Raw genomic sequence first — 144,179 nt, forward strand, 5'->3', positions numbered from 1 at the left:
GTTCTACCCACTAAAAGCTTCATAAAGCCACAAACAGCACCACCATCTGGGGAACCAAATGTTCACTGCTTGAGACTATGGGGCACATTTCTCATTCAAACACCTCACCTACTTTTTTTTAGGGATTTCACCAGATAGAGTGGGTGCATCTGTAATTATGTTTCATAACTCACTTCTTGGAATACTGTCATGATCTACTTCATCTAAATTCTATGAATGTGGGATCAAGAATTTACTGGAAAACAGGAGGAATAAAAGCCAGTAGGTGAAGAGCTGAGTTCTGCACAGCTCAAAATAACTCAAAGAAAACCTAGGACTTATCCATCCCAGATGCTCTTTACTTTCTAGAGTACCCTTTGACTGATGCAAAGGAAGCTGGAAGAGATGTCACTCTAGTTCACATCAGCTCCAGGAGACACAGAAACATGCAGTGTAGCCCCAGAAAGCTACAGAAGACGGTGTTCAGTGCATCATAGGGGGACAAAGGACTAGAACTTTAAATTCCTGCTATCTCCAAAACTAGGGTCTCAAGGCATAAATACAGAATTTCTCCATGTGAAAAATAGAAGATAATTGATTGCTTAATTTAGCTGCTTATTCTGCATTTGCCTTCATTCTGATAAAGGAAATCTTGATTTTTTTTTCCATTGAGGAATAACATTTCTCGAATGCGTTAAATAACTACACTGGAATCAGACAAGGTTGACTCTACTTCATGGCTCCTGACTACTGGGGAAGCCTCTGTATCCCAGAGATCACCAATCAGTGTTACACTCTGTAACCACAGAGCATGATTCAAACAGGCAATGGGATCTGAGCAATATAAATGGGAATTATTTCTCAAATTCCTTTGGAACTAATGTAAAAGAGACTATTTACTTCCATTAATGATGCCAATAGATGAAAAGGCTTCTATGGAGGGAAATCATGCCTAAAATAAACCTAATAGGGTGGAAAGGAGAAATAAAAGGAAGAAAAGAAAACACCATCAAAATATTAATCGTCAGTACAGTAATATCTCCCATAGAAATTTCTACCTTTTTAATCATTTTTCTCTTGCTTTGGTCAATTTGAGCTTGTCTTTGGAATCTCTACTCAACAGCTTCCTGACAAGAGCAGATTAATGTGATCAAGTTTTACTAATTGCTAAATTACTGAAAACATTTGACAGTATGTTGAAGAAACTCAAGAGTGCAATGTGTGCAAAGAGAAATCTTTTTGGAGAACTTTCCAGATGGAGCTACCCACTAGGTCATGGGAATTAACTTGACACACTGCCAAACAGCCAAAGCAATGTGACTTCTGGAAGTGGAGATGGGTAGTTTCCCTCCGCTAATTCTTTATTGGCATTCTGATCTCAAGATCTCATCTGTGTAAAAAGACTTGAGAGACATAGTCAGGTGCTTAGTGATGCCTGTGTCCTTCTGGCTGACTCCTGTTGTAGCTTGAAACCATTTACTGGCAGAGATCAAAAGTGACTTTTAATTGCTAATCTCTAATTCCATGGAGTTTGCATATAAATTTTTGCTCTGAGAAATGAGGGGAAAATCCTGATATATTTCATCCCTGTTATCTCTTAAGAACACATTGTGACTAAGGCACTCTGTTTTGTGCTGAGAATATAACAATGAGAAGAAAATAGCAATACTTATAAGGTAGTAAAGAAACAGCAAAAAAAAAAAAAAAAAAGCAAAGGAATAGAGTCAACTGATGAGTTATCTATACTGCAATTTTCTTCTGCATATTTTTTTCATTTATAGATGAGATTTAGGAAACTAATAGATACATTTCTAAGTGTTTCTTAACGATGAGGATTTGAATGTCAATGGAGATATAAGTCAAATATAGCCATACAAAGTTAATTAGACCCAAGCATTCATAGGTGAAACGTTCTTACGCATGCTGTATATAGTTTCCTGGTGTAGGTTGTAATAGACAAACAGAGCTCCAGGGAGGGTCGTAGTCATTTCTAATGTTAGAGTCATCAGGGAGACTGTGTGTCTGCTATTGATATTTGGGGTTAGGCATCTAACTGTGTGTTGTGAACTATTTTTGCTTGAGTTAAGTAAATAGAGCTCTTTGATTTATGATGGATTACTAAAGATTTGGCACAGACTCCTATTACATATACATAATCATTTCATCATTAGAGATACAGATTGCTACAATATGAATAAACTGTTTTTACACCTAGTTCTAATAACAAATATTAAAAGATGAACAGAGAGGGAGTGAGTGAGTGTCACAAGTAGAAAGTAACACATGGTGATAACAGTCCAGAAAAGGTCATAAGACACCTCTGGGAATGGCTGATAACCTAGAGTAGCAAGCATAGAGCATGTGTTATAAAAACAATGGGGTTAGTACTGGGACAAGAAACCGGGATTTGATATTGTGAATATCATTTGCACACAAATGGGGAAGCAAAATGTTGGGAGGCAAAGTTGCTGTTGAGATAAATTAGAGGTTTTGAGGAAACTGAATTTACTAGATTGATTATTTATTACGTTATTTTAGCTAAGTAGTCTTTCAAATCATAATATGCAGTGACCAACCAGACAGCTCAGAGCTTATATTCTAGTGAGAGCAACAGGTTATGTATTAGAAAATGACATCTGGTGTACATCAATAGTAGAAGAAAAATACAAGGATTAGACAAGAGGAAAGGTGAAGAGAGCAGAGACTATTGCGGGGCTTGGAAAAGTGACACCATCAACTGGGTTTTAAATGACCAAATTTTGCATTTCAGTTCCTGCTGATGTAAACCATATCAGTACATGTGGTGAAATGATTCAAATACACATTCAACCCCAGTTTCCTGGTCTTGATAGCCTGAGACATTTGTGTATCATAAAAAAATGATTGGGTAATAATAGGTGATGTTCTATGGGATCTTTCTAAATATTCTTAGCAAATTCCTATGTATCTGTAATTATTTCAAATATAACCATTTTGAGTAAAGGTTTCAAAAAATAAGTGTAAAATCAACAGGTTGATATAATAAAGTACACAAGATAATGGTGACTTGGACCAGTGCACAATTTTAGATGTTAAGGATAATTGGAAACTGATGTGGTTTGGGGAATCAAGGGAGACAAAAGAGTAACTATGGAGTTATGTACAGCTGATCGTTGGATTTACAACCAGGAGGCAAGAAGCACAGTAACATCTGTGGCCAGTGCTGAGGAAGGGAGCCCACCTTCAGTGGTTAATGGAAAGAGCTCCAGAATAATGAAATGTCATTTGAGATGTTGAGCTACCATATGGGGGAGAGCCACAAATGGGTGGATGGGATTAAGGAGCAAAAATAAAGACGGAAAGGAAAACACAACATGTTGTGGAAAAATGGGTCAGGTGAGTGGACTAAAGGAAGAGGATGTTTTATAATTGAAAATGAGAAATGATATTTTGGAAAAAAAATCTCTTTTATGAAGGGTGACTCTGGAATCCAGACCTAAAACTACAAAGGAGCCTTAAGATGTTGAGGAATAGGTGAAGTTAATGTAAGGAATAAATCGAGCCACAAAAATTAATTCTGGACTAAAATTTGGGGAGTTGGCATCACAACAATTGGTTGGTAAATATACTGAACATAAATCAATCATGGAAAATATATTCACTTTAGAAATTTGTGTAGATGATAATAACATCCTTTCTTAGAAAGAGATATGTTGAAGTAGTGTTGACTTAGAAAAAAGTCCTTACAAATTAAGTAGAAATTTTGAACTAAAGGAATATTTTTAGAATATTTTTAGAATATTCAACTCATTAAAAATCAATGGAAGGAAAACTTGTTGAGTAGAACCCCACTAAACTCAGTCATTCGCAGTACTTCAGGGAGAAAAAATAAAACATACCAAAGGGGAAATGACTTCAGAAATCTCTCAAAGTGAAGACACTCTGACTTTAGAGTGAATTCTTTTGGAGTTAAATGTCACAGCAATTTAATTTATGAGGAGATACTATTTTCAATTTTAATTTTACCTGAGGATTTAGTAATAGGGAATTATATTTAACCATGGGATATCTTTATTTTGGTATCTTATTTCAGAAAGATAATGTTAAATTTTAACTCACTGCACTATCCCTGATAGGCTCTTTGTGCTGATATGATTGAGCATAATTTTTATTAGAAATAAAAAATGGAGCACATTTTCAGCCCTGGGTCCAGAATGATTTAATTAATATCTCTTTAGACATATTTCAGAATCAAACTGGTGAAGCAAAGGTTCAGACATTGTTTTGTTAAACTTGTTCACATTTTTATTCTGGTTGACTTTGGGGTTGCTGTGATTGTCAGAACAAATAGTTATATTGCTGCAGGGTGGGGGCACATCTCTTCCATTCCACACACTCCCTGTGAGATTTCACTGAGGAAAGCAGCTAAGCCTAAGGAAGAATTCTGAAGAAAGAAAATGGAGATTTGCAGTTCAGCAAAATCCCCCCCTCTTTTGTCCACAGCATGCTTATATAATAGAGGAAATTGCAACCAATTCTAAGGTCCAATGCTATAAGACTAATTATCCAGAAATACCATCTGGTCTCTCAAAGTTATTAACATATCTTCATGGCCTGACATTTTCTTGTTTATTTTATAAATTGTCTTATCCACATAGGGATGAAGACTGCTATCACTTAGAGTGTCATTCAACACACTCCCACAATATCAAGATAATAAGGAAACAAAATATTCAGCTTTGTTTTGTTTCTTTGTCTTATTTCTTTTTGTTTTGTGTTTTCCTCACTTGTACTAGATGAAACACTTGATATTTAATAAATCCAAAATTTGGAGGCAAGTGGATCACATATGTATTACTCATCAGTATTTTATAACATGTAGTGATTTGTATTAATTTAAATCCTTAATACTTCATAATTTTTCAATAGAGTGTGTATCTACTTCAATTGGGGTTCATGTAAGAGCACAGGAAAATCTAAATATCAAGAATAAAGAAACAGAGATGGAAGAAGGCAGAAATAACCAGGTATATCTCTCAAGACTATTTTATTCAGAAATTCACATAATTTTTCAAGTTAAAAAATGTCATTTAATATGCAATGCTCCCACTTTTAATAAAAAATACAGTTGTAAGTTAATAATACTCAACTCATATATATGCTACTCATTTTATAAAATATTTCCACGTATCTATATTGATAACTTTGAGATTCAGGGAAGAAGCATTCTCTCCACTTGAGTAAATTTTGAGAAATTCCATTTCAGATCATTGCCATGAAAAGTGGGCAGGACTGTCATTCCATTAGCATATCATAAATATAACCACCTGCAAGTATTCCTTAAAAATACTGTTGATGGAAGTACAGTATACTCTTCTTAAATTTAGCTGGGAATTTGTCTCCATCTGTCAAAATGAATTCTGTGGTCATAGATTCAGAATCTGGATCTAAGGGCACAGATGAGAAGGTACAGGCATTAGGTAAGAAATAGTCTAGCACTCAACTACAAATGCAAACATCTTGTTCTCTGATTCTAATTTTTCTAATCTGAACTAGATATTGTATTTCACAGGTCAAGACAATTTAAAGCTGGTGTAGGGCAAAAAGGCACTGCAGACATTTCTTTATTAATCATTAAGTTTTTACCAAAAAAATGATAATTTAACAGGACAAAAAGCATGACAAAATTTTAATCAATACTTTATGAAGTATGGGAAAAGATCCCTCAGAAATAAAACCCAAAGATAGGGAAGTGTCCATTTTTATGCTTGGGTTTGAGGGTAAATGATCAGCGGGTTGGATAAAGAGGGTAATCTAATGCCAATAGAGGAAAATAGTCCATCCTCGCAGTTCAAATTGACCTCACCAGAGAGCTCCGCTTGTTCTGTGGAATAAGGCAAGCCTTCTGGAAAGAGGTTTTTAGAATCTGCTATCAAACGATGGAGGGCAAAGTTTTCTTCTTCACTGCTAGCTTTAACACAGGAATGTGGAGCAAAGTCACATGGATACTTCTGCAGTTTGTGACTTGCTTTGGGGACAGGAGTCAAAGTTCTATGGGAGAATCTGGGAGAAAATAAACTCCCCTTTCACAGCCTACCTTGCAGAAGGAAGTGTTGATAGCAGAAAACAGTTTCCAAGGTCCTTCTGATTACTTAGGTTCGAGGTCATCAGCATTGTGAAGCTCTGCTCTGGGCTGTCCTTTTCTGAGCACAGACACTATCCAGGTCCTTCCTCCTGTTTCTGAAACACTTAGAATTTTTTAATAGGTGGTAAATGCTAGAAATGGAGATTGGACTCCCTAAAAAGGTGAATTTTTGTCTCTCAACAAGTGCAACTTATGGATTCATCAAAATCATACACTAAGAATATTATGTACTTTGTTGTTGCTGTGATAAAATGCCATCATTGGGCAATTTATACAAGAAAATGTTTATTTGGATTTATGGTTACAGAAGCATAAGTCTGTAGATGAATTTCTAAATGATCTTATTAAATAAAAAACCTGGAACCAAATAAAGGGGTGAAAGCCTTAGAGAGATCATGGAAATAGGGAAAGCCACCAGCCAACCTTACCTCACCAACTCTGCAGCTTCCAAATGCATTGCACTTCCTGTCTTACGCACACCTTTATTGCCTTGCTGTTCTGCCCTCTCATTGGCTAACTCAGCCCAGCTACCTCACTTCCTTGTCACTGCCTGTCTGTACAGACCTCCAGGTCTCTATGGTTTGTACTGGGATTAAAGATGTGTGTCTCATTGATGTTTTTTTTTTTTTTTTTAATTCAGCTGTCCATACTTCTTGGCTTGTGGGTGGCTTCATCTTGGCATCCCATTCTTCTCTGCATCTCATTCTTCTCGGCTTGTGGGTAACTTCATCTCTTTTATTAAATGCCAGTCTACCATTGAGAGGTTAGACTTTTTGTCAGCCTAGTTACTCCTTCAAGAATAACTGTTTCAGCTACTGTTCCACTGCACATCAGAAGCCATTGGTACACTGCCTGTTTAGCTGCCTTTGAAGAAAGGGATGCTGTACCTTTTCTGGATTGCAAAGCCACTTGAATGATGGTGCCATATTGTCCTGGCCTCAGAGGACACCTTTTGCCAAAGCTGCAATCACACCTGTCTTGGCAAGGATTGGTAGTCCTTTGTTTTGTGTCCTGTTTGTCCATTTTGGATAGCATACTGTCAGCAGTCAAAGTGAGGACACTTTGTTGCCCAGTGACTAACTTTTGCTATAGTGGAAGTTAACTCTACATACAGTTTCTTCAAGGCCAAAATATCTTTTCTGAAGTAGATTGGTGCTGCCAGGAGCAGACATGTCTCATAGTCATAAAAAAAATCTATGTTATTAAAACTTTTTAAATGCTATATTCTGTAGATCTCTGAAGGGTTTAAAAATGGCCTATCTAAAATATATCTCTGCTTGACCTTGAATATACCTAATATGACTACAAGTTCGATTGTAATGTCTAACTACTAACTTTCATTACTTTATATCCTAATAGTTGGTAATAATAACACTCAAGGATTAGCAATTTGCATTGCATTGTTAAATGAACTGTATAGGTACAATATCCTGAACAAGATTAAAAATATATGTACAGCATTTTCTAACAATATCAATCTCAATATATATATATATATATATATATATATATATATATATATATATATATAATTTGTATACAATATATAAAAATCCAATCTAATGTAAAGTATTTAAAACTAGTAGTTGTCTTTTAAAAGTAGATTTAATAATCTATCTTTTTATCTATATCATATCTATATTCTCTTTTTTTCAGAGTAGATTCAATGATCTACCCTTTATTCCATCATTTCTATACCTCCTTTTTTTCAGAGTAGATTCAATAATCTACCTCTTATTGATATCCTCTTTTTTCTTTCTTTTTTCCTTTTTTTCAAATAAGAACTTTACATCTAATCTCCTTTATTTAGCCTTTTTCCTGACCATTAACAATAACAACTTGTAAATAACCCTCTTAAACAATGACAACTATTCCAAACCTGAAACACACTGAAAGACCAAAAATCACCCACCTACCTCTTGGGAATATGGGTGTCATGTTTTTAAAATTACTTCCTGCTGTTTGCGGGTGAAGGCATCTTCAGGGGATCCTAAAAAGAAAAAATTTGGGTTAATTGTCAAGTTCCAGAGTGGCAGCTGTATCATTTGTTGTCCAGTCTCTGCATAATGCAAAAGTTCAGGGCTTATCTCAAGTCATTGCTGGAATAGTCTGCAAGGCTGGATCATCTCAGCTAGCCATCTCAAAATTATCCTGAGCAGTTTGTAGTCCAAAGCTGATCTTTTGGTGATTTTTTTTTCAGCTTAGTGGTATTATTGATATTGTCCATGTGGGGCCCCATCATCTTTTTGGAAACTTCAAATTCAATGTTAGGCCTGGTAATGATTCCCTGAAGAAAACTGATATAGACTCCGACACAAAAACATGTATAGCCAACTAAATGAAGCCTTTTTTTCTAGAATTAGTTAGTACTCTATATGACCAATAATATCATAACAAAAGTTTAAAATATATATATTAATTTTATAAATTTTGATATAAAATTCATACCTTAAGAAAAGTTTTAAAGAACCAAAGTAGAACCAAAGAATTGAGATTAGTGGCAATAGAATAGTCCCTTAATCTTTTGTTTTTCTTCTGTCCCATATCAGATGGGTCTTTCTTCTGACATGATACAGAGATTTTGCATTTTCCTTTTAACAACATGCTTGGATTTAGAGAAGGAGAGAGCCTTTCTTCAACTCCAAAACCAACTTTAATTTCTAATTGAACTAGGACTACATAAAGACCATTTGTGTTAGGTATCTGTAGAGAAGAGCAGAAACAAACATTTAGGAAGAATTATGGCATTTTATATGTGATATACCAATAGGCCAATTTACTCTTTTTCTTGGGTTATTTTTTCTAGATGATTTGTCCTTTTTCTTCAGATGTCTCACTTGTTCAGTGTTCTTCAGATTCCTTAGCCCTCATTCTCCTGAAAGACAAAAACAAACCCCCCAAGACTAACTTTGGGGAGATTCCCTTTTGGCAAGTTATATCTGATTAAATGAAAAGCATTTGTTAGTGGCAAAAATTAGTTTAAATTGGATGATAATACTGGTTGATGAACTATCACCTCTTCTAATTAAGAGGTTTCTCTTGTTCAAATTGAACCTTTATCAATTTTGATGGTATCCATAGCTTATGTTCTCCTGTAGAAACAAAAGCAAAACCTCGTCCCCAACATAACACATATCCTGGTTTCCATTCCAAGGTCAGCACCTTTTTAAAGTATATAGGCTGATTTAATTCTATAGTTTTTTCTATTATCCAATGGCTCTCTGCAGCTGTTATTCCTTTCTCAATTTGAGAAAATTTGAGAAAATTCAAAGTTAATAGAGTGTAGCAGGGTCCTTTGCTGTTGTTCCCTTTGGGGGTGGGGGCCAAGTAGGTGCAGAGTCAAACCACACAGACTCTGGGAGAATGTCAAAACAACAAGCTCAGTTTATTCAGGAAGAGGCAAGACTTATATACCCTCCACCCCACCCTGGGGGGAGGTCTGATGAATATACATCAGCTGGTGTGACATGGCTATCTCTCATTGGTCCAGGTCATCTCCAGGTCATGTTTCAGCTGCTGTTGCTAAGACCATCAGGCAGACCCAGGCTGGCTCTCAGAAAGTATCTTTTTTACTTGTTTGGGCCGTCTGGCCCTCAAGCCCGTTAGTAATCTACTTCTGGGGGGTTTTGTTACCCCTTTCTGTTTTTTTTTTAGCATATCTTTTAGAGTTCAATTTGATCTTTCTGTAACTGCTTGGCCTGTAGGATTATGTGGTATACCTATAACATGCTTCACATTGTAATAAGCAAAAAACTGTTTCGTTTTACCAGAGATATATACTGGAGCATTGTCAGTTTTAATATGTGCAGGTATACCCATGATGGCCATGACTTCTAGCAAATGATGATTACAGAATCAGCTCTTTTAGTACCCAAAGCAGTTGCCCATTGAAATCCTGAATAAGTATCAATGGTATGATGTACATATTTCAATTTTCCAAATTCTGCAATGTGAAACATATCCATCTGCCAGATTTCATTCCTCAGATTACCCTTTGGGTTACATCCTGCTGGTAATGGAGTCTGATTATAATAGCAGCAAGTAGGACAATTCCTTATAATTTCTATGGCTTGTTGCCAGGTTTGGAAAAATCTTTTTTCAAACCTTTACTATTGACATGATGTATTTTATGAAATTCTGAAGCCTATAGTACATTTACTATCAATAGTTTATTAATCTCATCATTACCTTGTGCTTGAGGGCATGGCAGACCTGTATGGGATCGGATATGAGTTATAGACAAGGGATGCTTCCTATTCTTGATTATATCTTGTAACAAATTAAAAAACAAAGTTAATTCTGACTCATCAGGGATAAATTCTGCAGTCTCAATACATAAGACCACCCTTTCAGCATACTAAAAGCCAGTAACTATGTTGAGAGGTTCAGAAAATTTCATTAATACCAACAGAATAGCATACAATTCTGATTTTTGAACTGAATTATAAGGACTTTGAACCACTTTACTTAAATTTTCTGATTTGTAACCTGCCTTTCCTTGTTTGTTGGCATCTGTATGAAATGTACTGGCTTTAGATATGGGTTTTTCCTGAATAATTTGAGGCAGAATCCAATCAGCTCTCTTTATAAGTTGAATTCTATCACTTTTGGGTTATTTACTGTTAATCTCTCCCAAAAAGTTACTGCAGGCTCTTTGCCAAGGTTCATTTTCTGCCCATAATTTGTCAATTTCATCCTTAGTTAAAGGTACTACAATTTCTATTGGGTCTATTCCTGCTAATTGATGAAATCTCAATTTTCCTTTTAAAATCAAGTCAGAGATCTTTTCCACATAAATTTTTATTTTTTTACTCTGTTTATTTGGTAGAAATATCCAATCCAATATAATATCTTCCTTCTGCATTAAAGTTCCTGTAGGAGAATGCTTAGAGGGTAAAATAATCAAAATGCATCAAGCTTTGGAGCCACACCATCCATATGTCCTTCCTGTACTTTATTTTCCACCAAGGTCAATTCTCTCTCAGCTTCAGCTAATAATTCTCTTGGACTATTTAAATCCTTGTCACCTTCTAAGGCCACTAACTGGGGAAAAAGTTCAAATAGCTGAGCCTACAGGAGACATTCTCATTCAAACGACAACACTAAGTTGGCACCTAAAATATTACTTTCCTTTTGACATAATGTTCAACATCTGTATTTGTAAAGAAAATTTGCAGATTTTCAGGATCAGGTAAAAGGATCTTAGAAAATTTATTCTAAGAAAGTACCGATCATATCCATCAGTAGATGCTGTGTGGCTTTTCATGGGGAGAAATAGAAATAGTTAACATAAGTAAACTTCAGATACGGAACAGGCAATGGGCCAAGAAAATCATTCCATTAAGATATAGCTTACTGAACTTAAGTGTTTACTGGTATTACTTACAGGAGGGTTGGTAATTCCCAGACATTTAGATCACCCTGCAATGGGGAGGATTGCACTGAAGGTGTATCCTAGAGCTCCTGGAGGAATTGAAGACAGCCTGTGGACCCCACCATCTCTTTGCTAAAGAAGCTGCAACTACTTGTGTAACCTTACAGGGGAGGCAACTTGGTGAATCTCATGAGTTCCAATATTTAACGTTTACTTCCTGGGTCTGAAGGGCCTTCATCTAGGGAAGAATGTTTCAATTCTGAGGAAATAGCTCCATAACCATAACATTGTATTTCTTTCAAAAAGACATAAAGACAGAAAAGTGAAGACACAGAAACAAGGAAAGGATTACACATTTACTGTACTTACTGTTTGGCGAATTGTTGTTTTCGTCACCATCGTTCACCTGATATTCTGTGATTACTGAAGCAGTTTAAGATTCTCCATGAAAACACAATCATTTTTGTCAAAGACTTTGTGTGCAAATGTTAGTTTGAAGACAGTTACTACCAAGAGGCCAGAGAAGAGAAACAGAGTCTGGCCTGCTGATCTCTGGTTGAAAGCACCATCTATTGGGTAGTTGAAAGAGATGCTTTGGACATTCACATCAGGACCACATCAGCCAACAGAAGAAATCCCAGGGGAAAGCTTGATATTTTTAGTTCTGTTTGCAACAAGTACCTGGTATATTATTGTTTTGTTTATCTGTGAACAAATACAGAAAGAAAACCAACACATTAAGTAATTAATGCTCAGTTATCCTGACATAAATAAAGACAAGATTCACTATTCCCAAATGATCTATGCTTACAGTACAAAGCACCAAGGAAAGTTCAGCAAACCCACACAGCATCTTTTCACTCAGTGGAAAAGTGAGTGATAATTTCCAAATTATAATTTCCAAGTGATAATTTCCAAATTCTAACAATTTCCAAGGTGATAGAAACATCACTGATGCATTTCCTAGCTAGCTGGAAAGCAGTTGATCCTCCAGCCACATTATCCATGTCTTGTATAAATTTAAAGAGTGATAGCTAATAGAAAGTAAGTGGATAGGACTTAGAACAATGTGGGACAGGTTTTATGTCACTGGTATCTCTTATAAAGCTTTGCTTTCCACTTATTTGTGTGGGCTAGAATACTCCATGCTCCTGCCCTCAATTTCTCTGGTAGGTAGCTGTGAATCATTCATACATGTTAATCCACTTTCAATCAGGATTTGACAAGAGTGATCTAAGGATTTTATATAACCTAAAATGCTATGAATGTCTTGATAGCCAAGTAAAATATTTCTTTCAACCAAGAAACCACTACTGCAATTCCTAATTTATAAAGGGGAACCCACTCCTGTGTCTACTGGCAAAGTCTTTAAAAGTGGTGAGAAAATCAGAGTCAACAGGCTAGCCTCTTGTAAGTCATGGGGTCAACAAGTCCTTGTTTTCCATTCAGAAAGGAATTTGTGTTTCTAATGTCTAGAGGCTAAGCTCCACCAAGCTTTGTCTTGAATTTATCATAGTTAAAATAATTTACTATATAGAATTTACTATCCTCTGTCTCCTATCTTTCTCTCTGTCTCTGTTTCCTCCCCCTCCTCCCTCTCTCCCATAGCACAGATTGGCCTGAGGTATATATGAGGGTCACTGTGAACTTCTGATCCTTCCTCTTCTACCTACCAAGAGAAGGATGTCAAATACTTGTATCAAGATAGTTCTAGAATTTGTAATCTTTTATTATGGATTTCCTTTTTTCAAATTCTGGTTTCTGGCTCCTCCCTGTCCTGCTTATATAAAATTACAAAGTGAATTAAAAAACATGAAAATATTATACATACATAATGTAAGCCTGAGAAATCCTGACGAGCCAGGAAATGCTGTATCTACTCTTGACAGTCTCTCTTCTTGTATATCATTATTTTTGTTTTGTGGTTTTTGTTATTGTTGTTGCTTTTGAGACAGATTCTCATGTAACCCAGGCTGGCTTCTAACTCACTATATAGGCAAGGATGATTTTGCCATGCTGATCCTCTGCCTCTACCTCCAGAGTGCTGAGATTACAGGCATGTGCCTCCATATTGGCTTTCCCACACGTCCAATGCCAAATCTTCAAGACTTTAGGTAATTACTCTTGTCTTCCAAGAATAAAAGCCCTCTTGTAGTTTTTTGTTTCTACATATGCATTTTCATGTCTTGCTCCATAATCCTACTTCTAAATATTAGATTTCTTCAGAATGTGGCCTGTGCATTCTAGAGGTACACTATAAATACCTGCCCTGGATAATTTGATTCATTCTTACACCTTTCAGTAACATGTCAACAATCCTCTGACGAATGTCTCTAGACTGCTTTCTCTTGAGGACTACACACAAATGAACAATAGCCTCAACCTTTGAAGCTAGAACAGTCACTCTGTCTCCTCCTGCTCAACACAATCTACGGATTCTCCAGTCATTCTAGCCTTCCTGTGGCTCCATTTGTTGGAAGGTACAGAGAAAAATCTTGCGGTTCATCATGGCCACCATTTTCATTAAGCCACTCCAGAATCTCTATTAATTCTGCATGCAAAGTGTTTGTCAAATGTGTTTCCTTTTCTGCTCGTCCACTATCTGCCTCCAAGTCACCAAGTCATGAATGTAGAAGTCATGGCAATTGAATACATTATATAAAACTGAATGAAATGAATTGGGAAATATTTCTTTCTAGCCATATTGGGGCTTTCCTCGCACAAATAATTATTTGCATTTTTATTAAAAATATTGTCTGGAAAAACCATCTCCCTTCTCTGCTTTTCTTCACTTCTCTACGTTTGTCCACTTTCATATTCTTTAAATACTTATCTCTTCATAACCAGCTGCCAGCTCTTATTTTGACTACACAGTCACTGAAAATATTGATTAAACTAAAATGAACAAGTCATTTAAATGAAAACACCAAGAAAAAATAGGATGACTTTTTTCTCAGCCCCAGATTTTTCCCTTTATTTTTTTTAAATTTATATTTATATGTGTAATATTTATTTCTTTTTAAAACAGAGAGACACACTGTAGGTTTGGCTAGCCTGGAATTCACTGTGTAGCTGAGACTGGCCTTGAACTCAAAGCAACCCTTCTACCTCTACTATTTTCCTGATTACAGCTGTGTGGCTACACATACAGCTTTTCCATTCTATTTCTAGTATTTAGCATCAGCTACATCCCTGACTTGGACTTTTTCTTTCCTATATATTTAGCTCCAACAATTATTAATAGACTATCAAACAATGTAACTTAATTTGCTGATAATTAGAATAGTACCCACTGGGTGCATTCCTTTTTAGTTTATTTAATTCACTAAGATTTTTCATTGGATATTTATCTATTTTGACTTTGTAGCATTCTTTAATCTATTGTTAATTTTATTTGAAATCCTCTGAGGAGAACATACTCCAGTGCATTCAACAATGCTGTATTTAATCAACCTTTTCAGTCTCTTCTTGACTCTTGTAGAGAACTTTTCCATTAACATTTTTTGCATATGTTTCTTGAGATCTTCTTTGAGCTTTTCTCATTTTTAGTGGATGTACATGTCCAAGTTTCATACTTATTGCTGAACCCTCTCTAATTTGTACTATATTCAAACATATGAATAAAGTCTCCATTGTCATGTTTAGTTTTACAGTTTTTCATTTCTATATATCTGATATGTATGAAGTATCATTTGACATCTCTTTGTGATTTTTATTGGGATCCATGGATTTTAATGATTATTAATTTGATATGTTCTAGATTTCTAACAAAGTATATCTCTAGCATGTTTTATAACGTTTTGGTAGGTAGAAATTACTAATATATTCTGAATTTTTCTTCATTGTTCAACATGTTTTTTAAACAACTTTCTCTTTTCTATATATTGTCTCTTCCCTGTCTTTCAAATATTTGGAGATTTAAGGATTTTTTATTTGGATGTAATTTGTCTGCCTAGTTTAAGAAATTTTCCCTTATTGAAGGAAAGAAACTTGTAGTTAGAGTATATTTTTAAATTTCCTGTTTGAGCAGTTTCCATGAATGCTTCTAGCACAAAGGACATCCCATTCTGGGTAAAGAATGAGGTGCGAATATACCTTCCTGTTTCACTTTATGGGTTTCAGAGTTCCCCCACATCACCATTTACAAGGCTTTAGGGTTGTTTCTGCAGCATCAATGTCAAAAATTGCTTACAAAATACTTATATTTGAATTCCACGCAGCCTCTAAAGTGAGACTATAAATTAACAAGTATTTTTTTCCATTTGTATTTGGTATATTTGGAGAAAATATTATCTATCTTATCTTGGTGAATTTAAAGTTTTATATCCGCCGGGCGGTGGTGGCGCACGCCTTTAATCCCAGCACTCGGGAGGCAGAGCCAGGCGGATCTCTGTGAGTTCGAGGCCAGCCTGGGCTACCAAGTGAGTTCCAGGAAAGGCACAAAGCTACACAAAGAAACCCTGTCTCGAAAAAACCAAAAAAAAAAAAAAAAAAAAAAAAAAAAAAAAAAAAAGTTTTATATCTAAACCATTTTTTATCATAACTTATATTACACTCTTAAAACTATCTCTTTAGACCTTAAAACATCTTCTTAGATAAACAACTTAAGCTTTTATGTTTTTTAACCTTATAAACTTTATATCTCTTATGTAAGTTTCTTTTATGAATTTGATAACAAGAAAAACTATGAAATTATAGCTATTGGTGAAGCAATTTCCTAAACTGTTCCAGTATAATCAAAACTCAGGAGTCAGAAATTGAGATAAAGATCTGATAAATCCAACAAATATTTGTTTATAGTGACTTGTCAGTAGTGAATGATATATAGTATGCTATTAACTTTCCAACTGAAACTCTTATGGTGGCATCATAGGACACCTCTGCAGTTTGAAAGTTACTGTGAAATACTTAGCTGAGTAGATAGAAGAATGGAGATGTGTAGTTAGAACCTAAGTGGATTGTAATTGAGACAATCTTGTTATTAAGGACATTCAATCTATTGAGTTATAATCTCGGTGAGCCTTGATTTCTTTGTCTGATGAATGTTCATGTTAATATCAATCATGTGCATTATAAGGAAGGTTTTAGGATCAAATAAAAAATGTGACAGAAATTTTCTTAAGTACAGCCAGGCATACTGGGACTCACCTGTAATCCACTCCCCACACTCATACAAAAAATTCCTAAAGTACCCAGTTGGACTAGTATCAACATCCCGTACTATCATTTATGAGGAAGCTGATGTACACTGTGAACCTTGCTGAGTACTTCTCACATAGTACTTCAAAAAATACTTCATATTATTGCTTCAAGAATGAGCTGCATGAGACTGCGAGAGTGATAGGCCTCATTAAAATTACTCAGAGGAATAACAATTTGAATCTGAATGTATCTGAACCCATTCTGTGTCCGTAGCCCTTACACTAGAGTCAATCCAGGCTTCTACGCTTCACAGACACAGTAAGATAATGACAAACAGGATGAGAGCTCATGTGGCGATCTGATTCTGTATGACTTCAAGGCATGGCTCACCTACACTTTTCCTACTATTTTTAAGGTGATATGTTTATATTCATTTTGAATGTGCAAGAATGGCCAAAAGTAAAACTCTGATACACTTGAAGAAATCCCGGACATCTCAAGTAACTATGAGAAAAATAATCCAAAAGACAAAATGTGAGCTGAATGATGCATGGTAATACTGTGAGGAACTCTTTTTTTCCTGCTTCCTTCTTCACTGAAGGTAGAAGTCATTAAGCTGAGTGCAATCTGTTACCATTTCAATGATATGACTCCAGTTTATGTCAAGTGAATAGGAAATACGTACGTTTAACAAAGATAGTAAGAGAAGATACAACCTGAGAAAAGAGAAAATGTGTGTCTCAATCTGAGATAAATCATTCACTACTGACTTCTGCAGAAGCCAGCAGCCTGCTGCAGCAGGATGAAACAGGCTACAACTGGTTTAAATAATAAACTTATTTCTAGCAATACTACAATTTTCACAGCATTCACATTGCAACTTGTTTATTTTAAAGTCACACATCTTATTAAATCCTGTATTAATTATCACTAAGATAGTCTGAATCACAGACTAATTTGTTTTTCAACTCAGCCCACTAATATCAACATTAGCTTTATATCCTGGTTGATGGTTAATGTCAGTGAGAATTGCAATGGACGTAATCAGTCTTGATTTCTCTCTGAATAATAATAATAATAATATATTTACCAAACTTTGATGTTAATGCTTTATATTATGCAGTAAAAATTTCAGTACCTAAAATACTGATAAATGTAGAATATGAAAACATTCACTCTGTTCTGCACATATTCTATGCTATTAAATTATATTGCATTCTATAAAATAGAAATAGGGCATCCCTTAGTTATTATAGGTGGCCCTTCTATTTGCTATAAAGTTGTTATAAACTGATCACATGTACACGCGCATGTGCACACACACACACACACATATTTATAGTATAATTGTGTGTTCAAGGCAGGTGCCACTTATCATCACATTTGTCCTATTTATGTGTCTACTTAGTACACATCTGTTGCTGTAATTAAAAGCATGATTTGCTTACTCATAGTTTAGTATTTGCTTTTATATATTTGGATGTGGCTGTGTTGTCATCTTTTATACATTGTCAGAATCTCATGTTTTAGTTTTGACTGTTATATCCTTATAAATAAAAAGTCTGAAGATACTGGCTTGTAGTAATTGAGTGAATTACTCAATATTTCCCTTGCAGCTTTATTAATTAGTTTAATATATGTACCAAACCTTCATTTGGTGTAAGAATGAAAACTTATTTAATTGATATACATATATTTCCATATGAGCTTAAATTTTTTCTAGTAATAATTGATGCTGTTTGCTGTGGATGTCTTTCTGTATGCTGTGAATATGTGTTGCTCTGATTGATTGATAATTAAAGCCGTTTGGCCTATGGCAAGGCAGCTTAAAGGCAGATGGGAAAATCCAAACAGATAGACAGGAACAAAAAGGAGAGACAAGGAGATGCTGCCAGCCACCTCCAAGAGAAGCACGATATAAAAATGAGAGTAAGCCACAAGCCATGTGGCAAAGTATAGATTTATAGAAATGGGTTAATTTAAGATATAAGAGATAACTAGCAAGAAGCCTGCCATGGCCATAGTTTTAAAATAATATAAGCCTGTGTGTGTTTATTTGGGACCAAGCAGCTGTGGGACGTGGGTGGGAAAGATTCCACAGGACCAGAGAAAACTTCTGGCTACAGATGTTCATTTTAGAATTTCCACCCCTATGGTTAATCATGTCACAATGACATAAGAGCTTTTGGAAGATTTTGTGCACTGATTATTGTAAAATCTCATCAGAAAAAGCAGGTGGGGTGAGTAAAGCAGCATGTGTAAACAATTAAGCAAAAGGTGTTGTGTGATGACTTGACTGCATTATAACAATAGAGCTTTCTTTGAATCAGAGGGCAGAGCTAGCCATTAGTTGGCCAAAATTAACCATAGAAGTTCGGGAAGACTGAGGACAGATAGAGAAAGAAGATGTAGTAAGGCAGGGCTTAGAGAGGATCTCACTGCTTTTGGATCGAGGAACAGAAGAGATAGGAGGTCACTGGTAGCTTCTCCATCGCTTTTCTGATCCTTCTGGTTCTTACCCTGATATTTGACTCCTGACTTTTTATTGATAAAGAATAATTAGAAAAATGAATCATCTAGTATCCAGCTCAGGACACAAAATCATGAAATAGTCACCCACCCATGACTTTGCAGTTGCTGGAGATGCAGCTTCAGAGCCTCTGGAACTGGCTGGCTTTTTTTCCTTTCTTGCCCCAAGCCCTCTGAGCTAGACTGGGATTTTCCTGTCGCAACCTCTCTACAACAGCCTCCAGCTACTGTTCAAGCTCCACAGGTCCCAAACTCCATAGGTGCCTGGGTTCCAAACGGATTTAGCTACCCACAACTGGCTGACTCCGACTTCAGGCAGCTCCTTGCTCTCACTTCCTACCACCTGCTTTTTCCACACATTCCACTGTGTCCACTTTTCAGATGGCTGGCTCCTTCTCCCCATGGTTTCAGGCTTCCCTTCCTCTGGGCTGCTGCCACACCAGGTCAGCTGCCTTGACACACATTCAGGTTTCTATTGTTGCTGGAACCACCACATACTCTCTGCTCACAGCTATGTGGGAGCAGCCAGGCTGTACACTACCTTTATTCTCTGCCCAGCTATGCTACGCAGTGACAGCCAGCCTTATACTTCATTGTCATCATCAGCAGATCTGGTGAGACAACTGGGAAGTCTTAAGGGGGGAATTAGTTTTAAAAAGGAGTTTTTTTCCATGCTAAAAATTGGAAATATTATGATACAGGAAATTAGGCCTCTGTGTAGTTCCACAATGAATGGTTTGAAAATGGAACAATTAAATGACAGGATAATTGTGGGGGACCTTCTCCCACTTTTTATACCCACAGCACTCTTGAGGAGTGAGGGATAAGAGTTTTAGATAGAAATGTAGAGGGGAAAGAGAGACAGATAGAAACACAAGATAGCCTTGGGAAGGCCTGGATCCTTATCCACTGGCCCCTTCTGTCTCTTCTAAAGGGCTTTTTAAAGGAATGCCAAAGAGTAGAGGAAAAGACCTCCCCTAGCACAGCCAAGTGCAGACCCTTCCAAACACCTGGTAATGATGCATATGGTCAATCCATCTCCTTATGCACTCCTGCTTGGTAAAGCAAGCTCAGATCTCACTAGGAAACCTCTGTGGTCTCTCACATAAAATCAACATAGTTGGGACTGATATAATGCCAATTATAATCATTATCATCTTGGTAGTTCATGCTTTATCTCAAAAAGTTGTTTGATATCAGTGCCAAGTAGGAAAAATTGACTGATAAGTGAAAAACATTCACACAAAGACAGAAGAGTTTAGAGCAGAAGCTACTTCAACATTGCATTTTGAAATTGAAGAGGAGTGGCCCAAGGCTATTAGAAAACTAACCTTAATTTTTCCAATTACTATTCAAGAATGACCACTGGATGATAGGCATCCCCAAGGCTATTCAGAAGTTAACTAGTATCCTATAGAAATATTAGATATGAAGAGATTTAAGGAAGCAATATTTTCATGTGGTATCCATTCATCTTCTGTGAAGCAGATATAACTTATAGGCAACTTGGAACAGAATTATTCTACAAGACTAGAAAGATTTAGTATTGGAAGCTGGTCCTCAGTTATAGTGGAGAACATGGTGGAGAGATGAAGCTAGGGTCATTGAACAATGAGGTAAAGCTAGAGGTTATGAGATTTCCCAATATCAAATCTTCAATGAGGGCCATCATGCTGATGTGGAAAGACAGATTGCACTTGATAATTACATCTTGGCCCTTTGCCATACAGCAGCTTTGAATGCTTGGGACAAAATTGAAGAATCAAAAAAGAGGACTGAGCCATTTACTAAATTTATACAAGGTCCAAAAGAATCCTTCCCTGAATTTTTATGAAGATTGACTTCAGATGTAAATAGAATGACATCAGATCCAAAGGTTAGACAAATATTAATTGAATCTTTGGCTTTTGAAAATGCTAATTCAGAATGTAAAAGAATGATCTCCAAAGTGGTTGTACAAGCTTGCATTCCCACCAGCAGTGGAGAAGAGTTCCCCTAGCTCCACATCCTCTCCAGCATAAGGTGTCTTCAGTGTTTTTTATCTTAGCCATTCTGACAGGCATAAGGTGGTATCTCAGAGTTGTTTTGATTTGCATTTCCCTCATGATTAGGGATGTTGAGCAATTCCTTAGATGTCTTTCAGCCATTTGAGTTTCCTCTGTTGAGAATTCTCTGTTTAGTTCTATAGCCCATTTCTTAATTGGACTGTTGGGCATTTTGATGTCTAATTTCTTGAGTTCCTTATATATTCTGGATATCAGTCCTCTGTCAGATGTGGGGTTGGTGAAGATCTTTTCCCATTCTGTAGGCTGTCGCTTTGCCTTGTTGACCATATCCTTTGCTCTACAAAAGCTTCTCAGTTTCAAGAGGTCCCATTGATTGATTGTTTCTCTCAGTGTCTGTGCTACTGGTGTTCTATTTAGGAAGTGGTCTCCTATGCCAATGCGTTCAAGACTCCTTCCTACTTTCTCTTCTAGCAGGTTCAGAGTAGCTGGATTTATGTTGAGGTCCTTGATCCACGCTAGAAACCTCATCCAACTACTGAAGGATCTGGATGCAGAGATCCATGACTAGGCCCCGGGTGGATCTCTGGGAGTCCAATTAGCGAGAATGAGGAGGGTTTATATGAGCGAGAATTGTTGAGACCAAGGTTGGATAAAGCACAGGGACAAATAGCCAAACAAACGGAAACACATGAAATATGAACCAATGGCTGAGGGGTCACCAACTGGATCAGGCCCTCTGAGTGGGTGAGACAGTTGATTGGCCTGACCTGTTTGGGAGGCATCCAGGCAGTGGGACTGGGTCCTGTGCTCATTGCATGAGTCGGCTGTTTGAAACCTGGGGCCTGTGCAGGGTCGTTTGGCTCGGCCTGGGAGGAGGGGACTGGACCTACCTGGACTGAGTCTACCAGGTTGATCTCAGTCCTAGGGGAAGGCTTTGCCCTGGAGGAGATGGGAATGGGGGGTGGGCTGGGGGGAAGGTGAGGGGGCAGGAGGGGGGAGAACAAGGGAATCTGTGGCTGATATGTAGAACTGAATTGTATTGCAAAATAAAAATTTAAAAAAAAAGAAGTTTGACACATATAATAAATTAAAAAAAAAAAGAATGATCAGTCCTTTAAAGCCAAGATCAGCACTCATAGATGAATGGATTAGAAATACAGCTGATATTAGTTCTCACACTTATGATGATACTTGGATAGGAGAAGTGATTTCTAAAAATGTTAAGAAAAATCACAAGGTTAGATGTTTTAATTGTGGTATACCAGATCATCTTAAAAAGAGATTGTAGGCCCGGTATTCCTAGGAACAATGGTTTTTCTAGAGAGAATTCAAACAGAAGGCCTCAGCCTTCTGGAATATGCAGAAGGTGTGGCAAAGGCTGACATTGGACTAATGAATTCAGATCAACATTGGACAGGCAAGGTAACCCTTTGCTATTGGGAAATGCCTTAGGGGGTCTCTCACAGGCACCCATGTCAAATTTGGTTCAATTATCCTTCATAGGTATTGGGAATTACTTAATGCCTGTTATGGAAAACCATACTGCTCTGAATAGCAGAACAACTTTAGAAGATACAACAAAATTTTCAGGAGAAACCATAAAGCAAATATTTTGGCAAACTTCTATAAATGATCAAAGACTAAAGCTAAAAATATAAATAAATGGCATTGAAATAAAAGTTTAGTAGACATAAGGGAAGATATAACAATATTTGCCCCCAATATTGGCATACAAATTGGTGTCTTCAGGAGGCAAATTTCAGGGATTCAAACATATTTTAGGGATTCTAAAACAAAGCACAAGATGGGTCTAATGTGTAGGGCTAGAAGCATGGAAAGGAAAATTAATGACATATATGGCTAGCCTAGCAATAATTTATGGGGACATGATTTGGTACAGCAATAGAGTACTCAGATTAACATTCTTCCAATCTCAGAACAACCCAAAAACTAATGTATATTTCTGAGAAAAATATTAAAATGTATTATAAAGAACAGTCACCAACAATTCAGGTTGTACATAAGGAAGGCACAATAGCTGCTGATCTTTCAAAGGTACCCATAGCCCTACCTTTAAAACAATTAACTGACAAACTTGTCTGGATGGAACAATGGCCTTTAACAGCAGAAAAATTACAGGCATTAGAACAGTTGGTACAAGAGTAGCTAAATGCTCAGCATAATGAAGAATCTGCCGCTCCTTGGAATTGTCCTATAATTGTCATTAAAAATAAATCTGGAAAACAGAGAATGGAACAGATCTAACAGTTATTAATAAGGTTATTCAGCCAATGGACTCTTTACACTCTAGAATTCCCTTGCCTTCTCTATTACCTAACTATGGTCTATAATTGTAATGATTGATTTAAAGACTGCTTTTTCACTATACCTTTGCAAGAACAGGATAGAGAAAAATTTGCCTTCATAACTTAATTATATTTATAATTCCCATCCTGTTAAAAGGCATCAGTGGAAAATTCTTCCACAGGTAATGTTAAACAGTCCTATTTTGTGTCATTATATTGTACAACAGCTGTTGGAAATAATTTGTAATTAGTTTCCTCATTCTATAGTTTACCATTATATTGATGATGTCTTACTAGATGATTCAGATGCAGATACCTTATAGAAAATTTTTGAAGAAGTAAAGAAAATTGCTGTGGGATGGTATGTATGGCAAATGTGTTGCTAATTTGTCAATAAATAAAACACTGATTGGCCATTGGCTAGGCAGGAAGTGTAGGCGGGACAAGGAGGAGAATAAAGCTGGGAAGTGGAAGGCTGAGTCAGAGAGACACTGACAGCCGCCATGATGAGAAACAGCATGTGAAGATGCTGGTAAGCCATGAGCCATGTGGCAAGGTATAGATTAATGGAAATGGATTAATTTAAGCTGTAAGAACAGTTAGCAAGAAGCCTGCCACGGCCATACAGTTTGTAACCAATATAAGTCTCTGTGTTTACTTGGTCGGGTCTGAGCGGCTGTGGGACTGGCAGGTGATAGAGATTTGTCCTGACTGTGGGCCAGGCAGGAAAACTCTAGCTACAAAAAATTTTGTCTTGTTGGGGATTAAAAATTGCTCCTGAAAAAATACAAAGAGAAGATTCTATTAATTACCTAAGATATACAATAGGTTCACAAAAAATTCAACCACAGAAAGTATAAATCAGGAGAGACCAATTATGAACTCTTAATGATTTTCAAAATTTTCTGGGTAATATTAACTTGTAAGGCCCACAATTGGTTTGACAACTCAAGAACTCAGTTATTTATTTCAAACCTTACAAGGTGATAAGGACTTGAATAGTACAAAAAATTATAATCTGAGGCTGAGATAGAATGGTCTTTGGTAAAAATTACAGGATTCACATGTGGATTATTTGGATCCAGAGCTTGATTGTATTCTTGTTATTTGACCTTCTACACATTCTCATACAGGAATTCTAATGCAGAAAGAAGATGATAACTTAGAATGGATATTTTTACCACACAAAATTAAAGACCTATTTAGAAATAGTTTCCAATTTATTTCTGTACGAAAAATTAGAACTTCATCAATTAGCAGGAATAGACCCAAAAGAAACTGTGGTACCTTTTACTCATGCTGAAATTTCCTCATTATGGACAGAAAATTAACATTGACAATGAGCTTGCAATAATTTTTTAGGGAGAGATTAGCAATAAATATCCCCAAAGCAAGAGACTTTAGTTTATAAAGATAATTAATTGGCTCCTTCCTCACATTGTATAGGGAGTACCAATTAATGGAGCCATACATCTGTGCTGATGTAAACAAATCAGGAAAGGCAGATTATGCCAGGAAATTTAAGTAAAGTTGCTCAAAGCCCTTATGGTTCTGTTCAAAAGTTAGAATTATATGCTATTCTCATGATATATTAGATTTTCCAGAACCTCTTAATATAGTTACTGACTCTCAATATGCAGAAACAGTTTAGATACTGAAACTACTGAACTTATTCCAGATGATTCAGAATTAACTTAATTATTTATTCAATTACAGGAAATAATCAGAAATATAAATCATCCCTTGTATATAACACATATCAGATCTCATTTGGGTCAACCAGGCCTTCTAGCACAAGGTTAGCCACTGGGCAAGAAGCTGCCTTGCCTCAACTGCTGACACTATGCTGTCTAAATTGAACAAGCAAGACACAAAATAAAGTGACTGCAAAACTTTGCCAAAATAAGGTGGGACAGTCCTTCAAAACTGCTGCTTCATACTGTCAGATATTCTAGGTCTATAGGCCAAAGATGGATGTCCCAACATTACAGAGGAACCTTTGGTGACTGTCCAGGCAGCCAGCTGTTTCTCTTGTTTCTTAGTTTTGGAATTTGTTTGCTCTGCACTTCCTGTTTACCAGGTAATATTATGTTCTTCTCAGGTCTTTGATTGAGTTGAAGTCTAGATAGTTATAGTTTTTCTTGTTAACAAATTCAGAAAAGAAATTCAGGAAAAGATGTAAAGTGTATAACGTTGAGAGAGATAAAATGGTTGTTTTGGTTTAATAATACAAGTTAGGATAAAAAGTAAAGTAGGTACGAAATTTGTACCTATCACCAAGATAGAATAGATAATGGAGTATTTTTTTTCTGAATTTGCCAAATTCAAATGGACTGGACATTGTAAATGTAATTGTTACCTGATAATTATTCTTTTTATATATAGTTTTACTAGGTTAGAGTTAAAATCTTTCCTTTTTATTTAGACAAAAAGGGGGAAATGTTGTGTGATATTTTGATCAAATTCTGACAGTAAAGTTTGCTTTGAATCAGAGGGCAGAGAAACCCACTAGCTGACCATAATTTGCCATAGAGGTTTTGGAGGACTGAGGACAGATAGAGAGACACAGGGCTTAGAGAGGATCTCAGTGCTTTTGGATAGAATAATGGAAGAGATATGAGGTCACTGGTGGTTTCTCTATCACTTCTTTGATCATTTAGGTTCTTAACCGTAGAGATCCACAGAGGTTTCCTAGTGAGAACTTACTCAGGGTCTGAGAATCTGAGCTTGCTTTAGAACAGCAGGGCTACATAAGGGGATGATTTGACCATGAGCATGGTTAACAGGTGTTTGGAAGGGTCTACACTTGGCTGTGCTGTGTGGTGTTATTTGATCTACCAATGGGGAGTTTTTTTGCCCTGACCTTTGGCATTGTTATATAAAAAAAACCTTTGAAGAGGCAGAAGGGACCAGTAGGTTTTGATTCATGTCCTCCCAAAGCAATCCTGTGTTTCTGTCCTTCTCCTCTTCACTATCTTTCTATCTAAAAGTTTCTTATCCCTCTCTCCTCTTCATAGGAACACGTGGTGGGAGCTGACCTCCCACACTTACCCCAATATCTGATTTCCAATTTTTTATTGATAAAGAATAATTAGATAAATGCATCAAAAAGGGATCTTCATTAAACAACCAGAATGGATTTACAGTTATCCTATGTGTCATAAATAAAACATAGGGATGTAGAAAGTGGACCTACAAAGTTATTCTGCATGGGGATACAACATTCTGGCTTGCTTGTCATCTTGCAGCTATCCCTGAATACTGGAGATCCTTGCAGTCACTGTGCTGTCTTCACTACTTTTCTCAACTACAATCAAGGAAAAATGTGTTGAGCCTGACATACATTGCCCCATGTAGCTACTCTGCCACCTTTGTGTTCTTTAGAATGAAAAAATATGAGAGTGCTTCTCTTTAATCCCATACAAAAGTGTTTATCTGCCAGCCTGAAGTCAAAGACAGGCATAATCTGAGGAGTTTGTTACATGGGTTAATGGAAAGGAAAAGTATATTTTTCATTAAACATAATGGAACTTATCAGTAGGTGAGAAGATATAAACAGAAGCTGTTGAAATAAAAAATAATAATCAGGAAAGTAAACTGATATGGGAACACTGGCATTTTCCTTTCTGTGAAGTACATTTTCAATGCCTATCTATGGACCATAAGGAATAGCCCTGCTCTGTCATTCTTAAGTAAACAAGAACATATTGCCTCTATTTTAGTCTTTTATCCTAGGATTGAAAGAACATACAAGTTATGATATTTAGCTAAAAATATCTGACATTGTCTGCACATATACACAAAGTAGATAATATAAACAATTGCCTTTTGGTAGTGCAGAATTTTCTAATGTATTTCTTGAACTACCCAAGCAACTGTGATAATAATAACTATTCAATTTATTACATATTAATCACTATAGCTTCTTAGGCCTCATTTGTAGATGAAAATTGTACTACCTGTTGGATTATTGTGTCAAATAGGTTGGAATTTTCACCATTTACTTTAGAGATCATTATGATTCATGAGATTTATCATGTTCTCCTTTAATGGGCAATTGACTTGGCCTTACTAAAGCAGGAGATCACTGTGAAATTGTGTTTACTCTTCTTATTAAATCAAGTATTCACAAATTCTTTAGGTTCATAAACAGTTGCTGATGTATCCTAGGCACTATTCTGAGATCTAGATATCTGTCAGTAAATAAATAGAAGTATTCTGAATGTCTCATGCAGTAAAATGTCAGCTTTTTTTTTTTTGGTGACTTGAGTCAAGAGCCCATGGGTTGAGATAGCATCAGAGCAGCAGAAGCATCAGGGAGACAGTTTTGAAGATGCTTTAGGTGGCACTAAATGGCTTATATTCCCTTTTAGTGAAATGAAGTATTGGAGAAATTTATTTTGTTTTTTAATGGAATAACATTGGCTCACACATTCTTTGGGTACAAAAGGGAAAGAAAAACACTAACCGGAGAGCTCTCCTTCCATGTGGGAGATGACAGTGGTTTGGGATAGTGCTGTTGGCCTGTACCAGATGCAAGGAGCAAGTGAGTCAGTGGAAATGGTGAGTTTCCATTGAATGTTTTATTCAGGAGTTTTCTTTTTTTTTTTTTACCTATACAACTGGAACAATATAACATTTTCTAATAAAATGTTAGATTTCTATTAAAATGTTATATTTTATAATAAAATGTTAGATTTTTTTGAAGAAAAGCTTTGGAGTTTAAGAAAGAAAAACTAAAGTTCTCTAGATCCCCAAGACAATATACAGAGTAGAAAGTTATTTATATGAATTTTATGTAAAAGGGACCCTTTTAGACTTAATATACTTCTAGAAGGCATAATCATGTCAATGTCCATGAGACAAAAGGAAATGACTTTACTAGTTATCTATAATTATTAGCTTGACAACCAAGAATACCCTGTAAGTATAGTCTTAATGAGGATTTATTAGATAAATTGGGCCCATGAGCATTTCTGTAGGAGATTACATTGTTTCTTAACAATTGATGAAAGAATAGCCAGCCCACCATGAGTGACATTCTCTATGAAAGAGCTATTGAAAGGAATGAAAGATGAGAACTCTGGGCACAAGCAGGGAAGGTTGCATTTATTTTCTCTTTGCTATTGACTGTAGATGTTGAAACTAGGTGTTTGAGTTCTACCCTGTCTTCCTTTCAGTTGATGGTCTGTAAACTGGAGTTGTAAGCTGAAATAAACCCCTTTATCCTTTGACTTGTTCTTGTCAGGCTATTATGCCACAGCAAAATAAATGAAAATAGAACCAAAAAAAAAATCTAAGAAGAGTAGACTGTAAACCATGCTTTCATATTGGAAGATGAAGAGTAATGAACAAGAAGAAAAAGAGAAAAATGAGCCAGGAAGGAGGAAACTAAGGATATTAAGATACTCTAGAAGTTGGGGAAGAATATAGATCAACTAGACTATGCATGGTCAACAGAGAGTATGATAATGAATAAGAAATATCTTGCAAGTTTTGTAAACTGAGATCTTTGGGGACCAGGTCAAGATAAGTTCAACTAGAATGACATGAAAGATGGTCTGAGAGCAAGGCTTCGAGAGTCTACTTGCAGAGGACAGTGATGGCATACCAAGGCTTTTTGCTGTGAAGAAAAGCAAACAATGGACAGTTTTGGAAGAGTGCTGTGGTATAAAGAGTATATGAAGCTTGTTAAGATGATTGAAGTTATATTATTTGCCACCTGACGAAAATAAGTTTGCAGAGAGGATAGCTTTTTTTTTTTCATTCTGAGAGGAACACTGATGATATTATGAACACGTGGGTTCCTTTCCCTCAGAGCATCCTGGGAGTCTATGAGACAGCTTTAATCTGGGGGATAGGGGAAGTGTGAGAGAAGGGGAAACTGATTGTTCAGGAAATATGTGTAGTATAGAGGTCAACATTCCACATTCTGCCACTAGCTATGATGCTTGTGTCCCTGCATATATGCAGCATCTGCGCAAATGTTCTACGTTTCTTGCTGTTGTTGTTCATTTTTTACACTTTTGGTTCTGTTGCTCTTTGGAGAACCCACCATTGAGCACTCCAATAATCACACAGAGGCTTGTTCTTTATTATGAATGCTTAGCCTTAGCTTGGCTTGTTTCTTGCCAGTTTTTCTTAAATTATCCATCTACCACTTACCTCTGGGCTTTTATATTTCTCTATTCTATATACCTTTCTTTTCTTCTTACTCTGTGGCTGTCTTTGTAGCTGGGTGGCTAGCCCCTGATGTCCTCCTCTCCTTTTCCTTTTCTTGCTCCCCAATCTCTTCTTCCCATATTTCTCCTCCTATTTATTCTCTCTGCCTGGTAGCCCTGCCTATCCTTTTTCCTGCCTAACTGTTGGCCATTCAGCCTTTTATTAGACCAATCAGGTGTTTTAGATAGGCAGAGTAGCACTGCTTCACAGAGGTAAACAAATGCAACATAAAAGAAAGCAACACACTTTTGCAACACATTCCACAGCATAATCAAATGTAACACATCTTCAACTAATATTCCACAACATCTTGCTCTTGGGGGCTTCCTTTCTTCTTCTAAAATTGTGTCCTGAATATGTGATAGCAAGGATGCTGCTTGAAATCACTAAAGACAAAGGATGAGCCTTCAGAAATAGAACAGATTTAGCCCAGGTTATTTCACTGCAAATCTAGAAACAGGAAGTCCTAGGTGCCATGGCCTCATCTGAGTTTTAAGGACTGCCTTCCATAGCTGTCTTTAAAAATATTTCACCTCCTTCAACCATCATAATACATTATTTTAAATCTGTTAATATGACTGATCTTGTTATACCATATAGTCCATTGCTAGATGTAATAAGCACATAGGCTCTGAGAGAACAGATGGAAAAAAGAACAGATACTTTAATGCAGAGAACATGGTAGAGATCCAGGTATCTCTTCATGAAAAACATGGATATGGATGAGAAAGCTCAACAGTTTTACCTTGTAAAGTGACTTATTATGAAAATGGAAGTTTTGTAACAGAAAATATACTCTATCACTTTGAATTTATTTTCTAAGAAAACTGGTATTTCATGCCAAGTGCTTATCACAGTTACATAAGTGTTAAAGAATCGCTTCTCTTTACATTCCAAAGACAAAGAATATTGTTTTGTCTTTGTTAAGATTTAATTCCTCAGATATTCTTCATATATATTTGAAGAGCTATTTCCAACCAGCTGATTTTTCCCAGGAACAAAATCCCTGGTAGGTTATGAAGTTCCAAGTCATCAGCCTTAACACATGTCCATATGAACAACACTAAAAGCACCCCATAGTGTATGTGCTACTTTGAATGTAATTTCTCCATAAGCTCATATGTAGTGGCACTATTAGGAGGTGTAGCTTTGCTGCAACAGGTATGGCCTTGTTGGGCAAAGTATGTCACTGTGTGGTGGGCTTTGAGGACTCATATATGCTCAAGACACACCCAGTGTCTCAGACCACTTCCTGTTTCCTGCAGGTCAAGTTGTAAGAACTCTCAGCTCCTCCAGCACCATGTCTGCCTGCATACTGTCTTGCTGCCTGCCATGATTATAATGGGCTAAACCTCTGAATCGAAAGCAATCCACCCTTTTGCTTTATAAGGGTTGCCATGGTCATGTTGTCTCTTCACAGCAATGAAAACCTTAAAACAGTGTGTGTGTGTGTGTGTGTGTGTGTGTGTGTGTGTGTGTGTGTAAGAAAAGGAGTAGATTTGAGAGGATATCATGGTCAGAGTTGCAAATGGAAGAGAGAGGGTGGCAATGATGTAAATACGGCACTTATGTATGAAATTCTAAATATATCCCATCGCATCTTAGAAAGTTTCCAAAACACTTAAGCAGTGTGTTTAAGTATAGAACGTTTGTTTATAATCACTGGCATACATGCACTGAGGGAGAGTCGTGGAGGAGAGGAGGGACGGTGGGAAGAAAAGAGAGACAGAGATAGAATGCAAACAAGCAGGTTTGAGCTATGCTCTAAGTAGGAAAGGAAGAAATAAAACAGCATCAGAGTTCACCAAACCATCTTGAATAGTACATTTTTATGTTACAGACTACTGGATAAATATCTTGATTTACTCAATGTTAAGATAAAATAAAAATCAACTAAATTGTAAGATATGATAGAAGTTAATATATCTTAAAAGAGCCCAAGTAGGTATTCTTTTTTTTTTTTTTTTTTTTTTTTTTTGGTTTTTGGTTTTTTTGAGGCAGGGATTCTCTGTGTAGTTTTGGTGCCTATCTAGCTCTATAGACCAGCCTGGCCTTGAGCTCACAGAGATCTGTCTGGTTCTGCCTCCCGAGTGCTGGGATTAAAGGCATGAGCCTTTACTTCACGGCCCAAGTAGATATTCTATAATATAAATTAATATCAAAAGGTCATTATTTATCATAACAAATATTGCTAAATGCATCCTTTAATAAACTTTCAGATTAAAAAAAATAAAATAAACTTTCAGATTAATGACATGTGTATACTGAAACAAGCTGAATAATTTGACCTGTTCATATATATGTTGACAAAAATCATAAAAAATATAAAATCAATAATCCTCATTTATGAAAACGTTATATATTTATACATGCAATATGTATTAATGTGCACATGTATATAGATGCTAGGAGAATGTTTTTAGATTAACTGTAATGTAAAATGAAAGCAATAATCCTACTATTCTAAAGGGACCTATGAAATAAAACTGTCTGTACTCTGATACAATACACAGTACAAAGTAACTCATGAGCTAATGTCTGGCTGGCAAAAAAACAATCAGAGAATATTATAGATAAATCAAAAGAACTTATTTGTCAATAGTGTTTGGTCTAATGTCCTTGATTCTTTATCCAAATTTATGTGTCTAAATTAAGTTAACACATACTTAAGCCCGTATATACATTTCATTTCTGCACTACACAAGCCTATGGCTCACAGCCTTGAGTTTACTGGATTTTATTTTAATTTTTCCCAAGTATCTTTGATAGGTTGATGCTACCTATAAATGCCTTTCATGTAAAATGACTGTCATTAAATATTGGTCTTCAGTGAAAATCTCTTAAGATGACCATGGTAAACACCAACTTTTATATGAATATTGTGCAAACTATTTTCCTTGTATCTGATGAGGTTCTCTATATGAGAGTAGCTAAATGCATTAATACTCTAAATGCTTATCAATACAACAATAGAAGTGAGGGATTTGAGAGCGTGGTGAGCAGTGATCCTTTACTCCCTCAGAAATAAGTTAATGAGTTTGGCAGTCAGCCGTATTTCACTAGTAATAAATTCCTTCAGCTTCTCATCATGTTCAAATTCACTTTGACTTCTAGCATTGGAGCTTTTTACAAATCTTGAGTACACGCTCAACCTGTGGCTCCTCATCTCAGTTGAAAACTCCTATTTTGTCTTTTATTAAGCAAGTCAGCCATGATGTAGCTACCTAGATCTTCCAGGATGCCATTCTTGATTTTTTGTTGGTTGGTGGGTGGGTGATTTTTGGTTGTTGATGTCTTACCTTTTTTATTTTTATTTTTTAGAATTTCAAACAGGAAACTAGAAGTTTACATTATTTCCACTGTGTCCTTTCCTCCTCCAACTCTTGTATTTCCCTGACTCACTCTTCAATTCATGACCTCTTTTTCTTTAATTATTTTTTACATATATTTTACATATAACTTATAAATATTACCTGCTGAGCACATGAAATGCTGCTTGAACGCATATGTGTTTTGGGCTGATCACTTGAGATCGGATAATCTATCCAGGGGCTCATCCCTAGAGAAACTGATTCATTAATTGCCTGTAGCCTTTCCACAAGGGATGGGACCTTGTGAAATTTCCCCACCCATATTGGCATGTCTGCTATTATTATCATTATGCAGGTCATGTTGGTGACCCTATTGCTGAGACTTCATGGGAGCAGCTTCCTGTTGTGTCTAACAGGTATTATCTTGCAGCAAGTGTATGGTCTTCTGGATCTTACAATCAATGATCTCTAAAATTTTGCTTCTTCCCTCCTTCTCTCTTTACCCCTTCCCTTGCTTCATCCCTCCTTCCCTCTTTCCCTCCCTCCCTCCCTTGCCCTATCCCTCCCTCCTTCCCTCCCTTTCTCACTCCCTTCTTTCCTTCCAGTAATTAATTACTGAAGAATAATCATGGTGCATTATATAGATGGTTCTTTATTCAGTCATGTGCTTGAATTTTCGCATGAAGCAAATGTCAGAAAGCTCAGTTTCTGCACTCAGGTTGGCAGTCACAACACTGTAGAATTTAGAAAATGTATGTCCTTGATTTTACAAATTTAGTTATTTCTGCTTGTGGATACAGTAGTCAGAATATGGGCCTATATATGGAGGTAAAATGGGTTTAGAAGTGCAGGCATATAGTTTTTATTTTCAAATCACACTCAACATTTGGCTTTTACTTCAAAAACAAAGGTTAATAGGTCAAAGAAAGTTTCTCATTAGAAAATGTGTCCCTGACTGGACATTGAAAACAGATTCGTTAGAACCTCAAAAGAGGAATTCTTCTCTAATTTAGCAGTAGTCATTGCTGTGTTAGTCAGTTCACAACCAGACTTGACTTTTGTCCTGGGAAGAGGGAAGGCCACAGGTGTGTCCTCAGCTTTGCCTGTACTATTTCTGGGGCTTGAAACTTCAGGAAACCAATGTTTGCTAGTCATCCTTCCAGCAGAAGCATTCATCGACATCCCAAGTAGACTAAGTGTGCTCTGCTTGTCATTAAAAATGAGAATGGAATACAAATAAACACAAAGGTAGAACTGAGAGTTTGTAAGTATTATCAAGGGTCATAAATCAGCAAGGCAGACTCATAGGATGGTTCCTGTGTCCCTTCTAACTGGCTCTGGGATTCAAAACTGATTTCAGTCTTTGCTAGACTGGAAGTGGTGGTGTTCACTGTGGGAATGAATGGTTTGTCACAGAAAGTGTAAAATCAGTTATGTTTTAAAAATTTGTTTTGTTTCTTGATATGATAATCACATAATTTTTCCTTCCCTTTCCTCCCTCCAATGCTTCTCATGAATCTTCTGATTCTCTCTCAAATTCATGGCCCCAATTTCCTTAATTGTTAACACACACACACACACACACACACACACACACACACACACACACACATTAGTATTTCCTGCTTAGTCCACATGTTACTTGCATCACTTGTATGCTTAGATTTCAGGGCTGGCCACATGGGACTAAATAACCAATTGAGGAAGGAAGACAGTTTCTTCCACTCTCAACCCTCCTCAGTTCCACTGATGTCATTACTGCTCAAGTCTTATCTGTGCAGCCATGTTGATGAAACTTTATGCGTGGAGCCTCTCTGACTCTTTTTTTTCTCACCCCTGATCAAAGAAACTTCCCCTTATAAGAGACCGAGACCATTTATAGAAAACCACAACTAATCAACACACAGAGGAAAAGCGGTCAGGTGCTTCTTAGCCCCAGCTGATCCATGAATAACTCCATCCCTGCACCCGAGGTTCAGTGTACATTGCAGAAGATGGGATGACATGATGGTAAGAACCAGAGGACCCGGAATATCATTTACTTTTCTTCCTCAGTTAAGACATTGTTTTTCTGTGTTTTCTAGCATGTAAAAGAAGAAGCTAACTTGACTCATTAGCATGAGGTGTTGAGATACACATGGAAAATTTTCAAGCGAACTTTTTTTCATTGTATGATGCCACTAATGGCATCATAATGATGACCAGTTTGCCAAATTAGAAGCTATTAGCTTGTTTGCTTGAGATCTAAGCAAGATAATGTAATTGCTAGCATCCCTTCCTTGCCTTAGATAGTAGCCAGCCAGGTTCTTTTTCAACAAAGCCATTCACTGTAGACAGTCAGTCTGACCAAAGAACATTAAAAAGATTTCTCCTCAATAATAAATGCTTTTAAAAAATTTGCTTGCATTATATTAACTACTCTTTAAGCTCTCACATTCAATTTGCCTGAAAAGGTCCTGTAGTACTAAATCAGAAGGGGACAATTCCCAGGACACTTGAGGCTCACTGAGCGATGCGAGACTGCAGATGAAGAGGCATAGGCCAACCTGCAGGGTTATGGCTGCTGCAGGCATTTACTTAACAAAACAAAGTGCTGAGGCAGGTGCACTGCTATTCTTCAAGAATGTTTATTACAAACTCTTTATGGTATCAGGATTTTTTTCCTCCTTCCTCTTATCACTACTCAGTAAAATTCCATTACTCAACTATCAATTTTGATTTAGCAACAACTTGTCTGTTTCCACTATCAGCTGAGCGTGGGAACAGATGAGCCACCGAAGGCAATGCAGCACTTCCTCAAAGCACAAGGACACTGGAGGATGGGCTCAAATTTTATGTATAGACTCTAAATAGATGAAATGCCAGAAGCTAGAAACAGACTAGAGCTACAAGCTTATTTGAGTTTTGCTTATAGACATTAAGAAAGGATCATTGTCAACTATACATATTCAGACAGAGCTCATATATGAGGGCTTCTAGAAATGAAACCATTATTAGAATTTGGAAGTCTTACATATTGTGCTATTCATAATTCAGGTAGGTAGGCATTGCTCCAATTATGAGAGTCATTGATAAAGACATGGAGGAACTTCGGATAATCACAACCAGCATCCTTGTGTTTTTTATGAATAAGCAGGCATTCCAAGAAGATAGAAATGCTCTGTGAAGCAGAGTTAGATGGCCAAATCCACCTCACCTGTGACTATGTAGACATTTGCTGTCTTCGAACATGCATGTATTCATTGTTATACCTGTGGTATATATCATACATGCCTTATATTGTACGTATAATATATAAAGTAAAAAGTTTAAAAGAAGCAAATTAAGAGTATAAATACCTAGAAAAATTTGAAAGGGCCAATGCTACTTAGAGAGTCCTCATTTCTAAGAGCCAAAATTTGCAAGGTTTACACTAAAACATGTGACATATAAACTTAGCATTTAAAAAGCCCAGTTTGATTGGTGTTAACTATTTTTAAACAGTTCCAACAATTTTAAATTCTTTTAGAATAACTAGAGTTTAATATCCCAAATTGAACGGGTAATTATAGAGTAAGGGCTTAAGTTCTGTCTCAGAAATCAGTTACATTTGATTCCTTCCAGAAATCAATAGTGTCAATCTCAGTGTACGGTGGTAACTACTATCTTTGTACAAAAGCTCAATGTCTTTATACCATCAAGTGATAAAACAGGCCACAGGGAAGAAAGATAACTAGGTAATTATGTTAGAGAAGAATACATGGCATTGAAATGGAAAGCATAGCAAGAGAGAGGGGAACTTTTATAACTACACTTCTTTATGTGCATGGGTGTTTTGTCTGCCTGTATGTATACGTGTTACATATATGCTGAGTGCCAGAAGAGAGACTCCCGCAGAGACCAGAAGACATTGGATTCCTTGAAACCAGAGCCGTAGACTGTAAGCTGCCCTGTGAGTACTGGAAATCAAACCTGGATCCTTCCCAGGAGCAGCCAGTGCTCTTAACTGCTGAGGCATCTCTCTAACCCCAGGATGAGAATTCTTTAAAGTTTCAGTATTGAAATTCTAAATGAAGTTGGAAAGAAATCCCTGAAAGGTAAGAAATGTAGACATTAATAAACCTGAAGGAAATTTTCAAAGGAAAAAGTTCACACAGTCTGAGAAAAGCATACTTCTAAATCTGTGAAATGGGAATAAAAATACTATTGCTCTTAACCCAGAGACTGAGACACATAGAAATCAGCACTGGTAAGAAGTTGATAAGCATTAATTTTATATGTGCATAAGTTGAATCTTATTGTGAGTAACTAATTGCACTGACAGGGAAGAACATAGCATGCAAACATTTCTTTGACACAGTATCAAGGGGAAAGCTGTGAGGGTTGTAGGCTCCTGGCAAGTTGCCTCAATTGATAGTTTTCTCACAGCTCTTCTGTATACAGTATTTGATTCATTATGTATAAGCTCTTTGAAGTTTAAATTTTACCAATTAACAGCAATAAGTTAATACAGGACCTCATATCTACCTATCCTGGTGGATGTCACAGAGTGCATCCTAGAGCCTGCAGGCAGTAGACTGGGCTGTTTACTGGACCTGTAAGTGTTGATGCTCTTGCTAATTTACTGATGCTCCTTTAACACCTTGAAATAATAAAGACCGTTTAAAATAGCTGAACTCACTTTGAATAAATATTTGTGTCTTCACTTGCACACTGCTTTTCATTAACAGACATCTGGTACAGCACTTTGCAAGTTTTTTTTTTTTTTTTTAATATCCTGTAGTTTTCTGTATCAGATAATCTTAGGGAAGAAGAGAGGCTACCTGAAAGTAAACAGATGTCTCTTCTGCTTTCTCTCTGTATATAAGAGCAGAGTCCCTCAACTCAATTTCTTACCACTAGAGATGCTTACTCCAGATGACCTAAGGAGCCCTTACAACACCATGATACAGTGATAAACTTCTCTTTGCCTTGATATAAATGATCATTACAAACAGTAAGATGGCTTAGTGGGTGGAGTTGATTGTTAACAAGCCTAATGACTTGAGTTTGGTCCACAGAACCCAGACAGCAGAGAACCAACTTTAAAACTCCAGTCTCTACATGTGTGTCTTTGCTCACACACACAAGTGCATAAATAAATCCACACACACTTGTGCACACACACTCACAGACACACACACACACACACACACACATAAATTAATGTAAAAATAAATTTTAGATTGTATTGGGCCTATTCTTTTGTTTTCTCTAATAAATACTACTAGCATAAAATAAGGTTAATGCTGTTATTACGGATGCTGTCAGTTGTCTTTTGGGGCAATGTGATATGGAATCCAACTATCAGATGTGACATGGGGTAGCCCCTTCAAATACAACCTTGGTAGGTAGCCATGTCCTCTCCCCTCCGTCCCTGTTGCTCTTTCTTCTCCTTCCTTTTTTGCTCCTGCACCAGCAGCACAGACTTAAAAGTTAAGTTGACCTCACTTTGTCTTCCACACTGCAACACTCACGTACCAGTGGTGGACACATTTGCACTCCTCATTAATCATCCATGCAGTCCAGAGTTCTTGTCACTTAAGTAGGCATGCCACACATTATGAAGAGGCACAGATCCACTTCAATATATTTTTACTAATTTTAGTTATTTGTCCTGATTGTTGAGTTATGTCTGTTAGATATCCTGATTATATTCTATCCTTTTTGTTTTCCCCCGGTGTCTACATTCTGAAAAATACTGATTTCTTAGTATTATTATTTACTTAAAAGAAATGGAGGGAAGTGAAGGCCCATAGTGATAGTGAGAATTCCATGCTTTATGTGATATACAACTGTGTAAAGTGAGTATAGAGATGTATCAACATTTTTTCAAAATGAAATAAATGATATAATTAAAATCAATGCCCTATGGGGGCTGAAGAGATGGCTCAGCAGTTAAGAGCACTGTGTGCTCTTCCAGAGGTCTTGAGTTCAAGTCCCACCAACCCCATGGTGGCTCACAGCATCAGTAATGGGATCTGCTGTCCTTTTCTGGCATGCAGGTGTATATACAGATGCAGCACTTATATACATAAAATAAATCTAAAAAAAAATTGATGATCTATGAAATTCAACCTTCAGAGCTGACTTAAAAATATAGAGTTAACTTTAAAAAGAAAATCCCTTTTCTATGTATTAGTAGTCAGTTCCATTCTAATAAAAATTAAAAACACTTCAGCATAAATTGCATAAAAACTTAGCACTAAGCAAGATTGACCATGATCTTGAATAAAAACCCAGGATCAAAGAATCAGGTAACTCTTTCCATCTGTTCATAAGAACATTTTTTTCTTTCTTTCCTTTTTTTTTTCAAACAGGAATCTGCTAGGCAAACACTTTCCTGCTCTAAGTGATGTTATCCTAGAATAAAGATACGAATACTTACAACATAGATGTATGCAATAAAGCAAGCACGGTTTATAATTATGAGCAATAGTAATCCTAAATTAGCACGTAAGGGTGACATCATTCATGAAAACATTTTAGAAAAATTTTGTCATTGCTTACCATAGTTCAATTTTCTTAAAATATGACTTTTAGCCATGTGGCCTTTAATCCCAGCACTCGGGAGACAGAGCCAGGCGGATCTCTGTGAGTTCAAGGCCAGCCTGTTCTACAGAGAGAGATCCAAGACAGGCACCAAAACTACACAGAGAAACTCTGTCTTGAAAAACCAAAAAAAAAAAAATTAAAAAATAAAAATAAAACATGAATTTTAGTTTGTTTAGATGAGAAAAGAAAATCTAATCATTTTTTTCTGGGACCCAACCTTCTCAGCTAATATCATGTAGAGAGGAGTCTCTTAGTTTTCATGTCTCTTTTGTAGAATTATAAATTTTAAATGTATGATTACTCGTTGGGAACTTTGAAAAAGACCAGTTATGTTCTAAATACTTAATAACTTATAATTTTTGTTTCTTAAAATATGTGTAACAGTTACATATAGCCATACTCTAAAGTGTATGTACACTAAGTTAGTACCAAGGGTCTTTTTTCTGTACTAATAGTTCCTTACAAGACATACTTTGATACTTTTAGGACTATTTAATAATACCCAGGTAGGAATATTTTATAATACTTCAATAACATAATGAATCTTAGATTGTTTTTTAGTTTATGTAGTGTGTGTGTGTGTGTGTGTGTGTGTGTGTGTGTGTGTGTGTGCTCAATATATAGGTATCCGCAGAATCCAGAAGAGGATGTTAGGTCACCTGCAGCTAGAATTGATTAAAGACTATTGAGTGCCACCTGATATAGGTGATGGGAACTGAACTTAGATCCTCTGCAAGAGCAACATGTGCCTGTAATTGATGAACTATCTCTTCAGGCACCATAAATATTATTTTATTAGCAACTTTATACAAGAGTCAACCCCTATCCTTTTAGCAGATGGGAAACTGAGGCTTGAGAATCACCTATGATGACTGGATTTATAAGTCAGTGAGCTTGGATCAAACCACAGTGAGTTGTGTTCTAGGACCTGAAGACCAAAAACCAACACTGTTTTCTTCAGTATCTTTATCTGGTTCCTCTTGCATAGGAAAAGAAAGATTACACAGTAGTTGGCTTTGGGGGTACCTAGACTAGAAGCTAAGCAGATACTAGTATAGTTTTTGGCTTGTCACAGCGTAAGACTGAGATATCACTTGAGAATTCTTCAGAAAGCAGTGGGTTCTCCTGTGCTCAGAATAAGGAGCAGGTGGCTTTCTGTCTTTCCTTCTGGATTCTCTTTTTCAGCATTTGCCTTACAGGCCATTTATTTCCCTGAAACTAGTTTATTTTCCTTTCATCCTTGTGTGCTGAAAGGAACGTACATAGCCATTATAAATTCTGTGGCTAGTGAACAAAGACATTCTCCTTGACCTCAGTTCTTGAGCTGTGGCCACTGTGGTATTAGAAGTAGCATTAGGGTCCTCAATGGAGTAATGAAATAATTAAGAATTGGCACCATCATAGACAGAAAAGAAGGAATGTGGCCACTTAAGGTTGCATAAGGCCAGTCCAATTCCTAGACTAGTCTACTTTGATGCCATGGTTCTTGTCATCCTTCGGAAACAGCCTTCATCTTATAGAAACTCTTTTCATTTCTTTATTCCTTTATGTACAGAGAGTAAACTGCTTTACCAGTATGTCAAAATGGAGCATGTACACAAGTCCTCATAGCCATCGATAGCTTCTAACTGTTAGAGGATTACAAGATGCCTCAGTGGGTAAGAGTACTTGTGTCCCAGGCATGCATGAAGACTCATATTCAGATCGCCAGAATCACATAAAAAGCCGAGCATGGTCACAAACACCTGCAACTCCAGTATTATGACAAGTGGAAGTAAACAAAACACTGGGGCTAGCTAACAATGTTTGAAGAATATTAATACTAGGCAAATGTAGCCAGAAGTTTCTCTGGTCCCACCCAGCCCCGCAGTTACACAGCTGGTTATAAAATAATCACTCAGAGGCTTGTATTAATTACAAACTCTATGGCTTCAGTTTCCTGCTAACTAGCTCTTTCATCTTAAATTAACTATTTCTATAAATCTATATGTTGCCACATGGCCCTGGCATTACTAATCTGCTGACATATTGTTGCTCCTTGGGTGGTGGGTTCTCATCTCTCTCTTGATTCTGCCCTTCTTCTCTCTGTATCTCTGCTTGGATTTCCTGACTGGCTGTAAGCTTTCTTGCCATAGGCCAGAAACAGCTTTATTTATTATCCAATGTGAGCCACACATAATCACAGCATACAGAAAAACATCCCACAGCAGGCAAAGATGTGTTACATTTGTTTATGCTGCACAATATTACTTTGCCTGTGTAAAGGTGTGTTACTTTTGTTTATACTGCATTTGCTTACTGATGTAAGGATGTGTGTTTAATAATGTAAAGATGTGTTGCATCTGTTTCACCTTGCCTGCCTAAGGCACCTGATTGGTCTAATAAAAAGCTGAGTGGCCAATAGCTAGGCAAAAGAGGGATAGGTGGGGCTACCAAGAAAAGAGAATAAAAAGGAGAGAGATGAGAAGAAGGGAAAAAAGTAATGAGAGAAGATGAGAAGGAGAGAACAAGGGAGATGCCCGGGGCCAGATGTCAGACAGCTGTCAGCCAGACAGACATAGAGATGGCAAAAGTAAGAAAAGGCGAAAAGCCCTGAGGTAAAAGGTAAATCAAAAGAAACAGGTTAATTTGAGTTAGAAGAGCCAGCCAAAAATGTGTCTAAGCTAGGCCAAGCATTTAAAACTAATAAAAAGTCTCTGTGTCATGATTTGGGATCTGGTTGGTGGCCCAAAAGAAAAAGCCTGGTTTAGACAGCCAAATCCGCTACAAGTTCAGTGAGGCACCCTGTCTCAAGGGAATAAGGCTGACAGTAACATGGGAGAATACCTGGTATCCTCCTCTGGTTCCCATTCACATATGGCACCTATACACACTTGTTGGTACAATACTACACACACACACACACACACACACACACACACACACACACACACACACAAACTAGTATATGTGTACTCATTAGGTTTTTGTCAACTCCACACAAACTAGAGGCCACCTCAACTGAGGAAAATGCCTCCATCAGATTTCCTGTACACACATCTGTGATGCACATTCTTGGTTAATGATTGATGTAGGACCTAGGTCTTGGGTCATATAAAAGTTCTAAGCTGAGGATTAGTTCATGGAGAGCAAACCAGGAAACTGTATTCCTCCACAGCCTCTTCTTCAGTTCCTGCTTTCATGATCCTGCCCTGAGTTCTTGCCCTTCTTCCCTTCATGGACCATAACCATAAGCATTAATGTTAAATTAACTCTTTCCTCCCAAAGTTGTTTGATGAGCATAGTGATAGAAAGAAAACCGGAACCATATGTAAGCGTAGTGACAATTCATGGTCAACTTGCCACTTCACTCAAAGCTTCAAGTTTTAGCAGTCTGTACACTGAATGTACTTGCTATGACCTCTTCAAAGAGTAAGTCTAAACAAGTACAAAGTGCTACAAATCAGATGCTAAACCCATTTAAAAGATGAGTACTACATCCATTTAAATTGAATGTAGGCATACAAATGGCTGAGGAACACCACGATTAGTAAGCTCAGAGGAAGCAAGTCACTGATTGGATTATGTTCCAAATTAAGAATAGCGTTGGGCTATATGGTTAAGAAATCTGATGTGCATCTCATATTTGTTAACACACACACACACACACACACACACACACACACACACACACACACACAAACTAATTACATACTACAGACCAACAAAGTGGCTCTGTGAGGAAACCTTTGCATTGCTTCATTATATAATTCTTTTATATGCCTGTCTTAATCAATGTTCTCTTGCTGTGAAGAGAGCCCATGGACCTCATGACCATGATAACTCTTATAAGAGAAAGCATTTAATTCAGGACTTGCTTATAGTTTCAGAGGTTTAGTCCCTTATCACCATGGTGGGGAACACGATAGTGTGCAGGCAGACATGGTGCTGGAAAAGTAGCTCAGAATTCTATATCCAGTTCCACAGGCATCAGGAATGGAGACAGAAGTCCAGTCTGGCTTGGACTTCTGAAACCTCAAAGCCGAACCCCAGTGACACACTTCCTCCAACAAAGCCACACATATGCCAACAAGACCAAACCTCCCAATCTCTCTGGAGTAGTGCTACTCCCTGATGATTAAGCATTCAAATATATGAGCCCACGAGTTTATTGGGGTTGCTTACTGAAGCATGGATGAATCAAAAACAATTGCGACACTACTAAGCCCAGCCTAGGCTGATGGCACCTTGCAAAACCTGTGTCCTAGGAGTTTCTTGTCTAATCTGAAGGCAGCTGCTTAGAAAACTCTTTTTGCAGCAATGCTTTATGGTTTGTATAACCTTGGAGAGGAGCATTGTGAGTCTTGTAACTCTGAGCTAATGAAGCCTTGGCCTTCCTTCAGTTGAAGGAAATGGCTACACAATTATCATTTCTTCATATGAACTTAAAAGAAGAAGAAATAGACATGTTTGAGAACCAAGAACTAGAATGGAAGAGTATTTCTGTAGCTGAATTCAAGCAGATGCTTATTTGTATGTGTGTATTTTTTTTTATTGTTTTCCTATGGTCTACTTCACATGTTATCACCCCCATACGTACACACAATAGGTACCAAAGGAAAATGAGAATATTTAATTAGGTTGAACTAATATCATTAAATATATACACACAGATTGCAACAATCTTGCATTTCCTCCTGGAATACTCATGAGGGAAGATATAAAGAATTTATTCACAGACCACATATTTTCTTAGATGACCCAAATAAAAGTATTTACAAAGAAATGTGTTTAATTGATTGATAGTATACTTAGAAGAAAAACAAACTCTGTGGTCTCCCACAGACCCAAAGTTCAACATTCAGATATACACAATTTCTTTTAACTTGAACAAAAATCAAGTGTAAATGCAGAGCACATGTAAATGGGGAGAATCCTAAACAAGGGGCATGGAAGAGAAATTTTCCAGTTAAATGTGTCTATAGTGTGTTTTTCTTTGCACATTATGCATCTGAATAGTTAATGAGATGTAACACAAACAGTTTTAACAACAAAAATACCCTTGGCAACAAGGTTAAGAGGAATCAGTTTCACCAATGCACTTTGTCTGGAGTTCACAGCATGGACATGGATGTTGAGCATCTATGACACTGGGCATTCCATCACAGCCTAGCCTAGATAACATGACATACTATTTTAAAGCATCTCAAGCTCTTGTCTTATCCAAAATTCTGCTGTTTTCCAACTTATTCTCACACCAATGCTTTTCCGTACTCAAAGTTAGTGCACCATTTTCTGTGTCATGAATTGTCTAGGAGGTACAAAGGGACTGCATAAAAACAACCCTTCCTACCATTCCCCAAACAGTATTTCATACTTATGAAGCTGTTTTCCAAAGGTAAAATCTTGCTTTCTGTGCAGAAGGAGCTGTGGTCCCCAGTGGAGCTGTATGTGGGCACAAATATGCAAACAAAGATTTCTTCTTTTCTGCTAATATTGTCCCATTAATCCAGTGTTTCCCCCACAGTTTATGTCTGCTCATTGACTCATGTTCCTGTTTAAAATGTAGTTTTTTGTTTGTTTCATTTTGATTCCATATGAGAAGACAGGAATACACTGTTCCTCATCTGAGACATGTTCAGGACATGTTTTTTAACTAGTATCATTTATACAAATTTATTTCAATTGAAATTGTACACAAGCTTTGTTTTATTCTGAACATAGTATTTCTAGGATCTGAAGACTCTTTTATTTTCTTCAAAACTGTTGGGGAAAACAAGAAAATAAATAAAATTGCAGTAAGATAAAGAAAAGTGTGAGCATGTCTCCCTTGTCACCCTATTCCATTTTTTATACTTCTGACAGAGTAATTGTTCTGGGGAACAAATGGTTCTTGTCACTCCATTGATTAAAACCATTCCAGTGGCCACCTGTCACCCAGGATAAAGGTATCCAAGAATCCCAACAGAGCTTGGGAGGCCCAAGATATGCAATTCACCTTCCATCTATGCTAACCACCAGTGCATTTTTAAATGACAGGCAAGAATAACTGAACATGTAGAGTACCACTCTGTGTTCCATTGCCTAGAAAGATGCTGGACATCTATCTGCCAGGGACACTTACCTTTCAAGGCTGTTCAAACACCCTTCCTCAAAGGAAGGATCTTTGAAATCACAATCTTTCCTAAAACTTGTAGCTGGAAGTTTCTCTGGTCCCACCCAGCCCCACAATCCCATGTTTCTCTGGTCCTGTGCATCCCATGGTCCTGCAGCCACTTATAAAATAATCACTCAGAGGCTTAATATAATTACAAATTGTATGGTCTATGGGTCGGGCTTCTTGTTAGCTGGCTCTTATAACTTAACTCAATCCATTTCTATTAATCTGTATGTTGCCACATGGCTGTGGCAGTACTGGTCTCCTGGCATCCTGTTGCTCCTTTGGCAGCGAGCTGGTGTCTCCCTTACTCTCCTTTCTCCTCTCACTACCTCTCTTGGATTTTTCCACCTGGCTCCATCCTGCACTGCCATAGGCTAGTGCAGCTTTATTTATTAGCCAATGGGAGTAACACAAATTCACAACATACAGAAAGACATCCCACAGCAAAAATTATTCTCCAGAAAGAGCCTGTAGATGGTTCTCACCTTATGCTTTAAATTGTTTGCCAGTGTCTGTCTCCTCCTTGAGCTCCATTTGAATGTATTTCTTCTTTTGCACGTTGCACATCTTAGTTAATCTAAACTTAAAGAATGAGTTATAGGGCTGGGGAAATAGCTCAATGGATAAGAGCACTTGCTGATTTTGCAAGAGGATCTGAGTTTGGGGTCTGATGCCCTCCTCTGGTCTCTGCAGGCACCAGGCAGACACATGGTGCACATATAGACGAGCAGGCAGACACATGCACATAAATAAAAATAAATCAATTTAAGAAACATTTAATAAATATTTAGTAAAATCATAGTAACATTTTGTGTTGAAATATACATGAAATTAAACTATTTAGTATATTACTTTCCAAATACCTAAATAAATTAATGTTAATTCCTTTATTTTAAAGTTTTTGGCAAGTTAATATGAAAAAATACATTATCGTGGGTTCCACAGTGAGACAGAAACAAAAGGATTTTTAATATGCATACATACATATATGTTTATATGTGCATATACATGTAATATATATATTTACACATGTATAATGTATGGTTCATGGCAAGATGTGTATGCAAGATTTATCATAGGGAATTGCTTTATTGGCTCACACCATTGCGTCCTATCTCAGTTTTGAGGAAATCACAACCAAGGAAATGTACTTATCAGTGTGGATCCCAAACTCCTTGGCTGTGCCTGGAGTACATACCCTGTAGGCAGAGGAACCCCACAAAATAATTCTGCTGGTAGTAGGATGAAGAGAATCTTTTCTTCCTTCAAAGTAATATTTGCTGGGGCTGGAGAAGTGACTTAGCAGTTAAGAGTACAGGCTGCCCTTCCAGAGAACCTAGTTTGGCTCCCAGCACCCCCATGAGGGCCCACAGCACTCAGTTACTCCAAGTACAGGAGATCCAAAGACTTCTTCTGACTTTGTCTACCAGGTACACACATGTATACATACAAATATGCAAGCAAAGCATTCATACACATAAAACAATAAGAAATAAATATTTTTAAAAGGTGTATTTATAATAAACTAATGTAGAAAATAAGTTTTTTATCCATTTGAAAGTAGAAACTGACAGTTTCCCCTTATTGGAATATGGAACTTTGTTCTGTTTAAGCAGTTAAGAGTAAAGCTAGTTTATATTCTGGTAGAGAAAGTCCTATCATTAGGTCTTCTTGATGAACAAAAGTTTGGTAAAATACAATTAACAATAGTCACATAGTTCTGGATAACAATAAATGGATAATAACTAACATGTATATAGATGTTAGTATAGGTCAAAGCATCTCATCTCTGTAACTTCATTCAAATTATTTATCACCTAAGATTTAAATATTATTAATAACAAAGTGTGCTGGCTAATTTTATGCTAACTTGACACATGCTAGAGTCATTGGAGAGGAGGAAGCCTCAGTTGAGAAAATGTCACCATAAAATCAGACTGTAGATAAGCCAGTATGCATTTTCTTAATTAGTGATTCATGAAGGAGGACCCAGCCCATTGGGGGTGGGGATACTACTCAGCTTGTATTCCTGGGTTCAATGAAACAGCAGGCTGAACAAGCCAAGTGGAGCAAGTCAGTAAGCAATACCCCTCCACGCTTCTGCATCAGCTCCTGTATCCAGGTCCCTGCCCTGCTTGTGTTCCTGTTCTAACTTCCTTCAGTAATGGAATATCATGTGGAAGTGTAAACCAAATTAAACCTTTTCTCCCCAAGTTGTTTTTGCTCATGCTGTTTTATCACTGCAATAGTAAACCTAATTAAGACACAATGTTTAGACAACAAGTGGATGTTTAGTCAAGACAGAGAGCCTTGCATTGCTTAAAATGAAGAGATTTAAAACAAGATTCCAATCAGCATGTGGCTCCCCTTTCTGGTAGTGAAAAACTGTTGATGAGTTTATCAATGCTGGAAAAAAGGATATTGGTATAAGAAAGAGAAATCTGTCTATAAAATCAATACATGCCAGTGACAACGAGTTTCCTTAAATTGGTAATAAAGAGTAACACAAAAGAGAATTATAGAGCTGCATTTCTCTGATGAAACCACACGTAGTTTCAAGTGTCTATGTAAAATCAGGTCTTGGGATTTTCTAGGGCTCTGTTATCACAATAGATGTTTCTGGCAGACATTAACCCTTCACAGGTGTGACTGAGTTTATCATTTACTCCTTTCTACAGCTAACACTCTCTCTACTTGCTAATGATCTTTACTCAACATGGTCATATTTTGTATGAGCTATCTACATCTTTTTTCTCAAGGCTTCCTTGGTTTATAGAACAGCTGATTTTTGCTCATGGGATCTATCCATATTATGGATCCATATAAGAATCTATCTTTAAATACTGTCAGATTTTTCTGGCATATTTCTTCTCTTTTCTCTTCCTGGGTCTGGCTGCAGACCAAACTCTTTGTTTAGAGTAGTGGTTCTCAATCTGTCGGCTGCGACCCCTTTGGGGGTCGAATAATCCTTTCACAGGTGTCACTTAAGACCATTAGAAAACACAGATATTTACATTACAATTCATAACAGTGGCAAAATCACGGTTATTTTTGGTTAGGAGTCACCACAACATGAAGAACTATACTAAAGGGTTACAGCATTTGAAAGCTGAGAACCACTGGTTTAAAGACATGCTTGTCTGTGGTCTCAGTGTTGTGTGTCTGTCTCTCATCTTATTTTTATTGGTTACATTGTTGCCACAGAAATAGAATTCTCTGCAGAATGATTGTTGGAAAAGACACACAAAAAAGAACCATATGGGGTGAAATTTTAAGTACAAACACTCTTCTTTATTAGGGGTAGGAACTGAAATCAGATCATCCTGTTACAGCTCTTGGTGGTTTGCTTTAGGCATAGCAATGAAAATTACTATCCACCTTTAGAGTTGATTGAATAGGGGTTGAGTAACAGTATTTGACTAAAAGAAGTGTTTGGTAAATTATTTTTCTGCAAGATATAATGTTGTCAGTGTCAGTAGTTAAGACATTTGGGACTTCAGATTTTCATCAGGTGAATAGAAAATTCCTTTCCATATGTATGTATGTGTTTCTACTGATATTTAACAGAAGAACAGATATTTTATTAATGGTGCTAGACATCCACTTTGTAAAGAATATAGACATAGATTGTATACTTCTTATAGAAAGCACTAACAACTCAGTTCACTAAAGAGCATTATTTTTAGCCTGGTGATGCCATAACTAACAAGGAGCTGAGTCAATGCTGCTGCCCAGTATCACAGGAGAAGATCACACTGTATGTCACAAGCACAGGACAATATCAACAAAGTATGATCTCCACTGAACACTGAGTGTGTTGAACCATTGTAGAGTTTATTCTGGACCCGATGATATTGACCCATTTGACTGGCTCTCCAGGTTTGAATCTGGCACTATCATCTGTAAGGCAGGTGTTTAGAAGCATCTATAGTAATCATAAAATCCTTCAAATGGGTTTTGAGCCTACATCTGCAAAGACTGGCTAGGTGAGTGGATGGACCAGGAGCCTGATTTAGGGGCTGCCCTGAGTCCTGAGTCTACTTTAGCTAGCAAGGTCTGGTACCTTGAATATAAGAGCATTTACTGGCACTGGAGTCTACTAAATTGAACTTTGTCACTGTGTACATTAGAGCATAGGAAAATTGAGATCATAGAGCTTCTGCAAAGAATATTGAAGTGGGAACATAGGGTCTTTTTAGAACCTGGTATTATATGTACTAGCCAGGTTCCTGGTCACAGTCAATCTGGATTTTTTAGAACCATGTAGAATCTCTGTCCATAGGGACTTACCTTTCAGGTTAGATGATTTGGAGCTTGGAACTTAAAAGACATTTTTTCAAAGAATAATTTGATTCCCGGGAAAATCCTGGAACCTCAATATAAAAGAATATTCCTGGAAGTTACATTTGTGGAAGTCAGGTTAACAATGGTATCAGACAGAAAACTGGACTCTGGGTCCACTAAAACAAGGGGCTGCAGAAGCCAGAGGAGTGCTGAGCCAGATGTAGTAGCCCATCATGGAGGCTCTGTGAAAATTCACTAATCTTGAGTTTGGGGAACTGGGACTTAACTGACACTAGACTTTTATTGGGAAAGGACCGGTGTTAGAATCTGAGATGCCATCAGCTGTCCTCCATACTGTAAGTGATAACACTTCTCTGTAAAGACCAGTGATGGAATCTGAGATGCCATCAGCTCTCCTCCATACTGTCTGTGGCATCACTTCCCTGTGAGGACCAGTGTTAGAATTTGAGATACCATCAGCTCTTCTCAATACTGTAGGTGACTCCACTGCCCTGTGTTCAGCTGTGTCTGTTACATTCCGGGTTGCTGTGGTAAAGTACCAAACTGAAACAACTGAAGGATTGATGTTTAGGTTTTGGTTTTTCTTTTGGCTCACAGTTCCAGGATACAGTCCATCATGATGGGTAAGTAACGGCAGCAGGCATCTGACGATGCTGGTTACATCTCTATAGTTATCTCCTAAGCCAGGCAAGAAAAGAATGTTGGGATTCAGAACATCTTCTCATAATTATTCAGCCTGGGACCTCAATCCACAGGGATAGTTCCAACCACATTCAAGGTGGACCTTTCCAACTCAATTAACCCAATCTAGAAATGCCCACAAATATGCCCTGAGGTTTGTTTCAATGCTGATTCTAAATCCATGCACTTGTCAATTAAAACAACAATCACAAATGCTATCAGCCTTCCCAAACTCCAGCCTTATTTTCTATAAAGATGCAAGTGTACTCAAGTCAGCACTTCCCATCTTACACATAACAAACCCAATATAAGGAAAACCTATGTAATGAATTAAAGAGTAGAAAATGATTAGCCACTAGGTTTATTTATTCTCATTCTCATTCTGCAACTCTGTGCTTTTGTCAGTGCTACAGGATATCACACCTAGAACATCCATTCAGATGAATCTAGTACTGAAGCAAAAGGGTTGGAGTACCATACCTAATTCAAATCTAATGACAGCCTTTTTCTGTTGTTGTAAAAGTGCAGTGGTCCCACACACGATGTGCATGTTCTGCCTGTGCAGTTACAGGGAAAACAAGAACAGAACCCCATAGTGCCTTGTTGGAGAGGTAAGAACGTCACTGATATTTGCACATTTTTTTGTTCTAGATTCTTCATATCATGTATACTAAGAACATAAAAAACACGTATATGCTGACTTTCAGGTGTGAAACCAAATATTGAATGCTGTGGAATCTGATAGGGGGTGTAGAGTATGTCACATCTCCTTTCGCCTCCTTTCCTACAGTGTGACTAGATGATAGGCATAGGTATAGATTAGCTTCATTTATGTAAATGAAGGAAATCCCATTCGTACCTCATCTGCTGGGAGTCTTGACATTGAGCAATCCTCAGCTTGCAGAAACTTCAAATTAGTGATATGCCCTTTCCCCACATAGGATATGTTCAGTTGCATGTTGGGTGTGGGAATAATGGCTCAGCTAGTTAAGCTCAGTGCGAACTACTGTCATTGGCTCTCCAGAAAAACAGCATAGATATGGACATGGTTAATTTTACATCTATCAACACAATTTAATTTCTCCTTCCATCCTTTCCATCTTCCTCTCTCCATGGATGTCGATCCCATGGTAGCTAACAGTAGACACAGTGAACATTAAACTTTGCCTCAAATTTTGCTACATAGAAAACCCACCTACAGCAGCATGTGAAAAGAATGGTCCCCAAACATACTAGCTTTACTTTTGTATTAATTTTGGATGTGTAGAAACTTGATAAGACTGCAGATTTTCTCATAAATTATTCACCTAGTTTCCTTCAATGTAAACAGAGCTACAGTGCAATTAGAACACTAAGGAATTAGCATCATTTAATAATAATTAAACAATGAACTGTTTTTGCTTTGTGCAGTTTCACTCAGATCCTTTTATAATTACATGAACTAACAGAAGACACTATTATTTTTTAATCTCCAGTTGCTTGGTCTTTCTTTGTCTTTTATATTTTAATTCTTTTGAGAAGGATTGCCCTAGGCTATTTTCTGTTCCAGTAGTAAACATCATATCCAAAAACACTTAACAGGAGAAAGAGACTTACTTGGCTTCCTAGGACACAGTCCATCACTGAGAGAAGTCAAGGCAGGAATTCAAGGAGGAATTGAAGCAGAAACTAGAGGAGTTTACTCACCTCCTCTCTGTTTCAGGCTCATTTAGCTTTCTTGTGCAGCTCCAGCTCACCTGTCTAGGGATGGCGATGACAACAGTGGGCTGAGCCCTTCCATACCAGTCATCAATAAAGATAATAAATATGTGGCCACAGAACAATATGATCAATAAAACACACCAGTTGTGATCCACACAGATAATGCTTGGCTGTGTCATGCTGACAGCTGAATCTGACCAGGATGAGAGTCAACAATCTAATCTTGCAGGAATACATTGTGATGTAGGAACTTTTATTTAATGCTTGTCTAACCTCAATCAACAAGGCTATTTAATGACTTACAGGCATAATACCATACCCTACATTTTGTGAGCATTATAAATAGGATTTAAACCAAAGGAAGGTATAGGGATTCAGTCTTCATCTCAGGATTCATTGGTCATACAACATAGCCCACTGGACAGAATCTCAAAGCAGTTTGGAAGCTAAAGATGATGCTATAGTGGTACCTCTGGGAATTAGAATGCACCTAAAATCAAGATTTATGTAGTAAATTGACACCTGCCTATATGACACCCTAACACTTAGAATAAATACATGCTACTCTTTCTGGAAAACATACCAGCTACACCACAGGATGGGCTGCAGCAGGACTGGTTGGAATTACTTCTTAGTTAAGGTTCTCCTGGAAGAAATTATGCTTGCCTGAGTTCAACAAATGCCGTTGCCCAATAGCAAGTAGAGAAATCCATTAAAGCAGAGAAAGTGTCTGAATTTCACACACACACACACACACACACACACACACACTCACACACACACACACACACACACACACACACAGCAAGAAGCCATGCAGATACTGCTTTAAGGAAAGAACAGGCAGTGGATGCTAGGAGTACCCTGGCAGATGCCCTCAGCTGTCAGCCACAGTAAGAACTGGCTTGAAATACAAACGCAGTTTTACCCCCAAAGCGAGTGTTTCCTAGGTGGGCGCACACTCAGTGACTTAGCAGGTTTGTGGTGTGGAAACCCAGGCATTGTATCTAATATGACTAAGTGATGATCCATCTTAGCTCACAACCCCAAAAGGCCATAAGCTAATGTCTGAAACAGACTCACACAGTTTAGACTTTTTGTTTCTGGTAAGTGCTTCTTTCTTCAAGTTCCCTTCACAGGTATAGACAACCCATTAAAAACCTCCTGGATACTAAATTCTGTGTCCACATCTACTTCAAAGGTAACTGGGCCTGACAGAGTTGACTAGCACCATCTGCTGGGGTTTTAGCCAAGATGTGAAGCCCTTTAACTTCCATCACAGATTTATTTCAGCTTATAGAATGTGTGTAAAGGTATTGCATGACTTCTCATAAATGTTTGCTATCTAGTTCCTGCTTATTCTGTCCCTCAGAATACATCCAAAAAGGCTAGGGCCAGTGTTGACTGCCAATGCTCAGTGGGTATTAGGTGAGTTACATCTATATGTGTCACCACTTGAGTAAAATAACCTAAAGTGAGTCCCAGCCATGAGAACAGAACCTTGAGATGGTTCATGAAAACTGCAAAACCAAGTTGCAGTAGAGTGTGTACTGATGCAACATTTGATAACTATTTTCTCACTTTGTCTCTGGCTCACTAATCTTGCAGTTATGCCCTTGAGGTGCTGCTCACAGGGAAGGTTGTTAGTGGGAGGAAGCGGCTCACACTGAGGTCTCACAATTTCAGCATTAGATGCGGTTCACAAGACTAAAAGCTTTTTTTGGCTGTCCAGGCCCAGGTCTAACCAGTACATCACTGCAAACTCATTTCCCCAATCTAGTCATTTCTCAGTCATTATAGCATAATAACCCATGTGAACTGAAGGTAGATTTTTTTTTTGCATATGTTACACTGCCTTTCGATATCTGTATGAAAATAGGAAACATGGAGGAGTTTGCATTTTTCTATGCCAAACAGGTGGAACAATACATGGTATTGTGTACAGAGAGCAGCATGGAACAATAAATCAAAGTGTAATGCCTATGAAGTAGATTTGTGTTTTGAAAGATAAATGCATTGTATTAAGCATTCAAACAACTTTTGAGGTTTAGAAATATTACATATATCCAGTGGTCTAGTGACTCATACAATCACATCTTCTTGTTTGGAGACACAATAGGTACTTTTTGTGTACATGTGTGGGCACATGTACACATGCATGTGTAAAGGCCAGAGATTGGTATCAGGCATCTTTTTCAAATGCTCTGTACCTTATTATTATTTTTATCAAGGTCCCTCTCCAAGAGCTCACCAATTAAGCTAGATCCCCTGGTAAGAAAGCCCTAGGAATCCTCTCAAACTCTGAGATTACAGGTACATGCCACCATGCCTGACTTCTGTCTGGGTGCTAGGAATCAAACTGCAATCCTCATGCTTGCATAGCAACCACATTACTAAATGTCATTTTAGGGAAAACATTAAACAGCCTTGCAGTTATAGTGAAAACAAATGTGTGTTCATAGTGTTTCTACCTATCCTAAGTATGCGGTTATCAATCGGATTTTGTAAGCAAAGTGACAAGAATATTTCAAATGACTTCCTACATTGCTATACATGTATTTGTCAAAGCCTAAGTCTATATGAATCCTTCTTCTCACCAATTACAATGAAAATTGATCATTCTAGCTGGAGAGCAAAAGCATGCTGGCGAGTTTGTGATGTAGAGCCTAAAATTCCTTCCAGAATTTGGGAGTACAAGCCTGTCCCTACATCCAGTGTGTGAAAGTGGGCTTCCCTCTGGTGGCTTGGGAGTCAGATAGCAAGCATATCATTGTAAAGATGACAGTTACCTATAGCTGACCAAGAAAGATATCACATTGAGGTTTTGCCTGGAGCTAGACCTGTCACGCTTTAGCAGTCAGTATAAATATAGTACATATGTTCAAACATTCAACAACAGGACACAATTAGTTTTTAATTCACATTGATCAAACATCATTTTCGCAAATGAGATCCCATGATTCAGACACTTTCTATTTAAGGTAAAGTTAGTGGGAGTAATGTGGCTCTGGAGGTTATAGTGGAAGAATAGGATGGAATCTAAAGTGTTACCCTGAGGAGTTTACAACTAGGCTTAAAACCGGCATGCCCCACCACTCCTCATAGCATCTCATTGTTAGAACCCAGGTGTGAACTGCAAAACCCCTTCAAGGAGAAGCGGGAAGTACAGGTCCTTCCATGTTCACAATCAGAACTGTAATATAGTTTCTTAGGTGTTCACAATCAACTGTGTGGCACAGTTCACTCTGTGTTCACAGCCAGAACTGTAGTATAGTGCCCTAGATGTTCACAATCAGAACTGTGTATAACAGTTCACTACATGGTCACACTCAGAACTGTGTGGTACAGTCACCTCTATGTTCATAATCAGAACAACACACACACACACACACACACACACACACACACACACACACACACACACACACATGCACACACAGTTTAAAAAGTCCTCAAAGAATGAATAAGGTTTCTAAATTTACTAGAAGACTGTTGGTTTTTTTCTTACACATTTAAAGGCTGTTATAACAATTTCATCATGATGTTAAGAGTTATGAGAGACATTGCTCATAGGATGATTGACATCTAGTCTGGAAGATAACAGACTCTCAATGCATCATAGTGGTCATTATTAATGTCACCTGAAAAATTCCAGATGTCTTCAGCAAATATTATCGACAAATAACAAGAGACCTGCAAAGATTTGCCAACTGTTACAATGTCCAGTGAGTGTTGGGGAATGAGTAGGAGAAGGATGCAAACTCATAAAAGTAACACTTCTGTTGACATAGTTGTGTTTTTAATTTTCTAGTCAATGCATATATATGTTATTAAATGATATGGACTCAAATAACAATGCAATAGAGAATACAACAGAATATGAAAATATAATATCTAAATTACAATAGATACAAATTTTCTTTAAATTTTACCCTTGAAAAGTAAAACTAATCATATTCTATATACTGATTAGATTTTATCAACTTGACACATGCTAGAATCATCTAGGAAGAAAGAACTTTAATTGAGAAAATTCCTCAACACGAGCACAAAGATTAAAAACCCATACTGACTAAAATAGACATGACCTAGGAGGCAGATTGGTTGAAAGAAAGGGATTTAGCAATAAATAGTTGGGGGGCAAGAAAGGGAAACGGGGTACAATGTAATCAAAATACAGTGTATTAAATGTAAGGAAAAAAACACTCCACAGTGTGCTCTGTTACCAGTGTGACCTGCTTACAGATATTCAATGAGATGCATGAGATACTCAATACTTTATGAAAATAGCACATAACCTGTTAGATGCTCAACTGTAGGCCACTCTGACATCATTTAAAGTAGGCTTTGCTAAACCATGACAATGGTCAATATGGGACATGGGATAAATACATATGTGACTTATATTTTCAATTTATGATAGATGACCTGTATAGAATCTCATTGTGGACCAAGCAACATCTGCACATAAACAGTAGCTTTGTGTCTAGACCACATAACATCACTTTCTTTATATGATGTACAGATGTGACTGAGGGATGTGAGTTATAAATAATGTATTATGCAGATTATGAAGTTTGTTACTACCCCTCTTGAGTGCTGTTTTTGTTTTTATAGGTGCATGGTGATGGATGACTGCAGTACATCCAAGTACAGGTTTGTTGTCGTCAACACATTTGGAAAGTTCATGAAAAGTCCTGCTGACCAGAAGTTCTTCCTTGGTTCTCTGGAATTAAGGATGATTTAGGTTGGTCGTGTGGGAGTCAACAGTGTGGAGATGACAATCTGCCAGCTGTAGAGGGAAGTTTCTCTGTATCCGACCCAGCCCCGCTGTCAGGATGAATATCTCCCACACATGGACCTGCAGCCACTTATAAAATAATCACTCAGAGGCTTATATTAATTACACATTTTACAGCCTGTAGCTTCAGCTTCTTGCTAGCTAGCTCTTATAACAATTCAACCCATTCCTATTAATCTATATGTTGCCACATGGCCGTGGCATCTTGTTGCTCCTTCAGTGGTACCTGGCGTCTCTCTCCACTCTGCCCTTCTTCTCTGTGTCTCTCTGATTGCATTTCCTACCTGGCTATAAGCTTTATTGGCATAGGCAAAAACAGCTTTATTTATTATCCAGTGGGAGCCACACATATTCACAGCATACAGAAAGACATCCCACAGCAGCCAGTTTATGCTCAGGTGAGTGGCTCTGATTAGCAGTCTTCTATACATTTCATTATACATCATTTCAGGGTGTGCATGGTGCCCTGGTAGGAGAGGAGAATATTTCTGTCTTAGTGATTCATGGGTCCTCATCTGTGAGACATTTACCACTAATGATTCAAACCCAGATCCTTTGACAAACATCTATAACATTATTGCTTACATGAGATCTGTGAAAACTTCTATTGCAGTGATTCTCAACCTTCCTAATGCTGTGACCCTTTAATATAGTTCCTCATGTTGTAGTGGCCCCCAACCATAAAATTGTTTTGTTGTTAATTCACAACTGTAATTATGCCACTGTTATGAATCATAATTTAAATATCTGATATGCAGGATTTCTTATATGCAACCCCTGTGAAAGAGTCATTCAGCTCCCTAAGTCGTGACTCACAGATTGAGAACCACTGCTCTTTTGAATCGTAGAACATAGTAATGATTTGTGGATCCCTGAGCTTGCATTCAGAATTACAAATACAGGTTGCTTGCAAGATTCTTGACCTTACAACCAGGCTAATTATTTCTGACTGATACATGTAGACTTTTAAAATACATTTGTGCCACAGTCTGTGAAAGCTCATGGTATTTCCTACTACCTTCTAACTTAGAAAATATTAAGTCTCTTTTTCCTTTAATTACTTTATTGAGGGTTTGTTTGTAGTCTTTGTTAGCAAAGATGTACACTTTGTCTGCGTATGTGATGTTGTTTCTTGTTAAAGAAGTATTAATATCCTACACAAATTAATTAAGATCCCAAATTTACATATATCTACTACGCTTTATTGGTATATATTTGTTGCACATAATCTTGGGAATCATACGGATCATTTCTTTCAAGTGTATCAGGAATTTTGAGTACATTTGCTCCCCTGTGAGCCTTTCTTCTTCCCCCTCCCACTAGTCTCATACCTTCTCTTAATCTCCCAGTGTTTTATATATTTATTTATTTATCTGTGAATACATAGTTTTGGGTAACCAAATAACAAATTCTGGAGCCTGTAAATGAGAGAAAACATGAAAGATGTCTTTCTGCATCTGGCTCTCTTAATGTGTAGTCTCCAGTTACATTCATTTTTCCAGGAAGTGACAAGTGCCATTCTTCTCTATGATTGCATAAATCTACATTGTTTATATATACCCCATTTTCCTTTCATTTGAGTGTGTTGATGGACGTTAGGCTAATTTCATAGCTTTGATATTGTGACTATCACTGCAGCACAGGTGAGTGTTCTGTTATCTCTGTTGTAGGTTGCCTTAGAGTCCATGTGATTACCATCACATATGATGTTACCCGTGGGAATTTTAAAATACATATCTTTAATCAGTATGTAGATGGTGCCTAGAATTCACAGTATGTTGAGTATTTTCATCAGGAAAAGTTGTTAGAAATTCTAGAAGAATTTTATTCATCTCTTGAGAGGTTGCTGTGGCATTTTCTTTTCATTACAGTATAACACATTGGTCAGTTTTTATGTTCAAACCATATTTGGTTTCTGCAATGAGGAATAATTGGACATAACTTTTATGTGCTACTCTCTTCAGTTTAGCTCACTAGTTCGAGTTTTGCATATCTATATTTAAAGTGTATATTAATATGAAGTTCTGTTTCTCTATGAATGTGTCTGTCTGCTTTGATATTAGTATGGAGCTCTGTTTCCCAATGAATGTGTCTATCCACTTTGATATTAGTGTGAAGTTCTGTCTTTTTATGATTGTGTCTAGCTGTTTTGATATGAGGTAAGGAACAACTTTGTAAGCAAATAAGGAAGATTCTTATGTCTGTTATTTTTCATGTTTTGTGAAGAATTATTAACTGTCTGTGAATGCTTAATAAAATTTATTGAATTATATGAGATTAATGTAGGGTTTCAGGTTTCTGTGGGTCCCTTTGTTGTTCATTAATTCAGTCTCTACCTGTTATGGGTTCATTATGTGTTATTTTAATTCTGATTTCTCTGTAAGGTCAGTATTAAGCTAAAACAATCAGTAATGAAGAGGTGCCTAGTTCTCCTTGTTTGTGTGTGCATCCCCATTACACACGTCAGGGGGTCAGAGGAGGACACTGGATGTCTTCTGATATTGCTCTACCTTTTTGAGTCAGGGGTCTGTCTGTGTACCTGCAGTTTGTCATCAGCCATACCAGCCAGCTCATAGAATCTATCCAGACTCACCGATGCTGGGTTTGCAGGCAAGGGCTGCCATGCCCAGCTTTCCTGAAGTTGCTGCTGACTTAAACCCAGGTTTTACTAATTTCATTTGTATCTACTGAGGCATTTCCTTGGCCCCACCTTCCACTTATGGCTGAATACTATTCCATTGACTATGTATCGCCTTTCCTGTTTTCTCCCTTCATGAAATGGTGGACACCTAAGCTGACTACGTATCTTGGTTGTTATCATTAGTGCTGCAGTAAACACAGGAGTGAAGAGATCTCCTCGACCAGGCAATTTGTTTCGTGTGGGTAAACACCAGAGCCATGGCCTGAGCTTGTCATAGTTCTCCTCTCAGTCTGTAAATTCCACACCTCATTGCAGAAGTGCTGTACGAATTTCCAGGCACAGCTCCACTATGCCAGGCTCCAGTTCCTTCAGTCACTTCACTATCATTATCATGCTTGCTAGAGTTACACTCTGTGTGTGTGTGTGTGTGTGTGTGTGTGTGTGTGTGTGTTCTCATTTTCCCTGATTAGTGACTACAGGATGTTTTCATACATCTTTTGGTTATTTGTCCATTCTTTCTGGGAAAAGTCTTGTTAGGGCTTTTGTGGGTTGTTTTGTTGTTTGGTTGGTGGTTTGGTTTTTTGAAACTCCATTTAGTTTAAATTTTTATTTTGGCTATTGATTTCTTGATATATTATAGATACTAAACTTTCATAATATATGCATACACACACACACAGTCTGCAAATATTTTGTCTCAGTCCATTTTCTTGTTTGTGCTTTTTACTATGTAGAGGTTTCTCAGTTTGATATAGCCCCTTTGTCTATTGCATTTCTGACTGTGTTTTGAGAATTTGACAGAAAAATTCCCCTCCCACCACAAAAGAAAGAAAACTAGATCAAAAGAACTGTAAATGCTACAGTAGAAAACCAATGAAAGCTATTCCTGTTTCTTGTAAATTTCAAATCAGGAAACCATCCTACTTAGAACTCAGAAAGATACACCTAGACATTCACAGAAGAGAATTGAAGAAATTGACAAGGGAGCATTTAGAAGAAGGGACTAGCCTAGGTTTGTTGGCTAAAAGAATTAGTGTTTTTCTCTTTTTAGTTATTCTTTGATGATTTCACACATAGATACAGTATATCTTGTTATATCTACCCCACATACATGTCCCTAACAACTTCACGTCCTTTATTTTTTAAAATATGTAAGTCAGCGAGTCCAATTAGCACTGTCCATATGTGCATGGTTGTGGGTCACCACTGGGTCATGGACAGCCTACCAGTGCCTGTGTTCTCAAGAAAAAGTGACTCTCCTCCCAACTTGGTTTGTGTATCTCGCACTACATCAGTTTCATGGTATTTTAGACACTATTGCTTTGTAGTATATTTTGAAGTTGGTTGTTGTATATGACGCTTCTAGCTTTGTTCTTTTTTCATAATTCCTTTGGGTGTTCAGTACCTTTTATGATTCTATGTGAATTTTAGGAAATTGTTTCCTTTTAGTATTAAAAATTTCCATTCAATTTTGATAAGTGTTGTACTGGACCTATAGGCCACTGGGGTGATATGGAAATCAGATGAATCAGTTATTCCCCTCAGTTAACACAAGTTGTTTTCCTCCTTATTTTTGTCCTTTAGATCTCTTCAGCAATCTTTTATAGTTTTTGTTGTATGCTTTCTACATACAAATTTTTTTTGTTAATTTATTAATTATTTGGAGTTTAAATTGTTATCAAGATAATTTCTTTTTTGGTTTGTTTTTCAGATTATTTATCATTAGTACACTGAAATAGATTTAATTTTGTGTATTTTATTTTACACCAAAAATTTCCTGATTTGATCTAACAGAAACTGATTAAGGAGAGGGTGAAACATTTTTCTGAATGTTAAGCACTGGAAGAAAGTGAACAAATAAGATCCAAAAGCAGTATATGGAAACAAATAACAAAACACAGTGCAGAAATTAATGAAATAGACAAGAGAATACAAAGAATAAAACAAAGAGTTGGCTCTTTGAAAAAACAAACAAGATTGACAAGGCCTTCCACAAAATTAACTTTAAAAATCATATAGACGACCAAATTTATAAAAGTGGAGATAAAGAGGTAGAATTTAACAGACACAAGGAAAATTCAGAGAATCTAGAAAACATATTTTAAAATGTATATTACACTAAGCTCAAAATCAAATGCTTATGACCTATCAAAATTAAAACCAAATGAAGTAAATAATTCAAACAAGCTTATTAACAAGCAATGACATAGAAGTGATAATGAAAAAAATCTCCCAAAAAGCCCTGAGTCCAGATGGACTCAGTACAAAATTCTATAAGAATCAAAGAATGCCAATGCAAGAAGATAAGGCTCAAATCAGTTGCCAAGGCATTCACATAAGGTACTTCCTTAAGAGCCAACCTTGAGTCTGCCTGAATGCCTAGCAACAGGCGTTGTTAGAGGTCCTGATTGTGCCTAGCCAATGAGGGGAGACCATACAATGTCATCAGACTGGGACGCAGCCTGGGTGCTGGGAGGAGGGTATATAAGACTTTCCCTGTTACTGAATAAATGAGTCTGCTGTTTGCCTTTCATCTAACTCCCGGTGTCTGTGTCATTGACGCTGCTCCCTCCCACCTCCTCCTCTGAGGGAGCTGTTAAGGACCCAGGAACACACCAATACCCCTCAAATGATTCCATAAAACAGAAAATGAACTCTTTCAAAATCTTTACACAAAGATGGCATTACCATGGCAAGAAAACAAAATAGGGAAGAAGAGAAGAGGAGATTTTCTCTCTCTCTCTCTCTCTCTCTCTCTCTCTCTCACACACACACACACACACACACACACACTATTACAAGCAAGTGTCTGATAAATACAGACCTTAAAACTTTGAATAAAATACTTGTCTCAAGTTTTATTACTAGTTCCTTGTTTTGTTCCTATTTCTTCCTAACCTACTCTTAGGACAATATTTTTTTTTTTTTCGAGACAGGGTTTCTCTGTGTAGCTTTGCGCCTTTCCTGGAACTCACTTGGTAGCCCAGGCTGGCCTCGAACTCACAGAGATCCTCCTGGCTCTGCCTCCCGAGTGCTGGGATTAAAGGCGTGTGCCACCACCTGGCCCGGCAAGGACAATATTTGTATAGGAATTTATTTCTTTAGATATTCTGAACATTGTCATTTTTCATACAAGCTGTAATACTATGTACTTGATGGCACTTTTTTATGTCTGTTAAGTACATTTGTTGTCCAGATGAATTTGCATGTTGAAGTGTGATCCTAATTAGTCTGATTAAATTAAAAACTAGAGTCAGATATTAGGGTGAAAACTGAAAGATCAGAGAAGTAGAGCAGCCAGCCACCAGAGGCTTCTTACCTCTAACAAGTCTCAGACTGAATGGGTGGGATCCTGTCTCTACAAATTCTCAGACTGAATGGGCCCGAGATCCTGTATCCACCCACCTTATATTCCTGTCTCCACCTCCCTAGTGCTGACATTAAAGGTGTGCTCCACCACTGCCCTGCTCTATTTCTCTTTTAGAATGGTTCAGTCTTCTATAGCCCAGGATAGCCTTGAACTCCTGATATTCTTGCTTCCTCCTCCCAAGTGCTGGGTTTAAAGGTGTATGCCATTACTGCCTGGCCTTTACGGTTAACTAGTGACTAGCTCTACCCTCTGATCCCCAGGCAAGCTTTATTTGTCAGTACACAAACAAAATATCATACAATAGTGTTCAAAGCTTGCTCTTTGAGTTTTGTAAAGATGATCTGTTTATTATCAAAATAGGGTGCTGAAGTAACACAACATTAATATGCATAAAAATGTGTCTAATAGATTTTAGAAGAATTTGCTTGTGAATATACCATTATTGGGTGCATGTAAACTTACTATATCTTCTGATTAATTAGGGCTATAATTAATAGTCTATGACTTTATCTTGTGATATAGTTCACATAGTTGATTTTTGTGTGACTTTGAGTTCAGTTACCTCTGCTTTTGTTTTATTTCTATTTGCATAGAAAATAAGTTTTCATCTTTTAACATTTTACTTCTGACCTACATGTAGTATATTTTCTATAAGCAGTATACAATAGATTCCTGGATCCTGTACTTTTGGGGGACAGCCTAGTACCTCCATGGCCTATTCTAACATGAAGCAATAATAGATAGTCTAGCATTGGGCAGGCAGACATCTAGTGTCTATGGGTGCCAGATTCATGCCCAAAATTATGGCTTACCATTTTAAACTCGTGGATCTAAAATCACTGACAAACAGGCTAGAACCTTGTGAGCTGTGGCTCCAGCTCCAGGAAATCCATTGTCCTTGTCTATCCTCCCCAGGGACCTGTCTCATATAGACTCCTACCATACACACATGAATTAAAAATTAAATAGATTTTTTAAACAGAACAGTTTAAATTCTCAAACAATATCCTCACACTAGTTGCCCAAAACAAACCAAAGGTGGAAAGATGTTTCATTTAGTATCACCTGAATATCCTTAAAACAGAGGGCTTCCTTTTAGCAACTACAGAATATTCCAATCTGTATGCCAGGTTTCTGATATCTCAACAGCAACACCAGCTGCCTAAAGCAAGCCTTTCTCAGCCATAATTTAGGTAGTGTCTTTTGCAGTTAGTCACAAACCCAGATATTCTGTCATTAATCAACATTCATTCATCTAATGCCTCACAACTACGGAATTAACAAGGTATGGCAAACATAATAACAGTAGTAAGACCAGAAACAATTCTACATTCTTTGTATAAGAAGCAACCTTAGGATAATTATGTCCATTCAAAGTTGCAATGTTAAATAACTTGTCAGAAAATTCAGACCTACTCAGAATTGGAAACATGACTTAAACTACACTCTAAAGCACCTCGTGAATGGCACTGTTATCATCCTCATTATCCATAGTAAAATCTCAATCCCCACTGGAAAGGGAAGTAAATGATCCAAACTGGTGGTGGCTCCACCAGAGAGATAGAGTTAGAGGTGATTTAGACATTTAAGATTATGTTATTTCAGATAGGTTGTATGTGGCATCAACAGCCACTGTCATCTAGATTAGAAATAGATCCAGACAGAGAAAGAGAAGTTTGAAAGACACCGATGCATTTTATAGACACATGTTATATGATACTGGGACAGAAGTTCCATGTCCTGTTCTTTGCAGTGCAGTGGGTTCCATGTTCCTCATAGATCTGGTGCAAGCAGGAGGTCTGTTGAATCCCTCCCTATGTCTGCAGGAGCACACAAAACTGTCAAGGGAGAGACCTCCAAATGCATGAGTTGAACCCTCCCTTCTGCACTCTGTTGCCTGCACCGGCAAACCACAGGGAGCAATTAAAGCTTCCTCTTTGCATGTTACTCTCACAGGCAGGCTGAAGTTTCCCACATGCCATGTTTTGAGGGAACACACACCTGTCTCACTGGAAGACCTTGGGATGGATGTGTTTCCCTCACATACTTTTGAATCTTTGCATTCTCTGAATGCTATTAGCTTGTCTGAGAATGTTTCTTTCCAATGGCCCTGAATCATAAATGAACTACTTGGCTTTCTAAAACACATCGCTGGGAGACTGACATGCCCAAGGCCACGAGTGGGTATTAAATCAATGTCAGGCTTCGCACTTTTTCATCAGATTCAACCTCATGATAAAACATTTTAGCTTGAAGATATTTTTGTGCTTTGAAGGGTACCTTTCAAATTCTCACTAGTGAAGGAGGTGGCAAAGGGAAATGCCACAGAATGTACTTCCATATGTATGTGTACAGAAAGCGAACATGAGACTGTATCAATGGCTGCCTTCTGTTAGTTGCTGAGCATTATGGAGGCATCCAGCATTTAGTCAAGGATGAAATTATGCTTAAGAGATTGACGTTTGCTGGGTTAGTCCACTATTTAATACAGTACATGCTATAGCTATTACAGTGTCTTTGTAGATTTTACGAATGCCAATTCTTTGCTTGTTCCTTCAAGATCGAGATAGAGCATAACACCTGAAATGATATACTTTTAATATTTTAATGAGTCCAGTAATTAACTAGGAATTAAATTTTTCTCTCTGTAATTGTCCATAATTCAAGTATATCTAATTTTGAGATGAGGTGACAGTGTCTCTGGCTACAAAAATCTACGTTTGTTCTGTGCCCCTACTGTCCATCAAGGCAAACCTATCCATGTCACTAAATGGTCTATATCCATTGAATGAACTGAAAAGCATCTTCCTGATGTTGAAGGGAGTTCATGTTAACAGGTGGAGGAATCTGGTCTTGCCACCATATTCAAATTGTTTTCTTCTTCCGGGTTGACAGGTCTTCCCCCTTTGACTCTCCAGTTTCACCAGGTAGTTCAGGTTTGGGAATCAATGAAAACCTTTAGAATACCCTCATTGCTGGCATTTATTCTCCCTAGGATATACTTAGCTTTGCTGTTATAATGGAATGTACCTGTGCCCCAAGAGCCAATTCCAAGTCTGCTTTCCCACCCTGCTTCCCCAACTAGTCAGTTCTGAGTGCTATTTTATTGTCAGCACCTGTAACACACAATATCTAACTTGAATCACTTTGGAAAAGTTAAGATAAAGGACCTATCTGTTAGGTAAGGTCCTGCCTCCTGTGACGATTAATTTTATCCTCAGCTACTGAGCTAAGCCAGGCTCCCGAACCTCAACACTGAAATCACCAGTATTCTATGGCTCTATGAATGTGTTTTTTAAAGATGAGAACAACATTAAATCAGTAGATTCTAATAAAACAGCTTCCCTCCCTTCCTATAGGTGGGTCTTATCCAATCACTTGATGCCATAAAGAGACTTACTTCACCAGAAATGGAAATTCGGCCAGCATACACCCTTCAGCTTGCCAGAGAATCTGGGAAGCTATGCCTTTGCCAGTCTGACCATGCATGAGTCTCTCTTTATCTCTGTGAGTATCTCTGAATTTACATAGCCAACTTTTTGTTTCTCTGGAGAACTCTAATAAACCTCTTTAATTAGAATATTGAACTTTTAGTAAAAAGTTTAAGGTTACACTGTGTACTCTCAAATACAGAGAATCAGTACAGAATTATACAAATAATAGTCATCACCTGTAGCTAGAGTTTTCCTGCCTTTCCCACAGTCAGGACAAATCTCTGTCACCTGCCAGTCCCACAGCTGCTCAGACCCAACCAAGTAAACACAGAGACTTATATTGCTTACAAACTGTACGGCCGTGGCAGGCTTCTTGCTAATTGTTCTTATAGCTTAAATTAATCCATTTCCATAAATCTATACCTTGCCATGTGGCTCGTGGCTTACCGGTGTCTTCACATGCTGCTTGTCATGGTGGTGGCTGGCAGTGTCTCCCTCAGCCTTCTGCTTCCCAGAATTCTCCTCTCTCCTTGTCCTGCCTATACTTCCTGCCTGGCCACTGGCCAATCAGTGTTTTATTTATACAGAACAATATCCACAGCAATCACCTATGTCTATTTATGAGATACTATTAAATTTAAAAACCACTCCACCAATTTACCTAATGAGACTAACAATTGCATTGAAGGTTAAGCTGCTAAACCTGGCCCAAAAACCCACATTCAGGTATTTAACTTAGGGTCTAAATGACTATGACTCATCACACAGGAAGGGGCTGTTTTCTTCTCTATCAGTTAAAGTGATATATTATGCTATTATTATTATGCAAAGCAGAACCAGAATGATTTCCAATTAAATTGGAAGACATTTCAGTCTTGATTGTTGTGAAAGGATTCTCATTCTATTAAGTGTTGTCAGCAGCCTTAAGAAAGTTTGTTAATGACAGGGAAAGTTAGATCTGTAGCATAAAGGCAGGGATTGCATACAAATAAAGTGTGAGCCCTCTTATTTCTTTCAAAGGAAACATCTTCCAATCACACATTCTATCATAAAAATTCACAAGGCATGATAAATTAGAAACAAATTGCATTGTCACCAAAGTAATAGGCTGACTAGATTATACCTCCAGTATGAAAATTATGCTAGATACACAAACATAAAGCACGAAGAAGCTTCTTTGATGTCAAAAAGGTAAAAGTAGTAAATACCAATTACTGTCTGAACAGTCAAACTTAAAGCTTTTACATGACAATTAGGTGTCTTAGAAATCCTAATGACTACAGTTAGAAAGGGAAAACTCTTCCAAAAACTACAGATTTATCCTCCAGGTTGGATGTGTCCTCAATTTCATAATATGACATAAAAGAACTTATCTTGTCAAGAAGACAGATTATTTCAAAGTTGAAGTAAATGTTAGTTTCTCAACTGATCTTACTGTGTCCCATTGTCTTCGGCAAAACACTGTTGGCTGGCCTGTTTTAAGCCAGTGTGGAACCATTGAATTTTGGATTAAAAGAGATAAATATGAGCAGGAGAGACAGCTAAGTAGGTACAAGCACATGCTAACCAAGCAGGAAGACCCGAGTTGGAACCCCCAATACCCATGTAAAAAGCCAGATGTAGTGGTGCACAGCCTGCAACTCTGGCACCAGAGCAAATGTGGTCACCGGGGTTTGCTAGCTTAGCCTTGCTCCATAATCCATGAGAGATCCTGAGAGACAATAAAGCAGAGCAGGATACCCAATGTCTCCTTCTGGCCTACACACACACACACACACACACACACACACACACACACACAGGTACACATATACAGACATACAAATGCACACACCTAAACACACACACATGCACATACACAGGCATTAAAAAATAGATAAATATAAATAGTTTTCCAGTCAGCCTGTAAGTATACAATGGCATTAACACATGCCACTATATGGGCCGAAGACCTTTAGTGTCTCTCTGTTGTAAATATGTAATTAGTAGGACTGGACTGAAATATTTTGTTCGATAATACAGAAGCATGACATTTTGACAGTTTAATCTACTACTTTCTATTAAGACTTTGCTCTGACAATTATTTGAGTTGACACATGCTAATATCTATTTCCTAGATAAAACTAATGGAAGCATAACTCTCTAAATAATAATAAGGATCATGCAACTTTACAACATTCTTTGTTTTATGAAGGGCTTAAGCACATATTGTCTCAACCACGTATCCCAATTTCAATCTATTTGGATTTATCATTTTCACACTGATGATAAGCAATAGATTTCCAAAAGTCAAAAGACTCAGACCTGATCACAAGATCTCATAAAAGCAAAATGGGTGAATTTATAATAGACTTATCCACAGTGTTCATGGCTATGTGTAACTTTCTGGTTTTTTTTTCTCAAAATACTACCAGGCAAGCAAAATACCAGACATCCCCTGTTAACCTTAGCATAGTATATTACTGAAATGTTTTGAAGGTGAATTCTTAGCAAGCATGGCTACAGAAAACATGCTAGACATTTAGAAAAAAGGCAATGATTAATGGTATAATTTGTATTTTTTCCTTATCTGAAAAAAAAATAATTTCTACAATGTAATGTCATACTTTCTGATTTTATTTTCTACCTGACAGGCCAAAATTGAGGTGATGATGAAGTCTTCTCAAAGAGACAAATTCAGAAAAAAAATGAGGAACTTATGCCTATGTTTGCACAGTTCTAGCTTCAGGAAGATACTTTTCTCCCTATTTTCCTGGCCTTTTCTCTTATATGAAGTGCTATTTTTCACCCAGAATATAAATCATCAAGTAAGAAGCACCTTCCCTTCTCAAGACTGTTCTCAGTGGTTAAATATCTACAGATAATTTCTCAGTCCAGGGATCCGTACATGAGATTACTCACAACTAGAACACACTGTTTGAAAGTAGATCTTGCTCTCAGCAGCATAAAGTGATTCATAATTACCACTTACTCTAGAGTGACTCATTTTGTAGACAAACAGCAATGAATTCATCCCCTTTTCTGCCCTTTGGTTCCTATTGTTTCCAGTGCTGAGAAAACGGGAGAGTCTGACAAGTCTTATCTATGTCGGCATTGATTTATGCTCCTGTCAATCATTTTCAATGATGTGTTTGAATTGGAAAATGAGATAAATGGATGTTTATAAAAATTTAGAACTTATTCTCAAATTATCCATTCAAATATTTGTCCTATCGAGCTTATCTAGTAAGACCAACAAAGAGAAATATCAAATGTGGACTGTTTACTCCATAGTTCCTTGTTCTCACACTCCCACAAGGTGTCCTTCTGACTTATGCAAAAATCAAGCCTCATCCAGGTAATTGACACCATGAACCTTAAAGAAATGAGACTTCCTGCAAGATGAATGAGCTCTTCCTGCAAAGCTTCCAGGGAACACGCCGAGTGTGACGGATGGACCCACATTTAACGGTTCCCCAGAGTCCCCCGCTGCCTCCGTACTCTCCCCACTGTATATTCTTTTTATTTCCTCAAGAAACTGCTTTACTGAGAATATTAACCACAACAACTGCTTTTCTCCCCACTTCTGCAGCAGCCTTGTCTCAGCTACATCGCAGTAGGAGGGAGGGGAAAGCTTCCCTGCCGACCTTCATCCTGTGACATCATGCACTTCCTTTTAGTCTTCTTGTTTAGCAGTTGCCCATGAATTCATGGATTTGGTCATGTGCTCATGAAAATGCCAGGGTTCCTTCCTCTACACTTACAAAATGATGTTCTAAACATGTTTTTATAGACTACTTGAAATGATATAAGTAGAAATTTTGATCTACTCTATCGTTCACTTTCCCCAACTCTCTGCTGTTCTTGTCTCTTCAGTAAAACCTTGAAGACCAATAATGTCATTTTTTTCTTTCCCACAGTCACTGAAGTGTGAAGAAATAGCTACATTTAGAATCTGCATGCTGTCTTGGTAGAATGCCCCAAACATTTGCTATTTATTCTCTTACCCCTCTGAAATAGCCATTTTGATTGATTTTAATGTACTCATTAATTTTCCTGGGATTTAGAGACCATAGATAACATTTACTTTTGTCTAAAGTTATTTTTCATCCAATTTCTATATTCCTAATTGCTACATTCCAAGTTAACTAATACTCCCAGAAAAAAAAAATGCTACATGAACGTTAAACATTCCAAAAGGTGGGATAGTTAAAATGCTGCAGATCCAGAGTCAAATTGTCTTGAGATCCCCCTATAAATAGCCATTTTCTTGTGCATATGACCTAACATCCTGATAACAGGCAGATCCTTTTGGAATGTGCAAACAAACTTCTAGTGTCTGAAGTTCTTAGCAGATCCTTACTTGTTTAATATGAACTAATGTTTCCACTAATGGATTTGAGAGGTATTTTGATTTATGACTGTCTTTGTTTTATTAACTACAACATCTTCTTCAAATTGTTGTCACTGTGAGATATGGTATTTGAGGTAACCCAAATCTGTGTTCCTGGACCATAAGTATGTTTGGCTTTGGAATAAGATACACCTATTCCTTTTGAAGAGAGAACATTAGAGTAATTTTACAAGTCCAAGCTTCCTTGTGTCTGTATGCCACAACAAAAAGACAGACTGACATTAAAAAAAACCCTTACTGGACAATGAAGTGAAACCTTAACCCTAATCCTTTGTACTTTCATGCTGCTTCACAGTTTGAAGTGTTTGCACCTAAAACACATGAGAGCACCTTCAAAAGTTCTTTCCTCAGTTATTTAGAATTTAGGAGATCTATTTTTCTTTAGTTAAAAATCATTACATATTTCATTTTAAGTTATTAAAATCATAGTTAAACAAATATAAAGATTATGGTCATTCCCAGTATATTGGATATATATGAGATTTAAAACTGCTATGTGCTTTCTGTATGTGTGTGTATGTATGTGTGTGTGTATATATATATATATATATATGTATATGTATACATGCTATGGAATGTTCTGTATACTGTGAATATGGGTTGTTCTGATTTGTTGATAAATAAAAGTTGATTGACCAGTAGCCAGGCAGGAAGTATAGGTGGGATTAAACAAACAAGGAGAATTCTGGGAAATGGAAGGCTGAGTGAGTAGGTGCCAGCCCGCCGATTCAGGGAGCAGCATGTAAGGGCACACAGGTAAAGCCACCAAATATGTGGCAACATATAGATGAACAGAAATGGGCTGAGTTTAAATGTAAGAGCTAGTCAGTGTTAGGCCTGAGCTAATGGCTGAGCAGTTGTAATTAATACAAGCTTCTGAGTTATTATTTTATAAGTGGTTGCAGAGTCCGTGGGACTGGGCAGGACCAGAGAAAACTTCAGCTGCAAATGGCACCCAGATGTAGTGGCAACAGTTTCCACCTAAAACCTGAAAAAACTTAAGAAAAAAAAAAAAAGATTCTAAAACAGAGCCAAAAATAGATTCCTGCTTCATGTCTCATATGGTCGGTGAGACACTGCAACATGCAGGCTTGTTCTATGGCGTGTTCATGGTGTGTGAGCTTGACCTGCAACATGACAGATTTCCACTGCCATACACAGAGGCATTACACTGTGTGGTGGATTTAGCTTTTGCTAGTACAGAAAAAAAAAAGGTAGATAGATAGATAGATAGATAGATAGATAGATAGATAGATAGATAGATCATAGAAAAATAAAGAGGTTTCTGGGTTACATGCTGCTAGATGGAAGCATAGACCCACTGCTTTCACAGAGTCAGTGGGAACATGGTTCCCAGAGCTGGCTGTAAACATAGTTCTGCCATGTTGGGAAGCTGAGGTGGGCAGAGAATGCTGCAGTTTAAAGCGATAGATTCACAATAAAATAGATTCAGATGAAATAAACCTCTAAACGGTTTACACTGTGTGTAAAAATGTACGTAGGCTTGAAAGAAAAAGGGAACACAGACAGTTTTATTAAAGAAATAGAAAGTTTTAAAAAATAAAGTCTTTAAAGAGAAAGTAAAAGTAATATAAAAATAAGCCATGTAAAGATGGATATTACACATAGAATATGGAATGTTTTGTCTTTGGGATTTTTAACTGCAGAAAGATATTTGATTGTAAAAGCTACTGAGTTAAATCAATATGTATATTTTAAAGGTATCTCGATTTCAAAATTTATGTCTAAGGATACATTGCTTTTGTTTTCACAGATGAGATGAGAACTTATGGATTGCTTCCAGGCTAATATGGTTTGACCAGCCAAGACCCCCTGAAAGGTCTTTGATGACACCATTGTCCAGATGATCCAACATCAAGAATGGTTTCAAGGCAACTGGCTCAGACAATGCAGCCTCACAAACTATTTCAGTCAGGACTTGACCATAATTCTTAATTTTCTCAGAATCCCCATAAGAATACAGGACCTTTATCAGCAGAAAATAGCCAAGAACACTATGCCCACATTCCCAAAAAATAGATTATGGATGTTTGCTTTGTTTAGGTTGTTGGTTACAAATTGTTATTGGTCATAGTCAATCTCTTTCTAAAAGAAAAAAAGGGGAATATGGTACAGAAATGTAGAATATAGATATGGTAGGGTGAAAGCGTAGATTAATGAGCCTACTTTTAAAGAGCAACAACTTATCTAAAAATGTTTTACATTGCTATGGATTTTAGTTTATTGATACAAATTTAAAGTTAATTTTGTTATACTGTATATATATATATATATATTTCTATTCTTGTTTAAGATATTGTGTTTATGCAGCTCATTTAAAATTGTAGTGTATAATTAAGAAATAGATTAATAATTAGTCATCTATGATAATCAAACTTATAGTCATATTAGTTAAGTTTTCTAGTTATACATAGATATATTTCAATTAGGTATGTAATCTTCAAACACTTTGAAGACCTACAGAATTCAGCATTTAAATTGTTTTAAAAACTTAGACTTTCCTGGACAATGAGACACATCTGCTCCTGGCAGGACTGATTTACTTCAGAGAGGAGAATGGGCTTCAAGGATACTCCATGTGGAGTTTATCTTCTTGGCCAAAATAGCTACTTGGGCAAGAAACTGTTCTTGCCTGGACTGCTTGACAAAATGTTGCATCAACTGGACATGCAGAACCCATAGGAAGGTGACCACTGAACTTTGCAAGGTGAGATGGTCCTTCAGGTTCCTGCTTCACAGAGGAACCTGCCAGACATTCTTCAGGACACAGAGAAAAGTGACTGAGAGACTCTAGGCCTGCGGGTTGAAGATGGATGCCCCAACATTGCAGAGGAACTTTGGGTGACTGTCCAGGCAGACAGCTGTCTCTGTCATTCTAGATTTTTGGAAGTTGCTTACAATGCTTTTCCTGTTTATTTATGTAATACTATATCCTTCTGAGGTCTTTGATGTAGTTGAAGACTAGATAGTTATAATTATAATTTTGCTTAGTTACGATAAAAGATAAATTAGATATGAAACTTTAGACTCATAAATATAGGATAGATAGAATATTTTCTTTAATTTTGCCAAATACAAATAGACTAGATATTATAATTGTAATTCTTGCTCAATAACTGTTCTATTATGTATAATTTTACTATGTTAAAGTTAAAACCTTCCTTTCTGATTAGACAGAAAAGGGGAGGTGCTGTGGGATGTTCTGTATGCTGTGAATATGTGTTGCTCTGATTAGTTGATAAATAAAAAGCTGATTGGCCAGTAGTCAGGCAGGAAGTATAGGTGAGATTAAACAGACAAGGAGAATTCTGGGAAATGGAAGGCTGAGTGAGTAGGTGCCAGCCCGCCATTCAGGGAGCAGCATGTAAGGGCACACAGGTAAAGCCAACGAATATGTGGCAACATATAGATGAACAGAAATGGGCTGAGTTTAAATGTAAGAGCTAGTCAGTGTTAGGCTTGAGCTAATGGTTGAGCAGTTTTAATTAATATAAGCTTCTAAGTGATTATTTTATAAATGGCTGTGGGATCCGTGGGGCTGGGCAGGACCAGAGAAAACTTCAGCTACATATATATTTTTTTCTTTTAAATTTTAGATCTTATTAGTTCAGAAATCATGTGCATAGAGGTAGTCCACATCCTTGGGCCAACCTCTCTGTTTTTGTGTCTGTGACATAGATTCTCTGAGCCACTGCACATCTAATGGTGCCATCTCAGAACACAAGGCTGTGTGACAGTGCAGCTTTGGTTCCTGACCACCACTAATTTGCTCATTTGCATTCCAGAATAATCCTGGCTTTGACTGTGACAATTTTCTCAAGGCAAAAAGGGGGGGGGGGGTGATGAGGAGATGTGAACATGGAGAGTGTCTGTCTTTCCATAGATGAACTTGGAAAAGTGCCTCACGGATATCCACCATTAAAAGACAGACATGAGAAAATAGCATAAAGTCTTAGGGAGAATGTCTCCCATGCATGTAACTTTATAAATACAATAAGGCTGCGATAGCAAGGAGGAGGAGAAGATATGGAAATAGCTGTCTCATTCATGTGGGCAACAGATGCTTGACTAACACAAGATATCAACAAGGATATAAAACCACAGGCTACAATGCTGTCCCATGAGGCGTCACAGCTTTGATTCACAAAAAGATGCAGCTCACTCAATTGTGAGCCTAATGGTGTGAAGTGCTCTTGCTATTAAAACTTGAATTTTGAAACTTTATCTGATTTCTTTATCACATCACTCCAACAGCGTCAAGTAAGCTAATTTCAGTTATAATTTTAAAGCAGCACACACTGACTATTTAAGTTTTAACACTCAAAGATAGAATTAAAAGGAAAACTCTCAGTTATCAAAAATTGATTATGAAAGGCACTCCAGACCTGTCATTTTGTGTTGGGGAGTGTTTGTATTATTTATTTATTTATTGCAGATTCATTCTCATTCTTTTCCATTTCTGGCTGGTTTCATCATTATGTTAATTTAGGTGACTGATAGATGATAGCTATTTCTTTTATATTGAGATACATACAAAATAAAGTGTCCTTGGACCATTTTTAAAATCTAAGCCTAGTACCTTGAATCAAGATCCTATTTCTTACTATGGACTTTATTTTTTCCTTGAGGAAATTTCACAAACAAGACTTTCAGTTGACTTACAGTGTAAATACTCCAACTCCACATACAACTCTTGTGACATAGAGTTTTATCTTATCAACTCCAATCCTGCTAAGTTACCTCAGGCGCTACCAATTTTCTCATTTAAATTCCTAAGCAAGCCTTTGAAGATAAAAGCTTCATAAATGACTAAAATCTTTTATATGACTGTTAAAAAAAAAATACCATAGAGTGTGACTGTCCACTGAAAAACCCACACTTCCACTCTGGAGTATGTCTTACACTTTCCCCAAACACCTGCTTCCATTAACCCCATTTCTGAGAATCATTTAACAAACTCTAACTCTGGCTCACACTGCTTCACCCCGAAATCCTTTTCCATAGTGAAGTTTCCAGTTGCACCTGAATTGAGACCCCGCCCCCCCCCCCCCCCCCCCCCCCCGCACAGGATAAGGAAGCTGCAGCATGGAACTGGGCTAGCCCCTATTGTCACCAACATAAATCATGGGTCTTTTGATGACATCATATCCAATATGAAGGAAACAGCCACACAAACTCAGCCAGAGTAGGAGCATCCCATCTATTACATGAAGTTACTCTTTGTTTCCATAGCATAGTTACATCTACAAAGACCTTGACGTACATTAGCTACTTCCAGTTCTGACATTTGGTTTATTTCCATAGTGTGGCCACGTCTACAGAGATAGTAACATAATGATCAGAAAAAGTATATTCCAACCTCAATACAAACACAGAAGCTAAAAATGTGACTCAACTTAGATCTATAAGCTCAAGTGTATATTAGTAGAAAATATGGTTTTGGGATACGTTAATAGACTAAATCCACAATACTAAAGTCAAAATATATACCAGCTAACCATATAGAATATATTTACACCTGTTAAAATTTAGTTTTGAGGCTGGGCGGTGGTGGTGAATGCATTTAATCCCAGTATTCGGGAGGCAGAGCCAGGCAGATCTCTGTGTGTTTGAAGTCAGCCTGGTCTACAGAGCGAGATCCAGGACAGGCTCCAAAACTATACAGAGAAACCCTGTCTCGAAAATGTCCTACCTAAACAAAATGTTTTTTTTTTGTTGTTGTTTAGAAGCTGGGAATAGCTGGTGTTTTTCATGTGAGAGATAAAGGTAACATGTTTTACAACATTACAAAATTAAGTCACACAAAAACTACCTGGTGAGATAAACCAGATTCTGACACAAAGACAGAATATTGCTCATTGCCTGAGGGGAAAGAAACTGACCTTAACAACTGCATGATGCCTCAGATCAGTGAATTTTAAGTTGTGATAAAAATACCTTCCTCCAAGCTCTCAAAACACGTTCTCCTGAGGCCCATGTGTGAATGGGCTTTTAACAAATTTCTCTCTTGTCTTCAAATTATAAACACCACTCCTTCCTTATACCACATCTTTAGTCCAGTGTTTTCTTTAGGAGCAGCTGAGGAGACTCTTCCTAATGTCTACTGCAGATGAGCAATAAGAATTTCATGAACCATTTCGTTAATGTGTCTGGTGTGTGCTTGCTTGTCCTCCCAAGTTCTTCTCCTGGAAACCGAGTTAACAGAGTTAAGAGCATTCATGGTGAGTTTTCTGCATGTAAGTGTGACCAGGATACAGACACACTTTACCAAAGTGTGTCATCCAGCAACCCAGAAACAGCCGCACAAGCCTTAAAAAGCATGTAAAGAAATCCACTCACTCCTTGTCCCCTGAAGGAGCCCTTAATCTTCACTGACCTTTCTCAGGAATTAGACATGGGACTCTTATTTAAAAGCAGGCCTGTTACTTTCCTAGTCCCAACACACACAAATACACACACACACACACACACACACACACACACACACACACACACACACCTATACTGTGGGATGGTCTGTATGTCAAGTGTGTTGCTAATTAGTCAATAAATAAATCACTGATTGGCCAGTGGCCAGGCAGGAAGTATAGGCCAGACAAGGAGGAGAATAAAGCTGGGAAGTGGAAGGCTGAGTCAGAGACACTGCCAGCCACCATGATGACAAACAGCATGTGAAGATGCCGGTAAGTCACGAGCCACGTGGCAAGGTATAGATTTATAGAAATGGATTAATTTAAGCTATAAGAACAGTTAGCAAGAAGCCTGCCACGGCCATACAGTTTGTAAGCAATATAAGTCTCTGTGTTTACTTGGTTGGGGCTGAGCGGCTGTGGGACTGGCAGGTGAGAGAGATTTGTCCTGACTGTGGGCCAGGCAGGAAAACTCTAGCTACACCCCTATCTTTTGTTTTTCACCTGTCATTTATTATACTGGATTTTGCTATCAATGAAGACATGACAAAAATCTTTTTTTCCCTTGTAAAGCAACACGCTATTAATTGGTCATGTAGAAGCTTATGTTGCTGCTTAGAAACATTCAAATTAAGATGAAGTATATTTATTTAATCAAATCATGGTTCTTTTAAACTTTTTTATTATCATATTTGTGTGTGTGTATGTGTGTGTGTGTGTGTGTGTGTTTGTGTGTGTGTGTGTGTGTGTGTGTGTGCTGAGTGTAGGCCATTCGAGTGCAGGAAGATGTTGGAGCTCAGATGTATTGAGCTCAGAAGATGTTGGATCTGATGGATCTGTAGTTACAGGCAGTTGTGACTATGTGGGTGCTGGGAACCAAACCTCAGTCTTCTGGAAGGGAAGTAAGTGTTCTTATTCATTGAGCCATTTCTCATCTCCAGTGTTGCTTCTCAACATAAAGAGATTCCACAGGCTGCACTCTGGAAAGTGGAAGAGGAGAATCAAAAGTCTAATTCAAAGCTAGCCTGGGCTACATGAAATTTTGTCCTAAAAGATGAAAGGAAATTCAGTGTGACTATCACAGCCATCCAATCTGGCTACAGTTTCGAATCTCCAATGTGACAGTGTGGGAGGTAACTCAAGCAGAGGTGGCAGGTGGACGGTCTTGAGGACAGAGCCTCTGGTAAGGACTCTTGTCCCCACTTCAGATGGCAGTGCTTATTCTGTGATTGAGTTACTGAACTAGGGAGGCCACCTGCCTTGCTTGCACACTCTCCTCTATCCTGTCACAGCCACTCATGCTCCACAGCACCACCGTCATTTCCAGACACCTCTTTATATATCAGTAAACTTCTCTGCTCCAGAAGCAATAGCTGAATCAGCCTCCCTTCTTTACAAATTACCTTGTCTTCTGAACTCTGCAATTGCATTGGAAAACAAGCTAAGAAAAGACCATGAAGTCAAATAACTGAATGGCTCATTGACTTTGAATGGCACCAAACTCCAGAAATATCTTATTTTAGATAAAGCAATACAAAATGTCTTGGGGATTTGACTACAGAAGAAGTGTCACAGAGTTGCAAGAGACTCAGTTCTATGTTGGTGGCATCTATTTCTCTTCTATAGCTCTATTATGCTGCAAAGTTTAAATGTTTATTTTACTCAAAGACACAAGCAAGTGAAGATAGAATGTGTTTGCAAGAATAGTATACAAACTAAGAACAGAAATGTTGTAGTTTTCAACTTAACCAGTGAAAACTGAGCAAATGCAAAAGAAACAACCTCTCTCTCTCTCTCTCTTCTCTCTCTCTCTCTCTCTCTCTCTCTCTCTCTCTCTCTCTCTCTCTCTCTCTGATATCATTCACAGGAGAATAACAACTTTTGTATTCCTTCCAGGACGGGAAAGAACAATTTAAAATAAGTGTAAGTTTCTTAGATGTAACAAATAGTCAGGAAAAGAAGTTATAATGCCTCCTTTTGCCCCCAAATCCTTAATGTGAGAGACAATCATCATCATCACCTACACATCTTTGCATCTACTAAAAATATTGAATCACAAATAGGGGCCAGAGTAACGTCTGTGGGTAAAAGCACTTGCCACTGAACCTAATGATTGAGTTCATTCCCAGGAGTCACATGGTGGAAGGAGGGACAATATGTGCGTGGACACTGAGTTAAATACATTTAACAAAACATTTTACAAAATCTATAGTAGATTTACATTCAATTTTGTTCTTAATGGTGTTTATATTTTCATGGTATTTATGCCTTTAAAAAATTAAAAACTCATTTTTGGTTTTGCTAACTTTATTGAAAAACTGAAAGTTTCATTATATTCAGTCAGCAGGGCTCTCATTTCAAATATCTAACAATTCTTAATTTCATTCTTGAGTAATTTTAATCGGTTTTTAATTGTCTGGCTGGTCTTTATATTTCATAGTTTCTGAAACTTGATGGACTAAGAGCCTAAGTCCCTGTTAGTAGACATTCACCTTCTCATCCATTATATTTATCAGAGAGATTGTTTGATTAATCCAGAAATAACCTATGATAAATATCCAGGAATCGATTTTTAACACAGTCTAGAGAAAGCTAATCATTTAAATGGGGTGGAATCATTTGCCCTAACTGGCAAAGTTTTCAATTATCAAACATGAAGCCATATCAAAGGTGGGTTTTCCAGCTCCATCATGTTGTGATGTGTGGCAGAAGCTCACCCAGTCATCTTCCATTGTCATTTTCTCAGTTCCCTGCTTTTTGCTTGAAAACCCCATTCATAGAACGTCATCCCACTCCAAAGAAACCACATTACAGAGCTAAAGGAAAATGACAAATCTAGTAGCTCAGTTCTCAAAGTCACAAAAAAGAAGCAGGACTCTCCCAAAGGCAGTGTTCTTAATACAGAGGCCAGACCAAACCTGGACTCCAAGTACTTGTCCTTGTCATTTCAGTGCACTTCCTGCAAGAATGTCAAGAACAAGAGCTATCAAACCAATGAGGACTTTACTGAATCTGTCATCTCCAGCCAAGCCAATGTCAGATGTACAAGTCTGTTCATCTTCATCCTTCCATAACAGAGACATATGCTAACTAATGTGAATCCATATGTAACATTATAATGTATAGCACTTACATATATTAGTAGATATTCCATATGTAATTTTATAATATTTAGTGGACCTTTTACTGTCACACACATTTTACTTGTTATTGACAGTTCAAGTAGAGTTGCCAGCATCTCTATCTCCCTACAATAAATAATTGATTTGCTCCAAAAGGAACACTTTGAGATTACTCTCCCTTATTAATGGATGGAAGGTCTTCTAGAATTGATTCCCAGGATAAAAAAGAAAACACCCAGAGCAACGAATAATGAAGTACAGTGGAGCAGCTCAAAGGGTTCATCTAGTTAATAATTATTCCATTCACCAGCTGTTATTTTTAGACAGATGGTAATCTGACATTATTGGTAGATCTTACAGAATTAACAGAAAATAGCATCGATAGCAAGGATCCTGGTAGGAGATTTAAACATTAAATTTAATTTATTTTAAACACTAAGGAAGTTCCCAGCGGAAGGAAGGTTTTCAAGATCTGACGACTTCAGTGAAGATTAAGTCCCATGTGCAGCAAGATCTGACCTTGTCGTGGAGTTTCCAGAAGTTTACCCTGACCACACACGGCTTTAGTTGACATCTTAAGGAAGAGTATAATAGGTACACTGGGGCATCAGTGGAAGAAGAACTGGACAGTGAATTCTGGGAAGGCGAGTTAGAGAAGAAATGGCACCAGGCTGGAAGTAGCAAACAGTGCAGGTTCACTTGAGCAAGAGAGATGCTGTATGAGGACACTAACACCAGGGCCTGCAGCCACCTCAGAGAGTGTTCTCTTTGTCCTAATACAAAGGGAGAGCCCTAGAGGCTTTTTGAGGAAATAACCTAATGAAAACCTTTCCATTGTGAGAAATAATGAAAACCTTTCCACTGCAAAGACCTGTTTCAACTGAAATATAGACAGCAAATTGGAGCAGAGACTATAGATATAGTCATTACTTGAAAAGATTGTAGGAGTGGGCCTGGTAAATTCAGCAGTGGGCGGCAAAGAGACCCTACCTCAAACCAGTGAAAGATAAAGGACAACAGAACACCAGGGTTTTCCTTGAACCTCCACACATGTGTCATGGTATACAAGTGGCTTCACTCAAACACGTGATCACAGAGGTTTCCGAAGGAATGAGTCATCTCACTTGTGGGAAATAGAAAAGGAGGATTTTCATGGAATATGAACATATCTAGACTCATTGAAATAAGAACATTTCATTTTACTTTAAACAATGTTAAAAGTATCAAAAATACTTCTCTTCATGTGAGGTACAGTTTCAGTACCAGAATAACTATGTCAGACTTCAATTCTAAAACCATCTATTATCAACTGATGAGATATGCATTTAATAGATAGGGGAGTCTTGTTCTTCTGGGTGTCTCAACAGTTGGATACTTTTCTATGGGTAGTGACTACCCATGGAAGAAGAAAAGGCATTATAAGATGTCTCAGATTGGCCACGACAGAAGGAGGCTGAATGAAGTCTGCAATTAATTTGTAACTATACATAACTTGTTACTTTGTTATATGGACCAACCACTCTTTGCTGTGTTACAGATGCACTTCCATTTACCATTACTAGAAGGAATAGCTGTTTGAACTTCTCAAAGGCAAAAGTTATTCTTAGAAGTTTCATGGTTTGAAAGAACCAGAGTTGACATTCATGCATTTCTTAGTTAATAAAAACAGAGAGAAAAGGAGATGCTAGAATTACATTGGGCCATTCTCAGAATAACCATGTCTCCTTGCTTTCCATTCCCATGTTATTATATAAAAGGTCTGAGAAGGTCAAAAAGGAGCGGTGTGGGCTGGAAACTCACACTAGAAATCCTTAAGGGAGAATCATTAACACTCTTGTAAAGGTCGAATGGATTCTTATATTTTTACTTAGTTTTGATTTTTGAGCTAGAATAAAAATGAGATAAAATAGTAAAAGACTAAGATAAAAATAAAGGGCTGGCAGTTGAGGAGGGAAAGGGGGAAAGACTGGGTGTGAGTGTAAATGTAGGAAATAACCTATGCAAAAGCCTGGTTAGGGAAGAGAAGTTACAAAAGGAAGGCCTCCAGAACAGATTGACAAAACTACTACCTCTACTGTGCCAACTGTGCAGACACTATGATTAACCAAACCACTGAGCTTAAGAGAAAACTGTAAGTAACACAGATATATAGCAACATTTCAACGTATTTAGAAATTTACAAACTCAGGATTTCATTAAGCAGATTAGAGTGCAGCTTGGTAGGTTCAGTTCCCAGCGCCACATAACCAGTGTGTGATGGAGCACACCAGTGTGTGAGGATGGAGCACACCAGTAGTCACAGCACCACATAACCAGTGTGACGATGGAGCACACCGGCAGTCACAGCACCACATAACCAGTGTGATGATGGAGCACACCGGCAGTCACAGCACCACATAACCAGTGTGTGATGGAGCACACCAGTAGTCACAGCACCACATAACCAGTGTGTGATGGAGCACACCAGTAGTCACAGCACCACATAACCAGTGTGTGATGGAGCACACCAGTAGTCACAGCACCACATAACCAGTGTGATGATGGAGCACACCGGCAGTCACAGCACCACATAACCAGTGTGTGATGGAGCACACCAGTAGTCACAGCACCACATAACCAGTGTGTGATGGAGCACACCAGTAGTCACAGCACCACATAACCAGTGTGTGATGGAGCACACCAGCAGTCACAGCAGCACATAACCAGTGTGATGATGGAGCACACCAGTAGTCACAGCACCACATAACCAGTGTGATGATGGAGCACACCAGTAGTCACAGCACCACATAACCAGTGTGATGATGGAGCACACCGGCAGTCACAGCACCACATAACCAGTGTGATGATGGAGCACACCAGTAGTCACAGCACCACATAACCAGTGTGATGATGGAGCACACCAGTAGTCACAGCACCACATAACCAGTGTGATGATGGAGCACACTGGCAGTCACAGCTCATGAGAGAGAAGGCAGGTGGTTCAGATCAAAGCCATCTTTAGCTATACATAATGAAAAGCAAGCACAGGACACATGAGGACCTATCTCAAAAAAATAAATCCTTGAACAGTACAGCTGAAATTCTAGTTTCATTGCTACGTCACCAGCACGGCCCACAGTGCTCATGAATACATCCACACCTGTCACTGGACCTATGGACACCCACTTTTATCTTGTTATGTTTTAGTGATTTGCTGCCCAGACAACACTTTTTAAATAATGATATGGTAACTTTCTCACACATTTCAGCAAAGATTTTTCCCCTTTAGGAAGGTATCTTTCAGTCCCTGATCTTCCCCCTCACATAGGCTCTGCCCAGCCTCTTTTGCTAAACTTTCAATGGGGGTACAGCTTCTCCAACAAGAAAGAATGTTACATGTCATCAAAATGTAATGGTACATTTATAATATTCACAGTATAGTTTGGTTACACAATCATTTTCTAAAGGTTGACAATGTATTTACTTTAGCTCCCCAACATCACATTGAAAAACTGTCATCCTTAACATTGTTTCCATATGGAGGAAAGAGCTGCAGAAGGCTAAGTAAAAGCAGTGTGAGTTCAGGAAGGGGCTGGTCAGCTTCTAGATGCTTGAGTCCAGGAAGAAGTGAGAAAAGGGGTTCCTCAGGTGAACAGAAGTTCACACAACAGGTGAGGTTCAGAGAATGTGAACCTTGCAATTATGCAAAAACTGCAGAGGGTAAATGAGTGTTTTGTCTGTTAAAAATTTTCCAAGTTTTAGAAGAATAGAAAATGCTCGTGTTCATATTTCTCACTGACAAAAATTAACAGCTTTAATTTTAACTTGAGGCAAGCTTTAATTTTAACTTGAAGCATTTCCCTGCATATACCCTGTGAAAGCATCGTTTTCAAGCACGGCATGAAGGTCTTAGATCTTGAAATGGGAACATATAAGCACTGTCCCCTTGCATAATGAATAAAATAGTTGCTCTCATATGGCTATCTCAGGGACTGTAAAATGAAATAAAAATTCATATATCCTCTACTTACTAATTTATAAGGCAGATATTGAATATTTAATAATTTTGTGAATTAATGGAAAAGCTATAATGCCAAGAAAATGGATGGACTGGCTTGAACAACTTTTCATGTGCCTGTCTCCCTCACAGCATCTATTTGTAAGGGGTACAACAGATGAGGATGGGATTTTAAGAGGATGTGCACTTTCAGAGCCCGTCATGAAAGCGTCTACTTGCATACCCAAGATGCCCAGCACGAGAGTGACATGTTAGGTTAGTGGGCAAAGAATCAGTGCAAAGAGGTGATGCTGAGTCTTAAAGGCAAATGTTATGTGATTTTATCCTAAAATAAGTTCAAATATGAAGTATAGATGCCTTTCACAAATCTAGTTAGAATGCATCTTCTCATTTCCTCTCTGATTTAGCCAGCCCGATTGAGAAAAACATCTGTCCATTCATGAAAAGCACATGTCTAATACGAACGAGGAAACCACCTTAGTGGAGACTTTAGAGGATAAATGCAGAATAGAAAACATATGTTCAGTCCCCACCTCTGTAAAGACCTACATTTACCCCAAAGCTGGAAGTCTGCTGTCCCGTATTTTACGTCGTGCCTCCTAGCCTGGCATCTGTGTGCCTGCGGCTTCCCTCTCCAGACCACAGATTTATTTGCCATGTTTGAATCTCCAAAGATTCCTCTCTGTGATTCATCTCCCCACTCCCCTTCACAGCCCTGCAGAAAACTAAATCTCTTTCCCTTGCTACTGTTTTTCCCCCCATAATCATCAATAACACCCAGTATCGAGATTCCTGCTTTCAGCTGCATGGGCAGATGCTGGCACTCTCGTGCTAACTTGCTAATTGAATAGAGCTATAAATTATCTACCAGTCACAGACACCCTGCTGAAAAAGTAAATGGCGGTGCCTGCGTTAGTGTCCCTGTGGTCTCACTTTTCTATATTTTACACTTTACTTTTAGGCGAGACACCATATTGCTGCGATTTTGGCTTTTCTTGATTTTTCTTTCTTCTTTCTTTCTTTTTTTTTTGTTGTTTTGTTGCTGTTGTTGTTTATATTTCCTTTGGATTTTAAAAGTGGTATTGTAAAGTGCTAACTTCTGTTTAGGATTTTTTTTTTATTTGCACTAATTACTGCTATAGAAAATCCTTGAGAGTTGCAAATCCTCCTAAAGTGATGTGTGCTTCTATCTCAGTTCTGTCCGAATTCTGGTTGTGCTGACAGTTTCTAACAGTGTCCAGAAAAGAGCTTGCTTTTGTGGAGACTCAAACTAAACCTTGTACAGTGTTGTCAATTCTTCATTCATGTTCTGAAGTTCTTAAATAAATATTGGTCTTGTTTGAAATTCAAGAAAACCATCTGCAAATTCTTCCCATGGGGAAACTGAGGTACAGAGACTGACTTGAAGTATAGTCTAAAAATTTTATAGGGTTAAACTGAAATTCACATTTTTGAGCAGGTATGTTTTCTTCATTATTCTTATGTTTAAATCCATTACCTACAGGGAATAATCAGAAGAAAGATTTTTTAAAAAATAAGCTGGGGTAGAATGTCTTCACCGAATGTGTTTTGTCTGCACCCAAGCTCCAATCAAAATGCTTTGTGGTGTGAATTTGATTACAGAAATTAAATATCTTTAAAAATCTTCCACCTGTTACAATTTGAACAAAATACTAATTTATACACAGAAAATTTTGGTTATTTAATTATGAAATAAGATTGACACATTAAAAAAGATCAGGTTAGAAGAAAATGTATTTTTTTTTCCTGAGTTGTGACTGCCCTCAGACTTGATTTCAAGGAACAAAGCCAGAGTAGTGTTTGAAAGGCTGTGGACAAAAGTGAACTGGGATTGCAGGGGGAAAGGTAACAATGTGATCAACTGCCATTAATTTAAATTAGATTATCTTGCCAAGAGTTTCAGGAGTGCATTAGGTATATAAAGTATGATCAGAAGGCTAGGCTGTATGATGCTTAGAGAAATTATTCAGGACCTCAGGGTAGAAACAACAATACCTTTGAACTGCAGACCCAGATTCCTAGAGAAATTAATGATGATTAATCTCTACTGTCAATTTGATGGTATTTGGAATCACCATAGAAAGATCATGAGAAAAATCCGTAAGAGAGTTTCTAGATGGGGTTAACTGAAGTGGAAAGTCCCACCCTGAATGTGGTCATCACCATCCTACTGCCTAGGGTCCTGGACTGAATACAGGGAGAAAATGAGAAGGCTTCAGCATTAATCTCTCTGCTTCCCCACTGAGGACACAATGGGCCCAGCAGCTTGATGTTCCTGCTGCTGTGACTTCTCTGCCATTGGGGAATTAGGAGTTAATAACAACATTTCTTCTTCCCTTAAATTGCTATTGGCACAAATTTTGTCATAAGAATGAGAATATTAGCTAATAAAGATAGACAGGAAGATTGTAGAAGCAATATATAGGATCCAGTGGATCTGGGTTGCTGGTGATTATCTCAGTCCAATCTGCCTAGTCAAAAATGCGGCTTCAGAGGAAGAGTCTAAGATGCTCAAGAGACAATAATCTTCATATGGGCCACTGGCCATAGTGACTCAATGCTTATAAAAGCCAGGAAAATCTACAAGGATGAGCAGGAGGAGGCATGCTGTCTTCAGTGGTGTTCTCTAGGTAGACACCATCAGACCAGAGTTAGGAAGGACTCATGGTTAGCTGCACAATGCTGTGGAAGCCAGAACAGGGTTGAGAACAGAGAAGTTGAGGAAAACCTGCCAACTGTGACCCCAGTGTGACCTCTATTAGCAGAAAACTGGGTGGAAGCGAGCTGGGTTGGGTAGGACATACCTCGCAGTGACACATCACAACCTCATAGGAAGGTCAGATCTGAAAACTGCCAATAGACAGCTTCTTCATTAGTCTACAGTGACCAAACCCAGTACAAAGCCTACACTATCCTCATAAAGTAAGGCTACGGCAAGAGCCTGGCTTCAGTTCACAAGCTGCTCTGGGTCCTAAAGGCCTTGTGGCTGAGACAGTGGGTCACATGCTCTTTTTGCAGCAGATGGGCAGTTGCCTTCTGTAAGGTGATGACTGGGGACAGATCATACTCTGTGCCTTAGTGTGTGTGTGTGTGTGTGTGTGTGTGTGTGTGTGTGTGTGTGGTGCTTTGTAAGCATACAGACTAAATTCAGGACACTATGCTCTACACCTGGAATAAAAAGAAATGAGTAGATACACAGATCAGGAATCAAAACAGCAGCAAGATGAGATAAATAAAGACTATTCACAAGACAAAACTGAGAATGAAATACCTATGTTTCATAAAGACAGAAGTATCTATCTTCACATTTGAGATCCAAGTTTAATGGCTGCTCCCACAGCAGCCTGCCTTTAATGACTTGGCTTCACCTGTACAGCCTGTCAGTTATGTTTTAAGTTAAATGCCATTTTGATATCTATGACAAGTCATTGATCTATCTGCCACACAAACTTAAACTTCTGGAAAAAAAATTGACATAAATTAAAAAAAAAATAAGAAGTGCCAATATATTAAAATATAGAAAGTCTGAGGCTGAGGAGATGTTTGAGTAGGTAAAGCACCTCCCTAGCAACTATGCAAATACTTGGGGGGCATGCTGGTCCACCTCTAATCTCAGCACTTGATACATGAGGAAGGGGCTAGCTGTCTGGAAAAAAGTGACTATTAGACTAAGAGAATGTAAGCCTTGAGTTCCATCAGAGACATTGTCTCAACATACTAGATAGATCAATGTCAATCTCTGTCCTACACAGACAATTCACACATATGCACACATATCTACCACTTAAATCTTCCACCCTTACCATCCGACAGACAGTGCGGTCATTTTCTAGATTCTGCTACTGTGACTCTCAGAAAGCCTCTTCATTTCCCCCACTATGATTTCTTTATAGGAACTGAACAGCTGCAGAACTGAGAACTACTTTAGTAGGGTTCTCACTGAACACCTGAGACTGCAGTGTAGCGCCACATTATAAAGCCGAGAATTATATCTCATGAGATTAATAGGCAGAAATAATTGATGTCATTCTTTATGCTCCAAGTGTTTTACGCAGTTCACCTCATTTACCACTCCTGGCGTGCCTGTAAGTTGGAGGGCAGGTTTTCTACCTCATACTCATTACTAGAATAGCAGAATGAGCAGGGAGAGGGAGTGACCGTGTCAGAGCACCTGTGTAATTCAGGAGTATGTCTAGAGAGAGGAGCTTATGGTCTCAGATAGAAACAGAACCAGCGCTGTTCCTAAAATCTTTAAAACACAAACACAAGGCACTGGTGGTCAAGTAGCACCAAGATACAGTGTATCAAGGCACACAATTCTCAACTAAAAATTCAAAAAATAATAATAATCACAAGCAAACTGATATCCAAAGGGTGCAGTAGTCATCCTGTTAGTACAAGGTGACTCTGAGAACATGCACTATTCATCCTGTTAGTGCAAGGCTACGATGAGAACAAACTTCCACCAGCCTCCTTCAGAGGTGTGGTATGACTCAAGGGTAGGACCTATGGTGCTTTATCTTGATTGACAGTGTGTTCAGAATGAGAATTACCATGGATTCACACCATGTGTGTGGTCTCAGAGTATTGATAGCATGGTTCAACAGAAGGATCACAGAAGGCACACTCAAAATGTGGGCAGAAATCTGGAGCCCAGATTAAATAAAAAGATGAAAACAACTTGAGCACCAGCATTCATCTCTCTTCTTCCTGATCCAGATACAATGTGCCCACCTATCCCAGGGATCTGCCACCTCCATGACAAGTGCCTTCTCCTTTGACCTCCTTAGTTTACTAGTAATACAGTTCCAAGGACATAAACCAATAAACTCAGTCTCTTCTCCAAGTCTCTTTGTTCAGAATGCTACAAATAAGTGATTGCTGAGTGCTTAGCCCCAAAAGACAACTCTGTCACCCTATCTCCAGCTCAGAGGGCACTAGGGTCAATAGGGCAAAGAGAATGTGAGGCCTGGAATCAGGGAGAGTCAGTGGAACACTGTCCTCCAGGCATGATGTCATTGCTACACATTTAAACTCTCAGTAGCTGTGATGACCTGTCCAAGGGCTGCATCAGATATCAGCTTGGACCACCCACATTCCACCATAGAACGGGCAGGAGTTCACATACCTCCAGCTCTCCCTGGGATTTATACAGCTACTGGTTTCTGGGGAGTGAAAGAGATTGTCTACAGTTGTGTAACCACAGGTAGCATGTTCATGCTCCTGTAATAACCGTAATTAAACCTATTGTTTTACCACCACCAACATTAACAACAAAGGAAGAATGTGAAAGCTGAAGGGGGACACTATTTGGAAAGAGGGAAGGAGTCAGTAGGAGGGGAAGAGGATAGTGGCTGTGTGATCAAAGTACATCATAAACATGTGTGAACATAGCATTATAAAATCATTGCTGAATATAATTAGCATACCCCAATAAACCCTAAAAATAATCATCGAAATAAAAATCTTGTCATATAAGCACACCTGACAGAAGAGTTGACATTAGTCAATAAGATGTAATTCAGTTATTAGGGTTACTTTTTCATTTCAAGTGAGCAGATCCCAGGGTTGAAAGGAAAAAGGTAACAAAAGCAAAACAAGGGGAAAATCCCTTCATTTATAAAGTATGGAGACCTGGATTTTCACTGAGACTTTGAACCCGACATTCTTTGTGAACTTGGAAACTGTATTTAATATGTTTTCCCCACAGTATTTAGTGAATTTATTTTTGAGCCTTACTTGGTTCTAGTGATGTTAATTAGTGAAAATCATATGTTAAACTGTTAATGATACCTTAAAGACACACATTCTGAATTCATCTGCCTGGCGTGACAAGCCAGTAAAGAACTTATTCATGGGCCAGTCCAAATACAGGTATTTTGGAATTTAGTAAGCAAAAGCATCCTCAAAGCCCAGAGCAAACTGGAGTGTTTTCTGGTATAGTGTGCTCTGCGACACATTGCTTTTATCCCACAGATGCTATTTAAAGTGACAGAATCGTATGAAGTGATTAATGAAGGAAAAGGCAGGCACAGAGCAGAAATAGAACAAAGCAAAGCAATTTGAAATGGGTAGATACTTGTCCTTCATCCTAAGATATGTCTTGGGAACTGAACTTGAGCAACATAGTCAAACCAAGTAAGATACCGCATAATGGAAACCACTGTGATATTTATGATAAAAAGTAGACAATTTTTATGCTTTATCACAAAATAATAGCAAGTAAGAAAATAAATAAATGTTTTCTCCCAAATTTTCACATTTATGTTCTGAAAGATGATGCATAGCTGTTTACTGCATCCATCCATGTGTGCTGCAAAGACTTTGTTAGCTATAATGATGCAGAAACCTTTCTGGAACGTATTAGGATAGAATGAGACGGACAAAACCTCTGATTCATGACTGTTAGGTGTGCCTGATCTTGAGCTCTTGGGATTTAAAAATATAATCAATCGGTCTCTCTCTCTCTCTCTCTCTCTCTCTCTCTCTCTCTCTCTCTCTCTCTCTCTCACACACACACACACACACACACACACACACACACACACACACACACACACACACACACACAAGCTGAACACACTGAAAACTAACTCCTCTAAGAGAATTGGCATCTCAGAGCAACCTCCTGGCCCTAAAACTGGAAACAGGAAGAAACAGGAGGAGAAAACTCAGTTGGAGCCTGAGGGCAGACACTTGCTGCTGGAGCATTCAGGCAGACCAGATTGAGAGTTTAAAATCCCACTGTAATAGCATTATTTTTAAAAGACTGACTTGCCCATGTCTATCTGGAAGCGCTACACCATGAGTGTCTCCTGCTTATGACAAATATTTGCACATGAGATACATACTCAGAATGGTGGACAGGAGTCCCAGGTAATTAGAAACACATTGGAAGGAAATCCTGAATTTTGTTTATGTATGGATAGGATGGATGCTCCAGGTAACAATCAATAGTGATATGAAGGCTGACTCTCAGATGGAGGATTGAGTCATGAACCATGCAAGAACTGCTAGAAGCCTCTGGAAGCAAGAAAAGGCAAGGGAAGTGAAGCCACCACCCCCACCACCCCTCCCCCACCAGCTGCCCAATGGGTGTTTGAGAAAAAGCGTTTCCTGCTACACTTTGACCATTGCCCAGTGATGCTGGTTTTTCATATCTGAGTTTTAGAATTTAAGAAAGTAAACTGTGATGTGGTGTGAACATTCTTAGTCTTCCTTTTTCTCCATTGTTTATCTTTCACTCTATCCTGTTCATGTTCACACTCCCCCCCCTTCCCATTTGCATTTCTTTATCTAACTTCTACTAATATCTTTTAGTTTGTGACTGTGAAGTTAAGGTGGGATGTTGATGACTTCTGTATCTCTGGCAAACTCCACTCCTTTCCCTTTTTCATTACTTCTCTTCTCCCTTTGGACTAAATGACATTTAAGAATTACAATATTTTAAAACGCTGGAAGATAAAACAAACCTACTTCTCATCCTTGACACTCTACATGTTCTCCCCCATGTTGCTAATGTCACGTTTCTCAGTTACTCAATCCAGAAGTTTTGTCATCGTCTCTGAACTTCTTCTCTCACACCCCTCATCCAACCCGCTAGAAAACCCCATTAGCTCTGTCTTCAACTCTGCCTCTCACTTGAATATGATTTCTGCATTCACTTATCTACACCTTAATGCCTTTCCTCATCCTGCAGCCCAGGTGACTGCAACAGCTGATGACACCACTTGGCTCTTGTCAAACATCAGCGTCCTCCCAGTAATGGACATACCTCACCTATCTGACCTCCTTATAGTAGGGAACCTGTGTGTGCACATTTCTTCCTACCATTTACCGTTAATAAGCCCTCCAACTGCTTATTGAATAAAGGTACTGCATAAGGATATACTGCCGATGAAGACTGAAGAGAGAACTCAGTGGTTAAAAGCACTATCTGCTCTTCCAGAAGGCCTGAGTTGGGTCCCAGCAACCACTTGGGGGCTTACAACTGTCCATAGTTCCAGTTCCAGGGAGTCTGATCCTTTTTTCTGACTCCTATGGGCACTAGGCATGCAGGTGGTGCAGCTATCTACATGCAGGCAAAACACTCAAATACATATACATAATGAAAATAAAATAGGAATATTCTGTTGAGATTGTCCCTTTGCCAATAGCTGTATCACCCGCTCTCTTACTTTATCAGTCTCAGTTCAAACGCCCATTTTCTTAGTGAGATCTTTCCTTACCTCCTTAGGAAGTTGCAATCTCACTCTGTCTGCTTTATGTTCTCCAATAGCTCCTACCATTATTGCATATGTTCTTCATTTACTTCTCCATAATCGTCCCCAAAGATGTAAGCATCACTGGGCCACACATTGATTTATTTTCTTTACTGCTATATCTTCAGTGGAAGAACAGCTATGGATTTTTTAATTAGTCATATTTAAATATGCATACTTTCCCTATAAAACATTTAGGTCACTAACATAATGGATGTATGATCAGAGTAAGACCCTTATAGATTAATTTCATGTTTTGCAGTAATTATATTTTATTCTTTCATCTAATGTTCATTTTTTTATTCAAGTAGTATTCATTCCCTGTTGACTGTGACCAAAGTCCTCTGGGAGGCATCATGAGCCACACAGGGAAGAACAAAACTCAGTTTAGATATTTAAGGAATATTCTTTACACAAAAATGAAGAAAAACACAAAATTAAAATACTATATGAAAGACAGAGGCCAGGATCACAATGGGAACAAAAAATGAAAAGCATTGTAGAGAATTTTTTTTACTTAATAACTAAATTTAAAAAAAGCAGCACTGGGTATTCCTCCTCTATAAATGAAGAACCAATCAGGAAATTAAGGGTTACAATGACTGCCACTCCTTCCCAAGGGCTCTCACGGACAATGTGTTGGCTATAGTTACCACCAGGGACATTATTAGATAGTTCATGACTTCCATCCATATAAGATATGCAGATTCCTTTACATTTGGCCATGGTGTAGATATCTCTATTCTCTATAGAAGGACATACTGTGTCAAACCCTGGCCAACCAGATCATTCTGTTGTGTGTCTAAAAGAACTTTCTTCCAAATAAATTACATCACTTCCATGTATTTTCTGATGTTTCCCCAAGATACATAGAGCCTGCTTGCATCATAAATTAATTTTTTCTTAGACTCACTAAACCCTAAAATAATAATGCTATCTTTGTCCTCTCCTAAGTATTCATCATCAAGTCACAAAATTTTTCCAGGGATAAGGAGCAGTTGGACATGACCAGTCAATCAAATTTTACTCAAAGAAACACACATCCTAAGAACTGCAAGAAGCAGGATTTTATTTAGATATAAGATTCTGAATAAGTATTATTGAATCTCTCAGTACTGAAAGCATAATTTAATGTGGTTTATATAGATTTCACTTACAGTTTTTATACCTAAACTTCTGAATATCACATAAACTATATGGATAATAAGAAAGTATACATTCATTAAGTTAATAGTGAGAATGTATAATTGCTTCAGATGCAAATCAGTTAAATTAAATGGTTACACTACAGTCATATAGAAAATTAATTCCAACAGTGATAATCATTATTATCTAAAATCTATCATTAGGAGAGAAGCATATTGGAATATTAGCCAAAACCTCTGTACATACTGAAATTCAAAGCTTCCTCATATTCACCCCATTACACTACTTCACCCTTAATGTGCTGCATCTCCCAGAGAGAAGGTAGTAATCGTCACAGCTCTAATTATCAGGTAAGCACACAAAGCAAGAAAATATTATCTTGAAATAGGTCATCTTTTGCAAATTGCATTAGGTTGAAAACCTGGCTCAGACAGCCTGCCTTGTCTTTGAGATGTATTTATGTATGTATGTATGTATGTATGTATGTATATATGTATATATGTATGCATGCATGTATGTATTTTGTCATCTCTGGCTAATCATAAAACTTGCTTGTGCTTTTAGTTGCCTTTTTGAAAATGGGAATAACTATGACTCTGTTTCCCACTTTAGAATAATACAAACATCTCATGAAACACACACTTGGAATTTTTGTTTATATGATCATAAAAGTATTAGAATGCAAAATACTTCATGGCATCATTTTAAACATGGCTACTTTTGCCATAATTTTCATATTATTTAATATAGCTTGAACATTGTCTTTTACACAAATTAAACTAGCAAATAGTCCCTCCCAGGGCACATATAAGCACATTCAAAATGCCAGAGGCTTACAGCTAGTAGTTACCATGGATAGATATTAGTCACCATAAATACATCTTACTCATCTTGACCTTTAGTAAGCAAACTATTTTAATTTTAATTGCTAACACTTGAATATCTATTTTTCTCTAATCCTCCCATCCATGTCTGTAAACTTCACTGTTGACTCTTGCGAGCCCACTAGGCATTGGGCTCAATGGAGAGCTCTGATTACAGGTGTTCAACAAAGGCAAAGACAGTTCACCCTTCAGTGCCTCCTTGCACCGGTTTCCCACTAGGGTTACATTGTCCACTATTCTTTCATGTGTCCTTCTCCATCGCCTCTTTTACCCATCATACTCTTATGTCCTTCTTCTGGTTTCTCACCAGGCCAGCACTCTGGGGTTACCTCCATCACTCCATTCCATAAACAGGGCTTTGATTTCCTGTTTGTTGGATTGTTCTTAACTGAATAGGGCTTTATAACTCTTTAAAAAACTTTTATTCCATTTCAGTGTGTGTGTGTGTGTGTGTGTGTGTGTGTGTGTGTGTGTGTGTGTACAGTATCAGTATTGTGTCATGGCAACTATATGGAGGTCAGAGGACAATTTGTCATTCAAGTCTCTCTTTCTACCATATGGACACCAGAGATTGAACTCAGGTTACCAGTGTTGGTAGCAGGCATCTTAACCAGCTAAGCTATCTTGCCAACCCAGCCTTTAATTTTTTTCACTTAAGTGAAAAGCTTGGTGTAGTTTACTGTCCCAGATAAATGAATATTGAGTAAGTGTACAAGTGACAATTATTTCCAGATATTAATGTTAACACTGTTGATTTTTATTTTTTTCTTGCTTTCTTATGATCAGGAATTTGTTATTATAGACCAAGTTTAATTTAGTTTTAACAATGTGGCTACATAAACTCCCTCTGAATAGAATAAAGGATGCTTTGCTTCTATTCAGAGAAGCAAAAAAATCCATACGTGTCAAATAAGTCTGTCAAGTTTCTCAGTGAGCCATATGAGGGGGTCTATGGTAAGCCTTAAGAAAATTCCAATTTTTTTACAGAATGTTCGCAATACCAGATCCAGTACCTGAGAGACATGAAAGGAAGTGTAATGCTTATATTCAACAGATCTCTTCCATAAAATCAAAGCTCTGATGGGACCAGAAGAGATAATGAGATCTGTGGTGTCAACATTTTGATGATAAGCGTGAGAATATTAAAAGCACAAATCCCAGAAACTCTGCAGCCTGACAGCAGCAGGCCCTGACAGTTCTCAGGAAACTTTGTTCTTGCTAGAGCCTGTAACAAGAACAGACGCTGGCGTCTTAAAGAAAGACATGCATGTGCTATTCAAGACCAACATCTGCCATCCATCATTCTTGTCAGGCTATTCCTAGGCTGAAGTCCAGAACACCCCAAGCAAATAAATATAGGCTCTTTCTATAAAAAATGATATGCACAGATTCCAAGAGAATGCAGAACTTTTTAACATACACTTGAGATGGATGAAGCAAGTGAAAAGTGGAAATTGGTGTGCTGGACTTGGACCAGTGAGGAGTAGTTGGTCATATGAGACTAGCTACTCTGGTGTCAACAATGGTACCTATAGTCTAGATGAGAATCAATTAGGAAGAGCCAATAGAAATATTTACATGAAATTATATATAGACAATGAAATAGAGAGTTTGTGTGTAGTACTACAGAAGGAAAAGAAAAAATTAAAAGAAGAATGTTAAGATTTATTTTCTATATTCATATGATGAATGTACCCTGCTATTCCAAGAGGTTTACTCAGTAGGCTCAAGAGCCTTGTGAGTTCCAGTTTCAAGAAATGCTAGACTTTCAGATTTTGTCTGCTCTCTTTGACAGGTGATAAGGGCTTTTGCTTTGATTGAAGACTAGGCAAGTGCCTTCTAAGACAGTTTGTGTCTTTCAATATCTACAAATTTGTTTCCTACTAGCCACTGTCAAACAGATTCACCATGCACTGTTATCACCCTGTCCAAATCCAGCAGGACTGGATGTGTAAGAGCATGAGCTATAAGAAGTGAATTTGTTATGTGCAAGATGAAAGCAAAGGGCGAAAAAGCCCAGGGTCCTGGGAAGCTGTTCCTCTAAGGCTCAACAACACTTTCAGTGGTGGATGGAGTCATTACTGCACATGCCCTCATTGCTCCTAAGCCAGGTGACCTGCAAAGCATCACATGCAATTTACATGTCAAATAGAGAATGTTGGCTAAAGTGGAGAAGCAACTTCAAAGGAGAGGACAGGAACAGAAAGAACCCTGGCTGTTCTCAATTTCACTTCACAGTTTCAGAATGTTATATTCCTAACTTATTTAACAGTTTTTCCTAAGGACTACAAATAAGAAAAATAATAGTGCTGGTCCAACACTACACAGAGAACTATCTATCACTCACTAGATAGCAAATACAGTAAAATACAGCCATGCCTCAAGGGGAAGGCATTGAACCTACTAAGTGAGGAGAGTGATTGCAGCCCTCAAAGACTCAGCTTTATACCTAGAAATAAAGGAATAAAGTCTGCCTGCGATCTAGCCTAAGCATCTGGGATAAAGAGAAAGAAAAGGCAAAACAGGTAAGAAGAAGTATTTGTATAGGATTTATCACCATGTCAAGAGATTTGGAGATCCTATTTATATTTTGAATGGCTTATATATAAAAGCTTGGAAATGGGTATGACTATATCAAATTTAATAAGCATAAAAGGGTGATAACAAAGGCTCAGAAAATTATGCCTTAGACATCAACTGTAGTCAGTGCTCTCCAAGATGGCTGAGAATTCTTTGTTTTAGTTTGTTTTTAGTGAACCAAGTCTCAAAGAGTGTCCAAAGGGTAGCATCGTCACCCAAGCTGCTGGAATCCAGCCATGGCTGCCTTTGTAGGTAGTTCACTGTTCTCTCTGTCTCTCTATAGCACACCCACAGTGTTTGATTAGCTCTTCTGTATATGAAGCACGTGGTGTCCAACCTGTTGTATGACTCTGTGGATTGTTGTCTTTCAAAAAATATTTTTATATATTCACTGATGGTTTCACAATCTATATAGAATATAGTATAATTTTATCATATTCAACCCCATTATCTCCTATTCCCAATGAATTGCTTCTACACAATGAGTCCCCATTCTATTTTTATGATGTCTTTTTGTTTTTATTTTTGTAATCCACTTAGTCTAATTAAAATTACCTGCATGAGCACAGGTTGTGGATTATTTACTGGACCACTGAAGAAAATGGCACTCCCACATAACTGCAAGCTGTCAATTGCTCTTCAGAAAGGGGTGAAACATCAGGAGTTCCTCCCATACCCATGAGGGAGTGGGGGCTGCCCTCATCCTGTGCAGGGCTTCAGTATGCAGCCTGAGCTTGTGTGAGGTCAGAAGTGCTGGAGTCTTCTTAGTTCTTCCATTTCCCATCTTACTCTGATCACCTACATACCATTACTTCAGTGTAACCAACAAGCCTACCCCAGTTAAACCTATCCTAGTTTAGAACTTTAAATGTATGGTACATTTATGTCCCCTTAACCTAGTATCATAGGTACTTCATAAATAATTGTTAGAATAATCTTGCCACAGTATCAAGTCAACCTTGCCATTATGCCTTCATACACTTGTAGCAAACACTAACGTCTAAGGTAGTTTTCTACTCATTAAGAGAATAAGATTAAACTCTTCCAGTCATAGATCCTTATGCCATTGGACTTAACTTTGGCATCTGATACCAATTATTAATAATATCAATTCCTATTTTTAACTTCTAAATTAACTTTGTGCTTAATCCAGGGAAAGTATTTTCATCTATCTATGCACGTTCTCTATGTATTCCCTTTTCTTTGATTTTTGTGGTATAGAACGACTTTTCACTTTACTTTCATTTCCAGTATCTCACTCACCTAGAAAAAAATAAACAGTGAAGCAACGAACAAGTTTATTTGGTGCCTCAGCCTCGAGTGTCTGGGGCGTGCTTGCGTGCGTGTGTGTGTGTGTGTGTGTGTGTGTGTGTGTGTGTGTGTGTGTGCGATCGTTATAAGAAGGAGCTTGGGAAAGGGGTTTCGGGAGATGATCATTTGTTGTCTTTTATAATTCTCGCTTCTTCTGCTCGCTATCTTGGGACTACGCTACTGAGGGGTCTCACTGTGACAGCCTTACTACCATGTCATCGCCTGAAGCCCCAGCAGACCTGTGAGAACTGTCCTAGCTCCACCACCTATCTTCTGTTTCACTGTGTACTGGACATGTTTGTCTGAGAAAATGTGACTTTGCAATTCTTTTTTTTTTTTTTTTTTTTTTACTTTTTTAGAGCTGTATTGGGTGGGGGAGAGAGCGAGAGGGAGAGAGAGAGAGAGGGAGAGAGAGAGAGAGGGAGAGAGAGCGGGACAGAGACAGAGAGAGAGAGACAGAGACAGAGAGAGAGAGAAAGAGAGAGAGGAGAGAGGAGAGAGAGAGAGAGAGAGGAGAGAGGAGAGAGAGAGAGAGGAGGGAGGAAAGGGAAAGGGAGGAGGGGTGACTTTGCAATTCTAATATTCACTGTAGATGTAATCAGTTACACAATTTACTAAACACAGCATAACATTTTAAATATATTCAAGAGTTACATTATTCTTGAAAGAATGTTGGCATGAGAATGTTTGCAACATGTTCATAAAGGTATGCTATGTGAGAGAAACATTCCTGGGTACTTATCCTTAAAAATAAAGAACAGCTTTGCAGCTCCACACATCACTATTCACTCTCAGTACGATGTCATTTGAGACTTTCTTACTCCAGCTGTGTCAATCTGATGTCATTTTTAAAATCATAAAAGGATAATACGTTAAGTTCTGAAACCTAGTAGCAATCATTGTTTTGTGTAGAAAATTAACAATTTTCAAATGAATTTACCTGTATTTCAGGTAGATTGTTAACTTTCATAGAAATCATCCATCAGTCATTTAGAATGGTTGGTGGAGTTTCTGCGTGTCCACTTATACCAATGTATCACTTGGGAAAGGTACTTCTAACTATTATTTATATGTTTCTGGGTTTTCACCCATGCTTATAAAGGTTTCCAATGATAGACTTTGATGGCCTAGTGGCTAGGATTTGGCACTTTCATTGCCACAGCCCAGCTATCTCAGTCAGTAGAGCATGGGACTCAATCCTAGGGTCCTGTGTTCAAACTGCCATGTTGGACACCAGATAAAGAAGGAAAGGGGCAAAGGAATTTATTAGGGGAGAAAAACTCACTGTACAGAACAGAATTATCTCAGGTTCTGGAATGCTATTCCTGAATTATTCATGCATCCAAACCCATGAGAGGGAGAAAGGGAGAGTGCCTAAATGCATCTCAGGTTTTAAGTGTAGCCGAGAGACCATGCCCCAAGGGCATGTACTTCAAAGTCATAGACAGGTAGAGCAGTTACCTGCTTCATCTCTAGGGATGGTGCTTCAAGGTCATAGACAGAACAGCTATCCATTACAATGATGCTAATAGATCTTACTAGCCAATGCCTATTCATATGTTGAACATGTGAGTACACACACACACACACACACACACACGCAATAAAATATTTCTCTAGTTGATTATATACACCTATTTGAATATCATAGAGGTAAAATATATTATTTTCCTCCATGTGTTCTTGATTTTACTTGAAGAAAAAAATATTTGTTTTTTTGTTTCTGATAGATCTAAATATTACAGCATTTATCGTACTTATCTGGTGATTTTTAAGAAAATTTTAAACCAATCATACAATATTAGGAGCATAAGAATTCTATCATCTTTAAGATACCACATCTAAACTTTATTTCCTATTTTCTCGGCAAGTTATTTCTAGATATTCGGCATCAGTTGGGTTATTATGAGAAGAGACTGAAAAACTTATGTGCCATAAAAACATCTTTCCCAGATGTGTCCTGATTTACCGAAATGTAACATACAACTTTGGAAAAAATGTGATAGACTAATGCTCAAACTGCTGAATCCTTACCCACACATTTTTTTTTTTTAAAGAATCTGTTGCTACTTATTATTAGCATAGACATGTACAGTTATGGGTGAAAAGCTGTTGCTGTACATGGAGGAGATAATCCATATAATAAAATTAAAGATGCATTTCCAATTCACAGGAAGTTATTTGATAACAGTAATAGAAGTAAGTCTTATCCTTCTACTGCCTTGTTATAAAAGGTAATTCAACAAGCAAACAAATAAAGATAAGAGATTGAAATGAGAAAGCTTTTCTAATAAGAAAAACTTAATACCACACCATTTTAGCTGTCTACAAATAAATTTATTCTACTTAAACCTTTAAAGAGAAAGGATAAATAATTCAGTCCTGCATTAATCATCAGCAATTTCATCGAGTATACTGACTGTGAGACGGTATCTGAGAAAACATATGGATAAAAAGACAGATCACAAATGAATCATAATTTCATTGCCTTTAACTGTAATACATACAGTCAAGAGAGGAATGGCATCGTTGCAGTCTTGACGCTAAGCCATTTGCCTCTTGAGTTAACATATCGATTATGAGGTCACCAGCCTCAAACATTTAACTACTCTGAATGTAAAGAAGCATGCTATCTTATAGAAGTGCTTTTGAAACTGTCCTAATATGTTCTGAAATGGAGTAGAGTAGGACAAAACACTAGCAGCTAAGAGACATTCTTCCTTGATACAAGCCAGCAATCTGTGTTCCATGCATAGTCTCTTACTAAAGATGCAAAGTCCATCAGTGAGAGAAATACTGGGGTTATTTTATTAATTTCACAAAGGAGATATCTAAGCCACACAGAGCTTAAGAAATAGAAGGATCTTAGATCTTAATGGACAAAGTCAGACTTTTTTTCTTTAGGTTTTTTGAGACAAGGTTTCTCTGTGTAGCTTTGCACCTTTCCTGGATCTCACTCTGTAGCCCAGGCTGGCCTCGAACTCACAAAGATCCACCTGGCTCTGCCTCTCGAGTGCTGGGATTAAAGGCATGTGCCACCATCGCACAGCCAAAGTCAGACTTTTGAGGATATGCTCTTAGATTACTCAAGACCATCTTTCCCAGAGTACAGCTGGCTGAAGTCTTTAATAAATAAATTCTTTGGGACTGGTCAATGCCAATAGGGCATGTCAGCCCATCTGCAATCCCATTTTACCAAAAGCATTGATGGGGGTACTGAGAACACGCTGGCTAGTTAGACCAGCCACAATGAGTGAACCAACAGGTTCAGAGAGATACCCTACTGTTGGAACACGGTCCAATAATGAAGTTGTGTGAGGAGAATTATGAGTGCTGTGAGAAAATGTCAAGAAAACAAGACAAGAGTCTTGTGACCTCAGTTTCTTAAAAAACATGGAATTGTTCTTGGAATGTGTTTTTGTGTCCCTCCCAGATGTTAAGGATAGGAGTGAGTTTATTTCGGACTATTTATTACAACTAGTTATTGTTATTTGTTTATATGACTGTACAGAAAAGGGTTTCTGCTGGGTGTAGCCTCTCTGACACATGGGGTTTGCCCTTGTGATTGGACACTTTACTCATGTGACTCCTCTTAACCATTAGAGTATAAATAGCCTGGGACTCTGAACAAAGTTGGCTATTGCATGAGACTTTAGTCCACCTCTTTTATTGGCTTCTTTCTCCCAGGTCCCACCACCTCTAGAGTATTAAACACCTTACCTCAATAATTAAAGTGAAAAAGGATCCAGGTTACAGGAGCTCCACATATATACACACATACACACAAACACATGCAAATACAGACACAAACACACACACCTGGACACACACAGACATGTACACATACACATGAACACACACAGACACACACACATGAAAAAAATACACAGATGTGATTACACCACACACAAGCCTAAATAAAAGGAAGACAAGACTTCAAACCAGTATTGGATTTTATATGCCAGAAATCACAGAAAAATCATTTATCAAAGGTGCATTTATCAAACCACAGAGAGATGCATAAAGTCATCCAAGTGTCTCAAGGGCATGCACACTCATCTGCATTCTCAATTAGTCCTCATTTGTTGATTGGAGTCATTACACACACCCAACACCCATCATTACACACACACACACACACACACACACACACACACACACACTCACAATTCACAAGATTCATGGTTCTCAAACTTTTGTTTGTCCACAATATCACCTTAGTTGGGAATAATACATTTCAATCTGCCCCAAACTGACCATCTACTCTTTTTCTTTAAAATGATTTATTTCTAAGTTATGTGTACATGTGAGTGCCTACATATATGTATGTGTACCAGTGCATGCCTGGCATCGGCAGAGGACAGAAGACGGCATTGGATGCCCTGAAATTAGAGTTTCAGGTGGTTGTGAACCATCATGTGGGTTCTGGGAACTGACTCAGGGCACCCAGCAGAGCAATAGTGCTCCTCACCGCCGAGCCACCTCTGCAGCCCTGTAGTCAGCCCTGTACATGTATCAGAAAAGGAAGAAGATGACAGAAGACGCTCACAAATAATTATTTAAAACTATTGTGTCCTGTGCACTTAACTGTGTACAAAAATTATATATTATTTCGTTTGCAAATAATTACAAAATTCGACATAAGAGTAAGCCACATCCACTAAAAGATAGTGCATCATGTTCAAGTTGAGTTTATTCTTGAAAAACAAATATAATTTAGCCCTAGGAGAATGGACAGGTGTGCATATTTTTCTTATTAATAGGAAGATAATGGTAATTAATGCAGAAAATTATTTAGTTCATCACCTATTTGTTAAAATTTAAAACAAACTAATAATGTACCTAAATTAACCTCATAACAAGTATATAATTAAATCTGAAGCAAGCATATTTCTAAATAGGAAGAAATAAGAATTAAGACATTTTCTGTGATTTCCAAAAAAAAAAAAAAAAATGCTATATACTGTGGCTCAAGATGACAGGAGGCTGTAACCTGGATTCACTGTTCCCAGGCTGAAACTGTCTACCTGGGGGGGGGGTGTGTGTGTGTGTGTGTGTGTGTGTGTGTGTGTGTGTGTGGCCTGCTGGGACAGCCTGCTTTTCTCCCTTCCACATCTCACCTTCCAGGACTCCCTTCCTTGTGCCTGCGCTACTTACATGTCTGCCTTTCTCTCTGCTGCCCGTGGCACACGCCCAGGTGCCTCTCTTCCAACACACCCCAACTGTATTTAGAACCAAGTGGACAAAACAGGACGTTCTCCAATCTCAAGATCTTTGAACAACTGCATAAAGCATTTCTTGATACACCACATGACTTCAGAAATTAGGTCGCTTCCCTTTTGGGTGTCTGATTTTCATTCAGCCTTCCACATGAAATAGTTTTAAACAATAGCAGAAAGGATTTATACTGTAGTGGTATGCCTTTTTGTGATTGAAAACATTCTTGTCATCATTTCCATGCTTGTTTTAATGGAAGAAATACAAGCGAATGAGGGAAGAAAAGTCAGTCAGGGGAAAGAATAGAATTTGAATGATTCTTGAAAAGCATACATGACAAAATCACTTGAGGATTTCATAGCCTGGAATACATTGTCAGAAGGACACAAAAATGTAGGTGAAAGAGTTCTAGAGTTACAAGATTGGATACAGTGCAACTCATTCAAAACTTGCCAGTCCCATGTGACAGTGGATAGCCAACTAGATCTTGAAAAAATAATAGGTTATGGAAATGAAAGCAATTTCTCCCAGATATGCTGCTGAGTCAGACATTACAACAAATAGAGTCATCCCTGGGAATCTGACACACAGTAGCAAACTTAGCCAGAACTAAGAACTTAAGAACTAGTTCCCTTAGGAACTAAGCTTCAGGTTCCACATGGGAAGAACAGCAGCAGAGCACTGCAGGTTGTTGTAGGATATACGCACTGGCGGGCATGGCAGGGACCCATGGCTCCACTTGTTTCCTGAATGTGTCTCTTGTTTCTATAGATATATTTGTGATATGTCAACGAGTAGGCAAGTGATGCTACCATCCTCACTATGAAGCCTTGTGTTAAAATAGAAGGCCATTCTTAAATAGAAGGTTGATGTGAAGGAATGTTCCAGAAGCTGACTTGCGGTATCAGAGAGAACAACTAAAGGAAACATGAAGTGAAGACTGCTGCTGCTTCCCAGAGGCCCCTAGCCGTCTCATTTTGGGAATGTCATCAGGATTGCAGATTCCAAACCATCACACAGTACACAGAAAATAAAGGAAGATAGCAGCCAGATGGCTTAGCACACATTAGAAGCATGTCACCACCCCTTTTCTCTTTCATTCCATAAGGTGAGGCAGGTATACATCACAAACACGGACAAACTACTCTGCCTTGTTGTGCCCAAACTTTCTCACCAATGGGTGCATGGCTATGTCTTTGAAGGGCTCTCAATCTGCTGTGGCCTGCTTCCTCCTTGGGTCTGTGTTTGCTTTTGGTTCACAGAGTAACAAAGTTTGTGGGTCTACAGTTTTCCCAGTCCATAAAGTCAGGTACCCAGAGGGTAGATTAACAAAGCAACAAAGAAGCATTTTAGCTCTATTAACACCTCGATACCATCATGACACCACAGTTAATCCATAGAATGCAGTAGTGTCTAGTCATTTTAAATTAAATTTTGTTTGCCTTCAGCTGAAGAATCCAGTAGAGCTTTTTTTGTGACCACGGTATATCTGAACTCTGTCTACTTCTCAAAGTTTTCTATCCAGAGTTAACTAACAAAATTTCCTCTCCAAGCAGATTGGTCTTGACTTAATTTCCCCTAACTAAGGGATGCCAATCAGATCTTAAACCTGTAACTCCCCAAACAGGATCTGCATTGGGAAAACTGGGGCATGAAGTTCTTAAAGGACAGAGCTATACAAGCCGGCCAAGAGTCCTTGGCTCAGTACTCTCTGAGCCAGTAAGCAGTGGGCTCCATTTAAATAAGTTAAAAATAGACTAACCAAGCAGTTAAAATGTTCTGCACAGCAAAATGCAGGGAGGACCAGGCTTCTCTTTGATCTCCAAAGGTTTGCTTCATTGAGTCTGATAATGGTGCGTGACATGAAGAATGTCAGCGATACTGTGGGCTCACATTACCTGAGCTGCACTTGGTCATCAGTGTAATTTATCTAAGGGCAGCTTGCTGCTGAATAAAGAGTGGGGCTTGAAGTCTTCCAGCTTACACAGCAGGAGTTTCTAGAAATTTTACTGCTGGCAAGGAAACTCTTATTTATGGAACCAGGGATCCTCGTTAGCGGTTTTTGACTGGGTTGGTTTGCAAGCAGGACACTCTTTATTTCTTTATGTGCTGTTGCTGGGTTGGTTTTGATCACAGGAAGCTGGGAAGCATGCAGAATTAAGGGTGGCGTCTCAGCCTAAGAAGGAAAGCAAATCAGGAAGCATTAAAGTGTATTTATTTGCACTGGAGTCAAACACAAGCTGGCTTCCCTTTCAAAGGGGATGGAGAATACAATGCTGCTTTCATTTAGCTCAGTCAGGAACTAAAGCTCCCAATTGCTCAGAATTCAATGATTCTCAACCTGTGAGTCACAACCCCTTTGGGGGTCAAACGACCATTTCACAGGTGTCACACATCAGATACCCTACATATTAGATACTTACATTACAATTCATAACAGTAGCAAAATTGCAGTTATGAAGAAGCAACGAAAATAATTTTCTAGTTGGGGGTCACCACAACATGCCCACATTAGGAATGTTGAGAATCATTGGCTTAGATCTCTACATCCAATAGTGATGGGATGGTTTACAATTCCCAAAGAACATTAAAAAAAAATTCTAATGTACAAAATAAATACCATTACTCTCTCTAAATATTTTTATCATGGTTACACTTCTTTAAATTATATTATTCAATTACTGTCTTTTTTTTTTAAATCTCCCAACACTTTGCAATCTAAATAATCAATGGACTACTTCATGGAACCATCTTTGAGTACAATCATCGAGTGTTGATTTATCTTTGGAAATCTTTGTATCACTGAATATTTATGGAAAAAGAATTATTTTCATTCTTATCATTTATGTTCAACAAATGTTCCCCAACAGTAATGAATGTTACAAACCATTATGTATTTTTTAAGGACTGCCTGGGCTAGGGGTAAAGTAACTTTCCAATTAGGTAAATGATCCTCTGCTCAGTCACCACAATGTTTTTATTTGTTCAATCCTTTTACAAACAAACAAAAAAAAGGAAACATAACATAGTTTGATGTAAATGGGTTTTTCTTTCGGCAGCCAGCTCACAAAAAATGACAAGGATATTTATCATTCATTGTGGAAATCTTGGCCTATAGCTTAGGCTTGTCCCGCTAGCTCTTCTAACTTTAATGAACCCATTTCTATTCATCTGTGTGTCATCATGTGACTTGTGGCTCTTACCTCTCCTCCTGCATGTCTTGGTTTCTCTCTACATCTCACTGGTGACCCTGCCTTTCTTCTTCCCAGAGCTCTCTCTTCTGTCCAGAAGTCCCAGCTATACCTCCTGCCTAGCTACTGGCCATTTAGCTTTTTATTAAATCAATCACAGTGACAGATCTTCACACAGTGTAAAGGAATATTCCACAACACTTTGAGGTAAAATAATTTCCAATCATTCCTTCCTCCAGAAAAAAAAATACTAACAAATAAATCAGACTTTTTGTTTGTCCTTTAGCACCTGCCTTCTTGCAGATTCCTATAAATTTATAAATAGCTATTAATGACTGTCTTTATAATTATAGCAGCTTCCAGGCCAACCTTGAACTCTACCCTTATTATCAAGTGTCCTCTGATTGACATATATGTCCAGCACAGGATCAATGATTGTTTTAGCAGCATTTTTATTTGTCATAGAACATAATGTTTACATAATAATACTTCATCTTTTTTTAACACTTTTAAGTCTCATGTCTACAATTTAAAATAACAAGTGATCAAAAGGATCTTTTTCCCAAGTGCCCCCAAGGTCTATGGCTAGAGTCCACTCATCTTCCAATGGGATTCTCAGAAATGGTGCCCAGCACTCTACACTGTCTGTGGCCATGACTGCAGACTTCATCATCTGCCTCCAGCCTGTTTTCCCATCTTCTCCTTATGGAAATCAGTCATTCCTTGGACTATAGACTTCTTTTTCACATTCCAGACTTAGGAAAACTTTCTAATTAAGATTCTACTTACTTACTTCTTCTGTTATTGGTCTATGTTGGGTACACACTTAAAAAAATAAGCATGATGATAACTTGAGATGGCTCAGCAGTTAAAGATTCCTGCTGACAATCCTGCCTACCTGAGCTCAAGCCCTGAGACTCACATGGCATAAATAGAACCAATTCCTTCAAGTTGTCCTCTTACCTTGACATGTATTCAGTGACACACATATGTTCATACAGACATATACACTTGCACATAAACACCATATTTGGGGGCACACACAAATTAAATGAAATGGAATACATATTTTAAAAAGTATGAGCATGATGGCCTCTTTTATACTCATATAAAAATATATGCATATTATCAACAGTCTCATATAATTGACTATTTTAAAACAAAATTTGTGTCTGAAAGAAGACCATTTTAAAGATTCTTCAGGATCTGGAGAGATGGCTCAGAAGTTAGGGGCAACTGCATCATTTTCAGAGATCCCGATTTCAATTGCCAGCCTAAGTGAAATGGTACATAACCAATTGTAACTCTCACACCAGGGCATCTGACACTTCTCCTGGCCTTCTTGGCACCAGCACACAGGTAGCATACATTGAGGCACAGGTAATAAGTCAGTAGGAGGAGAGGTTTATTTGTAATTATGTATGCCCTTTCCAAAACCTAGGTGTTGCCTTGATGAGTTCAAGTGTATTATAGTATACTACAAGGTATGAGGTATGTGAGACCCTTCACCACTGCCTTAAAAGGAGGAAATGTTTATTTAGGCTCATTTTAGCGGGTTCAGTCCACAGTGGGTTGGCTCCAGTCTGAAGCCAGGGGTGACATGGCGGTGAGGGCAGGAGTTGATCACACCCTGAGACTGCCTCCATCATGACTGGTCTCAAGATGCCCATGAAGGAGGCCTACTGTAGTGCTCAGCGGCTTGCCCTGTGCCCTCCCGCCGTGTGGTTCTGTACTACCCTCTTCTACAGTGTGTACAGTCTGCGCCACGTACCTCAGCCTGCCAGCTCCCTCTCTTGGACTTCCCAGGTTTCATAGTGGAGATTAAATAAATTACATAGTTTTAAACTGACCAGCTTCAGATATTTTTATATGATATCTAAACAATTAAATTAAGACATGCATTAAGAAAATCATTTAACAGACTCTGTTGACTTTCAAAGGCAAATGTGTTAGCTAGCCCCTTAGCCTTCAAAGGAATGTATACATGCAGGTCAACAAATCTAACTGAATATTAGTAGGAAATATCTGAATTCTAGAAAAAAACAGTAAAAAGTCTGCCCTTGTTTTTAGAGTTTAAAAAAACAAAAAGGAAACATAAATCAGAACATTCATGGGAAGTACCAAGACTTTTGCATCGTTCACTTGTTCACTTACTCTTCCATGTACCAAGAACTGTAACCAATCTTTAACTTGTTGTATTTTGCATGTAGTGTGTGTGTGTGTGTGTGTGTGTGTGTGTGTGTGTGTGTGTGTGTGTGTTTCTAAATATGCCAGGGCATTCTTGTGACGGAGGGCAACTTTAAAGAGTTGGTCCTCTTCTTGTACCATTTGGTTGCCGAGAACTGAACTCACATCTTCCAGGTTGGCAGAAAGTGCATTTACCCACTGAGCAGCCCCACTTGCCCTCCCAGCATTTTAAAATTATCGTTCAAGTTGACTACAATATTGTTACTGTAAAGCAGCATTTTGTTTCATAGGAAATAATCATAGTGTTATTATTCTACATCTATATAGTCAATCACAAACGTGGCCGTTAATGTTCCTGGACCTTATTTTCAAGGCCCCAAAGTCCAATTTCCCTTTTCAATACATGCCTACTGTGTCCTCATTGCTTCCCCGAAGCAGCAGATGTCAATTTGATATCTTCTAATCTATCAAATGGCTATGCCTCGAGTAACTGTAAAGTCAAACTTGACGTCTTCATAGCTCGGAGACGAGGCTTTCAGGGCTCTTTACAATGTGACACCATGAAATGAAATGTCTTTAAAGTGCCCTTCTGCGTTCTTGTTTCCTAATTTCTGAGTGAAACAGCTGAGCACCTTGAGGAGTTGGTTGGAGAATAAGCATTGAAGTAGACATTTGAAAAATTGTACTTTGAAAGGAGGGGCTGTTATGACAGCAGAGGAGACTGGAGAGGCCAGAGCTCTGGACTGAGTCCTATGGAGCCAGAAGCTTTCAGAATCACAGCAGTGGTAAGGCGGGGCTCAGTCTGTGGGTCATGAAGAGATGCTGACCATCTTTCAGAACTGTTGTCAGCCTGTCACAGTCAGCCGCCTGTGTGACCACGCCCAGCTACTTCCAGAAGACACCAAATACCAATAATCCCTCTCACTCTGTCGAGAGATAACAGAATTTACGTTATCAATCTTTTAGTCTTTAGGACCTGAGCTATGTTAAAATAGATCTTATAAGGTTACATAACTGGTATAAAGATACATTTAAACTGAAGTTCAGATCAATGCCCATCTCTCTCTCTCTCTCTTTTTTTTTTACAACAGTAATGTCTTAGAACATATAACAATGCAGTTTAACTCAGCTTAATAACTATTAGAGCATGCTACACACTCAGTGTGCAGAAATCCTTTTAAAGTAAAAGCAGAGGACAGACTGACAGAGGTAAAATGTCCAGCATGCAGCTTGCCTGTGAGAAAGAGTGAAAACTTTGCAGAAACAAAGGCATTAGAGCAGCACCCTAGGGACATTTGGAGCATGCAGATGTGAAAAATCAGAGGGTGCAGACTGCTGTAACCATGCCCAGACATGAAGACAGGAAGCACTCCCCCAAGCAGGTGCTTTAGAAAATAAGGAATGAAAACACACTTTGGAAAGTGCATTTTAAGGGGAACGGTATGTTTATTACATTAAAGTCGACAAGCTTTCTTGGAATTCCACATATGATTATCCTTTCTCTTTAATGTTAACACCTAGAATTGCTACTGTGTATCCATGAGGGCACAGTTAGTTATGTGGTTAAACTTTCCTTCGAATCAGCCTAGGAATAATGATGTTTGTCTACAGAATTGTTCTGTGAAGTCAAACATGTATGTGTGTACATGTGTATAAGTGTACATGTATCTACATCTATACATGTATGTACATGTGTGTATGTGTGTATAGACATGTATGCAAATGTATAGATGCATATATGTGTATATGTACATGAATATGTATATATGGGTATGTATGTACATTTGTGTGTACATGGTATGTGTATTTATGTATGTGTGTATGAGTATAAAGTGTACATATAAGCATATACATGTATCTGTGTACATGTATGTACGTATATGTGTGGATATATGTGTGTGTTGTGTACATGTGTGTATATGTAAATGTGTATATGTATGTATTGTATGAATGTACATACACTCTTGTACCTTAAAATAAATGTTATTCAACATTATCAAAATCTTTCCTCTAGCTACAGTATATTAGCATGGAAGTAAATGCAAATGAAAATCAGCCATCTCTTATTGGATTTTCTCCTTGTGTTCTAAAACATCACCTCCACAGGCTAGTTTTGCACTGGATCTTGATTCAGAAAATATTCAACCTTCTATTTCCCTTGCTGGATGATGCAACTATTTCTTTCTTATCATCGTATAAGAAAGCCACCATGGGGCTGGAGAGATGGCTCAGAGGTTAAGAGCACTGGCTGCTCTTCCAGAGGTCCTGAGTTCAATTCCCAGCAACCATATGGTGGCTTACAACCATCTGTGATGAGATCTGGTGCCCTCTTCTGGCAGCAGGTAGACATGCAGGCAGAACACTGTATACACAATAAAATTATTCTTAAAAAGAAAGAAAAAAAAAAAAGAAAGCCACCAACCAACGTGGTACCAATTTGCAAAGTTTGGGAAGCCATCTCATTGTGTCAAACACAGGCTGGACTCAGACCATGGGCTACACTTGGTTCACATCTGACAGTTGGCCTAATACTACCCGTGCTATGAGCCTCAGGAAGCCATGTTCTGATCACCCCAGTGTCTCATAGTGGGTGTAGGAATACTGCTCCTTCTCTTCAGAGTTTGACCATCACTTCTGGGATGTTTTACTAGTTCTCCGCCCTTTTTCAGACATTCTATGAATGATGATGACTCTCCAAGGACTCTCAAGGCAGAGGCTTCAATTTCTCATCTGTATCCTCTGCACTATCCAATGGATGCAAGGAAATTGCTTCCCAGCTGTTTCATGATACCAGGCTTCTTGTCATCATCCTCTACCCTCCCTTGCCTTCCCACTGGTGGTGGATACAAGGCAGGGAAGTGCACAGTTCCAAAGATGTTCTAAATTCAGACATTGCTGTCTAAATAATTCAGCAGAGGCCTGGATAGAAGCATGTAACTAGCATCATCTTATAAAAAATTAAATAATGAATTAAACAACATGAAACAAGTTATCAAATTGTTCTAAATTCTGTCAGAGTCTGGATACAATATCATGTGTGACTATCATCTGTGAAATGCACAAGCCATTGGGCCATTTAAACTGATATTCAGAGTCATGGTGAACCCAGCTTTAGATGGTGGGCTAAAGTGCTATAACAGAAACAATGATGTCCATTTCATTCAGACCAGTTCTGAAGACTTGCTCATTGCCAATATAGTTACCCTTTTCTCAAGCAGGAAACAACAGAACTGGCCAGGGACAGACTTGTGTTAGCATAAGAACAATGTGTTAGTTCTTGACCTTCACACAAAGGGATGAGACCTGCACATCACAACACAAACATGTAAAGATTCCCCTCTTCTATGTATCATTTATTCATTCACTAAATCAGATACATACTATGATTTGAACCAGTGAATTTTGTCACATCTAGGAAATTAAATCATTTGCACAACCAGGTACCTGACCAAAGCATGAGTCTAGTTACCAAATAGCCTTAGAGAAGCCCTATCTGAAACATAAAGCTGTCTATTGTCTTTCCAGTATTGTAGTGGTATTTGCTCCTCAATGACCTTGGGCTACAGTGCCCAAAGGAGGCAGTGCTTCTTGCTGTTGTACGTGACCTCTGAAAATGTAAGGGAGAAGGGTCACAAATCCCTTCTCCCTGCTGTCTGATGTGGTCAAATTGCCAGGTGGATTTGCTACTAGTAATATCAGGTCATTCTTAATGTACTGGAAGACATCAGCCAATTTCTCTTTCCATCGCTGCAAGGCAGTCCTGGCCTCAAACAGGTGCCTATCTATATCTATATCTATATCTATATCTATATCTATATCTATATCATCTCTATCTCTATCTCTATCTCTATCTCTATCTCTATCTCTATCTCTATCTCTATCTCTATATCTATATCTATCTATATCTATATCATTGTAAGCTGTCTGTAAAATATACATAGTGTCCACAGTGCTTTCAAAGCAAATTCATCTACATAAATTCTGGGTTTTGCTGTTTCTCCACCCATACATTTAGGGAGAATTGAAGATTCTGCTCCTTTAGCAAATAAAAGCTTCTCACTTGAAGGTGACTTAACAATTACATGCATTCTCCTACGATCTGAATCAAATTCCAGAATATGAAGCAATTTGTACCCTTCCAGTCTTCCAAGTACCTTAACCTCCATAGTTTCTCAGGAAATGCCTATAAACATAATACCAGCTCTTGCTGAAGCTTCCACTAGAGCCTTTTCATCTGATGAAGATGCACAGTACTCCAGCTTGCAGGTGCTAGGCTGGACTGCCAAGGACCATTGTTATGCCCAGATCATGACCCCCAGAGAGACCACCAAAGAAGAGCATGCCAGAATGCAAAAGCAAGGTTTAATTCTGGATATCCAAAAACAATATAAGCCTAGGCAGGGACTTTGTCCAATACATCCAACACAGTGGAGGCTGGAGGAAGTGCCCACCTGTCTGCAAGCTCAGGTTTTAAAGGCAAAAGCCACAAGGTTATATCATTTAGGGGTGCTAATATGGGTACAATTCTGATTGGCTTGCTTCCAGGGGCTTTCTAGAAATCATGGCTTAATCTTACTTCTAAGGGGGTGGTTGCCCACCACCATTTCTCATTGGCTGCCCTAAGGTGGGGACATTTCTGTGGTCAGTTACCCTGGAAACCAGGGAGAGGACATTCCATAGTCCGGCAGTCATTACCTCGTGACTACCTTGTGACTCTATACTTTTACACTTCCTGGTTTCTGGAATCTGGACTGACTTACTTATTGGCCTATTCCTAGAAGGAGAAATATTAGGCCTTAGTTTTTGGGTGAAAGCATTTTGATCTTATTTCTAAGATGGCTCATTTTGGTCTCACACCATCACCAATGCCATCAGTTTGAACATTGCTGATCTGCACAGTATGGCAAAGACTGACTGCTTAAAGAAGAGGTCATGTTCTTTGATTAGTTCAGTCTCACTTTCAGGACTGGTTCTAAAGGAAGAACTGGCTGTGACATGTGCTGAGTTGTTGAGATGGGGTAAACTACCAAGGTAAGACAAGCTTCCTTCTGTGGAATCTAAGGTTGGTCCTTCTGGTACAAGTCTACCATTGATTTCTTGGTATTTCACGCCATTAATTGAACAGCCTTGAAACTGCATTTTCTGTCAGGATTCCAGTTTTATCTGTAAACACATATTCCACCTGTCCGAGCTCTTGACTCGGCTTAGAAGTATTGACTTGAGCTTTCTGATCTAACTCTTAAAGATACAGATCAAGATCCCAGCCAACAAAAAATGATCCAAGAAATTTCTGCATTTCAACTGTCACATACAGAGAAATTGGAATGATGAAATAGTAGAGTACCAAAACAGCAAGGAAATCAGAAATAAATCTCAGATTCTTACCACTCTTTCTTTGATGTTCTGTTTTTTTGGTTATACCAAGGTTCATCCCATTTTTCTGCAGCTTGCCAGGTATATTTCAAGATGATGGCCTCAGAATTAAGGATTATTAGATAAATTATTGAAAACGTGTTCATTGATTTTTCTACTGCCGATCATTTCTGTGACTTGCTCTGGTAATTTAACACCATCTTAGTTTCCATTCCGGTGTACACAGACAGCCACACCAAAAATTCCTTTTGTATTTTTTAATCTGGCTCCATGAAGCAGGAGACTCTCTGGTCTCAGAGGTCTTACAATTTCTCCCATTTGCTGAGTTATTATAATTCGTCTCATAAGTCTGTATAAGTCTGCTTCTGGCTGCTGGCATTCTATCACAGCTAGGAGACTGTCCAAGTTGGCAACTGTTTGTCATACTGCTGTTTGTGGAACTGACACGTGTCTTCAGATTCATCTCTTCATCCTAACTAGCTGTTGTAACATGACACGAACCATCAAGGCGATCTGAGAACAGAAGCACCAAATCTTCAGGGAAAATTTCATCTTTGGCTACACGGACAATATCACCCACCTGAACATTTTTTGATCTAGTTTTTACAAGGCCACCACTTCTAACAACATAAAAGGGAGCTTTATTTACTTCATTATCTGAGTTATGGTGTAACCAGTCTTCATATCTCTGTTTTATGGCAGTTACTGTTTTTTACAAAGAATAATGGAAGTCCACTGGTAATTGGACTGGTAAATGTATCAATCATAAGCTGAACCAAAAGTATAATAATAGAAGTTTGCCACTCTACTGAATTGTTCAAATATATTTTTTGGAGCAAAATTCCATACAGTATACTTAGAAGAGATGATTCAGTTACCTATAAATTTCTGAGGTATATAAAGTCCATTCTGAGGAAATTTGTTGGCTATGTAAATAGTTCTTGTGTCACTTTAATGTGATGGGTCAAAACCCAGCTGCTGCAGAACCCAGCGCCACCTGCCCTGTCTATTGCAGAAGCCGTTATGGCCCTCCAGACCTGGGGCACAGTGGTGGAAGATAGAGAAGGATGCTGAGTCTGATTGCACAGAGTCATGGGTTTGTAACAAATTTACTCCAAGTGCCTGCCTTGAGGAGATTTCTATCGGGGTCCAGAACAGACGCTACAAGTGGCTAACAATACTAATCTGAGGGATCTCAAATGAATCTAAGCACACTGAGTTCTTTAGTCCATTCACTTTATTCTTCTAAGTCAATTCTATCTACACAGTGTCAGCCCTGTCCTCACATTCAGCTCCTATATGTGCCCAGTTTTCCTGTCCTCATAGTTTTAGTAAGCTCTTATACTTTTGACCTAATCTTCCTCCTCCGTCCCTTTGTCCTCTGTCTATCCTTCCTGGCTCCTTACTCCTAGCCCTGATAAACTCTACAAGAGATTTGCTTTACCCTCTACTGAACCTCTGTCTTCCTCTCTTCTCTCTGGTTAAGCAGTTCTGTGTCTCTGGAATTCCACTCCAGTCCTTACTGCACCAGCTTATGCAAAAAGCCCTATTGTTCTCAAACTCTCTGCCTTGCCCCTAGCCTGAGGGAAGAAGGATGGTCTGAGCTTCATTTGCACAAGAAACAAAGCTATGCATCTAGTAGCCTGATTGTCTTCTAGGCTCAGCAGGGGAGTTAGGACCTAGTGGAACAGTGTCTGAAAAGCTTAGCTGTTTGCCAAAATGGTTTGGAAGTATTTGGGCACACAAGAATTTCATAGCACAAGACAGCTAAAATATTAAAAGCTGAATAACACCAAATATTCCATAATAAATGGCTTGCCTTTTGACAGACCTTTGGCTGACCAAAGTATAGTTTTAATGCACAGCTGAATCTCTATAATATATTCCTGTGGCCCACAAGAGATTTGTGTTCCATGTTGGGCACCAGATAATGTGATAAATCCATGGGAGTCTGGTTAAGAAGTATTAGGGAAATTATTAGGGTAAACTGAGGAAATACACCCACGAATACAGAACAGAGTAGACAGCTGAAGTCATCTTCAGATCTGACCAGGAGAGAATCCACCTGGCAGTTGGAACACACCAGGTAGCAGGGAGAAGGGGCTCCTGACCCTTTTCCCTTACCTTTTAAGAAGTCATGTACAACAGCAAGAAGTATTGCCTCCTTCTGGCCCTATGGCCCAAGGTCATGGGTAGAGCAAATACCACTACACAGTATAGACAAAAAAAGATGTGTGTTTCTTTAAATTCATGTCCTGTCCTTGTGCGGAAACACTTCCCAGCCTTAATCCTAGAAATTTCATAATTTTACACTAAATGGACATCTCTGCTTATTTATGTTTTTACATTTCAGTATTATTCAGAGCTATACCATATATTATATATAATGATATGTAGTCATAGATTTTCAAGAATATACTCATTTTAAAAATGAAGATAGCAAAAGTGCCAAGTTTATAAAGCTATGCTGAGGCTTAGTAATGCACACAAAATAACAAGGCTGCTTTGCACAGCCACAGAAGCAGTGTTTTCTCTTGTACTTTGGGGAAGAAAGGACAACCCCATCTCAATATCATCCTTGGATTAAGAGGTTATAGATATTTTGTTTCTTTCGATCAAAATTCTCTTTAAAATGTTCTTTTTCCAGCTCGTGTGCTACCAGGCACTTGGTAGATCATTGAATATTCACTATTCTGCACTTCCTCTGCATTTTCTGAGACTCAGAGTTCTCCCGTGTTGAACTATGTGACACCCATTTTCTGAATTTATTGCCTTTCTTTAGTTGAACATATAAGAAATTAAGCATTGGCTTAATGAGGGACAGCATTGGTATATGGGAAAAGGCAGTGAGGTAGAGAGAGGGTTAACCTACAGGAAAGGTATGTTAAAAGCTCCATGGAAACCTATCTCACAATCTCACTAAGACTGAAACTGCAAAGGATAGTAGCACATGTTTGATGTGAAAGAGGGAGCTAACTTCTTTCTTTCGTTTTTCCTTTCTTCTGTTTTTGTCTTCCTTCCCTTTTTTTTTTTTTTTTTAATCAGTGGGCAATGCTCCTCCCATAAAATAGGAGCTTGTGGTGGTTTGAAAGAAAATGACACCAATAGGGAGTGACACTATTAGTAGGTGTGGCTTTATTGGAGTAGGTGTGGCCTTGTCAGAGGAAATATGTCACTGTGGGGATGGGCTTTGAGGTCTCCTGTGTTCAAGTCATGCCCAATCTGGCACAGAGTTGCCTTTGCTGCCTGTGAACCAAGATATAGAACTCTCAGTTCCTTCTCCAGCGCCAAGTCTGCATATACACCACTGTGATACATCCTGCCATGACAATAATGGAATAACCTCTGAAACTGTAAGCCAGCCCTAGTTAAATGTTTTTATTTATAAGAGGCACCGTGGTCATGGTGTCTTTTCACAGCAACAGAACATTGACTAAGACAGAGCTATAAAACAAAGATCACAGAACTAGGCACCAGATACCTCCCTACAGGCTTGCAGATGTCAAAAGTTCAATGGTGGGCTCTTTTCCTGACAAACTAGAAGAAGAATCCTGATCTATATGGCATATTAATCAACAATAAAAAACAAACAAACAAAAAACAACCTCAGTGTTGATGAAAAACATTTTGATTTATTTTGCCTGTTTTTCTTCCCTTTTCTTTCACTCTGTTCTGCAAAAGAAACTTGTATCTGAGCATCTAAGAACCCCCACCCAAGAGGATTTTCAACTGGTGTGCATGTTGACAAGTTGAAAGAATTCTGCTGTCTCTGATGTGCTAAGTTGTCATTGTCCGTCATGGGAGCACATAAACACAGCTCAGGACTTATGGGTGACACCAGTGATAGACAAGCATTAAGCCTAGCACCAAAGCTTATCTTGAGATATCATAGTATTCTCTTGTATTAAAATGTGCACATTTTAAGATTCTCAGTCTTGGCTTGAAATTATGAACTATTAAGCATTTGAGCACTCTCAAGAATGTAACCAATCTCAGGCCATGTGCTTATAGATAGGAATTTTAGTCTCACTCCAAAGAAGTTCACTTCCTAGAGAGCAACAAGAGATTAATTTTAATATGCCTTGGCTAATTGTTCATGAGAAACTGAAGTCAGATAATGTACCAGGGGATGTTGTGGGAGGATATGTGACTCCCTAGCAGAATGTGACTTGATGCCATGCAGGTGAGTAGGTACTAGATTCTTATTCCAGGTAAAGGAAACTGGGAAAAGGTTGAAAAAGATGTAGAAACATGAAATTCTATTCACAGAGCATCTTCATGATGGATATAGCAAAATTTGTATCTTTTTCTAACTAAAGACTCACATACCATCAGTTAATTTTGATGTTTCTCTTTAGCTTCTTGATTTAAAATTTGCATGTTATAAACCAAGTGCTCATTTACACATATCACATAAGCAATTTAAATATAACAGATTGAGCAAAATTTTTATAAGTGTCAACATGGTGGGCAACTGTAAGTTTTCCAGACAGGTGACAGGACTGTAGATTTCTAAAACATGTGGAAAGATATATCTGAGAAGGAAGTGGGAATGGAATGTTGGTGCTTAGACCTGATTCAACTGGAGAACTTTTTCAAAAGGTTTGAAATAAAGTATATGCCTTTAAGAATAATTTAAGAATAGCAATTTGCTTCATGGAAAGTTATTTGTACTCTCCTTAAAGAAGATAAAATAAAGATGGACTTCAGAAAGAAAAACTAGTTCCTTGATTTGATTTATTCTGTCTGTCCCTGTAAATTATGACAATATTGTCCTTGACCTGATTTAAAAACTGGTAGTTCTGATTTCCACCCTTCAGATTCTGTGAAATTCACCTCACCCCATGATGGAGAGTTAGTCTTCAGTGTTTACCTCCCTGTCCCTCACCCAGACTAATGCCTACCTTTCTCATAGTCCAAAACCACACACTTCAATAGCATCACTCGCTTGACCTGTTTGGGAAAATAATTCTTGGAAGCTGTTAGAAATTGCCATCCTGAAAGTTGATGTGAAATAATGAACAATCCGAGCAAACAGTATTCAGAACATACACTCAGCCTGCACAATCTATTTTAGACAAACAATGGGAAGCTTTAAATACCCAGCATGTCATGGTGGCTCTTTTGAAATGAAATCTTTCAGGTGACAGAGAGGTTTGTTTGCTCTCCTTCACAAGGTCACAGGGGAGACAGAACAAGTTTCTTTGATGTGCTACCACAAAAGGGAAAAAGAATAGTGTGGCCATGACCTCAGGAGCACGAGAACCCCATTTGTTCTTCTGTTAAGTGTTGGCTATTATTTATTTAGATGATGATAAATTATCCTCAGCAACTTGGCAACATTTCCATATAATTATTCCTCCTCTTAAAACCGTATCTCTTTTTATTAGGCTATTACTTTGTATGTCTCAATGTAAAATAAATCTCAGTACCACATATACCCATAAGAACATACTACTTAGCTACATCAATCCAAAGGATGGCATTTAAAATTCAATAGCTTGATGCATAGAATTGATTAAACTATGTCATAAAAATTCTAAAATTCTTATTATATTTATTTTAAATCTTCATCTTCTATGTGCTGCCTATAACAGAAAAATTAAGAGTAAAAACAATCAAAATCCTTTTTTTGTCAACCATAATGGCATGACTCGAAGGTATATGTGAAGAATCAACCAAGTTGGGATTTAATCAACAAAATCTCACATAGGATCAAGAAATCTAAAGCAGTTGGTAAAGTATTTACGAGATGTAAGCAATAGGATTCTGTCATCTCTATTGTCATCACTGACCTGATTTTTTTTACATAGTAATGGGTTTTATTATGCCATTTTTACACTTGTACATAATGTATTTTGATCATATTCTCTGTGTGTGTCTCTCTCTCTTATACACAACAGCCCTCTTTTGTCCTGATAATATTCTTCCTGTTTTTAATTCTATGACCTTCACCTTCCTTTTATTTTTTTTAATTTAAGAAAATTTTTTATTCATTTTACATACCAACCACAGATCCCCCTCTCATCCCTCTTCCCACTCTCCCCTAAGCCTTCCCCCATCTCACCCCCTGTTCCCTCCTCCAAAAGGATAGGGGCTTCCATGGCGAGTCAGCAAAGCCTGGTACATTCAGGTGAGGCAAGACCAAACCCCTCCCCCCTGTATCAACGCTGAACAAGGCATCCCACCATAGGTAATGAGCTCCAGAAAGCCAGCGCATGCACAAGGGATAGAAACTGAGCGCAAACATTCCAAGCTACATAACTGTCTCCCATATTCAGAGGGCCTAGTCTGGTCCCATGCAGGTTCCACAGCTGTCCCTCTAAAGTTTGTCAGTTCATATGAGCTTGCTTCAGTTGTCTCTGTAGATTTCCCCATCATGATCTTGATCCCCCTTGATCATATAATCCCTCTTCCCTCCCTTCAACTGGACTCCTGGAGCTTGACCTAGTGCTTGGTTGTGGATCTCTGCATCTGCTTCCATCAATTACTGGATAAAGGATCTATGATGATGGTTAAGGTATTCACCAATTTGATTACCAGAGTAGACCAGTTCAAGCGCCCTCTCCACTAATGCTAGTAGTCTAATCTGAAGTTATCCTTGTGGATCCTGGGAATTTCCCTAGCACCAGGTTTCTAACCCCATAATGTTTTCCTCTAGCACCAGGTTTCTAACCCCATAATGTTTCCCTCTATCAAGATATCTCTTCCATTGCTCTCCCACTCCATCCTTCCCCCACCTTGACCATCTAGTTATCTCATATTCTCATCCCTCATTTCCTCCCCTCTATTCATCCCCCTCATTCCTAGTTTACTCATGGAGAGCTCATCTATTTCCCCTTCCCAAGGCAATCCATGTATCCTTCTTAGGATCTTCCTTGCTTTCTAGCTTCTCTGGAGCTGTTGGTTGTAGGCTGATTATTCTTTGCTTTACATCTAGTATCCACTTATGAGTGAGTACATACCATGTTTGTCTTTCTGAGTCTGGGTTCCTCACTTGTATGATATTTTCTAGGTCTATCCATTTGCCTGCAAATTTCATGATGTCATTTTTTTTTTTTAACAGCTAAGTAATACCCAATTGTGAATGTACCACATTTTCTTTATTCATCCTTCAGTTGAGGGGCATCTAGGTTGTTTCCAGGTTCTGGCTATTACAAATAATACTGCTACAAACATAGTTGAGCAAGTGTCCCTGTGGTATGATTGAGCATCACTTGGGTATATGCCCAAGAGGGCTATCATTGGGTCTTGATGTAGATTGATTCTCAATTTTCTGAGAAGTCAAAATACTGATTTCCAAAGTGGCTGTACACAAAGTCCCTTGTTCCACATCCTCACCAACATAAGCTGTCATCAATGTTTTTGATTTTAGCCATTCTGACAGGTATAAGATAGTATCTCAGAGTTGTTTTGATTTGCATTTCACTGATGACTAATGATGTTAAGCAATTCTTTAAATGTCTTTCGGCCATTTGAAGATTCTTCTGTTGAAACTTCTCTGTTGAGCTCTGTAGCCTATTTTTTAATTAGATTGTTTGGCATTTCGATGTCTAGTTTCTTGAGTTCTTTATATATTTTAGAGATCAGCCCTCTGTGAGATGTGGGGTTGGTGATGATCTTTTCCCATTCTGTAGGCTGTCGTTTTGTCTTATTTACCATGTTCTTTGCCCTACAGAAGCTTCCCAGTTTCATGAGGTCCCATTTATTAATTGTTGCTCTCAGTGTCTGTGCTACTGGTTTTATATTTAGGAAGTGGTCTGCTGTGCCAATGTGTTCTAGGTAACTTTCTATTTGCTCTTCTATCAAGTTCAGTGTAGCTGGATTTATGTTGAGGTCTTTGATCCACTTGGATTTGAATTTTGTACATGGTGATAGATATGGATCTATTTGTAATCTTCTACATGTTGACATCCAGTTATGCCAGCACCATTTGTTGAAAATGCTTTCTTTTATTCCCCATTGTACAGTTTCGGCTTCTTTGCCAAAAATCAGGTGCTCATAAATGTGTGGGTTAATGTTAGTGTTTTCAATTTGATTCCATTGGTCCACATGTCAGTTTTTATGCCTACCAAGCTGTTTTTATTACTATAGCTCTATAATAGAGCTTGAAGTTGGGGATGGTGATGCCTCCAGAAATTGCTTTATTGTGCAGGATTGTTTTAGCTATCCTGAGTTTTTTGTTTTTCCATAAGAAGTTCAATATTGTTTTTATGAGGTCTGTGAAGAATTGTGTTGGGATCTTGATGGGTATTGCATTGAATCTGTAGACTGCTTTTGGTAAGATTATCATTTTTATTATGTTGGTTCTACCTATCCATGAGCATGGGAGATCTTTCCATTTTCTGATATCTTCTTCAATTTCTTTCTTCAAGGATTTAAATTTCTTGTCATACAGGTTTTTCACTTGCTTGAACAGTAGAAAGAAGTAATGAAACAAAGAGTTGGTTCTTTGAGAAAATCAACAAGATAGACAAACCCTTATCCAAACTAACCAAAAGGAGAATATCCAAATTAACAAAATCAGAAATGAAAAGGAAGACCTAACAACAGACAATGAGGAAATCCAGAGAATCATCAGGTTATATTTCAAAACCCTGTAATCCACAGAATTAGAAAAATCTAAAAGAAATGGACAATTTTCTGGATAGGTACCACATACCAAAATTAAGTCTAAACAAAGACCAGATAAACCATTAAATAAACCTACAACCCCTATGGACATAGAAGCAGTCATGAAAAGTCTCCCAACCAAAAAAAAAGTTCAGGGCCAGATGTTTTTAGCTAAGAATTCTACCAGGAATTCAAAGAAGAGCTAATACCAATACTTCTCAAGTTGTCCCACACAATAAAAACAGAAAGAACATTGCCAAACTCTTTTTATGAAGCTATAGTTACCCTGATACCCAAACCATACAAAGATGCAACAAAGAAAGAGAATTAAAGACCAATCTCCCTCATGAACATTGATGCAAAAAATACTCATCAAAATACTGGCAAACCGAATCCAAGTATACATCCAAAAAAATCATCTACCATGATCAATTAGGCTTCATCCTAGAAATGCAGAGATGGTTCAACATACAAAAATCTGTCAGTATAATCCATCATATAAACAAATTGAAAGAAAAAAAAACCTACATGATCATTTCATTAAATGCTGAAAAATCCTTTGACAAAATCCAACACCATTTCATGATAAAGGTCTTGGAGAGATCAGGAATACAAGGAACATAATAAAGGCAATTTACAGCAAGCTGACAGCCAACATCAAATTAAATGGAGAAAAACTTGAAGTGATTCCACTAAAATCAGGAATAAGACAAGGCTCTCCACTCTCCCCGTATCTATTCAATATAGTCGTGGAAGTTCTAGCTAGAGCAATAAGACAACATAAGGAAATCAAGGAGATACATATTGGCAAGGAATAAGTCAAACTTTTGCTATTTGCAGATGATATGATAGTATACATAAGTGACCCTAAAAATTCTACCAAGGAACTCTGACAACTGATAAACACCTTCAGCAATGTGGCAGGGTACAAGATGAACTAAAAAAAAATCAGTAGCCCTCCTATATACAAATGATAAATGGGCTGAGAAAGAAATCAGAGAAACATCACCCTTCATAATAGCCACAAATAGTATAAAATACCTTGGGGTATCTCTAACCACTGACCTGATTGTTTTAAAAGAGCTAAGAAGACAAACTAACAAATAACAAAATGTATCCACAGTAGCTCTAAAGAGAGTCTATGTAAAGCCAGTCAGAGCTGAAGACCTTCATGTCCTTGGTCTGAACTCTGTTTTTTTGTTTTGTTTTGTTTTGTTTGTTTGGTTGTTTTTTTTTTTTTTTTTTTTTTTTTTTTTTTTTTTTTTTTTTTTTTTTTTTTTTCGAGACAGGGTTTCTCTGTGTAGTTTTGCGCCTTTCCTGGAACTCACTTTGTAGACCAGGCTGGCCTTGAACTCACAGAGATCTGCCTGCCTCTGCCTCCTGAGTGCTGGGATTAAAGGCATGCGCCACCACCGCCCAGCTGAACTCTGTTTTTACAGACAAGCACTGTACCAGTTTATGTCAGTCTTCAACTTGGTGAGATATAGAGTTACTTGGGATATGGCCTATGAGAATGCAGATTGTAGAAAGGATTATGTTGATAAGTTTAATTGGGGTAGGAAGACCCACCCACTATGGGTGGCATTATTCTCTGGACTGGAATACTAAATTTCACTGAGAAGAGGAAGGTAGCTGAGCATCAGCATTCATCACTCTCTGCTTCCAGAGCTCCTGCCATCATGACTTCCTTTCCATGGTGAACTGTACCCTTGAACTGTGAGCTGAAATAAACCCTTTCTCCCTTAAGTTGCCTTTGTCATGGTATTTTTTATCATAGCAACAGAGAAGTCAGTCTGGCATCAAGCAGTAAGAGACAATCATAGTAGGTCTCTCTGCCTACTCTTACAGATTTCTATTACAATTAATTCTCTTTCAAAAATTGGAGCAAAGTGAGGTCCATATAATATAGCATAGAGATGCTCAGTGTTTTAAGGATAGAACTTGAAAGATTATGAGAATATAAAACTCCTAAATACAACTACTTTCACCATTCCATTTTCACTTACAACACAACATCACTCTAATACTTTAAGATGAAGAAATTCACATTTTTTCCCACTAAAAGAGATAATACAATGTCTCATCTATCACCTCACAAGGGAAACCAAGATTGCACCAGTAAAATTTATCCATCAACAGTATTGGTATATATGTATTTGTAGATTTATATGTAGCAATTAATGTGTAGCAAATAATGCTTTGATAGTTTCCACACCCAGCAATGAAACATAAATCAGTCATCATAGATTCATTGTCTACACCATAAACACTATCTCCATGGCTCTTCCCCAACAACGCCAAGAGTTACCAAGGGTTTTGTTGTTGTTGTTGTGTTTTCCTCTTTCACTATAGGAAAAACTCAAACTCTATCCCTGTAATTACCAAGGCCTAATAGGGTCTGTCTCCATGGAGCTATTACAGATTCTTTTAGTCATTGTTATTAAAAATAGGGATACAGGACTGTACCCTTTGTTTCCCAGATTCCCATCACAGACCTACCTGCTACACTATGCAGCCATAGTGGTTATACCAGGCTACAGGGATCAAGTGTGCTGTCCTTTATAATGATTCAGTGATGTACTGAGTTTAGTGTCATAGAACACAAGACTGTGGAAAACCAGTGTTAGCTCACAATTGAAAATAGTTGACATTGAGGCTATGTCTCCTGGAAGAACTAGACTTCTCATTTCTCCTAGTCTAAGACTAAAAATCATTTGCAGCAGATTATTTGATGTATGTTTGATCTCTCAATTTTCTGAGCCTCCAAAATGGAAAAATCTTGAAAAGGTCATATATTAAACTGGTTTCTGTTTAAGGCGTTTATCATGTGTCATGGGATATCACAAAATATAATTGGTTATTGTTTGGCAGCCGGCAGTGTAATTTAAAGTTCTGTCAAGGGAGATGCTTTCACATGATAGAGAATGTGATGTGTACAATGAAGCCCCATTGCAGACTCTTCAGTGAGGCTCACTGCTATCTAGAGAGTGGACCAGTATGCCAGCTTACTCATGGGCATGCATCTGTCTAGCAAGCCCTCAGTGGGGATTTTATGAATAGACCCAGTGTGCATATTTTCTAGACACTCTTTGCAGTTGTATTTCATCTTGTCCTTTCCTGCAGTAAAAGATTCAAGGGAGCCATTGTATCTGGTGTGAATTCCCAGGTGACGGCACCTGGACTCTGAAGTGCTCTTTGTAGTAGGTGGTCACTGTTATCTGAGTAGCTCTTTTGAAGGATTCACAGAGCCTTTGCATAACTTCGTTTCAGACATACCTTGCAAACCAGTAAGTTTCTTATGGCTGAGAATTACTTAGGTAAAGGTTCCTTCCAACAAGTCCAGATAAGAGGTTTTAGTATGTGGAAATCGACTTGCTAAAGTGTCTTTTGTGCACCAATAAAGAGGCTTTGGCAAAGACACAAGGCAGTTAGTCTGGCAGAGGTGGACCCCCTTGCTGCTGCTGAGGAAGCCATAGAATATGCTGGAGTGGCTGTTCAGAACACAGACATTTTTCAAGATCAACCCATTCACCAGGCTCTAGGAATCTGTAGTTCCTTAAGCCAAACATGCTTCCTGCTTACAAATAAATTTTCTTTCCACTCTTAGTTACCAAAGAGATCTTTGAGGTTCTGTTGTCACACTGTGAGTACTAGAGTGAGAAGCAACAAAGATATGCCAGACCCAAACTCAGTTATCTTGGGTCCTGTAATCTGGGTATATGGTATTCTGTATGAGGCCTCATAAGCTCAGAGAGACAGAGTTAATATGCTTAAGAAGCAGTTATCCTAAGAGTATGAGGCATAATGCCAGGCATCTATCTGTGCCTTCTGGGTACATCCTCAACATAAAAAGTTCTCTTATCACCAAAATTCATGTTCCCATGCCCAACTGATGAACAATGTCTATCAGATAACATCTTTCAAAATGGGCATCAAGTGTATACAATTGGGTGTTCTCACTATATGGTCCAATCATAGGAGAGGAACTATTTTATTACACATAGACTGTTGTCAGCAGACTACAGCATGACTTACCCAAGACTGAGCCTTTACTGGAACTGCTTTCTTTGAACTCACTGCAGATGTCAGTGCGTGCATCCTGTCAGCTGAGGGAGCACAGGTTCTCTGCATCATATAACTGAAGAGGCAGGTTTGCTTATACCACAGCTTAGATAGGACACAGAGACTTTTCTCTGTGTGTCACTAAAAGTGGTAGTGCAAATGAGTGCCTGACAGAAAACCTAACCACTTTTTTCTTAGAACATCAAGGAAGCCTACTAATTACTCTCTTGACATAACAGGTAGCTTAAGGAACATTAACTTGTCAGTAACTTCAAGATCCCCTGAAGTATCCCCCAAGCTGAACCCCTGAAATTACCTTAGATGTGTTTTATCATTGAATTCCCCATGATTTCCTATCCTATTCTGTTTCAGGTATCTGGGTGTTTTTAATTTCTTACTCATCAAACTCAGTTGTCACAAAGACATCAGTGTGTGAGATGAAGACATCTTGAGGAATGATGATCAAAGCTTCCTCAGATTATGTCATTACACAAAGCAACAGAGTCCACATACCCTAAGCTAAAATAGTCATGATATGCTATTTCCCAAATAGACAAAGGCAAATTGTTTCTTATATTTTTTTCTGAATGCATTGAATAAAAATCATTTCCTGGATCAATAACTATATGACAGTATGTATTAATACCAATTCAGAATAGTAACCATGGTTAATACAGCATTAGAATCTCTAATCTAAAAATAGGAGTTTCATGCTGCTCCAAAATCTATTTGTGAACACTAATATGACCCTAGCATTTCAGAAAAGAAATACTTTTAATATGTATCATTAATTAAATAAGCTTATGGCAATGCAGTCATTATCCAAGACTGCTTACCAGCAGTGAATCACAGGAGGCTCTAGGAAGGATCATTACCCAAGTGACTTTGACATCACTGATGGGTAAATTCTCTGCAACTTCTCAGGGACATACTATCGTCTTTGGTTTCAGCTCCTTAGCTGAATGACACAGTGTAGTAGTTGTTTAGTTAGGTTTCTATTGCTGTGATAAAACACCATGGCCGAAGGCAAACTGGGAAAGAAAGGGTTGATTGCATCTTACACTTTTAGGTAATCATCCATCACTAAGGGATGTGAAGACGGGAAATCAAACAGGAACCTGGAGGAAAGAACTACAACAGAAGCTACGGAGGAATGTTACTTATTGACTTGCTCTCCACAGCTTCCTCGGCCTGCTTTTTCATGCCATGCAGGATGTCCTGCCCAGAAATGGTAGTGCCCACAGTGGGATGGGGCCTTTCCATATCAATCATCAGTAATGGAAGTGCTCCTACAGGCTTGCTCCTACAGGCTTGCTGACAGGATCTTCTGTTGGGGGCATTTTCTCAGTGAAAGTTCCCTCTCCTTAGTCTAGCTTGTATCAGGTCAACAAAAAACTAGCTAGCCCAAGTAGGAAGCCCAGCACAAAATTCAACTCTGTGGAAACCAAGGTGAACTGTGTAAACTAGAATTTTATTTCTTCTCAGTAAGCATTGGTGGCACAGGAATTAACAGAGGGTGAGTCATGGCTCCATTTGACTAACGGGACTTTTTTGGCCAAGATGCTATCTTGTATATCACCACCACTAACCAGGAGGTGAGTAAGCCACACCCAGCAAGTGTGTGTGACACTCCATTTGAAACTAAGCCCTTGTTTACCTAGCACTGAAAATTCTTTGCTTCAGGCTTCTGAACCTGTTTTGTTTTCTACTTCCCACTTACACAGACAAGTACACCAGAAGGAAACACTCACCTCTTACATTTCATTCCTATATCTTGGGCAAGTTTGCCTTTAAAAACTCAACGATTACTCTTGCTTTCTATGAAGTCTTGCTTCCTTGGTAATTATTGCAACATATTAACAAAACACTAACATGTGAAAAAGCAAAATACGAGTTGCAAAGACAAAAACCAAAAACACACACTTACCCCAGGGTAACTTATTGACTTGAAGGCAAATATTTAACTATACACACACAAAAAGAAAAATACATGAGACCTATAAAAGGAGATATTATGTGCTCTGGGTATCATCAAATGTTATGCCCAGATAGGGACCCCAAAGACTTCACCACAGACCTTAGGTTCAGAATGCAACAGCATGGTTTATTTCTGTTTGTTTACAAGCCGCGGACAGGGAAGCTCGATCCAAAGCACTCACTCATAGTCGTGAGGCCAGGAGGAACTTGCTTTTTCTTTGTGTGGCTAGCTTTTTAAAGGCAAAATCCACAAGCCCTTCAGGGGGGTGGGGGAGTTTTGCACAGGTGCAACTCGGATTGGTTTATTTCTATCTCTGTTCTCTTTTACTGGTTGGTGGTTACAATTTATTGCTTTGGGGGCAGTCCAGCACAAGTCCCAGGCTTTGTCCTTGAGCCACCATGGGGGCTGGCTGGCCAAGCACGTACTGCACATAACTCTAAGTTGGTGAGGGGCCCCAGAAAGTAAACATCTGGCTGAACTTTGAGCAGTCAGAGTGCATGCAGAAAGGGAGCTACTGCAAGGACTATGTCTTTTGTTCATGGCCCTCCCAGAAACTGCTTGCTCAAGTCTCAGGAAACTGAAATTGAGGCCTGATCTCTGAGAGAAGACTGAGCAGCCAGTTATGGCATCTGCTTGGTCCTTTCACAAAGACTTCTTAGGAAGCAGATTAAAAAAGAAAAAGCCAAAAGGACGGGATGAGGGGAAGGAGCTGTGCTGAACACAGGATTCCAAGCAGAGTTTGCAGCGTTTATTTTTTACTTTTGCATAATAACTATTTTAAAGGGAAGTGGCATCTCATTGTGGATTTGATTCACCTTTTTCTGATACTTAGTGATGTTGAACATATTCATTACCTATTAACTATGGCTTATTTTCTCTTTAAAATATGTATTTAGACATTTAACATCAAAGGGAATATTATTCATCCCTAAGAAGTAAGAAATTCTTTCACCTGTGACAAAATGGTTGTGAATGGAGGACATCATTGAACAAAAATGTTGGGGACAGACAAATGTGATCTCACTCATGTGGAATCTAAAAAGTGTAGCTCTCACAGCAATTGACAGTTGTATATGTTTATCAGAGATCAACGTAGTGAGGGAAAAGAGATTGCCAATGGGCACACTGTTACAGCACAATAGGATGAAGAAATTCTGTTATCTACTGCATAGTTCAGTCAATAAATTAACAATGACACATTGTTTCTCAAAATAGAAGACAGGATTTGAAATATATTCACCATATTCAAATGACAAAAGTTTAAAAAGATTCATATACAAAGTATCCTAAATTGATCACTAGCCAAAAAGTAAGTGACTAAAAGCAGCACATTGCTACTCAAACATGGTCAAGTATTATGACTCAATCAGAAAAAAATAAATTTACAAATGCTCTGTGAAGATAGAAAAACACAAGCAACATCTTGAAGAAGGAAATAAAACACAAGATTCTTGAACTACATATCTATGACCAGACTCCTAGGAATTCATTAATTATGGCTGCCCAAAATAAACCATAGTGTGTATGGGACCATTCTTTGTACTGTAAGAAAATGAAGATGAATGAATGTAGAATTTCCCCACCCAACGGTACTTGCAGACCAGATTCCAGCAGTTCAAACTAGTTAAGCTCCTAAGATATAAGGATGTGGACTGAACTTGAAAATGACTATCCAGCCATCCTTTAGGCAGAGTAAAATTCATAATTGTTTCAAATTGTGATATGACATTTAAAACTGGAAACATGGAAAAAGAACACTCTACATAAATCCACCACATAAATTAAAGAGTCCATGTAGTTGCAAAATGAATATAAGGAAGTTATCTTCTTTGGGGACAAGGAACACGTGGAAGCCTTTAAAGATTCACAAAGCAATGCTCCACATGTGGAGAAACACTGATGTCCTTAAACTTAATAGGAAATATCTGAATGTGAGATAACAGAAAACCATTTTTATAACTGTGAAATATTGTCCTTGAGTGTCAATTATTTAGTTGTTAATCTGCATGTGCATATGATATGTACATGTGTGCTTGTCATTTTATGTGTATGTGGAGGGGGGATGTGCCACAGTTCATTCCTGAGGTCAGAGAACAACTTTAGGTGTTGGTCCTTGCCTTCCATTGTGTTTGAGTTTAAGGCTTTTTACGCTAGGCTAGATATCCCCTTAGCTTCCAGAGTCTCCTTTCTCTGCTTCTCATCCACCATAGCAATCCCATGATCACACTCTACTGCATGTAGCTTTACATAGGTCAGGGTCCAATGTAGGTGCTTTTCCCACAGAGCCGTTAGCTGTTTCTGTGGAATGTGTTCTATAAAGAAAGCACACAGCTGAGGAGTGGCTCAGTGAGGAAAGCAGTGCCCGAAACCATAAGGCCTGGAATTCAGATTCCTCAAAACCCCATAAAAGAAAGGGAGTCTTGGAGCCCACATGCAGTCTCAACATACAGAAGGCAAAACCTGGAGCGTACCATCTAACTAAATTCACCAGATTTCATGAGTTCCAGATAGAGCAAGAGAGATGCTCCCTCAGTAGAGAATTACTGAGTAAGACAAAACTCTGAAAGTCCACAGTGAGCCTATACATGTACATGTATATGTTCACATGTACAGTATCTATACGTGTATGTGCTCATATGTGCCTCTACAATACATATATTCTCTTACATGCACACACACGCTATACATACAAAAATAAATCAAGAGGACAGAAGAGATGGCTCAGAGGTTAAGAGCACTTGCTGCTCTTGCAAAGGATCTGGTTCATTTCACAGGCACCCACATGGCAGCTCACAACCATCTGTAACTCCAGTACCAGGAAATCTGACACTCTCTCTTGGCCTCCATTGTTATCAGACAAGCACATGGTACACAGACATGTAGCCAGATAAAAACCCATAAGTATAAAATAACAAAACTTTAACACATTTTTTAAAAGAGAAAGGAAACATAGTGTTCAGAGGCAGCCATGCCAGCTTTAGTCCAAGGCCACTGGGAAGACCAATCTTCAAGAAGAAAGGTGTAGCATCCAAGTCTTGAGATTTATGATGAAGATGCTGGTTCATTCTGGGAGTCTAGATAGATATTGAAGTGGTTGGGGGTGGGTGGCATTGTTTGGGCAGTGGATACAGAATAGACAGAAAATGACTGTGGAGACACAAGAGTGGATGGATTCTAAAGTATTTTAAAAGGCTCCTTTACTCCCCTTCTGCTCATCAACTTTATGCAGATGTAATATCTAGCTTCGTCGTTAACAACGGACTTGACAGTAACATCAGGAGTTGCTTCTGTATGCAGGAATTGTGGTGTAGGCACTGAGAACACCAGTGATTTCACAAAGCCCCCGAGCTCCACACGCATAGGCAACTGAATGCTGCCCTATTTTTAAAACCCAGGCAGGGAAAAAGTGGAAAAAGTCACCTTTAATGTAAATGATTATTACTTAATTTACAATGAAATTAGCACTAAGAAATCTTTAGAAGTTAATAGAATATCATTACCTGGCTAAGTCACACAACATAAAGCCTGTAATGCAGAAAGTCGGGTGTTTTTCATGAAGGTACTTAGTCCCTTTGTGCAGAGAACGAGGGACAGAATTCAGCTACTGTGGACTCACCACTTTGTGAGTTCAAATGCATTTCTATAACAGGTTTTATTTTAACACACTAAATTATAGAACTTACATGATCCAGCACTATGAAATGATCTGATTCTCCTGTCTGGGAAATTGCTTGGAGCTGTTATTCAAACCTTTGAGGACCTCCTATTTTATGTCAGATCTCCTTTTTCACTTCAAAATGTAATTGTGTGCTCTGATTCAAATATTACTGAACTGCAGCTACATCCCCAGACCTAAAGGCAAGACACAGCACGGGGAAAGCCTATGTTCTCAACATTCATCCATCACAATTTCACAACTCATGTCAGAAGTAGAATCATTACCCAAAGAAATGGAGTCAGTGTGCTGGCAGTGACTGGACCGGAGAACCATGAGGGTCAGCACTGTATGTCAACCAGATCTGGCTCTAGAACACAGTTATTCGGAAGAACACACTAATCCAAAGGTTGTTGTGGGGATATTTGTAAACATTATTAATGTACGAAATCAGTTCCATTTAAGTAAGGAATGTGACCCTAGATGATCTTGGTAAGTCTTAGTCAAGTAGCTGGAGGACCCCAAAAGGAAACAGGACTAAGGATTTTCTTGAGACAGGCACCTGCTGTCGACAGTGGCTGCAAACTGACCCCGTTCTTGGAGCTGCAGGTTGCTCTCACAATTGTAAGCTCACTTTGCCGGGACTCCTGAACATAGACACAGATATCCAGAAAAAAATAACAACAAGCAAACCCTTCTTCATAGGCATCCCTCTCTGTCTCTCTAGTTGTAGTTCTCTGGCTGGACATAATTCAAACAGGGCTATTTCACACTTATCCACTGGTGTCCTGATCTAAATTTAATGAGGAAAAGGTATACAAGTTTCTCTAATATGCAGGCTTCATAGGGAAGCATGACTGAGGCTGTTGTTATATCCCACTGTGGAAAAAAAAAATCTGAGCTGTTGGTGTGGTAGAAGGAAAATGTAAAAATGTCTTTGCTGCTTCTTGAATTCTGATGCTATTCTCAATTCTAACACTATCTGTCCCACTACCTTCTTCCAAGTTTTGACAGTAACCATCTTTTATGGGGTTCCCACATTTCTGTACTACTCCCCAGTCCTATAAAGATAGTTCTAGGCTGAAACAAGTATTAGAAATTGGAACACCCTTAGTTGGGACTAAGGCAGGAATTCAGCCAGGGAAAGAAGCTAGAATGAACATGAAATTATGGATTCAACACAGCAACCTTGGGGAAACTTACCAAAGAAACTCCTAGTGTATCTGCCAGTTTACAGGTATAGTTCACCTCATTCTCACAGGCCACCTGGGAGACAGCCACCACGCTGAGTTAGTGATTTGATTTGCCTCCTGTAAACATGTGTATGCAATGACATCTGCATCACCTTAGGTCAAGATCTGCAATGCTGGAAACACCTTCTGAATTCTCCATTGCATTCTGTATGTTCAGGAGTTTGTCTGCGGTGACATGTTTCTGAGTCAATGGTTCTCAGAACACCCAGCCATGACTTAAGCCTGTCTAGGGCAATCTTGGGAAAGCACAACCAGAGCTCTGAACAACCCAGTGCTCTGAAAGTTGGTTGCACATAACTGTAGATGCCTTTACAAAAGTAGTACTCAAAACTTTTATCTTACATTGTCAACAGTTAATTATTTTCTGTAGTCTTCTCATTCCCCAAGTCCACCTTATGAGAAAAGATAGGCAGTTCAACTTCCGACCACAGTAATCATCTTCTGTCTACAGAAGTTAAACTTGATAGGCAGGCAGGCTATGGATCATTGCCTAGAATTTTCATTTGGTGGGGACACTTTATCTGACATTCTGGAATGGCATGCTATTTACTCAGTATTTTGTCAGGCACTGAGAGTTCAGGGACTTCCCTTTCGTATTTTCATAATAATTATCATTCTGTGCAGATTGTAGACTTTTGGCGGGGGCGATATCCAAATACAGACCTAAAATACAGATTCCTGTTCTCTGCAGAAGTTTAACTATATTTTAAAACAGTATGCTGTATTCCATCTAATTTGTGAGAAATGAGAATTAAGGGCTGCAATGGGAGAGAAATGTACTTTCTTCATAAAGAATTTACAGCATATTAATAAAAGAAAAGCCAAGAACTTGACATATCAAAAGAGAAGGCACTGTATGTTGGAAGGAAATGTGATCTCACTGGTGAGAGATCAGGAAACAGGAAAATTGGTGTCTTTATTTTATCTTAATCCTCAGGGCTTAGTTATTTACTAGTATATGTCACAGATTTCACTTAAAATGTTTAGTGAGGTCATGTGTCTAACATTGAAACATGGACCTTAGCCAAATTCATTAGTGATTCCAAAAAAAAATAACAAAGTAAACATCATTTCTTGCAAATTTATAGACAATCAGGTAGTTTTAGCCTCTGCTATGAGGTCAGAATATAGTGTCTTATTGCTTTAATTTTCTTGAGATTATTTAATGCTTATGGTTTCTATTGCTGTGAAAAGATATGGTGACCATGACAATGTTTTTAAAGAAAACATGTAATTGGGGTGGCTCACTTACAGTTTCAGAGGTTCAGTCCATTGTCATCATGACAGGGAGCATGTCAGCATGCAGGCAGATGTGGTGCTGGAGTAGTAGCTGCAAGTCCTACATATTACAGGCAGCAGGAAGTCAACTGAGACACTGGTTGTTATCCTGAACATAAGAAATGTCAAAGCCTACCCCCACAGTGACTTCCTCCTGCAAGGTATACCCACTCCAACAAAGCCACACCACCTAAGAGTGTCACTCCCTATAAGATCATGGGGTGCTGGGGGATATCTTTCTGTATGCTGTGAAAATATGTTGTTCCCATTGGTTAATAAATAAGCTGCTTTGGCCTATGGCAAGGCAGTTTAGAGGCAGGAGGGAAATCCAAGGAGAGAAACAGGAAAGAGAAAGGCTGAGTCTGGGGAGACACCAGCCGCCGCCAGGAGAAGCAAGATGTGAAAGTACAGGTAAGCCATGGCTACATGGCAACTTATAGATTAATAGAAATGGGTTCAGTTATAAGAGCTAGTTAGCAAGGAACCCTGCCATAGGTCATAGAGTTTGTAATTAATATTAAGCCTCTGAATGATTATTTTATTAGCGGCTGAGAGACTGTAGGGCTGGGTGGGAGTAGAGGAACGCTGGACTGCGGGACCTTCTAGCACAATGGGGAGCTAAATATATTCAAACCACCACACTTTAAAACCAATTCTACCTACAATTTGTAAATTACTCCTGCCTCTGTGTTGCTTCAAGACTGTAAACACATGAATTCTTCTTTTTTGAGATTATACTAGAATTACATAATTTCCCCTATCCCTTTCTTTCCTCTATAGCCTCCCATGTACATCTCCTTGCTCTCTTTCAAATCCATGGCCTATTTTTTTCTTTTTTCATTAATTGTGACTTACCTTCTTAAAGTGATACTTCAGTGGGCATTTTATTCCAGTTGAGGAGGCTTGATAACTCAGATATTTGTTATGGAACATCAGATTTCAGATTTTGGTGCCTCAGTTGTAACAAAATTTAAATTTATTTAATTTAGTTAAGAAATGATAATATCCCCTGTTCTCATCTGAACCAACTATTCCCTGAGCTTGACTTTTTATAACATCATAATGTGTGGCAAATATCTTTCAGTAACTTTGGCCAACTTCAATGGCACTTGAAAGTTACCAACTGGGCGAGAACAAAATCGAGCTCATTGAGAACCCACTGCATCTTCTCACTACTCCACATTTACGGCCTGTACCTGACTTAGGACCAACAGCCCTGGGTGTCCTGGGATCCATATGTGGACAGCAGAACACAGGCCAGCACCCAGCTTGCTGCTATTTCGAGATTCCTGTATCTGCCAAGACATTTAACTAAGCTTGCATTTTGTGACACTTTCTCTAACGAAAATCCCAAAGAGAGAAGATAAAAATGGATGAACTTAAGTTATGTTCACTTTCCAAAACAGCCAGGGAGGAGCAAGAATATCTGCTTTCCTTTAGACTAATCTTAAAATTCTCTAAATTCAGAAAAAATTATCATACACTGAGTAGATGAAGTTTACAGAAGTACAAGCTTATTTAAAAATATAAAAATAATGAAATTTGATCACAGACACAGCTAAGGTTATAAATAAGGGACAAGTAGAAATTTTCAGAAAGAATAAATTTGTGTCAGGCCTTGAAGGATGAGTAGATATAAATATTTAAAAAGCAATAAACTAAATGCTGTTAAGTCCCAGTTGCATAGCCCTGGGTCTATTTGGGCCTGGATGATTGTAGGAGTACTTGAAATATTTTTAATAGAGGGCTGAATATTTATTCTAAATATAAAAGCATGATCAAATAAAAATGATCTAGACAAAGTAATGTGGAGGACAGTCTAACTGAAATATAATGACTCTTGTACCTTGTCCAAGTCTTGGTGAATTTATTCAACACCAGTTTATGAATGTGTATGCTATGAAATGTAATCATTTCAAGTCCATCAATATTTCAGTTGATAAGAGACTTCAGATCTTTTATTTTCCAATTCTAGATCTGAATGCTTATGCCAGTATTTTTAAATCCCATGATTGCACTCATTACTGTCCTGAAATCCATCAAATAAATTCAAGTAGCCTAAAAAATGACCAGAAACAGAAGTCTTTGATCTCATTCTAACTGGTGCAGACTCTTGCTGTCAATTCAGCCCAGTGTCTATCATCCACAACTACCACAAAAGATATGAAAGGAGGTAAAAACATTGGGTTATTTCAAATGTTTTCTGCACAATCTGAAACATCTATGTACGGATAAAGAATATATACACTCACAAATGTGTATGTTTAATACTAGTACACAATAAACTTTATATGTTTAGCTAAATATAGTTATATAAAACCAATATGTACACATAAATGTATAATATGTATGCCACTAATAATTCACTAAATCCTAATTCAGGTTGAATATAGTTGTTACTTTGCCAACTCCTGAGGGAAAGGGAAATTAGTGAGACTGTCTATTACCTTCATGGAGCTTGTCTTGAAGCCACTGTGGAGAAATAATAGCACAATTCTAGAATTTAAATTTATTATTTATCAATTAGTCAACTTGATTATTATGCAAATTGCAATAGCACCATGTTCCTTTGGAAAGTTGAGGGACTTACAAATAATCATCGCTACTTCCTTTTTTTCTCATTAAAAATTTACGAAAAGTTAAATGTTTAACTTAAGCTATGTTTAATGTTAAGTTTGTTTAATGTAAGTTAAAAGTTTAGTTTAGTGGAAACTAAAATGGAAAGCAGTTTTGAAAGTTAGGATAAAATTTCAAAATTTGAAAAGTAATGAGGCCAGAAAGAGGAGAGAGTTGGTGCAAATGCAGATGAAGACAGGTCCATTTTCTATGCAGGTGCTGTGTCCTTGGCATTTATCTGCACAGAAAAACAGCCAAAGTCTAAAGTCTTGAGGACAGGAAAAATTAAAATCATTTCCCACACAAAATTTGAGATTTTTTTCTTAACTCCCAATTTTTGCATATGTGCATGCATGCACACACACACACACACACACACACACACACACACACGTGAGTGTACATGTCTATCTCTCTGTGTCTGCATGTGTGTGTCATAGCAAGCTTGTGGAGGACAATTTGCAATAGTTAGTTCTTTCTACTTTGTTTGTGTGTGTGTGTGTGTTCTGGGGATTCACTCAGGTCCTCAGATTTGATGGTTACCTGGTAAACCATGTCACAAGCCTATATATATATTCTTGAAGTACTGTGGAAGCATCCGGTTAAAATGCATTAACATTGTCATCACTTCCCTCTACATCAGCAGAAGACACCTCAGTTTGGACCCTGCCTGCTTGGCTGGCAACCAGCAGAAGGACCTGGTCTAAAGAAGTTTATTTCCTGTAATGTTAATAGACCAATTGATGATAAAAACTAACCATAGGGAAAACAGTAACAAATCTCAATAAACTTAAGCAAAGAATAAAGACCTGTCCTGAGGGGTGAGGCTGAAACAGACTATTGGTTCTCAGGAATGTCAATATCTATTCTAGTGCCCACTGTATTCATGGGTGTTCTTACGTGTGTTGCCTCTATGAGATATGATTGGAGAAAAAGGAATACCATGCATATTAAAATGAAAAAGGGGCTAGAGAGATGGCTCCTGGTTAAGAACACTAGCTATGCTTCCAGAAGAACAGGATTCAATTGTGAGTGCCCACATTGTAGCTTATAACTTTTTGTAATTCCAAGCCTAAGAGGTTCATCTTCCTCTTCTGGCCACCATGGTGCACAGAGATACATGGAGGCAAACACCCATAAACGTAAAATAAATAAATTCACTAAAAAATGAAAAACAGATTTCCAAACCTTTGTCACATTATTTACTCTTTTTCCTTCTCTCTCTCTCTCTCTCTCTCTCTCTCTCTCTCTCTCTCTCTCTCTCTCTTTCTGTGTGTGTGTGTGTGTGTGTGTGTGTTTGTATGTGCATTTGTATGCTGATGCACATGTGTGTGGGTGCTGAAGAGGATTAGAAATGGGTATTGGATGCCTTGGAGATAAAGCCACCTGATGAAATTGCTAGGATCCAAAGTACAGTCTTCTGATGGTACAGAAGAGTCTGTGCTCTTACCTGCCAAGCTATCTGTCTAGCCCCTCAAAACTCTATTTATTGCCAAATGGATAATGCTTCCTGGTGCAAACTCTATTGATACAAAATAACCTGTGAGAAGTATCTTGTAGCATACAGAAGGGTGTGGTCTAACCTTGGCATATGGAAAATTCCATGAGTGTAATGAATGTTGAACTTCACGGCCAACTTCACTGGATTTGGAATAACCTAGGAGTCTATAAGAGTGTTTCCAGGAAGGTGGAACAGAGGGGTTGTCCTAGTTTGGATTTCTGTTTCTATAAGAAGATACCATGACCAAAGCAACTCTCATAAAGGAAAACATTTAACTGGGTGGCTCACTTCAGAAGTTCAGTCCATTATCATCATGGTGGGAGTCATGAAGGCTCAGAGTACAGCAGTGTGCAGGCAGACATGGTACTACAGAAGTAGCTAAGAGTCCTACATCTTCCAGGCAACAGGAAATGTTCTGAGACACTGGGCAGTATCTTGAGCATAGGAAAACTCAAAGCTGGCCCCCACAGTGACACACTTCCTCCAACAAGGCCATACCTACTCCAACAAAAACACACCTCCTAATAGTGCCACTCCCTATGAGCTCATGGGGCCCAATTTCATTCAAATTACCACATTCCACTCCCTGGCCCCCATAAAGTTTTAAAAGTTGTAGCATGAATCTTAAAAGGTCTTATTAATAAAAATCAAACCCAGTGTCAGTTATTGGAGTGAAAGCTGGAAGATCAGAGAAGCAGAACAAGCCACAGCTTCCTCACCGTGGCAGTTCCTCAGCTGATTTTGCTTCCTCAGACTGGAAGCTTCTGAGTCCTCATCCAGAATGAACCTCAGCTGAAGTGCTGCTTAAAACCTAAAAACTTAACCAGCTATAGTTTCTCGTCCTCACGTCTTATATACCTTTCTGCTTTCTGCCATTACTTCCTGGGATTAAAGGCCTGAGTCACCATGCTTGGCTGTTTCCAGTGTGGCCTTGAACTCACAGAGATCCAAGTGGATCTCTGCCTCTGGAATGCTAGGATTAAAGGCGTGTGCTACCACTGCCTAACCTCTATATTTAATATTGTGGCTGTTCTGTTCTCTGACCCCAGATAAGTTTATTAGAGTGCACAATATTTTGGGGAACATAATACCACCACAAAAAAGTATCATAATGCAAAATGCATTTAGTTCAACTTCAAAAGTCCCCATAGCCTATCACAGTCTCAACAACGTTTAAAAGTCCAAAGTTCAAAGTCTCTTGTGAGATTCATGCAATCTCTTAACTGTAATCCCCTATAAAATCAAAATTAAAATAAAAAAAACAGATCATATACTTCCAACATATAATAGCAGAGGATATATACAGCATCATTCTAAAAATGTAGAGAAGGGAGCATGGTGAGGAAATACCGGACCAAAGCAAGACTGAAAATCAGCTGAATGAACTCCAAACTCTGCATCTCCATGTCTGATTTCAAAGTGCTCTTCAGATCTCCAATTCATTCAGCTTTGTTGACTGCAACACACTTCTTTCTCTTGAGCTGGTTCCACTCCCTGTAAGCAGCTTTCCTGGGCAAATATCCCAAGGCTCTGGCATCTCTAACATCATGGAGTAACTCTAAAGCCAGAACGATGTGGCAGAAGCTGCCAAATTCTACTCTTGCTGGGACTAGAATATGGCCCCTTTGTTCAATTACATCTTCACCAGCATTCTGTTTTTGATAATTTCCTTCAGTGCCTAAGCTTGGCTGAGCTGGAACTTACTCTGCAGACCATGTTGGCCTCAAACTCAGAGATCCACCAGCCTCTGCCTTCCCAGTACTGGGATTAACGGCATGCACCACCACACCCAGATCTAAGATTTTCTCTAAATTCCTTTTCACAAGTAGGAAATTTAGCTGGGTGAGATCTTGCCCTGGAGTCACCACTCCTTTTATTCTGTTTTTTTTTTTTTTTTTTTGGTTTTTCGGGACAGGGTTTCTCTGTGTAGCTTTGCGCCTTTCCTGGAACTCACTTGGTAGCCCAGGCTGGCCTCGAACTCACAGAGATCCGCCTGCCTCCCGAGTGCTGGGATTAAAGGCGTGTGCCACCACCGCCCGGCTTATTCTGTTTTTTAATCTGTTTATCTCCTTGAACACAAGACTTAGTTTCATTCCACTTTTTGGTGTTATTTTTCTTCTTAAATTTTACTTTTTGTAATTTACCCTGTGAAGCTTGATCCTTTTCATTATAAATTTTCATTAGAGTTACTACCAATAACCAAGTGACAGAGCCTATATTAGGCTGTTTTAAGATTTCCTCTTCCAAGGGAATTAATTCCAAACTCATCACTTCAGCCTCAGGAAAATTTTTCAGACAAGGGCAAAAAGCAGCCACTTTCTTCACCAAAATATCACAAGAATGATCTCTAGGTAACATGTTAAAATTCTCCTCTGAAACCTCTTGAAGTAGCCACCCCCTGCCCCCACAGTTCATCAAATCATACTCATCACCACTGTCTTTCATGCTCCTACTAAGATAGCCCATTAAGTAGCACTTAAAGCATTCAACTGCTTTTCTAACCCAAACTTCCAAAGTCCAAATTCTTCCAAACAAAAACATGAGCAGGCTTATCACAGCAATACCCCAGTCCCTGGTACCAACTTCTGTCTTAGTGTGGGTTTCTATTTTTGTGAAGAGACACCATGATTATGGCAACTTTTATAAAGGAAAACATTTAATTGGGTGGCTCAATTACAGTTCAGAGGTTCAGTCCATTATCATTATTGATGGGAGGATGGTAGCTGCGAGTATGGTGGTATGAAGGCAGACATGATACTAGAGAAATGGCTGAGAGTCCTACAACTTTCAAGCAACAAGAAATGGTCTGAAACACTGGGTGCTATCTTGAGCATAGGAAATTTCAAAGCTCACCCCCACAGTGACACACTTCCTCCAACAAGGCCATACCTCCTCCAACAAAGTCACACCTCCTAATAGTGCCACTCCCTATGGCTTATGGCAGCCAGTTACATTCAAACTACCACAGAGGTGAAGCTACACTATGGAAATGGGCAGCTGTGCCCAATTGGATGGAATACATGAGACAATAAACAAACAGAAGAACACAATCAGACCACCTGAATTGATCTCTCTCTGCTTCCATGGACTCAGTGCGACCAGCAGCCTCACACTTATGAGATCAGAACCAGAATCATCCTCTCTAGATTGCCTTTCCCCAGTGACAAACTGTTACACTCAAACTGGTCCAAACGTACCCTTACTTATTGCTTCACGTTGAACATTTGGTCTCAGCAATGAAACAGTAACAAATACAGTGCCCTCTGGTGTAAAAAAAAAAAAAAAAAAAAAAAAAAAAAAAAAAAGAGAGAGAGACAGAGGCACAAGGTGACTCACACTGGTCCCCAAGTGTCATACAAGTTACTTACGGCTCATGTGTGTATGAAAGACACATGCTGAGCCTCATAAACATCAGACAATCCTATATAACACAAGGGGCTACGGCTTGTGGGATTTACATTTTATGGTCATTCTTGCTTCACTTACACTCATGAGCTACTGCTTACAGCCTCTAGAATTACTTGAATCTAAAATTTCTAAGAAAAACTGACCTTATACAAATAAGAAGACAATAAATTCTAATTCAAGAGAGGGTATCTTTCAAACAATATTAAATTTTAAAAGCTGATGTAACTTGTTAAATGTATACCACTCATTATATCTAAATAGACATGAAACATTGGATTCTAGCCTAAATATACATGACTTTAATCAAAATTTGATTTCTAAAAGTTTCTAGGACCTAAAGAACTAAAAACTATATTCTAAAATTAAATATTGAGTGACCTTTATTCAACAATTGTCAGCTGCATTTTTCTAAGGTAACATTACACTAAAAATATCAACTCATTCTAGGTCATGCTTTTCATTTAAAGAATTCTCATCAATGCTTGAGAGGAAGCCCTTTCCTTCCCTTGCCCCCATTCTGCCATTTCCTTTATTCTGTCCAAGTTCTGTTCTAAGATATTAAACTTTCTTACTGCTACTTAACTCTTCATACTACTCAGTGGACTTTAGCCCTGTGAAACAGGTACTAACACATCTGTTCTGATTGATTTCCCTCTTGATCTTATTCTCTGTCACCTTTTTTTGTCAATGTTGACACTCTTTTCTCCCCTTCCCTGTTTTATTCTTCCAACTGTGTCAGCACATATATCCACCCCAAATAACTATATCTAAATTTTCTAATCTTCCATGCAAATTTGAACTATTTTTCCCAAAGTTGACAACAAGGATATTTGGAGAGAGTCTATAACTAAGAAGATGCATAATGAAAATGTGTATCATAAGTAATCATTTAGTGGCATCAGATCCAATAAATTATTTTCTTCAGTGTTATGGTTTTACATGAAATTTCTGCAAACAATGTATTTAGAAAATGATGAATGATAAATGGCCACAAATTCTCTAAACCTTTAACAGCTGTATTTCTGTGTTCATGTCAGACAGTAAAATAGATTAAATCTTTTAT

The 144,179-nt window shown here is 38.2% G+C and overlaps 1 pseudogene; it reads right to left on the reverse strand.

Annotated features, from left to right (window-relative positions):
- Nucleotides 1–5,720: 5,720 nt before the first annotated feature.
- On the reverse strand, nucleotides 5,721–120,856 carry LOC131914609 (phospholipid-transporting ATPase IF-like; annotated as a pseudogene).
- Between the last annotated feature and the right edge of the window lie 23,323 nt (nucleotides 120,857–144,179).

The sequence above is a fragment of the Peromyscus eremicus genome, chromosome 7 (genome assembly GCF_949786415.1).
Source record: "Peromyscus eremicus chromosome 7, PerEre_H2_v1, whole genome shotgun sequence".
NCBI classification, from domain to species: domain Eukaryota; kingdom Metazoa; phylum Chordata; class Mammalia; order Rodentia; family Cricetidae; genus Peromyscus; species Peromyscus eremicus.